Source organism: Tyto alba, unplaced genomic scaffold (genome assembly GCF_018691265.1).
Source record: "Tyto alba isolate M040663 unplaced genomic scaffold, T.alba_DEE_v4.0 Super-Scaffold_1, whole genome shotgun sequence".
Lineage (NCBI taxonomy): Eukaryota > Metazoa > Chordata > Aves > Strigiformes > Tytonidae > Tyto > Tyto alba.
The window spans coordinates 10,986,273-11,130,451 of NW_024881261.1; the positions used below are offsets into that span (position 1 = coordinate 10,986,273).

Sequence of the window (144,179 nt, forward strand, 5' to 3'; positions counted from 1 at the left end):
CAGGACTATTAATGTGTAAAGTATCGGTGGCAGTTTCCAGCTGCTACGAAGTGCTTAATTTTCCATCACCACAAGATGTTTAACTGATCATCAGCCAGCTGGTATTCAGCAAGCAATACATGTTTATCTACACATTTACAGCCTAGTGGGCTTTCTAGGGACAGGTCTGTGGTTAAATTCTGTACATAAGCATTTTCTATGTGGTGACCAATTCATGTAATATAGTACCAATGAGTAGTTGTTTGTTCTGTGACAAATTGGAAGGGAAATGACTGTGTGTGCTTCTTCACTTCCCCCTCACTGTTGCAATCATTGTTTCAATCTGGAGCTCTTCAAATGTTGGTCAATTGTGTTATAGGTTAAACAGATTTGCTAAATAGAAAACTTGTCTTTGTTGTCTAACAGTTTAAGGTCAGCAGTAATGCAGTAGGTCTAACAACTTTTTTTTTTTATTATGTACTTGTTGGTCAATAGGAGAAAATCAACAAATAAACTAATGAATTAAAATTCTCACAACACAGCAGTGACCTGACCTCAATTTATAATCTTTTCCAGGGGATAGATTGGATTAAATGTTAGATTTACTAATTGCATGCCAGAGCAGGGGGCATCATTTCTGGTTTTCAGGACATCTTCCTGGAAGATGCACTGAGAACAGCAGTGTTCTCCAAGCCTATGAGCTTGTGTTCCTGGTCATCCTTGGCTCTCCTGAGGAATCTGTGAAGTATTTATCTTTTTGGAAGAGGGCTAGGAAGGACTTGAAGGGACAGCCCTTTCACAGCAACCTTTCTTCAGAGGAGGAGGTTTGCCAAGCTCCCTGCTTACAGCACTTGCCTAATATGATATTGTAATTAAGCCTCCTCCTTCTCCTAATTTGTGATTTCCCAAGATTTGCATATCTGAATAAGTTTCTCTTCAGCTAAAGTGCATCTGAGGCACTTGTGTGTGGTTTTCAGTTGACAGGGACTAGGAAATCCAAAACTCCATGTAAGAGTGACATAGGACATTTCTAGGCATGTTTTTGTTCTTTCCTACTTGAAGAATGATACTAGCTAGTTCTAGATGTGGATTGTCAATTAATTATTATGGTCTGGAATCACAGCTGCATTTGGGACAAAGATGGAATATATTTATTGAAAATTAAATGTACTTTTAACTGAAAATGATTTGGCAAATACCAACCCAGGCAGCATCTCAAGACTGCTGCATTTTTGTTGCACTTCTGTTTAGGTTCGTTGGTTAAGGTATGTTCTTACTTGGCCTACCTGCATGGTGCAGTCCTGCTGTATGCCATGCCTGTAAAGGAAATGTTAAATCATGGGGCTATGTCTGTAAAATAAAATAAGAAAGTTAAATGATGGGAAGGATATGAGAGTTCAAAGAGCACTTACTGCGAATCTGAAACTGCAGTAAAATCTGTTGATGTGTTAAGTATTCAATGAGGTGATTTTCTTGGTTGTATATAATTGGAGTTAACTGACAGGCCGCTTCCCATCATAGGTTCTAGCTGGAGAGCTGGTTGCAGGACTTTTGAGCATATACCAACTATAGCTGTATTTTGATGTGGTAACTAAATGTACTGGTTTAAATGTAACTAAATGAGGTTGACATCAGTACCTCCAAATCAGATCCACGCAGTTCTGACGAAATGACCTGGTTACCTTAAGCACTTTTCAGAATAACCTTTTGAATTGCCTTTTAACTCCAAGTCATTATGCGATTGCTGCGTTATGGAGAGGTACTGCTTGAGGGTAGGCAGGCAGTGGAATCTCAGTAAGGTGCAATGATTTTGTAATCTGACCAGCTGCAGCAACATCACTGGTTACTGGCTTGGTGCCAGTCCTGTGTGGTTCAGACAGTTCATCAGCCAACATGCAATCTATCCCCTACCTGGCATTCTAGGAAAACAATTTTTGAATGTCTTTTGTCCTTCCCTCCACTAATAAGCAGAGGAAATTTGGCAAGGATCTGTCTGTCCTGTGTCTTTTCCACTGAATTACAAACCTTGCTGGAAGACTCGCAGCAGGTCTACAGTAGTTGCTGAAGAATGCCCTGATTTAGTAAAAAACTGGCAATATGAGTGTAGATGTCATACCTTGACCAAGATCATTAGCCCAGTTGCTCTGGAGAAAGAAAACACATTTAGAAAGAGGGCTGAGCAGAGGGGAATGATGTGGCATGAGAACAGGAGCTGTACATCCTAGGCAGGCTGCTTTTGGTGCTCGCCTCCCTTGGAATATACTTTCTGTTTCTTCTGAACATGCACAAGCACAATGTACCTTTGAAAAGTGATGTAGTTACTTCACCATCTGTCCCAAGTTCCACTAAAATCCCCTTTGGTTCATAAGGACCAGCAAAGAAGCCAATATAAAGGTCAGGAAAGCAAGTTGTGTCCTGAAAGCTGCTTTAATATCTTCTCTGGGCTTTGCTGGGAGCTGTAAAATGTTCAGGGAGCACAAATGCCTCAGCCATATCACCCCCAGTAGATATCATGAGGTCTTTCTCACAAGAGGGTGGCAGTTGATGGAGAAAGAAGTATGGCCACTTCTTCACCAGCTTGGAAAGTACCATGTTTGAGATACTGTCATAAAAGTAGTTCTGTTGTCTGTGCAATAGATTGTGGAAGGTCCTTGGCATAAGTGGAGCCTCAACTCATTCAGCAGCAGCAGTTCTTCCTCAGTTCCTTGGATCCTGCTGGTTTTGATGTGAGCAGGACTGTTACCATCATATATTTATCAAAATAGACTTGCAATAAAATATCAATCATTTAAGTGTCTGTAATTAGCAGGTTACTCATTGTACCTGAACAATCTGGGGAGGGTAAAATGTGCAGTTTGGAATCCTCCTCCTCTGCAGATTTTGATTAATTTCTAGAAAGAAAATGGGAGAAACTAATGGGGGGAGCGTCCAGCTCAACATGTAGCAAAGACAGAGAGAAGCTGAGATTGACCGTGCTCCTCTCATCCACAAATTTAATGTGTTAAATGCCTTGTCTTCCTAGGGATGGCTGGCTTGTTGTACATTGATGGATTGGGAGAGAGGAGTATGTTTTAGAAAAACTTACTTTATAGGTGACTGGAAAATTTCCCCTATCAGTATTCTTCACTCAAATAAAGATGATTTTCCATGAAGAAACTGTATTTTAACAGATTTTGACTTCTTTTTTCTTCCCTTCCAAAATATCTTTTATTTGTAACTTGTCTCCCACATTCTGAAATTTTTGTGGGGAAGAAAAAAATTCCATTTTTAACATCCTGTGGTGTTGAGCTTTAGATAACTTAGCAGTTTGGCAGGGGGTAGGGGTGGCAGTGGTGGTGGTGTGCCCCCAATTTGTAAAATACAGTAAAAAGGAAAGAAAAAAAGACAGTAGAAATGTATTCTTAAATAGCTGTCTGCATCTGCCTGCAGTCCAACAAAATAAATTGCTTCTATCCGCTGGTTTAGATGGCTTCCCTCCTAAAGACAGGCCACTTCATGGGCTTCATAATGAATATTGCCAAATTTCAGTTACAGGTGAGTATGTTTGAGTTACAAGAACTATACTGTCAGGTACTTTGAGGATTGTGGAAAGCATTGCTCTTTTCAAAGATGACAATGACTTTTTATAAATGTTAACTAACAGAAGTCTGTAGTGTGCACAGTCACATTAAAAAAAAAGGCAGGGGGGGAAGGATGTGTGGGTGTGAGCTGGGAACTAAGGTTTAGAAGGATTAAGCCTTAAGTTTAAGTTATTGTCTTTCCGAAATGGTCACCAAAATAAAGTTGAACCCAGCTCGATTAATTAGGAGTCCTGAAAATCAGGGCATGTGGATTTGTGAGCAAGTTTGAAATTAGTCAAAAGATGACACCGATTCTTGTCAAAGTTGTCCTCTGGTTCACCTCCACAATCATCACCAGACAATCCTTCAGGCTGATTTTCAGAGGTTTTAAGACCTTCCACTGAAAGCCTCTCTGGGAAAGCCAGGGCAAGGACAGCAGCACCCGCAGAGCCCAGGTACCACCACACCTCACAGAGAGCACTGGTTAAACCAGTTTCATGGTTGCTCTCTGCTGCCAGAATGGTGCAGAGGTGCTGAAGTGCTGCCAAAGATGACATGACAGCGAAGCAAGATGACAGTGTGCTGCTGCACTGGTCATATTATGCTGCAGTAACGCCTCGCTCCACTTCCCTGTACCTAGAAATAGTTAATAAAAGAAAATCTTAATCCTGATGTTTTTATAAACTGCAAGATGTTAAGAAATGCCAACAATGGGGCAGCCTCTTGGTAAATTATGCCCAACCTTCAGGTGACAATTACAAAGGAATGAGGATCTTAGTTCACTCTCAGGATGGAAACCTAGGCATAGATATATGTTCAGTGTCAGAGTTACAGTGCCCTGGGGCATAGTGTTTCTTTTAATATCTGACCATAAATAGCTGCAATCGCAGAACTATAGCAAGAGAATTGTCATCCTGTCATTGAACAGACATAATGTCTAACCTGGTTGTTCTCCTGTGGTTACCTGAACCAGTTTGCTCTTGTTTTGTGGTCAGTTCTGGTTGTTGGGGTGTAGAGTTCATGTTTTATAGAGCATCTCCTCACAACTGTTTCATTTTTCCTTCTCTTGTATTTTTTTTTTTTGGTCTATCTTAGGCTAAAGGACTTGAAATTTAGTTATTCCTAAGGTGAACTTATATAGCAGTCTGTTGGCACTGCTATATCCTTCCTAGCATTTGAGTTTCCTACTTGTTCTTTCTTTTCTTTTTGTATAGTCAAATCAGGTCTTGGGCTGTTCTTAGGTGCCACTTGGCTGGATTTAGGCATCAGCACCAAGATCAGCTTGTGGCCTGAGTCACTGAACCATGATACTCTCCATGTAGGCTGGTGGGAAACAGGATCCCCTCCAGGAGGGAAGGTTTGCTGGATGGAGAAGAGAGCTAGCAAGGATTTCTGAAGCCAGTGTTGACAGATTGTTATATCGCTTATTTTTAACTATCTTCTCATACAATCCTTTTTGGAAGTGTGTATTTATATCCTGAGGGAGCTATATTTACTGTATTTACATTGAAACATAGAACGCCTGAGAGGAGTATAGACAGAATAATGTATGTATTTGCTTACTAAAGATGTCACCTTTCATCTTTGAAGGCATGTATGGATTTTGACCTTTTGATAAATATTCTACAAGATTATAGAATTTTCCGAAATTTACTAGTAATTCTTTTATTGGATTTCTAATGCTAGATGAAGATCCTATCACTGATTGTAAACTTTATTACCAAAAAAACTAACCACATGCACCCCTTCAAGCCCCACTACTTCCACCATGCACAAAATTTCAAGCAGCTCTGCAAACTCCTTAGCAGTTTTATAACTGTTTCAGCAACTATGGCCAATCTTTCTCTCCAGTGTATCTAAAGCACTCACATGATATCTTCTTGTCCACTGCGTATTTGAAAGACAATTTATCTTTATTTGATATTCTTATTTGTGTGAGTTCTGGCACTAATTCCTACTGGTTCCTTGGTGTCATGCAGTCCCCAGCCTGGAAGCTTTCCCAAATGGGGAGCTGAAAACCTTTATAGGTAGGACACATCCCTGTTCTTGTTATACACGTTTTCAATTAAATATGGGTAATACTAAAATAAGAATAACTATATGGGGACCTGGGATCATGATGAATCGTGCTTGCTGTATTCAGAGATTATCAACAGAAGCAAGGACTCATCCCTACAGCCATCCCAGTGTGCATGGAGAGGTTCAATGCAAGGATCATCACCATGTTAAGAGTTTGTTAGGATGAAAATACGGAGCAGAGACTAATTTTCTTCTCTGTGAAAAAGTGGTGAAGAGGAGCAAGCCGTGAAAGGTGAGTTGTGCTTACTGTGAAAGGCTTATTATCACAGATAGGTTGTACCTTTCACCTGACAGGTATCAAAAGTGTTTTCTAGACCGTGTGAAATGTGCAGGAGTTGTTTTTTCACCACTCAAATATGGCTGTTGTAGAGAAAGGAAATAGTAGCTGCTGAACAGCCCACAATGACATTGTTCAATGGTTTAGAGCAGGAAATGAAAATAATATCCAGTTGAAAACAGTTGTCATGTTAATTAGGCAAATAGTAGTCCCCTTTTTTTTTTTTTTTTTTTTAAATATAGGCTGGAGTTACTTCAGGCATCACAGGTAATGGAGTACCTACTCTTTAGATTCCTGTATCTGTGGCCTATACTCTCCCTACTCATTTCAAATATTTGTGTAGTCTCTTCTTGAAGCAAAATAGGTAATGTTAATTTTTCTACATATGAAAAGCCTCAAACTAAAAAGATAAAATATATAAAAATTCCTCATCCCTTGCAGTTGTGCTTACTAAAAAGTAGATACCCCTGATCTCCCCTCCCTGCAACTCTTTGCTTGGGTAATTGCGTTTCATTCCTTTCAATATCTCAGTATTTTATTATATAATAATCTGATAGAATTTGGCCAGGATGCAAGCCTACAGCTTTCTGTCTTGCAAGATACCTGTAGATTACAATAGTTGTTATAGGTGACCCTGAGTTTCACTGTGTCTGTTCTGTTGCTTTTGCACTTTCTGTAAGCAGCTGCTGGTGTTTACTATCGAGGGAGGCTTTGGAATTAGATGAACCTTTATTCTGCTCCAGTGAGGCCAATGTTAAATTATGCCAGATGGGAAAATTACTCTTTTTCAAAATTATGTCTTCCCTCAGGAAGCTACTCCTTTAAACTAGGGTGAGAAATGACTATGTAATCAGCAGTGTATGTAGATTCTGCTGATACACATGGTAGGAGGACCCAAGTACGATCAATCCATGGCATCTCATGAAAAGGCCTGGAATATGTAACAGACAAGTCGTCCCCTTGCCATGAAATCCAGCCACCAGGAGGAAACTACTGGAATGTGAAAGTCTACACTATATGCTGTGTTGCTTGGTACCGGATGATAAACAAATGTGACCTCAGTGTATATGCTCCAACATGGTGAGCAAACTGGAAAAATATGTTGATTGTTTGGAGGGACTGGTGCAGCTGGTGGTGGAGAAAAGGAAGATAGATGAACTCTTGTCATCAGTGTTGCCTGGTTTTTTTGACTGACACTCTGTACATATGTGTTGCTAACCTAAGTGTTGCTCTAACATGCTCAAAATTAAGAAACAAAAGCCAAGTGAGGATGCAAAGGAATATCAGAAGCAGGGGAAGAAATAGGAAGGCAGCATTGGTCAGCATGATGGGCAGTGATCTCCATGCATTGCTTTCCTTGATTCCTACTGAAGTTTTGGAAAATGCTTTCAGTAACTTCTGCCTATTTCCAAAACAAATCAGGACAAATGAAGGAAATGGAAAACAAGAAACAGTGGTCACGAAAGAAATTATGCCTTTTCCTCTTCCTTTTCCAGCTTCACTGGAGAGAGTGGATCGTTGCTTGGTGGAGCTGCAAATTCTGCTCTCTCAGCATCCTCCTTCAAGTGGTCAGTCACCTGGGTGACCTGAGTGGTCTCTTCTATAACATCTTTAAAACACATGGTGTTTGGCACTTTCTGGCTATTGAGCAAATAGTCATGGAATAGCAAAGCTTTCATCGTGACTCTTCTGCTGGCCCTGGAGAGGGACCTCTGGTAGAACAACTCAGTAGGCAGGTTAGTTGCAAATGCATTTGCATAATCTGTTAATGGGTGTGAGAAGGTAACGTGTTTCTCTATTTGCCAAAGAAAGTTGTGAAGTGGTTGAAGATCTCTCCTAGGAAAAAATTAATAAAATGTCAGTTTAGTCCAGTGAAGAACCATTGATACAGTCAGTAACTTCAAAACATTTTTTGATTTCCCCTCCTCCCCCCACTTTTGTTTACATTTTGGAAAATAGTCACTGCAGGGTTGACAGTTCAGATTGATTTACACCCTGTACCCCACATCTAGGATATGTAATAAAAATAGTTGTGCTCTTTTTGTTGCTAAAGGTAGTAACCACTGGTGATGCTTCTGTGATGGCTAGCAGCTTACCTGTCTGCAGTGGGATCAACTATGATGAAGGAATAGATATTATGTCTGTGAAATTCCCGAGTGCTGTGATTACTTTCAAGATAGGTCATATACCCAGAGAGAAGCTGGAATTGCATTATTGGCCTTCACACAGGTAAACAGCCTGAGTTTGGATGGTTGTGAGCTGGGAGAGGAGGTTTGGGTACATCAGAGGGTAAGGATTGCCACCCACGGAGACATAGTGGCACACCTATCGCAAGTGTGAGGTAAAACCTGTCAGTGCAAACTTCCTTCCAGGTGATTGACCTTTGAGTTTTATCTTATGTTTGCTAGGGGCGCTCGTGATTCATTACTGTGGGTCACCAGGTACATCATAAATTGTGTGTCAGAACCCTTACATTTGTTGTCTTGATTTTCTGTAGATGTGGAATTTCTCTTTCCAATACAGATAAAATAAATGCAGAATTTAAAGTTTTCTCAATTCATCGTTCATCCTCAGAAGTATCAGATCAGGCTACATATTTGCCTTGTTGACTCTTTCTGTTGTTTTGGTAACATTCCCCTCTACTGGAATGAGTACCAATCTGATGTGCCCCCCTGCTGTGACCTGCTCATGTCATTCTTTCTGCCTCAGTTTTATTCAGTTTGTAAAGGGAAGTTAAATCTTCCAGATTAGTCAGTGACTGTTTTTAGAGTACTTTGAAGTGTTCACTAAAAGGTGCTAGCATAGAAGTGTTGGGCATGAAGACAATGAGAAGTGCTTAGAATACCCTTACCAGGGCTTATTAATCACTCTGTAAATTTATAGTTCTGTGCAAACATTTCAGTCGTAAGACCTCTGCTTTAGAGTTAGACCTCTGCTTTAGTGCTCACCAAGCAGTAGGATGTACATGCCCCACTTCCCTTCATGCAGTACTGCATCGTTTGGACTCTGCTGAGTGTGGTTATGGAAAAGCAGAATACCATTTAAACCTGCAAGATCTTCTCAAAACATATTTCAGGGCCATGTTACTGACAAGTCTATGCTATCTGTTGTGGCCTAATTGTCTTTTAAAATTAAGGTCGATATGATACACATGGTGCATGTCTGTGTTTTACGTGTGTTGACATATGTTGCTGTGTTTACTCCCAGAAGAAAAACGCTGATGTTATTTTTCAATTAGAGCAGGTGTATAAGCAGAAAAGCAGACTGTCTTGCAACAGGGTGGGATCCCTTCCAGTGGTGCTTTGTGTCACAGTGTGTAAATGCCCAGAGATAGCCAGTCTGTTGGAGGAGGGTGTTGATGTGGATGAAACCACATGCAGAGACAATTTAGCAGGAGAGGAGCCACAGGCTGCTCAATGTGGGCAGCAGTCTGGGAAGGCTGGAGACTGGTTGCACCACAGTGTCTGTTTGCATTGCAGGTGGGTTTTGTATAGGGGAATTTAACAACATTTCTCTTAGCATTCAGAACTGGAACCTGTCTAATGTAATTGCTTTTAAAGAGCAGGCTAAGACATTAGGTGGGTACTAGGTTTTCCTTGTAACAACAAACTAAAGAAAAATGTATTGGAGAGCAGGCTGATCCCTATGCTTCAGGGTGCAGTGCAGCTTCTGATGGAGCTCAGGACGCTAGTCTCCCTTTTGAGTACCTGACTGCCTGGCTGCAAGAATTATTATTTATTTCTCTGAAGTCACTGGACCTGACCTTTGCAGGGTCACAATGATATACTACATGAAAGAGATGTGGGGTCCAATCAATCAATAGCTATTTTTTCCTCTGCACCTATGGGTGACAGCTACCCTTTGGATGGAGAAAACTTGAAAAGATTTGATCTTCAGAGCAGAGTGAGGAGGTTCACTTCTAATACAGCCTATGCACTACTACATGTGTTTTGTATGTATCGAGTCATGGCTCTTATGATACTATTCTGAGATAAGTAGGGTTTTTACTTGTCCTTGTCTAGGACATTTAAACAAAATGTTATGGATTTACAGAATAAAGAGATGAAGTTGGTGTTTAAATTATGATTAAGATGAGCAGTTTCTATACATGCTATCTGGATCTGAGATGTTGTCTGTGTTTATATTGTGTAATATATTGCCAATTCTGGCAGTGTATGCAATATTTAACTCTGTGTGCTACTGAGTTGAGATCCCCCTTGAGAAAGGCTTGCAGCCCTGATGTGGCTTCGCTCCTTTCAGGGCTGAGCTAGCAGGGGATGCACTAGGTGGGCATATCAGGACAGACCTAGTCTGGCATCTCTGTAGCAGAATCAGTTGCACGTCGTCTGATAAGCAGCTATTTGAGGATTCGTTCTCAAGTCTGGATTTGAAATTGTGGGATCCCAGTACAGGGTATAAGACATAATGCTTGACTATAATTCTGACTTGACAGTCTCAGAGCCTGCTCCTTCTTTTTCACTATCAGGCCTGGGCTGGCAGGAGTGGAAGGAATCACAGTGCCATGGCACTGCTTGTTTGGGGACACTAAATATAGAGCGTCAAGGGTGGAAAGTACCAGCTTGCGTAGATGCATTGATGGTTTGTACTTCTGAGGATTTGGTGTTAGATCTGACTCACTTTTTCACTGGCAATTTCTGTTGGACCTTCTTAATCATTATTTGCATCTGCAGTGACCATCAGACAAAGACCAGGTTAATGGTATTTACCATTTGCAAGTGAGAAGTGACCTATATTTAATGAACAAAATACTGTGTAAATGTGTGTCACTGTTCTAGTGATATTGTGCTGCAACCTATGTTGTTATCATCTTGACACCTGTGTGTGTTCATTTCTCTCTTCTTGCCATGACCTCACTGGCCTTGTACTTCAGCATTGCAGGGCCAAACTGTGAGAAGGAAAGCATGCAAAAACTCATGCCTCATTAAAATTCATCCAAACAGGACAAAGAATTGGGACAAAACCAAATTATAATCTTTGGGAAAACAAATGTTGGGTTCTAAACAGATTATCCATGGCCCCTGCAACTAACCTTCCTTTCCTTAGGTTTCCATGACCAGCCTTGAGTTGGACTTTCCAATGCAGAGATCAAGGCAAGCATCTTCACGCCCCACCAGCTGAAAAAGATCCATCATTATAGTGTATCTGAAGTGATGAAGTCTATCAAGCTTCAGCTTGTGCTAAAATATTTTGCAGTCACGACATTTTCTGATACTGGCAACATATATAGTGTTTAGTAGAATAAATAGTGATGAGCCAAATGCAGGTTAAGAAAAATAAAGGTGAATTAAAGTCCACGTTTTTTATGCAAGCTTTTTAGCATGGACAACTTCTGCTTTCTTAAGGAGCAGTGCTTTTGGACCTGAAACCTGTTGCTGTCTTCTCTGGCAGATAGACCTTTTCACAGTCACCTCTGGGAGCTGTTTTTCAGTTGTGTTTTGTTTGTTTGTTTTTAACCATAAACCATTTCTGGACTGTAGGGAGACACTGATCCAGACTTGGATTGGTAGTAGGGCTTTGCCCATCCCGCAACCACAGCTCTCTGGCTGCATGAGCCCCACTCAGCACAGTAACACATACTGGAGGTATGTATGCCCAGAGGCTCCGTCCCACAGCGGGCAGCGAGGCAGTCTGGAAATTTGCAGGCACACTTCATAGTTGCTGCAATTCTGTAAGGTTTGTTCCAAATCAACACTTATTGCATAATCAGGAAGAAAATTAATCAACCTACCAAGGAAACTCAGTTCAAGGCCTTCTGCGCAAAATAGCCATGATAGGAGAGCAATGACTTTTGCAAAGGCAAGGCAAAAGAAACAGGCTTTGGAGAAGAAACTAGTGTGTTAATCTCATTTGGCAAGGACAAGAATTTGAAGGGGTAAAGCCTCTTGGCAGGTGTTGAAACTTGGGGTGTTAGTGGGAGGAGGAAAGGGGAAGGGAAGGCAAAGGAGCAAACGGGGGAGAAAAACCTGCGGGGTCATATCTGATCAAAATGTCCTGTGGAGCGCAAAACATTCAGTAGCTCTGCTCCTCTTTAGAAACGTGTATCATTAATACATACTTCGAAGTGACAGATCTAAGTCTGGTTTGTCTAAATCAGACAATTTTGTCAAGAGAGTGCCCTCTGTTGTACGTAATGGCTAAATGCATGCCATCACAAGGGGCCACTTCTCCACAGGCTGGCAGGGTGGATGCTGTCTGCTGTAATTTTACCTTCTAAACAGAAGGTGAGGTTATTCTCGGTTACTTATAAATCCGTATGGACTGACATTACACCTGGAGGAGCAAATATTGTCCATGGTAAGGGGACATTCTGTATGTATTGGAAAACTGAGGCTGTAATGTATGCACGTTCTAGCTATTCATTATCTTCATAACAATGGTGTTTCAAAAAGAATAGGAAACGTTAAATCCTTAATTTAATGTAATTATTCATGAGGTTTCCTCTCTACAAACAGTAGCAAAAATTCTATAATATGCTTATGCTGCAGTATATACAGACACAGGTACACCCACTGTGTTCACTAATAGGAAGTGTAACAGCTGTAGTTATTTTCTTCTTTATTTCATATCTAGAATCCTGGAAGATTTATGGAAAAGGCCTAGAAAGGTTTCTTACACTTTCAAGAGTTTTGTTCAATATTGTTTTAGTAATTACTGGAAGTAAGGAACCTACTATCACCCTTGCTAGGAAATTGTTTCATGTCCTGATATTTCCTGCTCTTTAAAAATCATGGTTTGTCTTTCTAGTGCTTTCTTCTTTTTTAAGAGCTGTTGTTACTCAGGTACAGAGATAACACCTGGACCCTGTTGTATCTGACACTAGCTATGTCTTCAAGGAAGTGTAAAGCTCATTAGCTTGTTTTCCAACCTCAGATGTTCTTAATTTGCATCCACACCATGCAGCTATCCAGCACTGAGCCTGTCCAGTCAGCAAGACATCCTACACTTAACAGTATTGTACCTATTGCAACATATGTCATACTCAATCCAACCAATCAATACTGGCAACGCTGAGAAGCAGGAAAGAAATGTCAGGTAATTAATTCTGTGGACCTTCTAACTATTGCTAAATGAAAAGCATCCTTTTCTCCCATCCTTGACATGTTAGGTTAGTTTTCACCTTGTTCAAAGACTTCACAGATCAAGCTAGGACCTTGCAAGGCCAGGCCTGGAAGGGAGTTTGGTACCACACTGAGACTGACATGGGAGGGGGACCCTGAAAGTAAATCTGGTGTTGAAAATGCTGAGTTTGCATATCTCTGTGTTCCTTATAAAAGCAAGTACTGTTGGCATCACAATTCTTTAAAGGGAGGCATCAGTAGAATACATAACCCTTGGGTTTTCACTAGTTTAAAATGCTTTCAGGGACTGGGGAGAGGCAAATATGCTTTGGGATTCTCCAGTATTTGAGGCACAAAGCTCATGGAATGTTTTATTTATCTGGTAAAATGATGCACAAGGATTTTTTGTGACTTTCATTCTTCCTCTGTAAAACAAACATCTTTAGTAAAGAAGTCCAAGTCCAAACAGGATTGGGAAAATTTAAGAAACACAGCTGGGCTGTATTTTATAATAAAACAGCACAAAATCCAATTGCAAAGAGTAGGTGGAAGATGATATCTGCAAGAAAAACACAGACTAAATGAGACTACTTCCCTGTCAGCTGCTTTTCATGTTTTCTTCCCACCCCCATCAACACAATTGCATGCCCTTAATGTGGCTCTGTCACCATATCAAGTTTTAACAAATAGGCTTTGAAAGGCCTTTTTCAAACCTTTTCCAAATAGAAATACTTTCAGACATCTCTGTTAACCCACTGAAACATTCTTGTTCCTTTTTGTGAAGAGAATGTGAAAATAAGAGAAAGTAATGTTCAGTATTGGAAGTTATTGGTATGATTTTATTGTCCGGAGTCAGGGATGTGCTGAAAGGAAGAAAACAGTATATAACAGTGTATAACACTGAGAAATAAAATTTGGGTTTGGAATAGTTATCTTTCTGTCAAATTTACTAGATTTTTCATCTTTCTCTTTGAGCTACAGGTTTTATGTTGACAGAGTCACTCAAAATCCATATTTGGGATTGATATTTTAATTGTCACACTTTGATATTTACCTGAGAGTGTGTAAAATCTGGATAAACCTTTGCCTGTATAAAATAAGAGAATAAGATGACATTGGGATGGCACGTTTAAAATGAGGTGAAGTGCATCTGCATGTTTCGTAAAAGCAGAACAGATTGCATTTGCCACAGTTTGAAATTCTGGATATTTCTTCCTTCCAGATGATTTAATATCTGAAGTTATAAAAGGATCCTCAGTTCTTTCATCTTCTGAGGGTGATGGGGTTTTACTGGTGCAGCATACTGAATTGTAATAATGCTGCTCTACGTGCATTTGTTATTTTAAATTGGCTTTGAGGTTGGTGTGGATGTAGTTGATAAACTAGTGTAAAGGGCTCCAGTGAAAACATGATTTAGGCATACCTTGTTCCAAGGACCTGTTTCAAAAGACGTGCTAGATCTGCAGAATTAAACCAGCTCAGAGAGAAATCCCTGGAGCCTCCAGGAGGCAGCAGGTAGAGGAAACAGGCATTGTTTTGTAATGGGGAAACCTAATGGCAGTTCAATTTGTCTATCAGGAGGGATAGACACGAAGGGTTAACCTACCAGAGTTATGGGTATGCTGAAGTACCAACCCACAGTGTAAAGAAAAGGTTTCCTGCTGCTCCCTAAGCCTGACTTCCCTCCCACTCATGTGCAATCTATCAGAGCTTGTCTGGGCTGTTGCTGAGGTCAGATGCAGGTGAGCAGGGTTTACATTGATAACTTGGTGTGTAAGTGGTTTGGCTATTTGTGATTAATGCCAAGTGGGAGCCTTTACTCACTCTGTAAACGAGGAGAGTTTCACTGAGCTCTTCTGCCAGAGCCTGGAAGGGACCAACTCCTGTTCAAGACTCCTGCTGCCATGGGGGAAAGGGCTCTGGCTCCCTCTGCTTGCTCCTACACTGTGAGCCGTGTGTGGCTCCCACCTTCATTGCTTCCCAGAGGGAGAAACACCCCAGAAACCCAGCCACTTACTGCGTACAGAGATCTCCGCCACTAAAACACCTCCTGTTTGTTCCATGCGCTGTTTTCGTCTGTCACATATCTCAAGAGATTAGAGAGAAAGCCATGTATACCAAAAAAAATAAAAATTATTAAAAAATCCAAACCCAATTCTCATGTTTCCAACCAAGGAAATGAAATCTGTGTTAATATTGCAACATATTTTCTAGGGATATTTTTCCCCTGTAATTATTTGGGGGGTTTTTGGTGCAGGAGATATTTGAAGAGAGTCTTTACAGTACATTTTCTGAGGATTTTGGTATGCCACAGCCCTTACAGTGACTGTCAGTATGAGTGCTCTTCTCAGTTGTGAGATGGCAGGAGCCCAGATGGGTGTCCACTTGCTAATCACAGATCCTCCTGGCTGCCCTATCCATCCTGTCTTAACAAAACTCCTGTCAAGAAGGAAGGGGGGGCTGATCTCCATGTATTTAACCCGGGACCTCTGTGAAGGCTTCTGATGTTTATTGCTAATTATAATGGTTGCCCATTGGGTAGAAACAGGAAGCACCAAATCCCTTCTGTATAGATCCTCTCATGTCCAGCACTAATGATGCCTGTCACAGCTGACAAGGTCTATATCGGAGGCAGTGCTCCACAGATTAAAGGTCCTTGTCTGTCCCCTGACCTTTGCAGGTCCCCAGCTGTGGGCATTTTTTTTTTTTTTACAAACTCAGCATGTGATAATTCTGGTTATGAGTTGTTGGTAAGCATAGGCCCCCGGGTTGGTTTAGCCTTAATTGCAGCAGACCACCAGCTGCATTTTGGGGTTGGAAGAGGACTCAAGGGATGTTAGCCTGATCAAGCAATTATCCTATGCTGTAGGGTGAGGAGAGAATTCCACCCTGTGCCTAAAAGGATGATGTAGATGTTTGGCCGTACTGACAGATATGGACTACTGGGTTTGTGTTTTCTTTTAACCCTGGTCTGTAGCTGGATAAAGAGTTGAAGAAATCTTTAAAAACAAACAATAAAATCTAAGTCTGTATTTTTTTCTTATGTCTTTGAAACTTAGAATTTCTAACAATACATTTCTTTCAAACCTGCAAGTTTTGCACAGGTCACTTCCCCCTGCTTAACGCTGAGGCTGGATAATAAACTGCTATCTTAATTTGGCTCCTGGACTGAGAAAAGTTTTAAAAAGAAAAGTTGGTTTCACCAGGAGTGGTGCTTTATCTTCTCCAGCAAGTAATATTTCTTGCTGAAATGACAGTATGTCAGCCAAGGAGTATTTTAGGCTTTCATTTCAGGTTAACTAAAATTTGACTTAATTTTATAGCAATGACATATTCATTGCATGACAGAAAGAATAGTGAAGCTCTGACTTAGTGAAGGAAGGAGAGAGAAGTCTTTAAAGCCAAGACACTTTAGTAACCCTCACCCTTGCATCAGCTGATGCAGGCAGCGTGCACCTCCCCCTGCTAAATAACATGCCTGTATAGCACCCCTACCCCATTCCCTCCTGAGGTCACAGTTTTAGTGACAATTTATGTATTTGATGCAGAATAGGACGGCTGCAAGAGCAGTAACTTACTGCAGCTCTACAGTATAGCTGAGGGGACTTTCCCTGGGAACGGGGACTGGGAGGTTTCATTTGACTAGCATTGAGTTTTGAGCCAGGTTCTCCCACTGCCCCCAGGGTGTCCTCAGCACCACAGTAGGAGGTAACATGGAAAAAGCTCTACCTTCTCCCTTTTTTCAGGTTTGTGTTTAACTGTGGCCGTTTGTCAGACAGGACTGTAGTCTGGGTTATTGACGAGAACTGAGTTTTTCAATGGCTACCTGATTTCTCAATACATTTAAACAAGTTTCCCAATGTTGCATACAGTGCCCATGGCATGACAGGGGTCGGGGTGCACAGCTGACCACTGGGGTTCGTGCACTGCGGTGGCTTCATCTACTGAAAGCCTGGCACTGGCTCTGCACCTGACATGCCCTCTGGAAGGTCTTGACAGCCTCTAAATTTAGCACTGTGTGTTTTTCTGGGAGGGAGGCCTTACCACCGGGCAGGAGAACTTCTCACTGTCACAGACATGCGTCTCACAGTGCAGCCAGACCTTGGACAGCTTGGGTATGTTACGGAAGCGGAAAGCGTTGAACTGGAACGTCGCCCGGTTTGTTTTCCCGTTCTCATGCACAATGATGGAGCTGTCAGTGGCACACCTGCATTGTATACGAAGAAGCAGTGTCAGAGCCTCCATGGCTTCAGTGAAACATCTCCCGAGGTTGCAGTCTGATGAATGCATTTGCCCAGCTGTGGGCCAGCTTCTCTTTTGCCCCCTTATCCCCCAGACCTCAGCTTTCAGTCAGTCTTGGGGCTGGTCTGGGCAGAGATGTTCTCCCAGGTCCCACCAGCACCTACCCCTTGGTGATCAGTGGCCAGTGGACCTGGTAGAAATACTCCGAGGAGGGAGTTGCCCAGCAGTTATTGAGAACAACTTTGAACCTGGGGAGACACAAACCACAGGTTAGCAAGGAATATCCCGATTGCAAATTAATTATTACTCTTTCTCTTGCCTACCTGTCACTTAAGCCCTTAGCTTCCACTCCAGCAAATATGTCAGAACCAATTTCCGATGTTTCAACAATGAAAGGGGCTTCTTTTATACTTGAAAACTTGGCATTCTTTGAAAGACAAAGAGAAAGGCATCACATGTTACTAGTAATGTGCAAAACAAAGGCATGTGACAACTTCAGACAGCTCTGGGGAGATCGACTCCAGAAGTCTGGGTTCTTATTACCTGCAAGCTCCAAACTCTACACCTAGTAGTAGGACTGTTGCAAGACCAAGATGGTGTTTAAAAATCTTTTTGTTAATGTTTGGCTTATAACAATAATAAGTGATAGAATTTGATGCTATTTGGGCTATGGTATATGTTACATCACAGCATGGGTGGGAAGCGAGCTTGTTGCTGCTTCTCATACACCAGAGGTGTGGGGGACAAGCTGGTGGGAGTGAGAGACTGGAGATGACTGTATGGAATGGAAATGGGGTTGGGAGATAGCCACATGTTGAGGAAAAGGCATGAAGACAAGCAGAAATCACATGCCCGTATGCAAAGGTTCATCACTTCATGATTTATACTTGTGGTAGCCAGCATAGTGAGAGCTGAGGGGGCACAACAATGCAGAAAGAGCTCTGACAGCTATAGTCATCCATCCATTAAAAATCCAGCCTGCTCAAAGTAGTGCAGTGTATGGTGTTCATGTGAAAAAGTTTGGTTAGAAATATGTTGAATTACCTACCTTAAATCCCACTGCTTTTTACTGTATTAGATGATAACAAAGCTAGCACCAGAATTATATAAAGAGTAACATGTTTAGTCATAGCATTGGTTTACTTAGTTATATCTGTGCAGCAGGATTCAGGTATGTGGAGTTCTGGAGCTGCTGAACTCCCTCCCTGCTGTGCTTGCTCAGTTCACTGGTACTGATTTTCTTATGTACCTTTCCTTGCCTACACAGCGAGGTGGCTGTGAGGCACTGCAGTATTCCTACTGCAACATCAGATAGATTGGATACACTGAAGTTAAGGCTCAAGGCTGTGTTTAGATTAGTGATCTGTGGCTGTGAAGTGCCCTGAGAAATCTTATTCAACCAAAGATTTCCCTCAAATGAGAGAACTTGCAGAAGTACTGTCTTATCAGCCTTTGTGTTGAGTTGAACCTGGTATAGTGCTGCTTTTTCCAAACTCTGTTGTTCTACACTGTTTTAGAGTACTGCTTGCTTTTCTTCACAACAGGTTTCAGTGTTAAAGGTCTGATTTCCATTCAGGCTTTGACGCCTCATGATGCATCACAGACCTTTGCTGTTAATGGTGTGTCACGGAGTAAATGGCAGGTGAGACTGAAATGTTTCCACTGGGTTACAGTGCAGCTTGGCCGCTGCTTCTGGATGAGGAAAGGGGCACATGAAGCACCTGGAAGTATAGCCCACCAGAGCCAGAGGTCTGCGTCAGGCAGCAGCAGAGATGAATAGCAAGGCAAAATAAATCTTTTATTTCCATTTTGCCAGGAAAAAAAAAATGAATATTTAATTGAGGTGAACCTTTTCTCCCCAGTAAATATGTGAACAAAATAACAAAGGAATGGTGTATTAGCTTTCTGAGATTGTTCTGTTCTTGTGCTCAGTGGGAAAATATATTAGTACAGTTCAGCCACTCCTCAACTCCTGGGATCCCCGTGGCCATTAGAACAAAACAGTCATTTGGCAAAACATTACAGTACCAGAGATCCATTGCTCACCATCTGTCATTTGCTTTTGCAGCCATTCTGTCAGGACTTGACAGAAGCAGTGTGGTACCTCCTGGGACCTTGACAGTACACTACCAGTGTGCCATATATCAGGAAAAAAAGACCACATGGGCTTTCATGGGGCACTCAAAGCCTGACAAACTGTTTAGTGATCAGTTGGTGCCCAAATTGCAGAGTGTGGGGGGAGAGATTTCCACCAGTCCACCTCCTTCTACTTGGTCTATAAATTTAACACAGTATGTTATTAGTTGTGCTTCTTCTAGCTGTACTGAAGTAGAGAGGCTGTTTTGGTGCTTTTGACTGAACTTTGGTGAAAAAAAGACTCTGGGATCAGGAGCTGGCTGCTCCAGCAGCACAGCAAAGCTGAGGGGAGGAGAGGGATGTTTCCATAGATCAGCCTGATATCCAAGGACAATATTTTGTTGGAAACAAAATTCAAGTGTGATCTAAGGATCTCTGGGGAACGTGAATAATGTCAGGTGGAAGGACCAGGAAGCAAACTGCAAGAGAAATGCATGGAGCTTTGCTGTATCTATAGAGACAATGTGATAGCAGCGATACCTGCAGATGCACGTTGCTCGGAGTGGGACTATGAACAAGTTTTGCCTTTTCTTATAAAACCTGTCAGCATGTTATAAATGTACCTCTCGGCAGAAAAATCTGTCTGGTTTGGAGGGATTAAGAGAACAGTTGGCATGGGTCTGGTCTGTTTGGTATATTCCTGTTAATCAGCAGAAACAAGGACCCCTCAAACCCCACTGTAATTTTCTGTTCTAGGCTAGTAATGTGCTCCATGACACATAAAATTCAGGAGCAACAGCCCTTTTTTTCCCAGATCTTTAGGCTGAAGCCTGTGGAAGGTGGAGGCAAAAACCTGGGTGGCAAAGAACACTTACAGAGTAGAAGTTGAGGGACAACTGACTTTCAAATGAGCCGGAGCTCCCATTCTTCACATGGATGGTGGCTACCCTGGGGACATAACAAAGTTTCTGTATGAGTGAGATCTGGCACTGAAGATGGGGTAAAGCACAATCCCAGAGGAGGACATACCTTTGGTCAAAAGCAGCCTGGTTCACCAGGTAGTTGGCATTGTATGTACAGGTGAATGAATAATTCACAGGCTGGCTCTTCACAATTACTGAGGAGTCATTGGAGACGATGGAGTTGTAGAAGTGATAAACAGGGTTCTTGAACTGTGGATGATGAGACAGAAAAATGTAGGCACTTATGAGTCTTTGAGGCATCAGGAACAGCTTCGTACTTTGAAACATGGAGACTATCTGATAACAAAACACCATCCCCAAGGAAACATGGTTTTGTAGCTCTTTGTATGCCGTGCCACCTATACATATGCCTTACTATATATCTGTTCTGTGTAATACAGATGCAAATGGGTGACTAACATACAGACTGATATCACTAAGCCTGTGAGTGTTTTTGCCTGTAGATGAAAAGCACAACTATTTGATTCTTCCTTCTCCCTGAATCTGGAGTTTGCTTCCTTCTTGCATCAGTACTTAAAGCCTACTCCAACCTGAAGCAAATGGGACTCTCTCAGATGAGTCCAGCTGATTTCTGAGTCCAGCTCAGAAATGTTGACCTTGATAGTCTTACCTCTGACTGTGTCCCACAGTATGATTTGTTTTTAGGTGACAGGTCTGGGATTGTGAATTGGTAATATCCTGAATCATGGATCCCATTGTAGCAAATGCCTCCAAGTGCCAGCTGATTAACCTCCCATCCGTAAGGACACTCTGGAATTCTGGTAATGATGGTTCTAGGATAGCAGTATACCAGAATTACATCTGAAAGGAAAATAATACACCTAGAGTGATATTCAGTGGTGTTTTTCTTTCAAAGAGGTGGATTTGCACACCTGCTTTCCATTGAGATTAAACTTCTACAAGCAGTAGTCTGTGCTGGAAGGTCCCCTAACGTGAGTAGCTTTTCCTACACAAAACTGACCTTGGGGTTGTTAAATTCTGTCCTCTTTGGAAGAGTTTGGCCTTTGCCTTCTAATCAATCCAGAAATTTGTGTAAAATTTTTATCTTTCTGGAATAGCTGATTGTGGAGCAGAGACACTGCTGAGAAACCTGAAGTGAAAAATGGCTGCACTGCAATCTGTAAGATTATTTTACACTGCAGAGCTGGCTTCTGTAATGCCACTGACTCTGTAAAAATACTGGTGAAGCTTATATGTTTGTTAGGCTTCAGTAGATCTTCACCTTTTTTGTAGCAGTGATAGATCTAGACCACAACAGATATTCTGCCCTTTCTCTCCTTGCACTGGCAATGCAGCACCAGTGCAAACTGAATTTTTACAATTCTCAAGTTAAAAGCTGATATCTAAAAATGAACTGAAAAGCCTATCCCTGTTAACAGTGATGGTTAATAGCAGAGCAATATGTTTCCAAACATGGTGATTACTAATACAACCATGAATATTAAACAACATAACTTACAGACTGATTGCTTCATGATAGCAGAATTGGACATTTTTCAAAGAGAATCAGCGTGAATTTGAATGTCTGATGGGAATTTAAAGGACAAATATTGACTAGCAATTAGTGACCTGAAAACTGAGAAAGACTTCCAATTACTACAGTCAGAAAAAAGTCACCCTGCCTGGAATTATTAATTTCTTTTAAAGCCCTTGGCACTCTCATTTTTATGATAAAAGCCTCATTTTGCAGCCTTTCCATGTCTGCTAGGGAATACTAGAGGAAAGTCAACTAGGCACTTTAACAACTTGCTCCTTTCTCGTCAAAAAACCTTCAGCACATGCAAGCTGATTCTGCTTGTGTTGATGGTCAGATTTGTAGCTCTGGCAACTTTACAGCTATGAAAATTCCTGCTGTTCAGAGAAGCTGCCTGTGCGAATGATGGTACTGAAGTAAATGGTAGAGGGCCAGATATTTAAGATATACCATGAAATTACTGACAGTAGTCTGACACCAGTCACACACATACAAAGCAAACACTCTATATTGAGGTATATTCCAACACATTTCTAAAGTCCATTTCCTAGCTATAGCGAATTCTATATTTCAGATCTGTCTGGCACCAGATCATTTGAGTTTCTAGGCAGAAATCAGTGTGCAATTGGAGCCTTACTTTCAATGATTTTTGGGTTTTCTTGTTTAATGTAGTGGTGTGGTTCAGGAGTTCAGCCCAGCACGTTCATTTATCACTAGTCATCTGATTGCAGTCAGTGGGACTAAAACCCAGCTTGGGCAGCAAAGATATGCTGCATCTAGCCTGCGCTATTGCAGATAATTTCTAATTGCTGATTTCTTTGCTATTTTATCACTGAATTCTGCTTGTGCTTGACTTTATTGCACTATGATTACTGCATGGAGTTAAGCATATGCCTAATTCTCTGTGAGGCTAGAACTTCAGTGCTATGTGCTTTACTGTGCTAGCTGAAAGCAGATCAAGAGGAGAAATGTAAGGATTAGCTCTCTAGAATCCACAGTTTATCTTTCTGAAAAAAAACCCTTCCACTTTTTAATAGAAAAAAAAAACACCTTTGGCAGCTTAATTACAAGAGAAGATCACAGGAGACTTAAGTTATTTTACCTGCTTTATTTGGACTGCAAGGCCCCGCAAGAGCTTGAGCCAAGATGGCCAGCAGATAAATAGTAAGAGTCACCATTTCTTGCAATGATCTGAGGACACAGGGAATAAAAGCTGAAATTGTTTTTAAAATTGGAAATAAAATCAATGTATTGACTTCAGACCTGAAACTGTAGCTACTGTTAAACATGTTCTTGCAGAGAGAAACAAATTACATTACTGATACTCTGTCACCCAACCTAATTGCATCTAGAGGATAAATATTTCCAAGACCATTATTATTGTTGGATCAGTATTGTAACAATGTTACCATTTCAGTTTAATGGTGGCTTTTAATTATTCTAGTTTTAATTTGTTCATGTAAAAAGTCTAAACTAAAAGTGTTAGTATAACCAAATGAAAGTGAAACAGTAGGATATGAAAAAAGAGAGAGTAGAAGAATTTTATGCAATAACATATATATTGTGCTTATAAATTCAGTGCTGAAACTATTCTCTGTGGTGATGGCTATCCTGATGTATATAATCTTAACTTCATGTAGCTCAGTTTTGGTAAATTATGCATTTTCTCCTTTACTGCTAAATGTTGAGTTTATCAGAAAACATACATAGCAGTAATTTACATTTCCACTTCAGGCCTCAGACCTGCAAACTGTTTCCCACAGGGAGAAGCATGTACAGCTTGTGGGATTGGTACTGGAGTTCTCATATTTTCCCTTTGTGGACACTCTTCAGTGTCTGCCCTCAGATACACATCACTAAGCAGACTGTCAGAAGTAACAACATTTAGGTAAAAAAATAAACTCATCCTGATTAAGTATTTCCAACAAAAACAATCAGTTTAAACATTTTCACTCAGCCTCTACTTAAAAATATATATTTATAAAAGGCTCATACAGTATACTTAAGTGACAATTTCTTCTAATTATAATCCTATGTATTCTACAAGAAATTAAGTATTATACCTACGAGACAGGAGGGGCTAAGTATTTCAGATTTTCATTCCAGTCTTATTCCAATAGCTGCGCTGTCAGCTCTTCCCAAGATGTCCTCTTTCAAATGAACCCAGCTGGCGTTATCTTCGCTTTATATAAGCAATCTTGTAAAAGGAGCCCATCTCTGGTTAAATCTCAACCCGCCAGTATTGTCCAGTGTGGGAGGAAAAAAAGGGTTATAGAAAAGCAGTTCTCTTCCTCTAGATGGAACTGTATTGCTGCTACTTGATTTTTAAAAAATCTTTCTATGGTGGCTTTTTACAGATCTGGAAAATAATTGAACAGAAACCTACTGAAGGTATATAACTGGCATAAAATTTTTGTTTTACAAGTTAATTAGGAAAACGTAGAATATCTGCAGAGGTGAAGCCATAGCTTTCTTCTAGAATTCAGTGAAAATGTATTCATAAGAATTAGCTGCCTGTCTTGAATGACTTATTGACAGTGTCAACCTTTTGTGCCATGCAAGTGGACAAAAGTAATTTCAACAGATCATATACCACCTTTGAGGTTGTTTTTTTTTACTGCCTTTTTCTAAAAGTTCACAGGCATGTAATCTGAGTTTATGTAGGATTTTCCATAAACCTAAGTATTATACTACACAATTATAGTACCTAATACTATGTGCATACAAGACTATGTAATATGCATTAAGTACTACACTATAGGACATGTAACATCGACCTTTATGCAGAATACTGAAACAAATTTACTCTTCATATGACCATTGGTCACGTGGTTGCTGTATGACAGTTTTGGTCAGCTGGTAAGATTTTCTGGTGTTCTATTACATCCTGTTTGTGTTAACTTTTAGTGATAGGCCCAGAAAAAGGACTTGAGTACACTACTGCTAATTTACATGCCTGCATAAAAAACATAAGTTGTAAGCAGTCTTGCCATGTAAACTGGCATGGCCTCAACTTTGGGCACATGTATATCCACCCAGGTCTGGGTGCTGTTGAGCTACTTATGCTCTGGTATCTGTCTTGGGTTACAAAACACAGAGGATCTCACTGACCTTGCCTGTGGGACCCAGTCCTGTGGGGATCCTCAGAGGTGACTTTGGTGTCTCTCCTTCCATGGAGAGCCTCATTCTGCCCCATCCATGGCAGGAGTTTGGTGTGGATCTGCCTTCTCTCAAGCAACTTTTGGCATATAGGGATTACACAGTAGTAAAGCTATATCAGTTGTCATTAGTCTGGAGTTTCTGAGGGAGGAGGGACTGGGATAGAAGAGCACGGTGGCCCTGACCTTAAACTGGAATGCAAGACAATGAGTTTTCTGCTCTCCTGTGGGTGAGATTTATGGGCACACCTTCAGGAAAGCATTCACTGCAAGGAGTGTCTCAAGTCAGATGGCATTAGCAAAGCATGGCCATGACTACACCATGCATTCTGTGGGATGCTAGCTCTCTCCCAGCAGCCATGGTGTGCAGGTGAATCTACAATGATATGAAGATATTTATAAGTAATTAAGGTTACTTCTGCTTCTTGCAAACTGATCCAAAGCCCTAAAGGAATGTTGAAAAGGCTGTAAATTTCTGTGTTTAGTTTCAAATAATAGGCCTGAACCCAGACATGAAGTTTCGTAAGGATTGCAATACAGAGCACATGATAGGCTGCTCTCACTGTTCTTGTGAGCCATGTCCTGCAAGCTATTACATTCTGATTTAAATGAGATTACTTAAAGATGCACACATGAATAAAATCCTTCAGCCAGGGTTTGTTGTTATTTTAATTGAAATAAAGAATTTAAAGAATAATCCACTGAACAAGAACCAAAGCTCATAAATGATTTGGTGTGACCTAACTAGGGATTATCCTCATCAGAAATCCTAAAATAAGGAAGATTTAACTCCAGGTATCTGTTTTATAGCCTCACGCAAAATCCTGCAGGCATTGGGGCACAAATTTTATTTCCTAAGCCAAAATCTGAATATACACTGTGTAAACACTCACTTATTTTTGTCTTTCTGTGTGTGTGAGTGTGTATTTGGTCTGGAACTGGAAACCAGGGTTTCTGGTGAGATGTTATGACCCATCCTGTTATCAAACATATATAGCCCAGAAATAAGGGGAGGCTTGCAGGAGGAAGCCTGTGGATTTGGGCATGAGAAAGGCCTCATGACCTTCCACAAAGTGATTCTTCAAGCTCAAGGGATCAGATTCAGCCCTGGGGTTGGACTTGGTCTCTCAGGTGTGCCCACACAGGGCTGATTTGGAGCATAAGATATTTGGCTAACCTTGATTAGGCATAGTGTAAATGCCTTGCTAAAAATTATGTAAGTGGTCAGCCTCGCCATTAACAAAGCACTTGAAACACAGATTAGCTTTGTTCTGGTGATTTTTAGCAAAAACTGTAATTAAATTATCATTGGTATAATGCTACAGGTTTCAGTGGAATTACTCCAAAATGGATCTAATCCCATAATTTTTGAAAGAAAATAAATCTCTCACTATCTTTTCACAGAAAGTAATCTCCGTGTACATAATACCCCTTTTAGGTAAGAGGTAGAAAACAGAATTAAATCCATGAAACAAATTTGGCAGAAGTACCAGCTGGTGTATAGTAGTTTGCATTTGCATAAGAAACAAGCACAAAATGTACCTAAGCCAACCAGCATTTGATACCTGCTCTGATCAAAGGTGAAGGCTTGGGGAAGGGTTAGGTTTCTCTCAGTAATTGCACACACAGAAAAGGGAAAGCCATTAAATTGCAAAGCAGACCATTGAGGATTGTTGTACTTCCCTACATTTCTACTTTCCAAGACCATTGAATAATCTCAGCAATCTAAGTGTCTGTAAAGATTTCAACAAAGAGCAAATGAAGGCCTTATTGTGAATTTCACCTACAAGGGCAGCTTGTCTCTCCAGATTTGTTCCTTGCATTGTGATGGAAAGCTGTGTGAGTATCTACTGTCTGGTTCTTACATGAAGAAAATGAGGTTCTGCTGTTTGAATCTGCAAGGGATATTGTGACATCCAGTTTTCACTGTTTTGGATAAAACAGTAAACCTGAAGAGCCCCTTAGCTATATGGAAGGACTTTATGGAGTGGTAATGATCAATGGAGACAGCTAGCTGATTCCAGAAGGAGTGGCATCTGGTGACACTCACCTAGAGGCTGCAATGTATTGATGATGGTGTTTCCAAGATAAGGAGTGTATTTATCCCACAGGTGTGGAGACATCCAAGCTGAGTCTGGAAGCATGGTAACTGCATTTATGTTGGGCCTGATCTAGGTTAGTGGCTCATGTTGGAAATGCAGCACTGTGTTGTTACAGTCAAACTTGTCCTGGATCCTAAGCCTACAGTGAGCTGTGCTGTGTATACTCATTGCCTCGAGTCATAAATAACTTATGGATTTCAGCCTTTTGTAGAATAAATACCTTTTCAATAGTTAGTTACTCGTGGCACATGCTTGGTCACTCACTTCAGCACATGACTGAGTCACCATCACTGGACGTATTTAAAAGATGTGTAGATGTGGCACTTAGGGACATGGTTTAGTGGTGGACTTGGCAGTGTTAGGTTTATGGTTGGACTCAATCTTAAAGGCCTTTTACAACCTGAATGATTCTATGATTCTATTCTATGATGCTTCAGTCCTGTGAGCAGATGACAAAGTAACCTGCTCGGTTGACGTGGGGTGAGCGGTGGACATTGTCTACCTGGATTTCTCCAAGCCTTTCGATATGGTTCCCCACAGCCTCCTCCAAGAGAAACTGGTGCGTTACGGTCTAGACAAGTGCTCTGTGGGGGCGTGGGGAACTGGCTGCCAGGCTGCACCTAAAGGGTGGTAGGAAATAGCTCTTTTTCAAACTGGCAACCTGTCACAAGTGGGGTCCCCTGGGGATTGATATTGGGCCCAACGCTGTTTAATATCTTCATAAATGATCTGGATGATGGGATCAAGTGTACCCTGGTAAAGTTTGCAGATGATACCAACCTGAGTGAGGATGGGGACACTTTGGAAGGGAGAGCTGTTCTGCAGGAAGACCTGGATAGGCTGGAAGAGTCAGCTAACAAGAGCCTTATGAAGTTCAACAAGGACAAGCTCAAGGTCTTGTACCTGAGAAAACATAGTCCAGGAGTACAGCATAGGATGGGATCTACCTGGCTGGGGAGCAGCTCTGGAGAGGGACCTGAAGCTCCCAGTGGACAACAAGCTCACTATGAGTGAGCTGCAGCAGCAGAGAAAACCAACAGGATGCTGGGTTGCATCAACAAGGGCATCACCAGCAGAGAGAGAGAAGTCATTATCCCACTCTGCTCAGTGTTTGTCAGGCCACACCTGGAACACTGTGTTCAGTTTTGGTCCCCGCTATACAAAAAAGATGTGGACAGGCTGGAGAGCGTGCAGAGGAGGGCCACAAGATGATCAGGGGACTAGGGAGCCTGCCATGAGGGAAGGCTGAGAGAATTGGGTTTGTTCGGCCTTGAGAAGAGAAGGCTTAGGGGAGACCTTGTCACTATGTTCCGGTATGTAAAGGGTGGCTATAAAGAAGATGGAGACTCCCTTTTTACAAGGAGTCACGTGAAAAAGATGTAGGGTAATGGGTACAAGTTACTCCTGGGGAGATTCTGAATAGAGACAAGAGGAAAAATTTTCACAATGAGAACAATCAGTCACCGGAATAATCTCCCCAGGTAAGTGGTGGATTCCCCAACATTGGACACTTAAGATTTAGATAGGCAGAGTGCTGGGACATCTTGTCTAGATTGTACTTCTGTCAGAAAGGTTGGATCATGTGATCCTTGAGGTTCCTTCCAACCTGGTATTCTACGATTCTAAGATTTTATGATAGAACCATACAGGTGTGTAACAGAGCACCTGGGACCCACAGATATCCTCCACCCTAAGTCCTCAGATGGATTCTGAGGACTTCACTAACTGCACAAAACAAATCAGAAACAGGTGAATGAGAGGAAATAGCATTTGTGGAAGAGGGAATCACATAAAAATCAGAGATGGAGGTTCGGGCCACCGGAAGAGAGTCTCCTGCTCTAAACTTCCTCATGTATCACCTGTCTGTCTGTGTAACTACGCAATGATGAATCATAATTTTTCAGCAATCACCTGCAGCCATGCACTTGGTGAGACAGTGCTGCTGTTGGTACATGCACTCCCCGGGGTGTGGGTGAGCACGGACTCTCAGCTGAAGAAGCTGACATTTCTGCTGTCCAAGGCATTCACACAGACATTTGCAACAACAAATCTTGCTGAGCACAAAGTTGTGGCTGAAGTAAATAATCATATTTCATGTTCCTTTGAATGCTTGAACCTGTTACTGTTTATCTTTGCCAGCATATTCAGAGTAATATTCTCTGGAAGCTTCTCCAGTGAAGTTCTGCCTGGAGTTCGCTACTGTTGGAACAAAACATCAGTTTCCATCTGAGTTTCCTTGAAGCCTTTGTGTGGGTAAGTGTTTTATTTGGTGTATTTTTTTATGGTTTGTCTTGGAGCTAGTTAGTTATGCAGGGTAAGGATTCAGGGCTTGATTTAATAAAGGCATGAGACACATAAAACAGGTCATGCGAGACTGGAACTGATGACTTACACTGGTCATGTGACAGCACAGCCACCCCTGGGCAGCCACCATTTGGAGATGCCTAAACTTGCCAGGCACTTGATTTAATTTGCATGTGTTACAAGGCATGTATTGCATTAACAGGTGCTGTAAGGTAGCCAAGATATCCACAGCTGTGACACAGGACCTCTAGGAGACTCATGTACTTTTGGAGTGGGATCTGGAAGCCCAGCAGGATACTCAAGGACATCTTAAATGGCACTGGATGTCTGTGTGGGCATCTGAATTGAGACCAGCTAGGCAAACTGCTCTGGTTGGCTTGACATTCATTTTTTGTTTACCTTGGAAGTCTAAGCGCTCCTGCACGCTCTGCAGCACACGTGCCTGAGCCTGCTCCAGTCGGCAGAATGCCCTCAAATTACTCATTGAGTGCCCAAGGATAGCTTCTAGGTAGAAGTTAGAGCACTTCTGAGGAAAGATAGCTTTGAACTCCACAGGTGTGGAGAATTGCGTCTGGGTCTCCCATATTCCTGGCCAAGGGCTCTGACCACCAGGCCTATCTCCTCCAGCTGTCCCTTGAATAAAGCATGGCTGTGGCTGCTGGGCTCAGCGGTAATAAGCGCTGCTGTCCCACTTGGTATGTGCCCTAGCAGAATTTCAGGCATTTTCTGTTGAAATTACATGGATTAAGTGTTTTGTTAAGAATGATGCTGCTGGGGAATAGCATTCTGGAATCACCTGAATGTGGCCTAAATGGCTTCTGAGGTGCTTAAGTGCTTTTTTGGATCTCAACCATGCTGTCCTGTATAACAGCTTGTAAGCCTTTTAGTTCTTGTTATCTCAACAACAGGTCTTGATCTCTTGGCAGTGCGGGGCAGGGGGGTGGGGAGAGGATTTTAAGAGGAAGGTGAGAAAGAAGGTAGAATGGACTCTTTTGTGTCATTCATTCGTTTAATCTTCTCAGATTGGCAACTGGCTCTGACACAGTAACCACTGCTCCAGTAATGCTCTCTTTTCTGGACATTATCCCACTAGTGCTGGGAAGGTTGCAGCAATATGATGTTTCTCATCTTGGGTTGGGGTATGTCACTACAACTTTGAAAGACTCTGTAGAAGCTGTCTGATCTTCTGCCTGATTCCTAGCCATGATGTGTTGGACATAAATAATGCTGCTTGCACAGCCTACATGCTTTGCTACAGAAAAACTGACCAAAAAAAAAAGACTGCAGTGGAGTGAGGCAGTATACTATATTAAAGGCAAATTTCTCATCTGGTGTCCCTCAGTGGCAGTTCCATTGACTGCTGAGGAACTGACCCTGAATGTATGCTGCTTACTTTAAAAATATGGTTAAATGATAAAAACTAAAGCAAAGAAAAATGCAGAGGCAATCTGATAAAGAAATTTCAGAAGCAGGAGGGATGCAGAGTTATAATAAAGGACTTGATTGGCACCTAGCTTCCATTCACATTCCCAAGCCTGGAAACCTTTCCTCATATTTGCAACCTGTGTTTCCCTGGGAGCCTGGAATACTCCTGCTCCCTCCATAACCAAGCTACAGAGCCTGTCTCCAACTTCCTGATTACCCAGCTGAATTAAAAGCCTGCTTTGTGGGATCCAAATATGATTGCACACATGAAGGACTGGCAAAAATTGGGTTCTAGAAATGCTCACCATAATTCCTATCCATTGAAGAGTTAAGATCCATTAGTTTTCCCTGTGAAATAATCTTTCAGTATCTGTAGTGCTGCACTCTCAAATCAAACACAAACCTCTGCACTTCTATCAATTGCAGCTGCTGATTAAAATCACGGTTCTGGTTTCCCAAGCTACATAATCCTGCTAGTTCATTCTTAGACCTACTTTTCTTAGCACACTGTATCTATTATACTAGTGTTGTCCCCATTTTTAAAAGTTTGTGATTTTTCAGCAGTCTGATAGCATCATGCTTGGAGACAGTCTCTCTTGCTGTAAAAGGGACCTGTTTGTTATAAAGAATTACGTGGCTTTGAGAGCTACATGTATCAAACTTAACTGTATTAATTAGCTTGTGCTGTGCTTGTAAAGTGATCATAATAATGCTTATCATGAGCTTAGTACCATTATCTCTGTTTTGCAGATAATGGAACTGAGCCACAGAAAGGCAAAGCCCAGTGCACGGCTCTTGAGCTGGCCATACTGCTCTTATTTCCCCCGTGTCATTGAAACAGTAAGCAGATTGGAGGAGAAGCTACCCAAGCAAACTTTGGCTGGGTCTGTCATGTGAATAAGAAAAGCTTTCTGGGAAGCTGCAGGATGATTGCCTGCACTGTCAGGCCTTGTCTTCTGGAACAGAAGACTCCCATTTATCTCAGAAGCTATTTTACCTAAAGTACTAAAATCCCCTTGCTTGTCAGTTTACTATTCACACTAGGTCTTAAGGCTTATTAACAGTGATTTTATGACTCACAATCCATTACCAGTTGAATATCTCAGTGGATTTTCCTTCTCTGATGCCATAAACAAAGTTTTTCTTCCCACTTTATCAAGACATAGCTTTTAGTGCATTCAACCTCCAAAAAGGTCACTTTCAGCGACTTCCCATAGATAACAGACCAAATTTCAGATCAGTTAAAGGATATAGTTTTCTTCAAATTGCACCAAAACACTAATGATGATGTACATTGAGATGGTTCTTTCCATTCACCATGTCTTATAGTAGTAGAGAGATGTTACATGCTCCATGTAGTAGGATGAAGCAGAGCAATCAAGTCTGGAGGTTTCAGGCACTCAATTAGGCATTCATATAGTTGTTGCTTTATGACTCAACCAACTGCAGATAAAAAACACATCTTCCTCTTTTAATTGGCCATTTGAAGATATGATTTCTTGGAGAATTGCTGAAATATCAAATGTAAGAGATGTCTGTGTTACTGCCCATATACAGCTCTTCAGAGATTTTTCACAGGCTTCCTCTGATAGCCAAGTTTAAGAAAGTTGACACCTTTGCTTTTTCTTCTGTTAGGCTGTAGCTGGTTTTGCACTGATTCACTCGAAATCAATTTGACAATCTTGTATGATGATCATAAGTACTACTTGCTAGCCTTTAAAATGACAGTTTCTGTCTTCTAGTGTGGTTTACAGTAATGTAATTGGATGAAGTATGCACTCTGCAGAAAGCAGTCATTTCAACCTAAGCTATCTGAACAGAGCATTTTGGTAATCTGCAAAATATTTGCAATTATAATATACCAATGGCATTCATATAATATTTCCTGCAAGCTACTCCAGAAAGTATGACACTGCAGTTGTCTTCTGTGAAGATCCCTGGGGAATACAGTAATCTGATTACCTTCCAAGGGATTCACAAAGTCGCTCTCCTCAGAAACCCACTATAGCTCCAAGTATTCAGTTCTCTAGGACAGACTGTGCTGAAGACTCTAGATTGATTATGCTGTTAATGACGCAAGAGGTTCTGCTGCTGTTTGTTTATTCTGAGCTTAGCTAAAATTAGAAGTTGACCCTATGTTCCTGCATTAATTTAAAGGCAAAAATACAAGTTACTGATTCTGATTATTTTTCTGGAAATATTATCCCTAAAGTGAGAGCTCAGGACATATCTTCCTTGAGCTGTGAGTCAGTTCTTAAATGATTTTGAAATTAAAGTTGTCTGGGCCAATCGATATATATGAGCAAGTTCCAAGGTAACTCCTTAACATGCTATGTTTGACATCTACAGATATTTAAGATTTTGAAAGATCAAGAAGATGTCAAAACCTTGTTTTAAATGCTTAAAAACAGCTGGGTAAATTCAGTGTTAACTGGACAGACCTTGATCTATTGACTGCTTGGCTGTACCAAAAGCACAGTTATTCTTTGCACTTCTGAATGGTCTTGATATCTAAAAAATTAGTGAAAAGAACAGGGAATACTGAATCTTTGACAGCAATAGGTGATGAAGATACATTAGTAATGCTTCAGAAAGTGTGTAAGGTTTAAGGTGCTGAACTTGAAACACTGGGAAAGGGTCTGTTTTCAAAGGTTTTTCCTTAATATCAGTTTTATTTTTTTCTCAGTGGGCTCCACAACAAAGTGTACCCAATTCAATAGTGTGTTCTGAAAATGTAAGCTGATTTTATAGTATTCTGATAACACCTTGCTGGAAACCCTTTGCTAAAAAAAAAGTCGTTGAAATGCCTGCACCCTACATCTAATTCTATGGGGGTGGGGTGGTATTATTTTGGCATACGTAAAGTCAATGAATATGAATTTAAGATATGGTAAAGATAATATTTTCCGTGTTTGCAATACCTTTCATTCCAGGCTCTTAGAGACCTTTATAAATATTTTACTCCAGACACCAACTGGCCAGGAGATGGTGTTAGTGGTGTACTATAAACAGACAACACGTGACACAGAAAAGCAAAGTGACTCATTCACTCCTGTGAAAACTGGTGAAAACATCTCATCCTCCTCTGAGCGCTGCCCCATCTCTTGGACCTTTCATTGGCCTGTTATGATTATTTGCATTATCCATAATAATAATTAGTGTTGCTCTTTCAATATGGCAAGCAAGCAACAAAGTGAAGGCAAATATAATTTCCTTGAATTTTGGTGGATACGTTCACAAAGTAATAATGTAGATAATTTATTATAAGGTAATTTAAAATAGAACAGATCAAAGCCTACATCACTCAGGAATAGGAGATGTGAGTGAAATTAAGTTCAGTCATCCAAACACTTTTGACTTCTTTTCCAAGCCTTAATCTTGTAGCTAGTAACAAGTAGTTTGGAAAGATGTTCCTCTCCAGGACAACAAATACCACATGTTCCTTTCCTCCCTCAGCTCCTGTCAGGAGCCAACTCCCCTGAGATCCCCGGTTGCATACTGACCTGAAACCTTTCAGTCTCCTTTTCTATCAGCATTGTTAATCCCCATGCCAGCTCATTTTTCTATTTTCTAGTCTTCATTTTCCTCCTGTAGTTGCAACCCTTATGGTCTGTCCAATATGCCACTAAAACCATATTGTCTGCAGTTGTTACTATGTACTACTACCTTCTGGTATTGTGGGCTGGCTTCTCATCTTCACACCTTTGATGTTTCCTCTCCCACCACCCTTCTGTTCAGTTACCACTTTCATTGAGCTCAGCAAACACTGATGCTTGTATGGTCTCCTTCACATCATGACTTTGCCTATGCTACTTAAATATGCTTATGTGTGAGATTGTGTTTATAAATCTTTCCTTCCAACACTCCCTCACTTTGTGCAGAGTTTCAGTGGCAGTTTCCTGCTTGCTCTTCTGCCTCTGCTCCTCACACTGGGAGTATCCCATCAGCCAGGAAAGGCTCTGTGGGCAGGGAGATAGTAGTTGATGTTGGACAGTCGATGGTGGTCAGCCAAGACAGTTCCTTGGCACCAGGCTCCTGCTGTGATCCCAGGTTATTCATGCATGGTTTTGCACTTTATCAGCTATTTTAATCATTACCATCCAAAGAGAAGGAAATAAAGGCTCTTGTGCTTCCTGTGTTACTGCATAGTCATAGCCAGCCTGGACCCTTTAGTCTCAGTCTAACTATGCTCTCTGGAAGTGAAGTGATGAGGCCAGGTACAGCATGAGTTTTGCTGCCCAGAGGCCCCAGAAGCTCAAAGGAGAAAGAGGGAAACTGTACCTTGATATTTCACTGCTCTGCCTTCTTCAGGGAGGTTTCCACAGCTTGGTGTGCAAGGGGGCCTGCCCCAGCCTTCCACGATGCATGGACTCTCCTTGCCTCTCATTTTGCACAGATCACACAAGACAGGGTAGCTCCTCTTGTCCTCTTATCTCTTGTCTGTCCATGCTAAAGTTGGGGGCATCCTGACTGGTGAGTGGACAGTATAGTTCCTGTGCAGGGACATGCCCTGATATTTGTATCTAAGCGCTGTATATAGCTGTGTTATCTACAATAGTTATTATCTTTTAGATTTAACATACTGGACAAAGTGTCCTAGATGGCCTGGGAAAAAAGCCATCTGGATTAAAGGCCACTGAGATCAATCATGCTGATGATTTATTTATGTGGTTGACTATTGTAATGGTAATAGCCTTTTCTGCTTGGCCAGTATGCTCTAATTTTGAAGTGGGTTTTTTTTGAAATTACATAGCTATTCTATTCAAAACTTCCTGGTTATGGTAAAATATCTTAACTCTAGGGGGATTTGGTACTTATTATCCAGCACTGGAAACTTCTACATCTGTATTTGCCGAATAAATCTATTGCATTTTGAGTTTCATGCAGAACAGCTTTTTTAAAACTAACTCCTATCTTTCACAAAGTACCTTTTCCAATGAAGCTACTCTGCCTGCAGTGAGACTACTTCACAAAGCTGTTGAGATCACCATGTATTCCTCCGACTGGTCTTCATCCTGCAAGTACAGGGAGCCTCCATCATTTCTGAAGACAATTTCGATTCCTTGCCCTGAGAATATAGGCAGAGAGGGCCATTTGGAAAAGCAGTGTTTACTCTGAGGGTGATTTGTTGCCCTTAAGTTATTTAAAAATGAGAACTAGTAAGGAGGTAATGACCCATTTCCTCAGGAGAGTATATCTATAGGACATATAAATATTTATTTAGAGTTCATTATTTCAGCTTTTTATTCAAATCCTGCAGAGAATGCATGTGGAAATATTGCAATTTTCTTCAGGATGGAAACTCTGAAATTTGATTAGTTGTGCTTACAAAGCTGGAAGCACTTCTTGTTTGGAAAAGTTTTCTGTTCCCTGGAATTCTCTGAAGCACAAGTCTCTTCTCCCAAGAAAAATATACTTAATTTTTTACTTAGGAAGAGCGGATGGAAACATCTACTTATTCAGTATGTTTCTTTTTAAACACTGGTCTTTTAGAAATTCAAAAGGCATGAGTGTGTGAGTGAAATTGTATTTGAATATGAAGGACAGTTAATACAGAACTGGAAATTTGTATGTGAGAATGTGAGAAAGAAGAAAATAGGCAAGGTTACATACATGTATGGAATCCTAAGGAAAACAGCAATAGAATTCAGGAAATATTTAATCAGTGGTTTGACCATACCTGCAGCTCAAGCTTGGTAAATAAGTGACTACTCAAGGTAAGGATGCCAAAAAAAGAACATTTCTAACAGGCTATTGACTGTTATTTTAAATGGGCCTTGTAGCCTCATGCCTCTCTTAGATATAATGTTAAGAAATCCCTTGGGTGTCATGGCATCATGTTTTGTTAAAATATTATTTTCACCAGGCTGTCTTTGAGCTGACAAATATGTTGATTACAATTTCATTTAATTGCTACAGGTAGGATACCCTTCAGGAGATTACTTATCCTCACACCTGCTGGGTTTTCTGTTGTTGTAGTGATGATGTTTTTTAAACATTGTTTTGGAAAAAAAAAAAAAATCTAGGGTTATCATTAATATGTAATTATGATAATGAATTATGATGGCTTCAGTTTGCCTTCCTGTAATGCCAATGTAAGATCTGTGTACAAATCCGCAATGAGTCTTTAGGTGGCATTTACAGTAATCATATTAATTAGAGATGTGTTAGGGTAGTATTACTACTTTATAGCCCTTGGACTGACTATTTTGACAGTCCATGTGCAAGGATGATACTTCCTCTTATTTTGGTGAATAAGGACTATCACAGTCACCTGGAAAGAGGATGGCTTTAGCGGGACTATGGGAGCACTCTGGCTGTGCAGCAGTGGAACCCACATCCAGTCATCCAAGACAAGTTGCAGGGCATGGCAGCCTTTATTTTTTTGTGCAGACATGTTGAATATGAAACATATTTCTGAGAAATTGGAAGAGATTCAGGAAATAAACCCCTTTTTCCATAAGATGGCTACATGCATTAAATTGAGTAAGACTATACTTGTGCTTTGCAATCATAACTTTTTCATTTTGCTTTCTATGGTTTCAGTTTGCATACTTATTGAACTTAATATTGCTAAGTGCATCCCTTTAAACACAAAGTGAGGAGTCCTCTTGTTTTTCTATTATATTGGTAAGTTCTTTTTGTCACCATTATCGAACATCTGGGTACATATCTACACACAAAATACATTATAATTTTGGAAAATGGGATTAGTCCATTTTTTGTTAATTTCCCTCTCACTGATGGTGTTAAAAAGACTGCAGGATTGGCATCAACATTACAGTTGGCTGAACGGCCCTGGTAACACTTCAATCTCAGTTAAAACAGATTCTGTTGTACAAAAGGCAAAGGAAAGGAAACTACAGAGCCTGGTTTAGAGGAGGATTTAAGAGTGATATGTGTATACATGAAGAATTAGGGCGTCAAAGCAAGCTGGAGAATTCTGCAGTGGTCTGGTAAATTCTGAGGCAGAACAGAATTCAACAGCTGTGTGCAGATCCAGATAGCTCAAGAAATTCTTTCTAAAATTGTGCAAAAGGAGCATGGTTTCCTTTAGTGATTATGGAAGGCTCTGAGAGGCAGAGGTGAAGGAGAAAGGGGCAGGCTGATCAGTCCAGGCACTAATTAGGGCCAAGGTCTCTTGAGGAAGTTAATGAGTTTCTAAATAGCCAACTAGCAGCTGGTAGGGAGTGGAAGAATAGTCAGCTTGCACATCCTGCTTTTATTTCTGCCCTAAACTGAGAGATAGCTTTAGGAGATCTAGACTGTGGTCAAAAGTCTTGTACTAGGAAATAGCTGCTTCCAATGTGAAAGCTTTTTTCTTATACAGTGTGAGGGAAAATTTAAACATTTTTTTACTCTCTTGGGATGGGTGACGATTTACATGAGTATACCTTGAGTCTTACTGCAGTGCTCAGGATTGGACATTTTGACTGATTTTAACTGTTCTGGTCTCTCTGACTCTGCCTTTGGCTATGCTTCTGAAAGTGTCTGGCATGACTGCTCTTGTTTGCGCTTCTCCCCCATCTTTGTATGCCAGATAGCTTTTTGCCATCTTCCTGACCTTGCTGGGTAAACATTGCACTAACACAGGTTTTGCATAGCATTCATTTTTTTTTTTTTAAAAAACATCAAAAGGCAAAAGAAATGCAAGCAGGTAAGGGAGTGAGAAAAAAGAAATAAGATGGGAGGCCAAATTAGCACAGAGCAGTGGGGGAATATGCTTTTAGCACAGACTAGAAAATTACCATGGAGGGGTGTGGGCTCTTCTTCAGTGTGTGTATGATGCTGTGTAGATATGTTATCCTGGATGAGGACAGAGGTGCATGCCTGGCAGCGTGCGTGTGTTCAGTTGTGGGTGTACATACACCCATTAGCTAAGCACCCACCTGCGGATATGTGAATCAACTGCAGCAACAGTGAGGACTTGCTCACTTGGGTTCTCACCTCTGGAAGAGTCTGGTCTTCCTGAACCGCTTGCACGGTGGACCTGACTTCATCAGTTTTGTTCCTCACAAGACTCTATGCTACTCATGTCTAATAGTTATTTAACAACATGCGTGGGCAAAGTAAAATATTTTATCTGCTATAAGAGTTCCTTTCATTTTTACCGCCTTACCACCTGGTGGATCTGCATCAGGAAAGCCCAGTGCATTTCTTTCCAGTTTTAAATACTTGTCATTCCTGTGGTGGCTCATTTCTGAGTCACATCTTCTATAATCACTATAAAAATAACATTAATATATCAACAAGCAATTAAAAAACCCCAGAATCTATTTGGCCCACACCATCAATTGAGTATGATTCCAGGGTTGTAATTAACTATGCAGTGTTTGGATGTGTGTTGTGACCACCACCTGCCTCCCCTGTGCTGAGTTCCTACTCCCCGTGTTGTTCTTACAAATCCAAACAGGAGTAAAAAGCAAGGCTCAGACCTGAGACATTTCTTGATTGAATGTGAAAGAGGCCAGGAATTCTCCTGTGATGTGGTGGCACATCTTCTGCTGTTCTTTTTGAAACAACCTACAGTGGTAGCTTAAGTTTCATAATCTTGACATTGAAGGCATTCATTGTTTCCAAAACAAATTGCCTGCCACCTTCTTTTTTGAAAAAAGTAGTTCTCTCCCACCTCTGAAATAGGTAGCTGTTAATTTACTTATAGATTATTCTCTGCTTTTATGTGTTAGCTGTTGTTTTGTCACAGATGTAACGGTCTAAAGATACTGCTTTACTTATGTCATGATCATCATTCTCTTCTAACTGCTTTTGGTTAATAATCTTTGTCTCGGGACCCTGGCTAGTAGACAATATACCTCATGGCCAACAACTTTATAAACTGGTTATCTGAACAGGATATAGCTGACCGTATGGGCATAATTTCATTAACTTCAATATTGTTCCCTTTAAACTTGCATATGAAAGGGAATTGCCAATGAGTCATGTGTTATATGCAGATTATTACTATCCAGAACCTGGTGCTAAGGAAACTGATTTATTCTCTGTTATTACTGTGTTAATCATTGCATTGTGCAATAGATCAATTCCAAACATAAATACATTGAGTAGTCCATGGATAGGAATAAATCCTGTTACATTTCAGTACGTACATGCTACATGCTAGTACTGGTACAGGGAATCAGAAGTCATCTGTAGTTTCTTTGGATTTTTCATATTCTGTTACTAGTATTTTGATTTTTTTTTTCCCAATTGGCTGCTTCATTTTTGATGATAACGTCAAAGAAATTACTTAAACAGAACATTTTGGACTTTATTCTGAAACTCACTGTGCTCACTGGGGGTCTCATGTATTTTTGAGATCTGGGTGTCTGACAGTTGGATAAACTTTTGGGAGGACATAACTTCCCTTTGACTCTCCCACGAGGATTTAGCAGTGAAGGTATGTTTATTTTTGTATTGGTTATGTTTTGTTAGATGTAGAAGACAGAATCGCTCTGTGTTATCATGTAGAACATATTCCTGTTTTTTGCAGCTTCTCGTGTTCAGTTTTGAGGCACTCTGGGGACTTTGGTGTAGTACAAAGCCTCTTTCCACACCTGTGTGTCCAGTTCAGTAGGGATTTCTGCAGTGCTTTGGACATCTCCTAAGGCTCGCTCCACGATTTGCGCAGTGGTTTCTGTAAAACAACTTTCTGATCCAATTTGAGACTACTCATAATCACATCCCACTACTGGTTTCATCAGTCCTCGGAGAGTGCTGGTAGGGTCAGTCATTTAGAAGCAGATTCTGTTGTCTGTTTTCCAGAAAAGTAACCAGCAACTCAGGCACTCTTGCATTGATTGAGATCTTTGGCTTCATGCTAACTTAAGGACGGTGTGAAAGACATAATTTCATGCAACCCTTTTTCTACAGTCTCTAGAGGCTTTCCTCATTTCCACTGCCGCTCTCTGGGCTGTATTTAAGCAGTGCTGTGGGGACAGAGAACAGTCCTCGGGCACAGACCAGCTGTGTGATCACTGACAGGGAGTATCACCCTGTGCCTTTGGCTGCCCTTCAGCCTCTGCCTTGTATTTTTAGCTTCCACTCTTCTTAGTGGAAGAATTGTCTCTTCTTACTGTATTTGTAGCATAGTGGGTGGATTAGCAGTTCTGCCCACTCCTCCTCTGGTCTGTAGTAAAAAGTAAATATTAAAAAATTATTCCTTAATTGTGATTAAGGAAGAATTGCATTTCCTAACACATAAATGACGAGGCATCCTTGCTTAAGGGAATTTGAAGTGGCATCCCAGCTTGGATGTCTTTGTCACACAACAGGTGCTGCAAATCACTAATCTCCTACAGTCCAAGCTGGTATTTATTCCTGTTCAATGTCAGATCCCATTGCTTGGAGTAGCAGAGCATACCATGCAACCTGCAAATTGTGCTGGTAAGCATATTTGATCGTACATCAGCAGATTACCTATAATTAGTTCCATCACAGCTGGATCCTTGGAGATCTTCAGTGGGAGGATAATGTCTACTCCAAGGACTGAAGAAACCCTGCAGGGAAGATGGGAACCCAGCTGAAAAGTATTGCTGGAGTAGGTTTTAGTTGGTTAAAGCCTTTCATGATCAATCTGAAGTTGTTTATAGTTTCATATTTCAAAGTCCAGGCTTTGACTTCCTTGAGTTGTTCCAGCGGGTAACTACAAATATCTCAGGGCTCCATGTCAGTCCTGTGCATCTAGATAAACTCTTCATTTATTTGCTTTGTACCGTACTGTCAAGGTTTGTCAGCTGGGATGAGGTTTACCCTGCCTACAAGTCAGCGGTTTGCCTATATTTGGACTAGTCACCTTAAACTAATTTTGTATTCAGTGCAGAGAAGTCGGGTCCTTCAGAGCTTGTTGTGAGCAAAGCATCTGAATGTTTTAGGTATCTACTTTGGGATCAGATGAACTATGCCCTAGAAATTAATATTTCTTTCCAGAGTGAGATACAGATATAGATATCCAAGCTTAGCTGGATGAAACTCACCCAGTACGTTTGCCCTTCAGTCCAGTTCAGCTTTTCCTTAGCCCCTCAGTAATCTCTCAGTATTAGCAGGACTAAGCAGGACTTAGGACAATTTTTCTATGTTGTAGGAGGCACAGAGAAAGCAGACAGAAAAGCAGAGTGGGGCAAATCATTTATATAACTTGTTTGGACCTGTAAATCCACTTCAATTTTGTGTTATTAATGCTTTTTCAAAAAACCTCCAAATTATCGTCCCTTTTGAGTGTACTAGAGCAACACCTGCTATCTTGTAGGCCCAGCACATGGCCAAGGAGACAGAATCACCACTCCCCTTGAGCTGGGGTTACAATACTATGGTCATGATATATGTAATATTGTCCCAGATGGTTAACTCCTCTAGATTAGGAACCCACAATGGTTTTCTGTGTTGCTCTTCCAGACTTTCCCATCTGATTGGCACCAAATCTGTTTTCACTCATGTGAATATCTACTAGTCATATTATATGTTATCATATCAACAACTGGATTTTCCTAGGTATTGGTACCTAGTAATCTAATTTCTTGTAGGGATATATTTAAGAAGACTGAAAACTAAATCTTCTGATTTGGAGTGAGCTGTGTCTATGCCTCCCACCCTCCAACTGACAGAGCTGCATCGGGATCACTTTTGTGACTTGAAAAACAAAATGAAATGTATATGAAAAATAGAAGCAAGGGTACATATCTGAGGATGAGAATAAAGGTTGAGAATATAGGAATAAAATCAGGAAGACTAAACTAATACATATTTGGGAGGGTATAAAAAAGGCAAGAAGAGAAGATTCCATAATGACAATGTAAAGGAAAGACAAAGGCAAGTTAGAAGTTTACTACTTAACATGAAACAAATAGCAGATGATAAGAAAGTGAAATTATTCAAGGCTTTCAATCTGAAAGTTAGTTGTGTCCAGAAGTCTAGCAAAAATAATTCTACCTATGTTGTAGGAGTTTAAGTCAGAAAACAGAAAGAATAGGTTAAAGAATATTTTAAAGCATGCATATAAAAAGAACAAGAATATGAAAAAACTGCTCTAGGATACTTGATGAATTCGCAAAAGGAGTCACTGAGTTCTTAGTTTTCTGTGGTAGTTGTGGAAACTGAAAAGACACAACGCATTTCAGCTTTCTCAGCATCATTCCTCAGTAGATTTCCATCTCCACTGAATAGTGAATAGTGAGCCTACTTTTTCCTTCCTCTTATTCATGCATGGATGTCTTTATTACTGCCTTTTACGGTCATTCCATGTTGAATCGTATTCTTTCCAACATGCATATCCAGGGGTTGAAATGGAAATTTTGAAGTCCTGTTACAGACACTTAGACATGCTGATGTAAAAATGTGAGAAGTCTTATAGCCTTCATTCTGCCCTATTTCCTCTCCATGGAAAGTGCTAGTTTGAAATATGGCACAGCAGGAGTTAGCAGCTCATCCCAATTGCTGTGGAGAGGTGTCTATTGTCTATTGCTGTTACACTTAGGGTGATAGATTTGTGATACTCCCACTGCTGTATAGTTAAAAGTTACTTATCTATGTATGCCTGTCATTAAGAGAACTTAAACCACACATGCATAATGAGTTGGAAGTGAATTTCCAGTCTTGCACCATGCCTACTGTGAGTAATACATATGTCACAGGCTTCTTTTGTCATTCCTTTCCTGAGCTGAACAAATGTTTGAGGATCAGGACTTGAATTTGTATCTATATTATCTATTAATGCTTTTCTGTCACAAACTGCCCTGCATGGCTGAACTTACTGGAAATATTGTTATGTGTACGTGCAGTGCTGTCTCTGTTGCCACTGCCCCCATTGTTGCCATCAATTCCAGTCCAAGCCCTCTGATTTTTACCAAGCTCAAATTGTCAACACGTAAAGCTGAAGTTTATTAAATACATGATGAGAACATCCTTCCTTACATTGCTGCAATGCTACTGCTGCAGAAAGTGTCTTTGGCACCTGGAATTTCATGATATTTTCTTCTCATATGCTTTTCCTTTGGTACCTTTATTGGCTGCAGGCTTTCTGTCATGAGGATTTTGTCTAGGTATTTTCCACATATCCTTGTGACTTTAAAGCCAAGAATAAAAAATAGAAGTTGGTTTAGAAAGTAAAATGATTAAAAAAAAAAATTCATAGCAGAAATCTGAAGCAAAATACTGATGACTAAGTTTATTGAGCATCAATAAAATCATAGAATAATTGGGACTGGAAGGGACCTTTAAAGGTCATTTAGTCCAACTCTGAGATGATGGGAGATACAGTAATGCACCGTGTTAGAAGGATGGTACTAGATGGAAAATACTTAGATTAAACTGGAATACTAGGTGTTTTAAGGAAAAATATGTCAACATACTGAACACATTCCTTTTCATTGCCAAGTGTTATCCAAACCCATTATTAATTTTGAGCAATCCAGCCTTGCTTATTTGTTTTGGCTACCAAGGGCTGTGAAGCTGTAAAGGCTGCATGGGTGATGACATTGATGTGCATTAACCAAATGTCAGTGGATCATATATTTCTCTCTTTTGCAGGACTTAGCATTCGTCAGTCTTAAGAGCTTCTCCAAATAATAGTTAATTATCTTTCCCAACATCCTACCAGGTTGGTAAGTATTTTGCCATTTTACAGATAAAAATAATTATAAGCATGTTGATACTTTCTGACTATATGGTATCACATGGGAATCATAAAGGACTGTATAAAGAGCATTATTCCTCCACTTGTGGCAAAGCAGGCATATAGAGTTTATGGACTAAGGGGCATACAATGTGTTACTCAGCCAGCCAGCAATAGGTACCTCTACAGGAGAAGCTACTGGGTGACATCCAACCATGGCCTGAACTTGCATCACTCATTGTAGATGTAAGTAACCATGCCTGTGTCCCATGCAGAAACCTCACTGCTGGCTTCAGTAAATTCACAAGTAAATTAACTTCCGCTCTCATGACAGCGGAGGTGATTCTCCCTCTTTATTCCACTCTCATGAGACCCCCCCTGCAGTGCTGTGTTGAGCTCTGGGGCCCCCAGCATAAGAAGGACATGGACCTGCTTGAGTGGGTCCAGAGGAAACCGCAATGATGATCAGGGGGCTGGAGCACCTCCCCTGTGAGGACAGGCAGAGAGAGTTGGGGTTGTTCAGCCTGGAGAAGAGAAGGCTCCGGGGAGACCTTATAGCAGCTTCCTAGTGCTTAAAGGGGGCCACAGGAAAGATGGGGAGGGACTTTTTATCAGGGAGTATAGTGATAGGACAAGGGTGGTTTTAAACTGAAAGATGATAGATTTAGATTAGATGCAAGGAACAAATTCTCTACTGTGCGGGGGGTGAGGCGCTGGCCCAGGGTGCCCAGAGCAGCTGTGGCTGCCCCCTCCCTGGAAGGGTTCAAGGCCAGGTTGGACGGGGCTGGGAGCACCCTGGGCTGGGGGAAGGGGGCCCTGCTCATGGCAAGAGGGTTGGGACTAGATGATCTTTAAGGCCCCTTCCAACCCAAACCATTCTATGATTCTATTCATGTATTTATATTTATATGATACATCTAAACAGGTATATTTTACTTCCAAACCAATTTCAGGTCTAACACTGCTTTAAAGCATTTTGTGATAGTCTAACTTTGAAAATCCGAAGGCATGAGCTGGTTAGTGACATCTCCATCTAACAGAAATTAATTCAATTTTATGACTGCACGAGCAGTCAGAGAAACATAGTCTTACTAAGCATAGTGTTATTAAAATGATTGACTAAAATAGAAATTTAGAAGTCTTGTTATGAAATATATTTATTTGACAGCCATAGCTGAAGAGCACTTGATGAGCACCAAAAGAAGCTGCTATAAGTCAAACACCGGTTCATTTCAATCATTGGTTCACGTTCAATGAAACCTCTAAAATGAGGCTTCTTGACTATTTTAGCATAAATGTTTGAAAACACTTGGATACATTGGGAATGGTCTTAGGTGTTATTTTATATAGAGATAGTCAGTAAACACCTACTGATCAAGAGCTTGTGAAGCTTGTGCAATGATCTGTTCTGCTTCAGACTTCCGACCTGGGATAACCCATGTAATCTGTCCACCCTATTTGAATGTTTTAAGAATAGCCATATGTTCCTATATATTCTGACATCATAGTAATGGGAGCCGTGTAAATGCCTTAGCAAGACAGATAAAATAACAGGGGACAGAGATCATCCCTGGCACGTCTCCTGGGTACCTCCCCTCTAAATATGAATCATGTTTCATCCAGCCAGATTTTATTTATGTCCTTCGTAATCACACATTTGCTAGCATTGGCTGGATGCAGTAAGACACTGGTTATTTGTCATTAGATTTTTGCATAAAAGGAAAAGAAAATACAGTTAGATGTGTCCATATAGTGCTCAGGATACTTGCAGGCAGAGGAAATGGTAGGAAATAAACAGTTCTCAGGTGTCTTACAATGAGCAAAGTGAACTGAATTATTTGGGGCACAGCAGCTTAATTTCTTTCAGAATCACTACATGCTTTACAATTATCTTTTTATGTGTTCCTTTATTGTTTTTTTTAATTGAGGAAAGGAAATCCATGATTAAAAATAAGTCTATGGAATGCTGATTTGTTTTTATCTATTAGTTAAAGCAATACAATTAGAATGTTGTAGATGACAGACAATTCTGGAATAACCAGTACAAAGAAGCATTAAAAAAATGAAGAGATAAAGGTAGAAGTAATTCAGAAGATAGTAAATAAACTCTTCATCACATTTCCCAGATTATTCTGTACTCACAGATCCTTAGCTGTATGCAGAAGTTTTAACCATGCATATAGAGATAAAATGGCAGTTTGCCAATGGTAGGCAAGGAAGAAAAGTAGCCTATATGACAGTATACTGGTTTCCAAACTGTAGGTGGTAGAAACCACTTTGCAAACTTATTTCATTAAGAAAAAAATTATGTTCCTGGCCAACATAATTACAGTGTTTTCGAGCATGGCTGAATTGGATGTAACTTGTAGCAAAACATCACATTGAGGAAAACACCTTCTTCAAGAAAAACATGCTTTGGTGATTAATCCTGCTGACACCACTGTGCTCTAAAGGGCTTTGACAAATGGAATTTAGTTTCAATTAGCAAAATAGTACAAATATATTTTGGTTAATTGAATTGTTGGCATACAAGCAAAACTGATTATTTTTTTTTAACTGGGAAATTAAATGAGGGAAAATAAATGTTCCGACTGTTCCGACTATTTTAGTAATTTTAATTTTTTTCACCCCTAGAAAACTAAACTAAGCCTAACCTGGATAATCATGTGAAGGATGTACTTTATAAAGACACGATTTGACCTCATTCTCCATGAAGTCTGTTTTCTTCCTGGGGCTCTCCCTCCCCCATGTTTATGTTCTCATTCAATAACAGGAAACCATGCTATTCCTCACAAGCAGTAGGATATGACTCTGAGCACAGCTCCACATACATGTCTTCTAATGGCCCTGCCACTTTGCTCAGCTCCTGCTCCTCCCTTGGTTATTCCTCCCACCCTTCCGCTGCCTCTATGGTTGGACCAGCATGATGGTTTTGATGGTGACTTATTTTTAGGTGGATCATTTCCCCCATCTAGGTCACTGCACACCTCCCATCTGAGATATATATTTTGTCACTAGTGAATTTTAACCAAAAAACCCCCAAGGTGTGGTATATTTTCTTTCTGTTGAGAGAGGAGGGAAAAATAATGGAAAAGGTGAATCGGGAGGAGTCAGGTGATTCTTAAACCTGGTCTTTGGGCTTTGTTGGGTAGGCTTTCCAGTGACTGAATGAATGTATTTAAATATTTCCAAGTGATTGTGTTTGGAGAGGTGGAAGCCTGAAAACAGGAGACTCAACAGGAAGAAATAAAATGACTCCTTAGACTAGTGGGTTAGAAGTAAAGTTGGATGAGTGGATTCTTATCAGGCTGTGAAAAATGTAAAAAATAAAATTCCCCTTCTTTCAGCATTCCTGTCCCCCTGAATGCAGCCCAATTCTGTGTGCCCTAGTCATCCAGTACTATTATTTTACTGATGTATGATGAATATATTTGATTCAAACGTGTTACCTCTTAAACAGTTGTGAACACCTCAGTCAAGGAATTAGGCAGTACCGCAGATTTAAAAAAAATCCCTGTAAGTGTTTCCTTCCAGGCCTGGTGGTATTTAAAATACTCATGTGTTTTCTAGAGATGTGATGTAGTTAAACTGTGATAAACTACACATCTTTCAAAAAGTATTTCTGACCACGCAGTTGTGTCTTGCCGTGCATGTGAATCTTTTATAATGGCTGAGGAAAAAAATTGTTCTGTTATACCAGCAGAAATTTGGAGTCTTCCCAATTTCTAGTGATGTAAAAGTCACCAGAATTTGTCCCATAAAATAGTCTGTATAGCACTTCGGTGTCAATGTAGAGTACTGAAATGGGGTCTCAGAATGCTCCTTTTGTACAAAATTAAATCTATTTGTCAAGAAATTGCATCAACTTTAAAAAATATTCAAAAGGTGGTACAAAGATAATTGGATATAATTTCTTGAATTTAGAATCTATGTATCTATGGGCATGACTGCCTGAATTTAGACATACCCTCTACCTAAGTTGACACCCGAGATAAAAGTATTGCCTGAATTAACAGTTATCATTAAGAGACACTAATAAACTGTTCACAGAAAAATGGAATATGTTCTTGACCCATACTAAATTTGAGAAAGCTGCAAGGCTCTGGCGTCAGGAAGACATACTCGGACATCAAACTCTAAGCATGTGAACAGTGAGTGAGAAATGGGATGACAGGAGGAGAGAGGCCCAAGTAACCACAGTACACAAAAGTATCTGTTTGCTAGTGAGCTGTTTGTTTTAGACCAAAAGTTTAGTATTGCAGTCCGTAAAGATATGAGTTGAACTGCACACACATTTTGTGGCAGTGTTGGTCAAAGTTTCTATTAACAGTTTTTGAAGGATAAAAAGTTTACTTTAAAGAGCCACTTTGTGGCAGAATCTGTATCAAGGCTATCAGCAACTGAAATGCAAAGCATGCCCTGAAATGCATTTAACATGAGCAAACGTTTTCTGCAGGTAGAATTTGCTTTGTGACACTGCTTTGATGATTACTCAAGATCCTGTCTGTGCCATGGATTTTCATCTGTCAGTGGTGTTTGCATTAAGTTGTGTAACTGCTTCTTAATGCCTGTTACGTAAGGATGCATAGTTTGCAGCTCCATGAGGTATCCTGCACAAATCACAACTGATAATGTAAGCATGGTTTCAAAGGTTACTCTCGGTTGAATTAATTTTGCATTAATTAAAATCCTCCCTGCATAAGTCAAATGCTTGATTAATGCAGAAGTGTACAGTATAATTTCAAATAGGGCTCAGAAAGTAGGTAGCTGTGGTTGTCCCGTAATATAGTATATAAGTTTTGTGGTATTCATACCATATACCAGCATGATGCAGCTTTCCTGGTCTGGGTGGGAGTTTTGCCATTGGCTTTTGCCATGCCATGATTTTACCCTAAGGATCTCAGTCAGTATCAGCTATGACACAATAACATGTAGATAGAGAAGACATCGGAAGACATCGACAACATTCACAAGGTTGCTTTTAAAATTTATTTTATACTCCATTTACTGTGTTAGCCCTTTTTCTTGTATTTAATCTAATTTTAATTAGGCTAAGTCAGGATCTGTACTGAGGAAAGAGATTCTAAAAACTTCTTGGTTGTTGCACTAAATACAGAGTTTAGCCTGGAATGGAAGAAGTTGAAGAGAATGGAGATGGGGAAAGGAATCTTAGGTTAGCAAAAATAAAACAAGTATTTAAATCTAAGTCAGAAGGATTATAGGCAAGTGTTGCAATTTGAAATGTTACCTACAGTAACACTTACCTCCTTTCCTTCTGTAACATTTAACACCTTTCTAAATGATTCATTTGAATTCACATAGCAAACCCCACAAGTGACATTTTTTCACTGAAGTGCCCCATCAGCATATATTTTCTGGTGTAGTCCTTTAAAAATGCACACCTTGCTTTGTATGGGGCCTTTTTCAATTCTGAGTATCAACTGACCAAGTGAATATGAGAAGTGGCACATCTGTGGTCAGGAAATATTTTACATGGGTTTATTGGAGGAATGGATAGAACAGAGAAGCAGATAGAGTAGGTCATGCTACTGACCACAAAGTTGCAAAATGTCATTTGGACTCTTTGATCATGCATTGTTCTGCTTCCAAATTTTGCAAGTACGGAGACATGGGTGACTTTTTATCCAGATCTCTCTGACCCAGGTTTTATGTGATTTAACAAGGCCTAGGTTAGAAAATAAATCGTTTCAAAATATATTTGCTCTCACTTTGAGGGCTGATCAGGAACAGATAACATATTCATGCTAGTGGTTGAAATATTAGTTAAAATATAGTAACTAAGACATTTTTAGCAACAAGTGTTCCTAATGTAAACAAACTATGAAATTTTGCTCCATGTTTCATCATACTGGGGTATCTCCTGGCCTATATGTACTAATGATCTACTAGAGGGGCTGAAACTGAATGAGGAATGGCCAAAAATGTTGGGATGATCCCATGATGTAGGTTGAACATGAGGCTGATATTTGCCCCATAATCCTCTGTGAAGGCTGCTCCAGAAATTCCTTCTTAACTGCATAGGAGACTTCTCCAGTTTCCAGTCTGGTCAATCATTTCCAAGTGGGCTTCTTTATTAGTTAACTTAATTAGCACATTCTAAACTTGTGTCATATAACAAATACTAAATACTAACTATCCACAAAAATGTATCTGAGAAATGTCACAGGTGAAAATGCACAGAAAGTTCTTTTATGAAGAAATCTGGTGGAAACACCACTCACCTTGAGTGGTAGAGCTCAGTTTGATCTTGGAGACACTGTAGTAGCAGAGATAGAAAATGAGAAGAAAACTTTTTACAAGGAAAACCCCAAGGCAGATGCATGCCCAGTATATTCTGATCACTAAAACAGATTTCTGAATGCACATTCAAAGTACACTAGCTTGCTCATTACTTTTTACATTTCATAAAATCAGACTGGTGTAGTCAATCCATAACACTGAAAATTAAAAACTTCAGTCAAAATGCAGAAGTGCTATCTATAGCTTTTTTTTCCAGCTCCTCAGAAGAAATAAGGCATTGTTGCTTGAAGAGGCTCCTCATCTTGCCTTTCAACCTGAATTCTATCACCCGTTACACCAACATTATTTTACCTGAACTACTGTGACACTTTCAGTAAACCATGTTGATGGATAGGTGCTCAAATTTGCCCAATTTTTTATGCTGGATGAAATGGGCTTTTTTGAAACTTTGTGTCTCTGAAAGGAAAGCATGTTAAAGGCAAAAGCAGATACAACCTTCTCTTGTACCTCAGCTTAAGTTGATGAAGCCCTAATGAAAGGCATCAATCGTTTCTCTTCCCCAAAAGAGCTGGCTCAAAACACCTCTGTCCTACAGTCCAGGGTACTTTGCTGCAGGGAACGTGTAGTCTAATCCATCACTGCAGGTAAAGGTAAAACAAACAAGAGCCCTTCAGAAACCACTGTTTCTTTACCCTTCCTATGGACAGACAGGGGAAAGTGCAGGAAGAATAAACAAGGCATATATGATCCTGCATTATCCTAAACCTGAAAGAGCTGTGGAGTGACTCAGTCCTAAGCCCATGAACATCTTTATGAAACCAGCCTGTCATGCTATGCCCCATCTAATTTTTCTGAAGCAATGGTCTGTCATGTGTGAAATACCAAACTAGTAATATGCACTGTTCTTTTCTAAAGGGGAAAGGCCATAGCTGCAAAAACATCATCTCTTAGGAAGAGATGATATCCTTTTCAGGACCTCTGCCATCCCAGGTGAATATCCTGGAAAAATTAAGCAATTCATCATTTAGGGTATACACATAAAAATATTTCTGCTCTCACAAAGGTATAAGGTGCTTGGGAAAGTATTAGGCTATGCTTCAAACAGTTGGAAAAAAAAAAAAAAAACCTAGATAGGATTTTATGTTATGAGTTGAGTATCTGCTGTTTAATAACTGAAAGGTATGCTTTTGGCAGGTCAATTGTATTATTTTGCTCAAACGATCACTATTAGTTTGTGAAATCTAGCACTGCAATGCAATTGTTGGCTGGGTCTTAGGACTTAAACAAGGATGTTTTTCTGCAGTTCCCAGATCCAGGAAACACATAAGTGGGAGTGGGAAAAAATGCTGTTGTTTGGGAAACACACTGTGGGAAAGTTGCTCAACATGATTTGAGTGTCAGAATTGGAATGTAACAAGTGGTGTAGGCAGATTAGTGCAAAGAGAAGGACAAAGCCAAAAAATAGCTTTTTTCAGGGTTCTCAGTTATTTTTGTCATGCTGAAACAAAATTTATAGTTTACTTTTTGTTGATTGTGTTCATGGATAAAATTTCAGTTACATAAAATATATATATATAGTGTATATGTATATAAAGTATATTTATATAACAATGATAAATGAAAGCCTGGATACCTTGTATTTTTTAGTGAGACTGACTTACAGAAGAAAAAAAAACCAACAACAAATGTATCTAGTCATCTATGAGAAGTTTTATTTCCTGTTTGCTTTTTGCAAAACCTAAATCAGCAAATCCATTTTGTTTGCCTGGGTAAAATGGGGCGGGGTGTGTTACCCTTTGGATATGGTGCTGTGTTCATCTTCAGAAGAAATAATCAGATAGGAAAGTGGAAAATATTGGAGTTGTAAAGCTTTCATTGGAATATATGGCAGTCTGCATCAGGATCATTGCAACAGGTCAGGTGTCCCAACACTCTCCTAACCCTCCCAGGGTGTTTGCAAAAGAGGCTCCCAAAATTCTGAGAAAATTTCCCAACAGGTCTTATGTCTTCCATGCCATGTCAAGACAGAAGGTGTTAAGACTCTTCCAGTGGAAATTCCTTGATTAAGGTCCTGAATACACATAATAGAGGGGAAGGTTGGGACATCATGTGGCTCAACACCTGGGTCACATCATCCGTTGCAAAGACTCTTGTGCACTGGTGGTTCAAAGAGCTGCCTGTGATCCCAACTTCCAATACCTATAGTGCTTTCGATTATAAGACATGACAAGTCGTTATAAAACCAACAACTGCACAGTACAGCAAACCTGAGCAGTGAAAACTGCCTCCTTTTGAGGTATTGATGAAAGGCTTGCCTAACTTCTCATAATAATTAGGGGCTGTGTTATTCTAGAACAATTTGCAATCCCTCAAGAATGAGTCACAGCAAATTTGAGAAGATCACAATTTTGTGTTTTTTTTTTTTTTTGGTGATATGCCATTTTTTCAAAATGGTCCATACTGCACACAGCTCTCAGGTTTCTTTATTTCCATTCCTTTGTTGTTTCTTTGGAGGGACATAAAGCAGCTCTGAATTCCTGGAGAGAGAACCAGATGAGAAGAAACTCATCTTCTGTCTGTCTTCTGGGGGGGAGTTGGCAACAAGTAGAAGTCCATTGAGCCTGATGTAAAATAAAGCCATTAGTGAAATTTGAAATACCTGCAAACACAAAACTGGATTTATCCTTTATGTAACCAGAGTCCCCCAAGCATACCGGTTTTTAATGATTTACAGATGGATAATATTTTGAGGTATCCAACAGTATTTAGGGTCCATATACAGTAAATTAGTTTTTTCATCTGTCTTATTTTTCAGATAAAATAAACTCCTAGATAAAATGTCAGCTTTGCAAATACCCCCAACAAACAAAAGCAGAGAACTGATATAACCCTTAGAAAATGTACCGCTTATTCACAGCAGGCATGGGGAAGCGTGCATTGTTATGGCAGATAATTGCCCAAGGTCTGAGTATGGGAAAATCTTATTCCAAATTCTGTCAGTTGGTGTTCCTAAATTAAAAATGCTTGCAAATTCATTGGGTAGTTAAGATTTTCTGATTTGTATGTAATACAAGTATGCATATAATTACTCGATAGATAAATGGTGCTAAGTTTGCAAGTGTAAAACTTAGTTATACTGGTTTTAACCCAGCACTGCTTTCTGTTAGAACAAAAGCCTTTTTTGTACTAATGTGAGTAACAAGTTCAAGGGAAAAGCTAGGAGCGGCTTGGGCTGAAATGCCCTTAACTTTTAAAAATTACAGTAATAAAGATGATATTTGAATGAGAAGAAATTATAGAAACACAATATGCTATATTACATAGGAGAGAGTCACTGTACTCTTAATTAATTTTGCATTTGTTCTCAAGATAAGGGAGATGAAATAGAACTACTCATTTGTCTTGAAAGGAGATATAAAGTATACCCAAACCATTTCTACATACAATCTTATCAGTCCGTTTCATGGCCGTTTGCCACTCTTAGATGCTCTTAATACTTTGTATACCAAAGACAATACTGCTGACATGGAGTTCTGCAACTGCCAAATTGAATATTCATTATTGTTCATAATCATGTGAGGTTGAGTTGGGTCACTGCAAACAAAGAACCTTTGTCTGGATCTTTACTCGCTCCTCACACAGTTTTTGGTTTCCTAACTTTTGTAGCACTCCCCGGGTTGAAAGTTTCTTTTTCAATAGGATGCTGTGTACTCTTTTGTAAACACTTCTCTGTTACTAAAAGTGACATCATGGGAATCGCTGGAAGCGAGCTGGAAGTGCAGACCTGGGCTAGGGGCAATGTAAAAAGAAGTCCCCCTCATCCTTTCTCCCGCCTCCTCCCCACAGCATTGTCTAGCAAACAGGTACTTTGTTGCACTCTGTTGGAAGCATCATGAGGAATTTAAACATAGGAAAGACGAATCATTATTTAAAAAAAAAAAAAAAAAAAAAAGAAATCCTGCCAGCTCTTTCTCATTTGCAGGCTGCTATGCACGATGTGGTCAGCAGCTTGTTCACACAAAGCCAGAGTTCTGCTGATTTGCCATCATATGCAAATTACCTCCCTGGACTCATTCGCATGGTAAACACCCTGGTTTAAGAAGTTTAAGAAGATGGATTGCAAAACTCAGGCATGCTCCTGCTCCTACTGAGATTGGTGGCAAGCCTCCCACTGACTTCAATGGAAGCAGGATGGAGTCTCCCTTTTCTGGAAGTGAGACCCAGCAGTATTTGAGCTTTTTGGAGCACATGCAGCTCTGAAAGTCTGTTCCTTCAGGGCATTCCAAAAGTTTTCCTATTTGCTTGATTCCATGGCAACACAACATCACCACCAAGCTCTCAGTACTGAAATGAGAGTTTACTACTAAGCCTGAGGATTTATACAAGTGTATCCTGTAAAAAGAACTTGCTGAGCTGCAATTGCTATTGGTCTAATTCTTCATCCTTTTCAGATGAGTGACAAAATTATCAGAGGATTTATTTTATAATAAGCCAAGAATTTTCTAAGGCTAGAAAACCAAGAAAACTGCTCCACAATCATACCAGAAACAACTTTTTTTTATTACTATTTATGACACAGAATCACTATGTTTGAGTAAAACACTGTGTCCATTTACTATTCTTTTCAAAACAGTTCAGAGAATAACCTAAGTAGTTTTCTCACAAATTATATTAAAATCAGACTCTAGAGACGGTATAAAATGATGATAAAGCCACTGAGGCTTTTATTCTGATTTCTATGTTACTTCTATCACAGAAATAACTATTTTACAACTTGAAAAATATAACAGTGTAAAAGCATGCCAGGAAAAAATGTGCCAAAGGATCCGTATTAGATTCTGAATGTACTATAGTTCAACTTTTATAGAGGGAAGCAAAGCAGCTTTACACTCAGTGGCTGAGAGTTTGCTCTGAGTTACATTATAGCACGCTGAAACTGAGTGCACTGTTTGAGCCCCTACTTTTATGCATGGAAGGAGGAAAAAAAATCAAAGTGATTCCATACCTAGAGAAGGTAAAGTTGTTTGTGAGTGATATCAGTGGTCCTTTATAATGTAAAGTACCTACTAAGAGGTTCCCAAGTAACAATACAAATACAGCAGAGCAATTAAATTATTAGACAACACTAATAAGAATTTTAACCGCCTTATATTTTATGCATTTTCTTAGACTCTAGATGTAACCATTCATTGCCATCTCTGTTATATTCAGTTTTCATGTAATCCAGTTGTTGAATCATCTCCTCCAGTGTGTTTTCTGAGATAATTCTGCCACTTTAGTCACAGTTCTGGCTTTACCTTTTGCACACAGTCTTAGACAGACCCACCCTGGAAGCAGTGATCAGGATGTGGGCTGCAGCATTATATTGGGACTTTGGCTACTTCTGTGATCTGCTCTTTAAGCAAAGAGAATTACATAAATACATGATGTAACACTGGCTTTTACTCTTCTGAATGGAGTTCAGAGTTTCCCCTTCCAATGCTTCCGATGTACCCAGGACAAACGCCGCACAGTCCTGAGTGTGGGATGTGGCCCTGCTGACAGACACGCGCCTCCTCCTCTGCCCTCCACAACTCCACCAAGCCAATGTGATGCTCGTTATGCAGGTGAAGCCGTGAGGAGGATTAATAACTGCGGTCACACAAATCTGACAGTAACACTGTGACTTTCTGTCGGTGAAACCCTTATGTATTTTCTTTCCACGTAGATGGCCTCCTGGGCTAGGCTCCGATTAGCGAAGCAGTTACAAATCCACTTAGCTGCAGTAGACCCAGATGACAGAAAGAGTCTGCCCCTTCTTTCCCAGCTGACCTTCAGCAAATTAATTCCAGAAAAAGTTGATAGAAAGTCAAAAGCTTTGTTATAAAGCTGGATACTCGTGGGCATGTATTTCAGAAGTGGCCAGAGATTCTGGCTATGTTGCTTTTCAAGACCAAAACTTGAAAGTGGGTGTTTGGCATTATTTCAACCAACTCTCCCTCACTAGAACTGACACAGAGAACCGCTCATCAAATTTGAAATTCTTGGCCCAACCGGTGAGAAAACTTGGAGAAAACTTTAATATGTGAATGTGCTGTAAGAAGTACAACTGGAGATTGTCCTTTCTCTGTACAAAATGTGATGCCCTAGAAAATGGTGTTTTGCTATACACAAATGCTGCACTGTATATTATGCAGAAATACAAACTTTTCATGAGTTGTACATTTCACTAGATCACATCTTAATTTTTTGATTTGAAAAATAGATGTCTTACATTGAAAAGTCCATCTTGCAACAAAATAGAGTATCTTTTCTTGCTTAAGGAGGAAATTCAGATTCAAAATCTCTTCTGACCCATAAACTGCAGAATGTTCTTTGTAAAGTATTGGCTCTAATACCCCAGTGTTATTGCCCGGGGGGCACTCGGTTGTGGGAAGCAGGGCAACTCAGTTATGCATGTAGCAATTTGTCTATCATCACATTTTAGGCATTTTATGTGTGAAAAACATTTGTAATTTTTACTTAATAATTCTAATTTGTAATAAATTCAAAATGACATCTAGCTGTGAGACCCCTAGAAGGAGAATACCTCCTTGGGTTACTTAAATTTGTAAACAAAATATTTGCTTTAGCATAAAATAATGCCTTGTATTTTGTCACTTTATTCCTGTGGTGCACAGTTTTGAATAACCGTGAAGACTCGGACATTCAGAGGACTGTAGGCACTAGCTTTTCCATAGGTCTGTAACTCAACTTAAACCACAGAAAAACTATCTTTAAATAGCCCAAGACTGCCAAAGCCAAAAAATACTCTCAGCCCATGTTTGTTTATATGCAGCAATCTCAATCAACATTTACTTTTGCACTCAGTAAAAGGCAAACTGGCACTGCTGCAAGGCCAGGTAGGCAGATCGATACCTGTCCCGAATTTTCTGCAACTGTTCTCTTTTCAACAGCAATTCAGAGTCGCTGTAAACCCATAGAAACACGGTTTTATGCATGTCCTGGGTTGGAGTGAGCGGTGGGGGGCGTTTTTTGGGGTAGTAGGGGCGGGGGCTACAGCAGCGCTCCGTTGCCCTCTGAGCTGAAACCACAGCTGAAAACGGTTTTTTCCAGTTTTTTTTTTTTTTTTTTCTTAGCATCTCTGATTCGAGAGTAAAATCGCCGTTAGTCACGTCTCTCGCCAGAAGGAGAGGGCGGGGGGAGGCGGTTTTTGGGGTGGAAGCGGCTGTTTTAACGATGCCCCTGCACCCGCGGTGGCTGCGGACGGCGTCACCGGGGCGGGGAGGGGGGAGAGGCCGCCCCGGGCCTGCGGGAGGCGGCGGGGCCCCGGGCCTGCGGGAGGCGGCGGGCCCGCGCCATGGCGGCGGGCGCTCAGGAAGTCGCGTCAGGCCCGGCCCCGCCGCCGCCGTTGCCGCCGGGCGGGCGGGGGGGGGGGGGGGGGGGGGGGGCACCGGCCGAGCCCCCGGTGCGGCAGCGGGGCCCCGGGCCGGCGGTGCTGCCCCCGGCGGCGGGGCGGGGCGGGGCGGGGCGGGGCGAGGGGCCGGGCGCGGAGCCGGGAGGCGCGGGCTGCGCGGCGCCGCGGGGGCAGCGGGCGGGCCGGGAGCGGAGCTGCGGTGCCCTCAGAGGCGGGAAGCGGCGTGGCGTCTTGCCGGTCCCCGCGGCCGCCGTGGGACAGAGCGGGGGGCAGGTGGGCGCGGGGGGGGTGTGGGGGGACCCGCGGGTGCGTGGGGCCGGCCCCGCGGCGGTGCTGCCCGCGGAAGCTCCGCCGCCGCGGTGTTGCGAGCGGGCCGGCCGCGCCGCAGCCCCCGCCATGGCGGCCCGGCGCAGGGAGGGCGGGGAGCGGGCCCTCGGCCGGCAGGGCTGGGTAGAGGGGTGAGTGAAGCTGCCGTCGCTCAAACTGGCTCTTATTTACGTATTTTTTAAAGTTCATCATTTATGTATGCCGGTGCAGACAAGGTCACCTTGAGTACCAGGAGGATGCATTTCGCTTTCGCCGCTTAGATGTTCGTGAGCCTTTTATTTATTTATTTATTTACCGGGTGGTTTAAATACTAGTTTTCACGAGCTCTAATTAAAAAAAAAAAAAAAAAAAAAGAAGACACATTTCTTTGGTGGCTCTTGCGCTCAGGAAGGATAACTTATGTACTTAGGCATCAGGATGTGCATGGTTATACTGGCACAAACTCCAGTTTGTATGGGGCGCTCTGTACGCGGAGGGGTTGCAGAGGGGTTTGTGCCTGGTTTGGGGGGGGGGACAGTAAGAAAGACAAAACCTTGGACTAAAGTTTTAGGCCTTGGTCTTGCAGATGTTAGCACACGGGGTGGGAATAGGCTGGCTCCTGATGGCCTGTAGCTTGGCTGTAATGTAAGTTTGCAGTGGCGGATGGAAGAGGCGGTATTGCCACTTTACAGTTTCTGTGGATGAAAATGCCAGGATTCCTATTTCAGTGGATCTCCATAACAAAGCAATTTAATTTGTAGTCTTTTGCAGATATTCCATATGATGCTGAGTTGTTGTGCTGTGTTTGGCCCACTTTATTTTTTCTTTGGGCAAGTGAAACTTATTTATCGTGCTTATTATATGAACTATAAAACTTTCATTTTAAAATGATAGTGCAAGGTTAGACCTCTTTACTCCCACAAGCCTATAACGCCGCTTATGTCAGCAGCACGTTCAGACTTAGGGGTGTGCTTTTGTGTGGAGCACTCCTTTCTCCAGGGAGTTTGCAAACTGGTTTGACTGCAGCTAGATCAGATACATAAAATATACTGTGAGATAGGTTTGGGAGAGAACATTAATGACATTTTTTGTAGATAATAGGTGTCCTTGAGAAGCAAATGATGAAAGAGTGAGGTCATGGAGTGCAAGAGAATAGTAAACTTTTGAAAGTGGCTGAAATGTGCATCCTTGTGGCTGAGTGGTTTAAAACATGCAGTGAAGAGCAGTCGAAAAGCATGAAGGGGCTATACTGACCTGTAATGGCAAGAGCAGAGAGAGAAAAACATGCATGTAGCTGATTGGTGTGCTGTGTTAAGGAAATCGCATATGCTGGGTTTTTATCATATTGAAATCATGCTGGTTTCTGGCTTCAGTGAAAATTCTTCAGAACCTAACTTTAACTGAAGGGTGCAGAAATGTCAGTTTGCTGGTTTTTTGCTAGATTCCCATCACTGAAATTACGCATGTGTAAGAGTGTGTGTGTACATATATGTATGTACGTTATTATTTTGCAGCTTCTGATCTTCAGTTCATCTCCTTTGTCATGGATGAAACTGCTTTGTCCCTTGGAACAATAGATGTTTCCTATTTGTCCACCTCAGCAGAGTGCAGCATCAGTAGATGTAAGCATTCCAGTGAAGAATGGGTAAGTAACAATTGTGAGTGTTACTGGCCATATTTATCTTATTTTTTCTTCAAGTCAAAAGTGGACTTTTTTTTATTATTATGAAGAATGAAGAGAACGTATCGCCTCTCTCATGCATGATACGGTTTGGTTTTAATCTAACATGAAATATAAGGAGGAAGCAACAATTCAGTGCTGTGTCAAAGACTAATGTTGCTAGAGAAGAAAAACCATATCAAATCGTATTGATACTTACAGTCTTCTGGTGTGATGTTACTAAACATTTTATATAGCAGTAAAGCTATCACGTTGAAGGATGTAGTCTGAACTGCACAAGTAGAAAGGAGCGTGAAGCTAAAGTTGCATGGTCATGTAGCCATTGTAGCTGCAGCTTTTCATGTAATACAAGAGGCGGAGAAGATTTGGTGGATATAAATAAGGGGCCTGTTAAAAGTCTGTGTCCTGTGTTGAGTGAGTCTTGGGATTTGGAGGAGATGAAGGGGGCAGTGAGCGGAGAGGGCTGGGTGGAGCAAGAAGAGCCACATGGGGACTGGGCTGGTACTGGTTGGTCTAGAAGCATAGATCAGGAAGAATTAGACAGAGCTCTGGAGAGGAGGAGTTTGAACTTGATACAGAAGAGGAGTTGGAGATGTGCTCAGGGTTGAGGGAAAGGACAGATGTCCTGGCAGCTGGGTTTTCTGTCTAGCTAGATGTAAGTTACGTTGGACAGCAAGCTGCGGTAACCAAGAGATCCGTGAGGGAGGGAGGGATAGATAAAGGCAGGCGAGACAAAAGAGATGGGGAGGAGGTTTTGTAAGAAAGTGGTGCTGAGTTCAGTCAGGGCTTGGAGGCAAGCAGGAGAAAGGCAGTATTGTTACCAAGTTGGTTAATTTTGGAGTTAGCATTACGGAAGGTGATAGAGAAGGGATAGGGCTAGGCTTAGTATCTTGATGCTTGTTTATTTCAGATGGAAGCCTTAGCGTTGGAATAATTGCCAATTCATACAGCTTGACAAACGTGATAGATGCACATTTTAGTTTTTAGGCATCTTCAGTGTTGCTTTTGACTTTCTGGTTGTTTCTCACTGGGCTGGCGTTCTAGCTGAGCGCGTGATGATCTGTATTTGTGTTTTCCAACCCTTATGTTGGCTTAAGGTATTGGTTCTACCCTGCATCTCCTCCACTTAAATGTGCTATTTTAAACAACATTTTGGTTTTGTTTTGGTTTGTTTCTGGAACTTCCCCTCTATTAAAACTTAAAATTCATGGTTCAGAAAACTGCAATCAAGTGCTCATCCTCAGGGAAGCAATAATTCAGTAGACTTTAACGGGAACAATCAATGTCTTTGTAAAAATTGTAGTTAAGTATATCTTCATTATGTTCTGACATAGAGAATGTGTTCTGCGAATGCAGTTACTTTGGATTTTTTGATGCTGTAATCTTCAGAAAGACAGCGCAATGTTGGAGAAGGCACAGTGGTTCCTTTTTCGTATCAGTTTGCATGAAATGGCTGAAAAAGAGCCTACAAAGTCAACGGAGTTAATATTTTGCACACATATAGTCCTCTTGCACTTTTACAAGGTGATATGCAGTTAAAGCTTAAAATACATTTGCTCATATTACAAGCACTCTTACATTATTGAGAGTGTAATTTATTGTTAATTTCTTCCACTTTTCTCAGCTATCAGTTTCCTTGGTGTTTCTTATTAGAGTTGTTATTTATTTTAATATTTTGTTTGTCAGCAAATGCTACAGTGCTTAAGATACAGAAGTTCAACACTGTAAGTTTATTTTTAAAAATCACATCATCTGGAGGTAATATAATTTATTTTAGAATAATCTCGGTAAAATTTGTGTTAGTTTGATGTAATTTTGGGAGGTGAATTTTTTTTTTTGGTGTGTCTGGCAACTCCTCTTACTCAAACTTTTCACATACCCAGTAAAATGTATATTTGTGGATACTTACACAGTGTTTTTTTTGTTTTGCAGGGACAGTGTAACTCTAGGCCCACTCTCTTCCGATCCGCCACTTTAAAATGGAAAGAGACTCTGTTGAGCAGAAAAAGGCCGTTTGTGGGACGATGTTGCTACGTATGCACTCCCCAGAGCCGGGTAAGAAGATTACAGACTGGATTATGTTTGACAATAACGCATAGTTGCAGCGTAATGAAGTTTCAGTAATTTTCTTACTTTCAGAATTAAGGTCACAGTGTTCTTACTTCATAAAGGAATATAGTTTTTCACTTTTGTTTGTGATTGTATTTTCTTTGTCATGGAATTAATGGATGACACAGACCTGTTGTGATGCTTTGTCTCCTACCTTTCAGTGTGGACTTATTCCTTGCACAAAACTGTCCAACTCTTCAGAATTAGCACTAGGAAACAGTATGGAAAAAATGATCTGATCTGCTAGACGCATCATGGGAGTTTGATGCATATGAAACCATTAAGGCCTACTTTTAGGACGCTTAATTCTCTATCCACAGAATAAGTACAGTTTTGAAAGTAAGCAATACGCTTCCTTTCAGACCTGAAGAGATCAATCCTGTGCTTGAGAAGACAAGTTGATTTTCTACACCTGGATGATTCCTGGTTTCTCTGCCCAGGCTGGAAACAAGGAGTGCCAGTCAGGACAGTGGGGGTATTTGTCTACTGGGAACAGTGTCATGATGGTGGCTCCAGAGAGGTTGCGCAAGCTGATTTAAAATGTGAAATTCATTGAACTGTAGTGGGCAGGCTTTCTGTAAGCTGAAGATGCAAAATACTGATAAATGGCACGATATAGTTTGCAACCATTTCATCATGTAATTTGACTATGTGGACACCCTGGGCTTTAAACTGCACTCAGTTACACCTGCCCTGAGCTCCATGATTGGCTGAACTAAAGTTAATATCTGCTTGTTTCTTTGACCAAGGAAGAGTTGTTGTTTCACTCTACTCCTATGCCAGAACAGAAAATTTGAGCAGTGACATACAGATGTGGGGTAGAAATCCAAATGTGCTGTGAAGGTTACATATGATATGGGCAACAAGGCAGCAGTTAGGTAAGCTGAGACTACTTCTAGTAGTCACTTTAGTGTTTTGACTTGTAAAAAGGTGTGTAGGAATCCTCAACGTAGAGCTTGATACATTTATGATTAGTCAGTTAGTAATTAGGCTATTCCTCTCAAATTGGGAATTACGCTCTAAAAATAAAAGTCTTGTTCTGTATTTTGTCCATTTAATAAGAAACTAATTACCTATCCTGAGACCCCAGTTGGGAAAGGGGCATGACCTGATTAAACCCTTTATTGCCTTCTGCCACAAAGAGAAAATATCATCCTTGCAGGAGACAGTACCAAACCAGATCCTCTCGTTAGACTCCAGAGATTTTACTTTTTTTTTGAGCTGCCTGTTAACTCTCTTAAGGAAAAGGGATGGATGAGTGAGGCAGATTTCCGTAAGTGCGCTGGCCAAACTGACAGCTTATCGATGCTGTGAGTGGGAAGTCTTGCTTCTTCCTCTTGTTTTCATTTCTGCTCTGGGGGCTGATCAAGTTCACTAACCAAGCAGAAAACTACCTGCTTTATTTATTCATTTAGTCTGACTGTCTTAGTTTTCTCCCTTGCCTAAATGAAGTTGGCTCGTTAAAGGGTGTGATGAATGCTAGAGGTGGTATAAGTGACGATATAGAGGTGGTATATAGAGATATATAGTGCTATATAGAGGTAGTATAAGAGGTGAGGGATAGTGTTCAGTGGGAAAGGGTAGGATGTAGTGGTGGGAGCTGGGCTTCTTTCTCACAGCAGCACGTAGATGCTGTATCGGCTCACTTGGTCTCACAGAACCACATCCTCTGTCTGACACAGGATCGGGGAAGGGTTAAATAAGGAAAAGCTAAAGTGTGACATTACAGCTAGAGGATGAATTTCAGAGTGAGGTTATAACCTCATGGTTAAAGCACTGGAGCAGACTTGAGCGTTCAGTGGTACTTAACTTTGTTGCTGATTTTTTGGGAGTCCAAGAACAAGTAATTTCACTTCTATTTGCCAGAATATGTCATCAGCTTTAGGAGCAGAAAATTATCAGTGAATATTCAAAGAAATTAGTATTACCTTGAAATTTCCTCTGAAGAGCCTAAAGCAACAATTTGTTGATTGTATGTACTGTGCAGTTATGCTTTAACATGGGGCAGAAGACTGTGTGCTCCCTCTGTAGCGTGTAATTTCTACCTGATTTGCAAATGACATAAGACACTCATATATTTTAATTTGTGCCAAATGGTGTGTCCTAAACAAAACAGAAACAAACAAGACTCTTAACCTGACTCCCATTGCAGAATTGGCAGTGAGGCTGTTCTGCAGCTACATGATTGCTGGTAACAATCTTTCTCCTTCGCTGTCCTGTTTTTGTCTTCATTGACATGCACAATCCCGGTGGTTTTAGCTGTAATTCACTGTTGGCATGGTACCAGTTTTATAATTAAATATTATTTGGGCAGAAAGGAACTAGCCTCTTGGTCAAAGTACTTACTTGGAATGTAGAAGATTAAAGTCTTCCTGCCAAGGAATATTTATCCATAGTGGAACTGCTCCTAAACTCGTCCCGGGACAGTTAATAGCCTGGCATGTTGAGTCTGTACCAGGGATACAGAGGCTGGATTGAATTTGTTGTTGAAGCAGAGCAGGAATATAGAGACTTGTCATCTAACCACAGGTGGATATCCTGACTGCTACGTCAGGCTGCTATTACGCGATGCCTGATCTGCTGGCAAGCTGGATGTCATAGGCTGAGCATCAAAAGGCTCATGATTATACTAATGCTGAATGTGGCTTAGTAAAGTTCTGTGTCAAAGATGAGTTCTGTATTATAAGTCCTGATTTATATTACATCAGAATATGATAAAATATTCTGACTTGAAGAATACAACTGAGGCAAACTTTTCTGTATGCAGTAAAGCCTACAGAATACTTTTAAATTATTGGAGTTGGGAATAGTGACTTTCTGAATTTCATTTTCAGAACAGTTTGTGTGTACTTTATAAGCAAGTTCAGCACTTTGCTGTTTAAGCTTTTGTTTATAATAGAGGTGGAAAACATTGCATTATCTTAAGTATTATGAAGAATATAAAGGCACAGCTATTCTTATGTAATGCAGTAGTTCACCAATCTTTTTTTTCTTTTTTTTTACAGGATAACTTCTTCAATGCTAGCATTCCTTCTTTGGGTCTACGTAATGTTATATATATCAATGAAACACATACAAGGTAATGTAGGAAGTCTTTCTTTTGCTTTTAAAATTCACTGTGTTCTGATCTTAGGACAGAGAAATCTCTAGGATAGTCTGGACTGAGTGAATATATATTGCTGTCCTAAAACGCAGGAATTGGTGCTGACTTCAGGAAAGTAATGGACTTGTTAAATCTGGTTGTGTGTATGTGGGAGCTGGGCAAAGTCCTTTGGGGTTATAGACAAGGAGTGTAAGGGTCAAACCTGTTTCACAAGAAACAGAGCATGTTTAAATCCTTTCTACTTTAGTGTAAATGACAGCATTTGTAGCATAATGCTGAGAGGAGCTGTTTTATTCCCATGCTTAAGAATGACTTCAGGCTGCATTTTAATTTACTGAGCTGATCTGGCTCACAATTTAGGCATTGACAATTATCACTAAGGACAATTAAATCTGAACATGTCTTGCGAGACTTTATCTCCTCTGCCTCAGTGGCAGAGTGCAGCTCCTGAAGGATGGTGTATATGACCTAAAAATGGTGATGTATCTTTGTGCTATAGGAGATACATCTTGTGTTCTGGGATGAAGATACTGGAAGTACACAAAAATCTTTATTCTGTTCTATGGAAAGTTAATAATGCTTGCAAAGGTTTTTTTACAGTGTTCATTAGCATAAGCAGGTCCTGCAGTGTTTGTTGTAGAGTCAGAGCAAACAAAGAGAGGCCAGCAGCCTGAAAGAAATGAGCCAAAGTGTCTGAGTGGAAGAAAGGCAGCATTGTACTGTGCTTCAGAGGGAGGAAGCTAATGTTAGAGGCTGTTCTTTCTTCAATTTGAATTAATTATGTTTTTGTAAGAGTTGAGCTTGTAGTTCAGAATACAGAAAAATAACAGAAATAGTGTTTAATTTTAACTTTTTTTTTTTTTTTAATTAGTTTCAAAAGTCTAGTGCTTGAATGGTTTTGAATGGTCAGAGTTACTTAAATTAGAAATATAAGGGCAACAAAATGTGGGTTAATGAATTATTCTGAAATAAAATGCCTTTAGCTCAGAATGTCATTATGGTCTGAAAGCTGACAATTTTAATGAAGTTCTGAGGTCCCATGGGGCTACAGAGTCATAGTTTCTTAGCCTTAGAAAGCAAGAGGGATTCTCTTTCACTGCTAGTGTACTGTACTGTATTGAGACACTACCACAACCTTTTTCTGAGGTGTGAATATGTCAATTTTATAATATCTTGACTAAGTCTATTTTCTGTGGTTTTTGTCTTCTATCATTGCTACACAAATAGAAAACAGATTTTTCTAATTATACTATGTCGTATCTAAGCTGTAAAATGAATGTAGAAGCTTTTATACTTTGACAGATCCCTGCAATCAGCTGTATGCTGTTGTGATGATAATGTTCACAGTTACCAGAATTGTTGTCAGAAAGAAGCATATACTTTGCTTTTTAGAAAAATCAATAACGCTCTCAAACTCAGATGAGAAGAGGGGAAAATGGAAAAGCAATTAAAACAGTCAGCAGTCTGCTTCTCTGACAGCATGAATAGCAAAATTCTTTGTCCTTTGAGACAGTCTCAATATTTGTATAACCATTATGTGTCAAGACTGTGCTGATGGCTTGTGTGTGTGCACTCATCTTAATTATCATGCAAGTGGCCTGTGCACTCTGGCAGTTTGGCCTTTTGCAGTGTAAAAGTTCCTTCTCATCTTTTCTAGTGGGTTTTAACACATGTGTAAATTTACTGAAATGTGCTAGGGACGTGTAACAGCCAAGATCAGTAACTCAGGTGACGACAAGGACTGAGATCTTGGCAGCACTCCAGCATGGAAGCCAACATGAGCATTGCCACCCGTGGTTCGATTTGGGACACTCGCTGGAGCATCAGTGATGCATTGTGCCAGCAGCCCTCAGGACAGGGCTCTTGCTTAATAATGAGTGCTCTGGGCTTAGGAATGGCCAGAATTTAATTTCTTCTTCCAACTGTGAGTTCTGTGCCCCGTCACATCAGCTCTGCTGTTTCAGGGGTTTCAGCTCTGTTTAGCTTGTGGAGTGACCTGCGTGTGTGGTGGCTTGTCCAGTCCTGACCTGGTGAGTGAGGGTGGTGAGGAGAAAAAATAATAATGAATATTCACTGCTGGGGTCTGGATTTTAGCCCATCTCATGTCACATGCGTTTTCTGTGATGCTAGAGAAACTGTTCAAAGTAACATTTTTCTCAGGTAATTGCTACTTATATGATCCAGAGAGTAGAGGACAGGGTTAATTTAAAAGGAAGAGACCTGCCGCTTCAGTTAAGTTGCCTTTCTTAAATGCTTGAATGCTTGGAGAGTAATTTACCGATTATTTAGTGGTTCTACTCCTGTTAAAACTTTGCAAGGAGAAGGTGTGTAGGAGGCACATAGGGCTGGGTGTTTAAAAACACTGGAAAGCACGAACAGATTGCCAAAAAGTGTGTTTTAGTGTTGGTGGCTAATGCAAAAATATTTTCAAAAGTGTCTGTGAGAGTTTACCCTGTGTGTACAATGTGAAGAACTTTCCCAAGAGGACTCAGTGTTTCATGAAAAAGTTGACAAACATCTTAGCTGGGCGTTTACGTTTCTCAGTGGAAAATCACTGAATTGGAAATCAGCTCTACCTCTTCTTTTGTCCTTGCTGAGGAGTCGGTTCCAGCAAGCAGACAAAATGTATATGCTGGTTTGTAGCTGCTTTCCTGAGATAATATGAATGTTTTAAGGACAGTGTCGCCCTGAGTTGAAGTAATGCAGACCCCAGTTGTCTCAGATATTTTGTGCTATGCATCAGTTATTTTATCTGTAACATTAATAAATTGGGAATTTACTAGAAGATATAGAAGGCAGTCAGTCATAAAACTTACTTTTGCTTGATTGTGTTTTTTAGTATTCTTTTTTTTGCCAGTGAAATATTTTGAGGGTCACATTCAAATACCCTTCGTATTTTTGTAGGTACAGAGGGTGGCTTGCAAGACGCTTTTGTTACGTCCTTTTTGTGCAAGAGAGGGATGTTCATAAGGGTATGTTTGCCAAGAATCTGACAGAAAATGTGCTGAATAACAGCAGGTAAGATGATGCAAAATAAATGATTTTTTTATTGACTGATACATTATAATACGATTTAAGATTTCAGAAACAGTAGGTTTTGGAAATGTAAAATATTAGAAGATAGAGCATCTTCAGTTCAGCCTTTCAGGACTGTAGCGTGCATTTTCTGTTTGAATGGTAAAAGGAGATCCAGAATTGTAAGTCTTCAAATGAATGATGCGTAGCAGGTGGACAGCAGACAGTACAAAGAAAAATAAATTGCTACATGGGAGCTCTTCAAACATTTTGTTTATCTAATTCATGTAAATCATTACCACTAAAATCATACTGCAGTCATCAGAAATTGTCAATGCTTCAGAAATAATCGGAGAGCAGTATTTCAGAGTACCGTGAGTATGCACCGAGAGTGTGAGGCAAAACTGGAAAAAGTATATAGATTGAAATACCCACCCTTTACTTTGTGGAGCTTGTTTTCTGTTTCATATACTACATTTTAAATGGCATGTTGAGCCCCTGATTAGCTATTAAGCTATCAGTTTTCCCTGGACACAAAGAAATTCAACCGCATGCCCACTCCTTGAGACTACTTTTGTCAGAGGGCACACACTGCCTACATTAACATTCCTAACTCTCCTGAATTTTTAATGATTGAGTCCCATCTGAAAATGATAGGGTTGCTTTTGAAAAGTAAAGCAGACCACGTTGTGCCACAGTTAGTGTGTTAAGCCTCTTAATCTCTCTTAGATAGGTTTCAAATGGGGAAAATAGCCCTTATAGAATTTAGTTACACGTTGTAAAACTGAGAATTCAAGGGGGAAGATACTGTAGGAGTGCAAAATAGCAACTGCATAAATCTGTCTAATGAGGTATGTGGAATTGCTATGGCAGAAAAAAGAAAATATTAACAAAGAGGGGATTTCAGCTGTTCTTTCTGAATTTTTAACCTTATTAACCATTTCTGAAAACTGGCAATCACTTAATACCAGTACTTGTGAACTGCATACATAATGCTTTATATGGTCAACTTTGAACACATTTATCCATTTATCCATTTATCCATTTACCCACCTATTCAATCAGAGTTTAGAAAACTACTGAATTAAATTTGATGCATTCAGAGTACACAATACTTCAGTGTGCATGTTCTTTTATGCCTTCAAGTTACTCCTGTAGTAATATGTAGCTCATTCCCAGAAGCTGTTGTCTGTCTTGAACTCTTCTGTTGCGGGACTGTCTCCTAAGTTTTACTTTTCAATGTTAAGAGTCCAGAAGGCCATTGTAGATGAAGCTTCTGAACCAAGTGCCCCAGGTAGTTTTGCTCAAACGGATCCTAAAACTATCAACAAAGTGAAGAAAAAAGCTAGGAAAATTCTCCAGGAAATGGTAGCAAATGTGTCGCCTGCTTTAATCAGGTAAGAAAAATGGCTCATCAGTATTGTGAATGGGTAGAAGTGCAGCCAAGCTTTCTCTGTATTATACTAGCAGAGCTTGGAGCAGGTTATTAATAAATAATAAATAATTATTCTAAAAAAAATACAATTCATAAATATCCCTTTGTAATGTTAACTAATGAAATGGTAGTTATTCTTAATTTTCAAATGCAGCAGAAACTCTGCCTTTTCAAGGGATAAATCTTATGAAAAGATTAAATACAGATTTTTTTTTTTTTTTTTATTATTTCCTCCTGAAACTAGGTTTGGTGCTAATGCTTAGACCAATATTAGCATCCTTTGTTGTTTCAGGCTGATATGGGCGACAGCAGCTAGCTGCAACATCTTAGACTGTGAAAGATCTTTTTTTCAGAAGCCTATTGAATACCATAACCTGTAGTTACAAGTATCTTAGAGTCTTAAATAAAGTCTTCTGTTGTGGCATTTCTCTTTACTACTATGGATGATTTTCTCTGTCATGTTCCTAATCCCTTTTATCAAATTTTGTGAAGCAAACCCTATATTTTTTGTAACTATATTGAGTTTTCCCCCAAGACCAGATACATGCTGTCACCTAACACGTCACCTAACTAGCTTAGTTAGTGATTGATCATAGGACCTCCATTAACTTGCCCCATATGTAAAGTGGTCTCTGCCCTTTGAACAGCCTTCACTGAGGTTGGCACTAACAAGTTTTGTGTGATAACTGCAAGGTGGCTGAAATGTAGTTACTAACCATGACTTAGCTGATAGGCAAAAAATTGTTAAGAAAAGGGATTTTATAGTCATTTTATTTGTATATAAAGTAACTAGATTTTATGCCTTCGGGTTGAGTCATATAGCAATATAAAATGGAGGCAGAAATGAATGGAGCTTTTTGAATTGTGTTTGTTCTTCCCACAGGTTGACTGGCTGGGTGTTACTGAAGTTGTTTAACAGCTTTTTCTGGAATATTCAGATTCATAGAGGTCAAATAGAAATGGTCAAAGCAGCAACAGAGGTAATGAAGGGTGAGAAAGAATATAATAAGATAGATTTCTGGTATAGTTTCTATTAATGTTTACACCACTTTCACCTTTTAGGAGAGTTTGGCTGTCTGCATGATACCAGATTGTAGATAGAACTGTCTCATATCTGTGAAATACTGTTTTTAATTAACTACAGTGCTCTTTGAGTTATGTAACCTTAAATACTGTGTGAACTCTGGTTTTACCTTTGTTTCAGGATCAGATTTTAACTATGAGGCTGAATGATTATTTCACATAACCTGTTTCCAGCATTATTTCTTTTTTTGTACTGAGGCAGCCAGTAATAACTTAGGTCTATTCAGGATTTTTCACTCTTACCTTAATTTGGAATAAAAATCTTGAAGAAATAAGCTTTTCCTATTTCTTACTAGCAATCTGTTCCCAGTCCTTCGTTGTTTATTGGCATTGATCAAAATAACTCCTTCAGTCTACCGTCTTCTTTACACTCAAAGGAATTGATCGTTTTTGCAGGGTTTACCTTAGAAAAATGTATCAGGTAAATGAAACAAACAAATGAAAAAGGTTCCTAATATTTTCTGATATTTTTTGATTACATTGTTTGGGAGCCCCACTATTCATATATTCTTGATGATATCTAATAGAAAGAAATAGCAGTACTTCGGTGACACTGATGATTAGGTACATCCCTTTAATTGTTTGATTGTTGTCTCAGTACTGTGAGTCTGAAAAAACTGGGAATGTTAATCATTGTTAATGTAATACATACAACTAAAAAGTACAGTCCATGAAAATGAAGAAGGACAGTTGACTAAAATGTTCTTGTCACAGCTGAATGAAAACCAGAAGTAATCAAACTGAATGATGGTAACCAGAAAATACCATCAGTTCTGATAATATGATGCTAGTAATCTCAGTGATGGATTTTAGAAAAGGAGTAATATTCCACATTTTTTACCAACTGTATATTCTCTTTTTTCCTTCTCTCCCCACCATAGATGAATTTGCCTCTTATCTTCTTGCCTGTTCACAAATCCCACATTGACTACCTGCTCCTTACATTCATTCTCTTTTGCCATAACATCAAAGCACCCTACATTGCTGCAGGAAACAATCTCAACATCCCCATCTTCAGGTAATAACCTTCTCTTCTTTGAGAAAGACTAAAGGAGGGGATCTTAAGATGACCTATTGCACAATATATCTTATGTCCATGTGTAAGATAATCTGAGTATTACTAGGTCATCGTGTAGAACTTCTGTGGTTCCTATTACATGCTTAGAGAGAGAGCATAACAAACTGCTGAGAAACTCATGTCATAACCTACATAGGGTAAGGAAGGGCATTCCTTTCTTCTAGGAGTCTCAGAGTCGGTAGGTAACAAAGAAAAGGTGAATATGTGAAAGTGTTATGAATGGACAACTCATCTTCATGAAATTTAATGGGCTGGGTAATGGTCAGCAACAGTTTTGAGTGGGAAAGTATTCCGATTTGGTCTCTGTTTAAATTGTTTTTCTGGTGGCTGAAGAACCTAAAATCTTCTAGGTAGTATTTTGCCAGTGAGACAGAATTTAGGGATAGCTGATTTCTGAAAAGCTGCTGGATATTGCAAAAAATGATGAGGAAAGAAGGGGGATACCTTGATTTCGGGGGTGTTTTGAACCAGAAAGTGCTGGTCTGTGATGATCCCAGTAAGAAAGGCATTCAGACTCCATAAAGTATCAGTTAAAACGTTTGTTATTAGGGCTAGCAGTATGAAGGAGGAGAGACTAGCATAGGTAATCTAACATCCCTTTAGACACTGGCAACCTGGAGTTGTGCAGCATCCATCAGGCCTTGGATTCACGTACAGCATGCCATGTAGGCTCTGTCTGCAGAACAAGTTACCCCATTTCGGTCATTTGAGCTGGTACTTAACAGCGACCCACTGTTAACACCAACATCTCAATATACCATAGTTTTCTGGTTGAGATCACTGCAAAGGGCAGTTGGTCTGTTGAGGGATTGAAATGGAGCAAGGCAGTGTAGAGAAGTCTGTTTCTTGTTAAATAGAGTAATATTTGCGTGGTCCCATCGTGCAAATAGTGTAATACATTTTAGTCTTCAAGAATTTCAGTAATTACAGTTCCTGTTGCGTGCTAGGAATTTTGTACTGGATGTATAGTAGTTTTCTGCAATCTAAAATCAATGAATATAATTCTGTATTATGTAGCACACTGATCCGCAAGCTAGGAGGATTTTTCATTCGTCGAAAGTTAGATCAGAGTCCTGATGGTCGTAAGGACTTCCTCTACAGATCTTTGCTCTACGTGGTATGTATTTCTTGTCTTTGTTTCTGTAGGTAGCGTTTCAGTCAGGTGGCGAGTGGGACAGTGAATTCCATCAGTCTGGGGATGTTTTTTACTGCTTTGAATTTGTCTTAGGTTTCATGCTGAAGAAAAATACATTTTTGTATGAAGCCTCGAGTATGTAGAATGAAAGAGAATTGAATGCCAGCACCTTTGAGGAGGAGCGGATTTTCACCTTGCATAATCCTTAGTAATGAACGTGAATTAATATTTTCTGAACTAATGTTAAACTTAAGCCTTGTTTCTCTGATTTCTTTTGTACTTGGGCCTATCTACACTGATTCTGTTAACTTAATGGAAGTCTCTATTTATGATGGGTTGGCGTAATCCTTTGTGCCATTCAGTATAGTAGCTGTATTTTCATCTTGGAAGATGGGATGTACTGAGGAACCAGGAGGAGAGATGTATGTGAATCGGCTAGATCAGCTGTTGCTAGAGATGCTCTTCTTGAACAAAGGGTGTTATACTGCTTGTGTATTCATGCAAGTTCAGTTGCAGTTTGGTCTGGGTTTGTGTCAAGCATTAATTACTGCTTTTATTTTTTTCATAAGTATTCATGCCAACTCATGATCTTCTGGTGTTTTTTAAAGGAAATGTTTGCTCACAATATGTTTCAAATGTGAATTTGTGAATATAATTAGCTATTTATTTTTTCCTCTTTTCCAATCTTTTTGTATTTAGCACATAGAAGAATTGTTGAGACAGCAGCAGTTTTTAGAAATATTCTTGGAAGGTACACGGTCTCGAAGTGGAAAGACATCTGGAGCTAGAGCAGGTCTTTTATCAGTGGTGGTGGATGCTCTCTTCTCAAATGCTACTCCTGATGTCCTAATTATACCTGTGGGAATCTCCTATGATCGTATAATTGAAGGTCACTATAACAGTGAACAGCTGGTAAGAGCAATTGAACAACTTGTTTGCCTAGGGGATTTTCTTTTTATGTGCATGAAAATGTGATACATAGTTAAATGATATGCTAGTAGTCCTCTGTTATATGTATTTGGTGTTAGTGTTGAAGAGCCTAGAGCCATGAATTGCAAAACCTCTCCGATAGGAAGTGCTGAGATATGGGTGATGTACTTCTAAGTGGAAATGTGTGACATAACAAATAATACGTTCAAGTGGATATCTGTGGAAAACTAGATCTCTAGATTTACTTTAAGTTATAAAGTGTGTCGAAAGATTTGGCCTTGTTTTGTTTGCTGTTGCATGCATTTTAATTTTAAACATAACCTTTTAATTTCAAATTGGAAAAAACCCAAAACAACCGCCAATGTTTTCCAGGGCAAGCCCAAGAAGAATGAAAGTCTTTGGAGTATAGCTAGAGGAGTCTTCAGAATGCTGCGGAAGAATTACGGATGTGTCAGAGTAGATTTTGCACAACCATTTTCCTTAAAAGTAAGTTTGATATTTTGAAGATCCTCTTGAAGGTTTGACATTTTTCATATTTTGATGTTTCAATAGTGGGACAGATATATTTTTTGATTTTTCTATTTGTGGGTTATCATCACTAGCTTTATCTGCTGAAGTCCATTATGGTGCAGGGAAAGTATTCCTGTTTTGCTGAATGTGTGAGTCTTTAAACACATTTGTGTTAAGCTGAAATATTCTCAGAGTTGATACAAAGAGTTATGTTAGTTTTGAAACAGTGTAAGTATTCTCACTGGGGTTCTTTGTTTTGTTTTAACAATCTCTAAAATGATTGTATCATGTAATAATTCTTTATGTTGTAGAGACGTTTGGAGTTGAAGGAAACTGAATGCTATTCTCCAGTTTAAGTAATTTAATGGCTTACACTATTGTCGAGGAAGGCCATTTATCTCACTGGATTTTTAAAATTGCTAAGCAAATTAGTAGCTATAAAAGTATAATGCATAATATATTATAAAAATCTGCATAATTTCTGAAAGGCAAAGTTTGTTATTAGTTTACAACTCTTACCTACACTAGTTCACCAAATACTGTTGTGTAGTTTCTCAGGGGATGGGGTGGAGCAGTAATTTCTGCATTCACTTTTTAAATTTTTTCTGATCTGTGCAGAATCTGCTTGTGGTATACTTATCTGTGTTTCATTAATCTGTGTTCTGCTACAGTATACCTTATTTTTAGTGTGACTTTAACAAGATTAACTACTGTAACAACAACCTACTAGAACATTATTCAAATTAATTAGGTGTTCTTCTTTCTGCCCTACTTCTCTCAGAAAATCAGTAGGTTGTAGAGCTTTGAAGGGTTCAATTACCACAGCATGAAATTATTGTGACGGCCTGCACTGCATTATAATTAGTGTAGTAGGGAAAGATATTAATTCACTTCCAAAGAAGAAAGCTTGGGCTGTTCTTGGTAGGGAGTTAACAGTTGTTCTTGGATCGGTATAAGGAAAAGAAGGTTATCTACCCTTTTAATCTAGTGAAATGCTAATCACTCTACACCTTCCTAACAACCTCTGCCAGGTCTCATTTGTATGTGTATGCCCTTTTATACTACAGAAAGTTAATAAGTGACATGAATTCTTTAAGTATGCTTTAACTAAGATTTGCAGAATTGTAGTTCGGTCACTGTAGGTCTTTCTAAAGGAGATGAGCTTTTGGGGTTAATTTTGGGCATCTGCAGTTCTGTGAGCATAGGCTTAGAAGCTGAAGAGAGTGAGCTGGCTGTGAAAGTCTTTTAAGTGGTTTTCCTGGGAGGGAACTGTTGTCCTAACCAGCGGGTTAAGTGGCTCTTTAGTTTCCCGCATCAGTCTTTATAGAAACCGAAAGAACACAGTGTCCTGAAAACCAAATAATGTAAATGCTAACCTGTAAGGAGAGGTGTTTGGTTTTTGAGAAGTTTGGGATTCAAGAATTCCAAGCATATGGTACCCTGCCTGCTTCTTGGGTTGCTTTAGTTTGTGGCACTGGGAGGGGTCTTGCAACTGGAGTTTCTACACTAGTGTTTACCTATGGAGAAGTTCCCTATCCTGACATTTGAGGAAAGCAGCAGCAAGCAATAATTACAGTCTTCATGTTGAATCTGAATGGGTATTAGACTTTGCTCTCACTCATGTTAATGAAGGCAGTTCTCATTAATTTAATCATGGAGAAACTAGTCTCAAAGGATTTGTTCCCAGCAGGGTGCTGACAGGGGTTATGTACTGTTTTTGTTGGAGTGTTTTTCATGAAGTACAGATTCCTTGCTGTGGAAATTCTGCCTTTTCATAAAATCAAAAGTGAATAAACTGTTGAAAACTTAATTTCTGTGACCTTATGACTGCTCTTTTACTGTGATTAAAAATAGCTCACACTAGCATTTTTGAATAATTGCCTTTTTCATATAATAATATTATCAGTTGAATGCAAGAATAAGGTGGAAAAAGTCCGAAAAATAACAAGTCTTCTCTTAACAGGAATATGTAAACAGCCAAAGCCAAAAACCTGTGCCTGCTCCTCTTTCTTTGGAACAAGCTTTGTTACCAGCTATACTTCCATCAAGGTAGAGATTTTTTGGGTGTTGGGGAGAAGGAGGACAGGTTGAGGTGTTTTGTTTGTTTGTTTGTCTTTTTAGTGTTCTGCACTACATTCCAAGCAGAGCTTGAGCTCCCCAAGGGTAATCTAATTGTGTATACGAAAACTAAAAACTTAGACAATTGTAACTGCAATTTATTATGAGAGTTGCATTTGTTCTCAGGAGCTCTGTTTAAATAAGCTCAAGGAGGCTTTTTTTTTTTCTTTTTATAATTTTAGTGACCTCTGGTTTAATTTTAAATTGTATGGAATAATTTAGGGAAAAAATGACACAATGAAAAATGAAGGATTTGTTTTTAAACCTCATGAACACTTTAGATGGGTTTTGGTATGTTTTCAAAGCAAATAGGACTTGGGTGGTGACTGTCACTCAGAACTACAAAACTGTGCTCAAGGGCATTTGTTACACATACACATTTTAGTTGAAGTCTTCGCTGGACTTGTACAAACCTGTGTGATCCTAGTAGAGACAAAGGCATTTCTCTTTAGAAAGTTGTAGGTCCATACAAAATACCATTTTTAGTTTGTAGAGAGGCTGGGCTGGTAACTGCCTTTTAGGCACACTTGCTTAATCTACTGTTGTCCATATTGACTGAAGGGAAAAGAGCTGTGCAGTGCAAATGATGTAATGACAAAGTAATGAATAGCCATAGGACAAGGTTGCAATTTTTATTTTGTTTGGCTTATTTTGGATTGTTTTTAACTGTACAGAAATAATATGGAAGTTGGTAGGTATTAAAATTTTTGTGGTGCTTGGTATGCATAAAATTTTTATACCCTTACCATACTGCATAGTAGATTTTTGTGCTGTAGTTCAGTTAGTATATTAAAAAAAAAAATCAGTCTAGGTTATCTTACCTTTTGATCAAAATCTAAATGTCCTAATGCGTTGGTTTTTTTGTTTGGGTTGTTTTTTTTTTTTAATTTTATTTGTTCAGACCTAATGATACTGTGGATGAAGGTACAGAGGCCTCACTGCCCAACTCCAGGGATATCACCAGTGAACCCTTCAGAAGAGAGCTGATATCCAACTTGGCTGAGCATATTTTGTTCAGTAAGTGTTACAGTACCACTAACAGCTACCTTTTTTGTTTTGCTGATTGCATGAACTAACTTGCTGTTTGGAAATGTCATACTTCCCAATTTCCTTCATTTAAGTGATCATTTTATGACTTCAGATGCATTCTTGACAGATCTTCATGCTTTGCCATCCTCCCTTCTCTAAAGTTTAATAACTTTGTTTATGAAGTTTAATAATGCTTCTGATTAAGCACAAGCTTTCTATTCTGTTTTGTATTCATGGGACTCGTATACTGAACTTACTGTACTCTGAAGTGCTTGATTGTCATATTGATACACTGATTACTTATCACTTAATGTAAGAAGTTATTGCAGTGTCTTAATGGCATTAAGATCATACTCATATGAGCTCATCTAGCTGCATGGACTGGTGTTGCCAGATTTTATAGGTTATGTGGTGTATACTTTAGTCAGTAGGTCTGTGATTTGTGGTATAAGAGATGCATACAGAACGGTACCTAGCCTAGTAAACATTTAAGCTTTACTCAGCCTTCTTAGTTCAAGTTACTTTCATTTGACTAATATTGTTTCTATACAGATGTAATACACTTCGTATTTCATTCAGAAGGTACAGTTCTGTGCCAATGTCACTATTTTATTTTCTTTAAAATAATGGGTAGTTTTTCACTTCTAACAGTGTTTTGAACTTCTTGGGTGCTTAATGAGTTTATCTTGTTTGCCTCTAGCTGCTAACAAGTCCTGTGCTGTGATGTCTACCCACATCGTTGCCTGTTTGCTGCTGTACAGACACAGGCAGGTAAGGCTTCCATGCTGCTTAAATAGCTAAGCATTACTTTGGCCTTGTTAATGAAAAAAACAGTATGCATTTTACTATTGCATGATACTAATAAAAGAAGAAAGATGCGTTTAAATTAAAGTGGACTACAGGTAGTTTGAGTGCTAATATTTTAGTTAGTAATGGGTGCTTGAAGACAAACCATTATTGATGGGATGGTAATAAATACTCATGTAGAAATAGATTTTTGTAACTCAGAACATAGTTATGCTTTTTTAAAAGAATACATAGGTTTGGTTCATTGTATTAATGTTGTTTTTTAGATCTCAAATACATTCACCATTGAGTATGCTAGAAACTCTTCTGTTAATTTTCAAATTAGTTTTGCTGTTCCTCAGTACTTCAGTATTACATCACGATGGCAGAACGATACTGATGTTTAACTGAAGTCTTGTGCATGGGGCTTGGAAACAGTTTTTTTTTTTTCTCCTGCAAGTGTGTTTTGCGTTTTTTCTTAAATTGCTTCTCCTTCTAATATAAAGCTTTTATTGCACATAAGTTGAGAACAGATTGAAAGATATTGGTCAGATACATAATCTTGCTTGTTGAGGACAGTATCACCATTCCTGTCAGTCCAGTCTTTGCAATTTCCTAAAATAGTGGGATCAAAGAAACATTTTACACTGTGATCTGAAGCCATCTTGACAAAAAACAAGGAAAGGAAGTACTTGAGGAAAAGCTTTTCCTCACGTCCCCAACCAACTGCACAGTTCTGTTAATTACAGTATTCCCAGATAATTGATCATTCATTGTATAGCATAGGTAATGGACATACGATATCTCTAACGTGTTCCTGAAGAACAACTCGGGTCTCTGCAGGTTGTGAACAAACCAAGAAGCAAACAAAAAATTTGCACTTTCAAATAGCTGCATGGCTTTAAAATATAATTGCATGTATTTCAAAATTGTGGACTATTTCAGCAAAATCTCTGTGAAAATAATTTTTTTCCTAATATGACTGTTGTGCTTTGGACTATTGACAGTTAGTGTATTGTTTATGTGTTTGCTATATAGGTGGTTATGTGGTTTACAAATACCTGTGCAGAAAAATTGTATCACTGTGTGATACTGTTTTTGTTTCTAGGGAACTGATCTTTCCAGGTTGGTAGAAGATTTCTTCTCCATGAAGGAGGAGGTCTTAGCCCGTGACTTTGACTTGGGATTTTCAGGGAACTCAGATGATGTTGTCATGCATGCCATCCACTTGCTGGGGAACTGTGTAAATATCACAAACACTAGCCGAAACAATGAGTTCTTCATCACTCCCAGCACGACGATACCTGCTGTCTTTGAACTCAATTTCTACAGCAATGGAGTACTGCATGTATTCATTAAAGAGGCCATTATTGGTATGTTTTGGTGTTTACCAAGGAAAGATTTTCTTGTAACCCATGAAGTCAAAGTATCTGCACAAAAAACCCATCAGTTTTTCATGTAATTTACTTTTTTCTGTTTCTTCCCTCCCTGCTTCAGCTTCTGTTTACCCAAACAAAACCAAATTTAAAGTAAACTTGTGTTTTGTTTGTGGAATGTTTCCACTATTTTTTCCCATTGTTATTTATCTTTCTTGAATGAATTTCTGTATTGGTCACTGCTGTAGGCAAGACACTATCAGAGTTTTGAGCTAATATGGCAAAACCTGTGCTTAGATCAGCAATACTTTAATGAGATTTTGTTTCAATCTGACATTAATTGGACACAAAATAGTGGCAAATTCTGTCTTTATTCTTCAGTTACATGTGTAATGTTTGACTGCCTTTCAGGCCTAGAAATAGACAAAACAAAAGTTTTAAGTTTCCTTTGCTGTAAAGCTCTTTGGAAAAATAAACTTTGCTTATGTTTGTTTCTGCTTTAGCCTGCAGTCTTCATGCGGTTCAGAGTAGGAGGTACAGAAATGGTACCAACGGTGCTTCTCCCAGTTTGATTAGTCAAGAACACCTGGTCCGAAAAGCTGCCAGCTTGTGCTACTTGCTTTCTAATGAATTTACTGTATCTTTGGTAAGTAATTGCATTCATTGTCCACATTTAAAATTTTTTGTTCTGCTTGTAACTGTATGTTACTTTAAAATTAATTAACGCTTTCTTCAAGTGTCACAGATCTGATATACTCACTCTTAAGTACAGTCTGATGGTAATGGGTATCAAGAGGTTGATTATAATTTGAAAAAAGAAGATAGCACTGTTCCTATTTGCTTCAAGGAAATGTCTGAACATTTGAGTAAACGTACTTCCATCACAATAGTTCATCCAAAAGACGCCTGGCCTAAGATAACATGTAAATTAGCTTGCCCAACTCCAGTCACTACCTCACTTGCTTGGCAAGGTGTGACAAAGTCAGTTGATCTGGTTTCAGGGGTCCACCCTTAGTGCACGCCTGCTGCTCATGCAAATGTTAAAGTGGGTGATGCTGGTGTCAGCCTGCAGCATTTCTGCTGTTCTGGCTTTAGGCCCCTCCTGAGAAAGAAAAGCTGCTCACTGCGTCTCTGTCAGCTTCCCACAACTTGAGAGGTTCAGCTTCTTCATGTCTTCTAACAGATTTTATGTCGCATGTGTCATTAAACCATCACAACTATATCTTTATTCTGCCCAAGCTATTTAAATATTTTTTTCACTTAAATATAATTCTTTGACAGTACCCAACTCATAAGAGTTTGCATAGATGATTGAAATTACACTGGGAACTAAGGCTCTAGATTCTAAAGATACTCTTAATTTGCATAGGAGTGCAATAGTCAGTGTGCCACACCTAGTACTCAGTGTCAATTTTAAACAGGGCCTGACTTCAGTGTTTTGTAACAAAACGAAAACTAAAGAAAGCTGATGTTATCTCAGTTTTCAGACACTCGGTATACTTGCAATTCTAAGTTCTAGACTTTTTTCTTATCTGTAGAAGTTACTGAGAATTCTAGAGATACTTGAATTAGTTCTTAAATTTATACACATATTTCTGATTCGTGCCTTTTTAAATGACACATAAGCCAAATTTAATATTTTTGACTCTGCAATAATGTAGCTCATATGGTAAGGTTCTTTGGTAATCTTATCCTTCTGCTTTCAGAGTAATTATTTTTTTATTTTTTATTTTTTTTTTTATTTTTTAGAAACTATTTCTTACATGATTTTGAACAATGTAAAATAGGTTGCTTTTTTTAAAGTTTCAAAACACAGAAGGGAATTTCTTATAAGTGTACTTGCCTTTAAATTCCAAATGAATCACTGGTATGAGTCTTGATTTTAGTTTTTATGATGATTTTATTCCAGAACAGTTAACAAACTAAAGTGTGGTTGGAGGTGATTAAAAAGGGGGGATATTTAATGTGGTTTTCTACCAGCGTGGTAATGCATCTTTTCAGAAAACTTTCCCTGTAACTTTTTAATGGCTGCCTGTCTGCCAGGATAAACATAAGAGTGGTGCACTGGGATTATGCTGGTAAAAGTTTAATAACTTGTTTAAAAGGGATAGTACTGCTGTATCTAAAACATTCATACCGAACAAGCAACTGGCATTGCTGTAATGGGTATAATGGATGTGATTTTTTTCAATGCATTTCTTTGATGTCATGCAGCCTTGCCAGGTGATATATCAAGTTTGCCATGAATCTGTGGAAAGGCTGATACAGTATGGCATTCTTCTTGTGGCCGAGGTAAGGTGATAGAGATTCTGTATGAGCTTTGTTTCTTGTACTTGACTTTAGCGATAGGTAGTTTGTGCTTCTTAGTTGAGTCTTGTTCTAAATATGTGGTCTTACTGAGGCCTTGTCATGACTTAAGTCCAGAACTAATACTACTTCATTCTTACATTTATAAGCATCAGACATTTGGATGTAGTCATCTTATGATGCTATGAATTACTGTAATTTCATTGTACAAAAGACACATATTTTATACTATCTTGTAAAGTGGGGATTTATTTTATTATTGGAGCCCTTTCTAATTGTAGCATAGCTACATGGATGTTTACTTTCTACTCTACAGGAGTCAGTAGTTCAGATCTCTTGTCATTCTTTGATTCCTTTGCATCGATATTGATCCGGAAATTACTGTAAGCATCCTCTGCTGGCGCAATTTGTGGTTTCAGGGATGTACTGGAGTCTCTGTGTGGTGCAGTCTGCCAGAGACATACAGCATAAAGAAAACTTGAGGACCAGGGGGCAGCTGTCTTGGCATACCTTTGCTTCCCCAACTTTTTTTTGTGCATGGTAAACAAACCATGGCACCCAGGAGGAAGCAACAAAATTTAAAGAGCACATGGAGAAGGAGTTGCATATTTGGCTGCTTTCTTCTTGCAGCTCTGCAGTTTCAAAGGAGGCTTAGAGCTGCTTCTGGTGGATTTAACGGCCACTGCTTCTTCACTCTAATCTTATTGCATACCTTTTGATATATCCATCCATTTTTAATATATGTAACTATAGGTACTATTTACTTGATACACCTGGATAATAAACATTCTTCTTTGGAGTTAAAACTGCTTGATTTTTATCTGAACTACTGACAGGTTTTCATGCATTAGATTTTAATTATTTTTAGATAAATCCAAAAATGACTGCTGAGCAGAGGATTAGGAAGAAACCTGTATGTTCCATGCCTGGGGACAGATGAGGAACATAGGTGTGAACAGCAGTAGATATGCACCTTTGTCTGCTCAAGCATGAAACCTATTTTGGTGGTTCTTTCATAAGTTTTGATTGCTGAGTCTGGTACTGTGCTGTTTATAGCTGGGATATAGATAGCATTAGGCAGTATATGAATATTTGTCTGTGTTGTTTGATATATACCACCAGTGCAACATTTGAATGCTTAAAATGGAGATACATTACATCAGTAGATTTCTTAAACTTAGAAAACCTCTGTACTCGCTTACTACTTTTAAAATGTTAAGAACTTGCATAATCAGTGCAAATACTGTAAGTAATGGTGTGTCATGACTTCAGACAGGTTGGAAATGTTTGTGGGGTTTTTACAACCTGTTCTCTAAGAAACGTAGCAAGATTCTGCCCCTTCTAATTATTTCAGTTTACTGCTGACATTGATAAATTTTCCTTTAAATTGAGCTTCAACTGACCTATGCTTTTTTTAAAAATTCTTTTCCTGTGATTCTAGTGTCAACTTCAAAAACTAAGAAATACTCCTAACATGTAGTGATATCTTTGGTTTTTTTAAACTAATTTTGTGACCTTTGCTTCATTCAAAATACAACATTTGATCAGAGTGTAAGAATGGAAGGATGTCATTCTTCATTTGCCGCAGAGGCCTTTTTCTTTGCCCTGAATATTATGACAGTATCTCGTCTATGAGGTGTCTGTTATCCATTTGGTTTTAATCTTGCCCGATTTCCATTTCTAAGTGGAATAACTGTGGGGTGGTCTTTCCTTAGTGGCTTAACACTGGTGACCTTTGAAAAATCTTTCTGTTATACTACTTTGAGCAAAGCAGTGGTGAATAACTGACACTAAGATTCCCTTATTCTTTCAAGTGTGTGTTTTACTATCTCTAAAACTAATTTCTGAAGATACCTTGTTGAAATTAAGTGTTGTATCAAACACGGATCGATCAGGTGGAGTTTTCTGTTGCACCTCAGTTGCTGTACACCCGAACTTCTGACATACCTGCATCAATATAATCAAGCTTTAAACAATCTGGGGCCTTTGTGATTAAAACTGGCTCATTCTGTTCCAACCAATACCTCATATGGGGACAAATGCAACAACAGCATCATTAGAGGCAGCAAGTTGCCACTTCCAAATGGTAACTTCTGGCATTCTGCATGAATTGAGATTTTAGCTATTGTAATATAATAACACAGTTTACTACTCTATCTTTAAGGCAGCAGTGGTACAGAGGTTAGCAACATCCACATGCAGATAGCATCTCAACTTTCTATCCTAACACAACTGAAAACACTTTCTTGGCAACTGCTACTGTGTGGCCTCTGGTAGGAAGATTCAGCAACCCATGCAAAGACTTTCACTTTTACATGGCAGGCAAACTAAAGAAAAACGGTCTTTTTCACCAAATGTCTCTTCTCTCTGCCTGTCTCAACCCTATCTATAATTGATTCTCACCTGCTTTCAATAAATATTGGCTAATGAATGAACTGATTAAGTCAATTGAGATTACAGAAGAAACGTATTCTTTGCCTGGATTTGGGTTTCTTACCTATTTACCACCTTGTTTTTCAAATTTAAGCAGGATGATCAGGAGGATGTTAGCCCCAGTCTTACAGAACAGCAATGGGATAAAAAACTCCCTGAGCCATTATCTTGGAGAAGTGATGAGGAAGATGAAGACAGTGATTTTGGAGAAGAGCAGAGAGATTGCTACCTGAAGGTAATATTATCCTAAGATGTGTTAATAATTATTTTTTTTTTGCTAGTTTACGATGTTAGTTTGTTGTATTTTGCTACAGTCAGTAAAACACCTTTCTCTCATTTCCATGAGGAAAACAACTGAAGAAACATCAAATAATCTTACAGGGAGGTGGAAGGGCAGTGGTTAGTGTCATGAAAACTGATAAAGGTTCAAGTATCTTAATGTCTAAATGTTTATCCTTTACTGACAGCTTGCCCTCTAGAAGGGGCACATCTGGCTGGTATTTATTTTCAGTCTAAATTTCACTTCAAAGATTGATCATGTTGATTTTAGACATATTACCAGTTTTCTCACAGAGCTGACACAAATAGTCTTTAGAATATCTTGTTAACACTTGGAAACCTATATCCATCTCTGTGTGTATGGCAACTCTTCTGTTGGCTGCAGAACACTGCGATGTCTTTTAATTTTAACTTAGGAAAACAGTTATTAATATCCTGGAGGAGAAGAAAGTGGCATTGATCTGTGATACGCAATGCCCGTTTTATCCCTCATGGTAACCTGCTTTTTTGCTATGTTTTCATAACATGCTGTGTTGTGCCCTTGCATTCCTTTTTGTACAAAGAATTATTTCAGCTGTTGTTTTGCTGTGTACTGTGTTACAGGTCATTTCTTGTTTCCACGGGTCTCTCTCACTTCAGCTCTTGTTGCCCTTTCTTAGGTGAGCCAGTCTCAAGAGCACCAGCAGTACATCACTTTCCTGCAAAGGTTATTGGGACCTTTACTGGAGGCATACAGCTCTGCTGTCATCTTCGTGCACAATTTTAGTGGTCCTGTTTCAGAGTCTGAATACCTTCAAAAGTTACACAGGCACTTAATAAGTAGGACGGAGAAGAATGTTGCTGTGTATGGTATGTTAAACTGGTTTTGGAACTGGATTTGATTCATTCCGTTCCTCCTACCACAAGGTAGCCCAAACTCAGTTGCAGTTTGTTTATCTCTGGGTTTTCTTTCTTGCAGCTGAGAGTGCTACCTACAGTCATGTGAAAAATGCAGTGAAAGTCTTTAAGGAAATTGGGGTAAGTATTTAGTGATCAAAGCTGTAGACTGCTAAGTTTCATTTTAATGATAAGCACAATTTTGACAATTCATGGAACCTGTTCAGTGTCAGTTTAAAATCTGTGAATATATCTGTGCAAGTGTATTGTGGATTTGAACATTTTGCTTTCCTTAATGCTCAGAGCTGCAGAAGAGCATGCATTCCAGATGAGGGCTAGGTGGCTAGACATTTTTATTCACAGCAGATGAAATTCCGTTCGGTGTCCTTATTGGGCCTCAGTGGCAATGTCTGATGGACAGCTTGGGAGCATGCTCTGTGCTTAGTAACAGTTACATTTAATTTTGAAGGAATACTTCTATGTTCAAAAAGTTACTGAATTTTGGTTTAGCAGTGATTGATGCTCTAGGAGAACCATCCTTAGACCTCCAGCGTCCACCATGAGGATACAGATGTTCTTTAAAATGAAGGACCAGTTTTGCACTTTACCACTAGCATTTTGGATTTTAAATCACCTGTCTAGTTTTTGCAAATAAAGAGTTTTTCTTCCATCAGAATGATGTGGCTTCCTGAATGCGAGATGGGATTTAGCATTACAATGTTGAAAGCATCAGCATTTAGGCAAAGTACTGCTAGATAAGAATTCTGAAGTTTTTGTCTTTAAATTCTGATGTAGCAAATAATCCTAACAATAGTTAGCTTATAGTAAAGGTATCTTTCTGTAGACTATAAGAGCTGTGAATAAAGCACATCCATCTTCTAATTCTAGTTTATTCTGCTGTTGGAAAAGTGGGACTAGATAACATCTGCTGAGCATCTATTCAGAGCATAACATCTGAATTCTTGTTTTGAAAGTGTTTACACTTTCAATTCAGATGCCTTTTGAGTGCATATTTTATCCCTCACTGTTAGGAGTTGGCTGTTTATTTCTCGGTTTCTCTTCCTCCATACCATTTGAAGGGCTTCAACATTGAGTGAATTCTAATAATATCTAAAGGTATTGTCATCTAAGCCTCCAAGAAAGTGGGGGGAAAAAAAAAAGTCTTGCAAATGAAGGTAAATTTAGTGTAGACCATAAAATTTTAATCACGAAAGAAAGGAGATTCCTTTAACGTGGTGATACTTACATAAATTCATGTTGCACTTTAGGTTTTTAATCAGACAAAACAAAGAAGAGACACCATTTTGGAACTAAGCACTACGTTCCTACCTCAGCGCAACAGGCAAAAACTACTGGAATTCATCATGAGCTTCATGGTATTATAGACCACATAGAGCACCTTTGTCCAGGGACGTGAAGACAGGTTTTGAGACGGTGTCAAAACCTGGGGACATTTGCTAATCCTTCAAAGTGTAAGGTGCCACTGTCTGGGTAAGGCCTTCTCTGACTTGAACTTCTGGAAGACAAGTGCCTTCTTACGTATACATTTATGGGTTTCTTACAGTCCCAATCCTGTTGTAATACAGCGATACTCAGATGACACTTTGGATACAAGTAATTAAACACGTTGCAAAAAATAACATAAAATATTAGAATTAGTTTTAAAATGAAGAGTGAAGTTTTATCAGTGTTATGTTTTAAATATGCTTTTAAAGACTGTAACAGATGCACACAAACACATGTTGGTGATCTGTAACTAACCCTGAAATCTTGAGTTTAGTGGCAACACAGCTTACAGCATAAAAAAAGTAACTTTCATTCCAGTTCAGTTTTATTGTTTTAAATAAATGGTTTAAAAAGTTTGCTTAGGCAGGAGATACATATTTAATGGATAAAGCCATAGTTTTTCATAAATGTAACGTAAATGCCAAAATTCTAATGAGAATAACAGTTACAGACATCTGAGGATAATGATCATGTAGCAGATGATTGTGAGAAACGTTGTCAGCAGGCACACCTTGCACTATTGGAGCTGTGTAGTGCAGTGGTAAATTGCACTAATCACTGCTGTCATGAAGAATGTGAGTAGCGTTCTTGCTTTTTTGTTATGGCATCTGTCATTCAGCCAGATGAAAGTCAGGAGACAGTTGCCTGAATGTGAATATCTTGTAAAATCTTAGATTATTATTTAATTGAAAAAAGCTATTCTTTCGGTTTGTTTTTTTTTTTTTTTTTGTTTGGTTGGTTTTTTTTTTAATTAATAGGATGTCAGATTTTTTTTTTTTTTTAAGTGGAGTAAAGACTTGATTTGGTGAATAATTTTTAATTTTGGCCCTAAAAATTTCAGCAATAACTTTTGCAATTCTTTGGAAACAAGTGTTCATATTGTATTCTGTTGCTGAGCAGATGTAAATTGGCATGAAGTTGTAACATCTAGAAACAGAAATATTATAAACAATGTACTTTTGACTGATCTAACTGACAAAAAAAATTCATAGACAAAACTGAATGATGAATAAATTCTGTCCTATGGAACAGGACTCTGGTGGTGCAATTTAATCCTTTTGCATGGAGGACTTGCACTGTAGATTTCATCTTCTCTTCATACGAGTGGAGATTAGATTGCAACCTGTAGTCCTGTGTTTTAGTACAGCTGGTCTAGCTGAAGCAATAACTTGGTGGTACGTGAAGCTGGTTCGCTTGTGAAATGTGTTTTTCCTCATTTAGATTGTCTTCTATATGAGGGAAATCAAACATTTCAATTACTGTAGTATTAAGCTCAATTTTCATGTCCTGGTCTTGTGAGCAGAAAATCCCCCCAGTCTTCATCATGCAATCTCTGTTGCTTAACATAAATACAGAAAAGCATACTTGAATCCCAGCACTTGCACTGTTGCACCGTACGCCAGCACAAAACTGATGCACACAATTTGAGTTTGTGGCCAAGGAGCTTGCATTTGTACTGCACATTTGTCAACAAGAATATGTCTGTAAATTTTTTTATTAAATGCTATTAATATTTGAAACCTGCAGTGTATAGTTTATTAGCATTATACTGTTAGCACTGTGAGATGCATGTGTTTTGTCACTAAACCAGGTGCTTTACAACACTTAAAGAATTTCTGAACCAAAGCTACATTAATATGGATAGAAACTGACCCTACAGTCGCTTTTGTTTTTATGTCCTTCTGCTGTCTCAGCAGGATAGTGACTACATCACATAATTTGTTTTGTGAAGTCTGCTAGTTATTTAGAAAACAGTTTCATCTCATACTAGCTAACGTGCACTGTTCATTAACCTGATGAATGCTCCATACAACAGTTGTTGCCGACGGCTTCCATTTAATGTCAAAAAAAAGACAAGGTGCTTCGAAATAACGAGCGCTCATAGTTTACTGCATTTCAGTAAATCTGAAGTGTACTAACAGTGAAAATTACACATAAAAAAAAAAAAATTAAATATGAAGCAAACAAAACTTGAGTCATTTTATTAAGAATGTTCTGCCAATGGATGTATTAGTAACTATAAAACCCAGGAGTACTGTGGTCACTGGAGTGTTCTGGCTAGGTGTTGCAACTAAGATAATTTATGGCTTACATTTAAAAAAAAAAAAAAAAGTAGTAAATTGGTTAATATAAATCAATGAGTGGATAGGGTAATAATGCATGTGGATACACATTAATGAATATGTTTAGTATGCAGAGGGAGGTGGCACCTCTAAAACTGGTTTGTTTTTCTATTAAAAAAACCTGCATGTGAGAAGTCATATGAATCATATGCCACTGGAAGCCTTTGCATTCTGCAGCAAGTCTGTATGTATACGTATATATGCAAGTGTGTATATTATGACACACGACAACTATGCTTTTCCCTGAAAATAAAGCACAGAATATAAAATTATCAGGCTGCAACAGTCAAAAACTAAACCCAACACTTTTGCACTGTATTTACACCTTCAGTGTCTTCTGATTTTATTAACCTCTCATGTCTCCTTTGCTGATAGAATGCCAGGTTGAGTTAATTTCAGTAAAGTTAACCAGTAAAGAAAGGACTGGCCCTGAATTACCACAAATGTATTTTAAGACTCTCCTCTTATAAAGACTTACATGAGTCTTGTCATTGTTACGAACATACTACTCAGGTGTGCTAGTCTTTTTGGGCCAGGATCTTTCATGATATGGAAACTTAATCTTTCCATATGTATCCTGTAGGCCTCATTTTTAGAGTGATGAAAATGTAGAATTCCACTTCCTGTGCTACCACAGCTACCCAGGGATCATAAACTTGTTAAAACATTTACTTTCTACTGACACTGAAGGCATACCTGCCTTCTCTTTGACAGTATAGGGCTTTATTCACCTAACTTTTGATCAGGAAGCATATACATAGATTTGTGTTCAACTGACTGCCTGCTCCACAGTGAAGTATCAGAATCACCAGGTAGAAGAAAGTTGAGTTGGGAGGTGATTTAAGATACTGTTACTCTTGTGTTTCTGTGCTAATGAGCCTGATACTGCTTCCTTGAGAATGTTACCATGTTTTACTTGTTATGTGTAATGCCGTGTCTGTTGTAGAAGCACAGAGATGTACTGAAGTCATTTTAATAAATTAAACTGTTTGCTAATATGACATTTAACAAGCTCTTCTAGTGTTTTTTTTGTTGGTTTTGGTTGGTTGTTTTTTTTTTTTAATAACCTGCTAAGGTAATTCAATAACTTTGTCCCATTCCAGGTAGTTTCTGAAATTAATCCATGAAAAGCTTTCATTGTAGATGTATCTCTTCTACCAGTGTATGTACTGGAGCAGAACCATTTAAAAAGCAGATTGAGGTGACAACCTGACTCCTGAGTCGCTGTCTGTTTTGTTGTGAAGTGGAGGTGCCATTCTGTTTCTCTGTCTTCCCATCCTTACAAGGCTCCTGTATGTGGCTTCCTCTTTTCAAGTTCCTCTTGCCTTACAGGGAGGTGGGGGGTCATCCAGGAGTCTGGAACAGCTCTGATGCTGCTGACTGTCCCCTCTCGTGGCTGACCTGGAGTGCAATAAACACCTGTCAGCAATTCTGACAGCATCTGGCAAATGTGAATCAATTGGAGTAGGGCTTTAATATAATAAAACCTGCATAGATGATCATTACTTAAATTGAGAAGGAGGGATGATGTTTCACTCTTCAGAAAAAAAAAAAAGTTCTAATCAACTGATTCTTTAAGAGGCCTCTAGCAATGTTCACATGCAAGCAAGGCTCGATTAATTGACAACTCTAGGCTGAGGCAGGAAACTAAAATTCAATTATTGTCAATAGCTTGAATAAAACCCAATTCTTACTGGTGATGACCTTACATGTTATTCTTTCTGTAAATGTCTTCCTATTTCTCAGTCTTTTAAAATCCCAAATGTCAGATAAAGCACTTATCTCTGGTTTTTGCTTAATTCAGTTTTCTTGTAATAAAAGCTTGCCAGGCTTATTTAGAAGGATCACTTGATCTGAGCTCTCTGCTTTGTTCTCTCATATGGTACACCAAGTTTCCAGCAGCTCTGTATTTTCAAGGTAAGATCCACATTGATCTGAATTGCTGCTTGAAACATTTTCTTTTCAGTCTTTTATAAATGTTCTTTGCACTTTGCATTTGCTGGGTGAGAAGTATCGTCCTTATCGATTCTTCTGTAAGTTGGCCCATTTGTTAATGTAAGTGTCCAAAAAGTATCATAGTTGATGCTGTCATTAGAATAAGGAACTTCCTGGCTTTTGGGAAGAAACCTATATGAAATGTTCATTGCTGCCTGTTATGCCAGAGTTCAGACCTGAGAGACCATAAACCCTAAAGAGATGTAAATTTATTCTGTTGTAAAGCACTGAGAGTTACAGAAACAAATGCAATTTAATTAATTACTGTATAACTGTTAGTTATACAAACACATGTGTATATAATTATGCAATGCAAAGTTTGTGAAAGATGCATGGCATAATTGCTACAAGTAATTTGCATAAAAAGGCTGTTCTCCAGCATAGTAATAATATTGGTTCTTAAATTGGTAGTATTTGCAGTCTCTTGATCTCAAATGTTTTAGAGTGACAATCTCTGACAGATGAGGAAACCTGGACGTGGAGTTCCGATAACATACGTAAGCCACGCATGGGCTCAGTGACACCTATGAGCCTCTTATTTTACTCCTAAGTTAGATGTCACTTCTGATGCTATCTTGTATTTTCATTAGCAAGTAATGGTAGTTTGAGGAAAGCTACATGTGTACAGATACTAAGTGGATGTTTTTTCTCTCCTTAAAGCACAATTCACAGTCAGAAAGGAAGAATTACGGAGTAGAAGAATTACTAGTAGTGGATGACATGATTCCACTACCATCTGTTCTGAGTCTCATCTATTTGGTATCTTCGTGAGTGATCCGGGGACTGTAAGAGAGAGTTTGCTCTTTACACTTGTAGGTAACAGGATCTGGGAGAGCCAGGTGGTACTCTGGAGGTTGTCAAGATCCCAATGGTAGTGATACATTTTGGAAAGCTCTGGAGGCAAGAAGGGTGCAATTCAACCAGGGAAGTACAAGGTATTGCAACCAAGAGAAGAAAAACTAAATGTGTAGGCACAGGAGAGGAAATAAACTGGCTGTGCAGCAATTATTTGGAGAAAACTAATTTACTGGCAGATCACAAGCAGAACATGACTCAAAAGTGACGTGTTGTTATGGAAAGGACAGACATCATGCAAAGTTACCTTATACCTGCACGTGAGTGATACACACAGGGCTAAACTTTCCAGTCTATTCAGAGTGACAAGGTTGCAGCTGGGATACCATGTTCAGTTTGAGGAGCACTATTTGAAGGATGATATGGGCAAGATGGAAGGAAAAGAAAGGGCTTTTTTTTTTTATTCCCCTTGTGGAGAAGAGAAGAATCTGGATTATTTCCTGGATGTGGGAATACCCAGGCTGGGCAAAAGCAGTGAATTTAGTCTTCAGTAGCAGTGAAAAGAATCAGGTTAGATACTGTAAAATCTTTTTACAGTAGGCAAAGAGAAGCACTGAGAGATGGCCTGGGGGTGTGGCAGTGAGGGGTGGGGGGGGGCTGACATTTCCCTTGTTCTGGGTACGGGGCCCCTGTCCCTGTCAGTTGTGCCGTGCTGCAAGGTGGTGAGCAGAACTCATGGGAGGTGAAGCTCTGCCTTCCAGGTCTGGGCATCTTTCCCAGGGGAAATAGAAACGGGTTTGTACAGAAACAGCTTGGTGAGGCTGCTTTGGCTGGTGGTCTGGCTGGCTCTTTATCCCCAAGTCCCAAAATCGGGGGCAGCTCTAATACAGACTATACTTCTTATACCTATAACTGTTCAGGAATAAAACATACGAGGGCTTTATTAAGGTTGCTCTGTAAAAGTGTCTCTGCTGGTCAAAAAACACATGGCGTGCCAGCAGTGACCAGGGAAGGAATAGAGAAGAAAGCAGGTAGGATCACTGTGCCTCTGCACTGCGTCTTGGGCATTGTGTGAGCATTTTTCAAGAGGTGTGTAGTAACCTCGTAGGAGGCCAGTAGTAGAATCCCGGCTTACTGGAAAATGGGTGACAAATCCTGCCCCTCTCATTTTCACCTTCCAGACTGTTCCTGGCAGATTACAACAAACGACAAATTAACTCTGGCCCTGCTTTGGAAATGCTGAAAGCTAAGTGGTATTTCTTGAGTTTTGGGTTTACCACTGCCTTGACTATTGCATTATCTGAGGAGTTCAGGCTCCAGTGATTATACCTACCCAAAGAACACAACATTTATAAATGCCACAGAATTGATAGTTACTTTAGCATAATGCATTTTCTTTGGAAGACTTTCCAGGATCCTCCCCCAAAAATACTTAAGCAATGTCTTTAAGTGAGCTCTGTACAGTGTGCTGGCTGCTGTGTAATTGGTACCCAAGATGGCTTGTTAACAGCTAGCTAGAGCATGCCTATAAAACCAATGTCTCACCTTTGATTTGTTGTCCTCCTTCAGCTGAGGCTAAGGAAGGGCTGTTGGATTGGTTTTGTTCGCCAGTTAAGCATTTTACATATCTGTGGAAAGTTTTATCTTATGGCTATGTTGATACATGTGTTCTCTAAATTTAGCTGAAGACTAATTTTAGCAGTGGTGTTAAGCATCTTTTTGAATCAGCCTTCCTCTTGTCTCTGCAGGATGGAGAAGGCCAATTAAACTACTACCTGTCAGAAAGCTGTAAAAGCTCTTTTTTAGTGTTGCTATTTCCCCTTCATTAAATTTAATTATCATAATTCAGCACCTTTGCCTACAAATCTCTCTGTCTTGCTGGCTCGCTGGTCATTTATAGCCTCCAATTTCTTTTTCCTGTGTGCTACAGGTTTAGACACTCGTCATCCTTGTGACCATTCCTGTTCCCAGGTGCTTCTCGTTGACCTTCTTAACAGCAACTCTTTGGTTGGGTGACTCAGCTTACTCATTCAGACAGAGCCCCCAAGATATAAAAATAAGTTCCAGACATGGTAATTAAGATAATAAATATTCTTTATCTTTTTTTACTATCATAAAATCCTGTTTCCTCAGAAATCGATGTGTTAAAAAGCAGCTATATTTCTCTCTGTGCTTCCTTATTTTGGGAAGGTGTTTGCAAAAGAATTAAATCTGAAGACAGACTTTGCATTGAAGTAATGGCTTCATTTAGTCTGGGATTTTGAAAGTGAAGGTAGAACAAGATTTTTCTCAGAAGTTTTCCATAAAATTTTTCAACAAAATGATTGGATTTTAAATGTTTGTGGTGTTTTATTCAGCTTCATTGAAATGTAGTTCATTTCCTCTTCTTTTTGGAGACTAGACTGATGAATCCGGTAATCTTTGTTTTCCTGAATAAATGTTATTTATTATTTTTGAAAATGATCAGCCTGTCTCAATGAGATGAACTTTAACACTATGCTGCAGAATTATATGTTCTATGCAAAGAAATTATGTTTTGAGAAAACGATACCACAGGGCATATTCCTTGAAAAATATCTTTTAAATCTCCAAAAGAAATAATGAAGTGAATGTTCCCTGTCTCTGGGAGATGAGGAAGTTTTGACATGCCTTGTGTTCACATTTTTATACTTAGATATAATGTGAATTAATTCTGGTGCTAGATTTTAGAACTTCTAAATTCTTCCTTTAAAACTGCACAAAAACTTTTACCCCAAAATATTTCTTTTTATCCAAGAGCCTGGGAAAACTGTTTTAGATATTAGGAGAAAATCTATCCCTTTACCAGCCGTAATCATTAACCCAAGTTGTAGATTAAGGAAGTCTGAAGCAAAGAAGCATAGAAATATTAGGAGCTGGTATTTCTGGATATACTCCAGAGAGTTAGGAGAGTGAACCAGGGCAGGAGGTTGTGGGTTTTTGTCTTTTCACTGGTTTATGTGAAGTTATCCCTTTGCTGATGCACAAGGCAGTAAAAATGAAAAATGTTGGAACCAGTGACACATGTAGTTAATTTTCTGAACAAAGTAAATTAAGTACAAATTGGTTATTAATAATTCAAACAAAATGCTAGATAAGAAATTGAAGCAGCTTGTCTATCATTTTCAACCATTAAAAGATTAGTCTGAGCAAGGCAGTCCGCAGCTCCCTTATCTCTTATTTAAAGCCTCACTTCATTTATTAAAGAATCAGATCTAAATGATGCAGCAGGCTTGAGACATTGGTGTTGCAATGCTGTGTTGCAGACTTGGCATAAGCTAGAAGGTGGGTTCGGTGCAGGAAATTCTGGTTATCAGGACCTCCTGGAGACAGTGTGGTCCCCTCCGTGGGGATTGTTATTGTAGGTGACATGAAGAGGTGAGGAGCTGAAAGGGTAGGGAGAGTCAGGAGGGCTGTGCACGGGGGGAGGATTGGAGGGAGATCGCTCTGATACATGGAGATACAGAACTTGGCTCTGAAAGTCTCCAAATGTGACCCTGGGAAGACCACTTCACGCTCTGTGTTTATCAGAAAGTCCTTCAGTGCCCGGGAGGTAACAGCGTGGTGTCCTGTAGTACCCAGGTCCTGGGAGCAGGGCTGGAGGATGGACTGATGCCTCCGTAGTTTATTAACATGCACGGTGCTGTGCCGTACGGTGCCAGCGACCCCGAGGTGCATCTCTGTGCCGGGCACCTCTGCCCCATCCCTGCCCCTGAGTGGGACAAGCGGCATCTGCTCAGCTGCTGCACGGCAGGGATGGAGCGTGGGGGGTGCACAGAGCGCTGCCAGCCTGGGCAGGTCCTGGCCACCCAGCAGCATCACGGCAGGTAGGAACAAATGAGGGGAGGGGGAGGCACAGTGAGACTCCCAGTCCAGCTAGCTCAGGGTGATTTTCTTCTTTAATACAAAAAATCCAGTTCTCCCTGGTATTGCTATGTGACTATAGCAATTTCCACTGTCTGCATGGGCTCTGGTACTGTGATTTCTTTCTCCCAACTCATTCTCATACGGGGGGTTAACCTTGAGTCTGACTGCTCCCTACTGTGTAAACCCCATAAGGTTTTTTAGTTTAAACTGCCTAAGAAAATACTCTTTCCCCACTGTTTGCCTGCTTTTGCATTCAGGCTGCTTTGTGAGGTAAGAATTTCCTCTCAGATCTATCAGGGCTACAAAAAAATGAAATAAAAACATAATTTCCAAAGGAGATAAGTAGATGCCACTTATGTCACTTATGTCCAGAGGTAGCAAAATTCCCAATGGCTGGAAAGCAAGGCATTAAGGACTGGTCCCTGCATTCTTAACTTTTTTTCATTAGAGAGATTTTGTCATTTTACTAATAGACAAACACAGATGAGCTCAGCTCCATCTCCAGTGTGTCCAGCAGATGGTGGTGGAGTTTCATCTACAGCTGCAATTTCTGCTGAGGGACTGAACGCCACCATTCCCATACCTCAGCCCCCAGGCTGTCCATTAGAAACTAAACATAATTTCCTTGGTAGCCAGATGCAATATTTGCTTAACATGGAAAGCACTTCGTTTGGAGCTGATTTTATCTCTTGTTTTGATTGATTTTTATAGTTGCAGGAGTCAGGCTGTGTTTGGCACCTGACACAAACACCACCACCTTGAAAGACAAGACCATCTTTAATGCCTGCAGGCATGGAGTGGTGTTTATGCTGCTTCAAGAGAAAATTTGCATTAGGAGAGAAGCTCTTCCCCTTGTCTCCCACCTGCAACTTCTGGTCTGGACAGGCATTTTAAAGAAACTAAGCCATCACTCCAAGTCCAGACCTAAGCATGCATCAAGTTTGGAAGTGTCCCAGATGCAAGACCAGACTTCTGGGCTGCAGACACATATGAGATCCCCCCACCCTCCCACCCCATGCAAAGTGATGCCCTTCTACAGCTGTTGAAGGCAGAGAACTGGACCTTCTGCAAGGTAGGTGGAAAGGAGAGGCTGTGTCCTCAGGGTGTTTCGGAGAGCCTGGCAGGGCTGCCAGCTCAGCTTATCCTCCTTTAGATGTAAATCTTCATCTGATGCTGGAGGGCAACTCCAAGTCTTTGGCTGAATGTGGGTACAAGGTGTCCTTACAGCATCACTACACCTCCTAAATATTCTGCAAATCATTACAAGCATTAATGTAATTTAAAAATATTCTGCAGGCTTTTACTTGTGAAGATAACCTTCTTGAACTCAAGTGTCCCAGGAATAAGAGTCATTGAAACACCAGTGAACAGCCTAATTCATTAGCACACAGTGGTTTTCACTCAAAATCCTCCTGATGCACCCACCAGTACATAGTCGATTTGAACCTGCCCTAACTAAAAACTAAGGAGTCCCTCGAGTTTAAAAAATCCTTCAGGGTAGGGGAGGGAGACAGAGCAGTTCACTCTACTGCACAGCACATAGGTGTGGGGTCTGGACAGGGCTGGTGCTCTGCTGAGCACCTCTGTCCTGGTGTCCAACTGGCTTTGAGGAGCCCAGGAGATGCGGTTCATGTGCATTTCTTGACAACAGTATTGACGCTGACAAATCCTGCCCTTTCACCTTCCCTGTCCCTGCTCAGTTCCGCCCAGATGCCCATGTCCCCTGTTCCTAGGCAGCTGGTTGGAAGCTTTGCTGGGAGCACAGCTGAATGGAATCCTGCAGCTTCCTCCCCCTCCGTTCCCTTTTCTTCCGGATTATTTTTCAGGTGGATTGAAGTCCCAGTCCAGCTCCTTAGACGCACCACTGGCCACTGGCATCACAGTGGAGGGAGCCAAGCTGGTGACAGGAACAAACAATGTAGAAAGGTTGAGAAGAGGGCAGGAGTACCTTACACCAGTATTTTTAAGGGCCTCCAACCCTTAAGGCTTTAAGCTTCTGTGTCAATTCAAGCAATTTCCAGCTAGCCCAGAAAGCAATGTGTGGGGACTGAAGCAACAACGACAGGATCCTTACGTCCCTTTGCTCCTCCCAGATGGTGTGCAGGGCAGAGCTGACACCTGGACCTGGATCTGAGAAAAGAAGAATTGCCTTAGAGATGATTTAAAAGTTAGAAGGAGCATGGTTCTGGCTGCCAAACCAGAAATCATAAATTCAAAGGCGTGCTCTGAGCTGGAATAGGATGCATTTAATTCCCCGTGCCTGTCGTCTGTAGCCTGGCCTGCTGATGGTTTTAGTAGCGATACTATTTTTATTATTCTGCCACTAAACTGTTCGGGATCAGAATTTGGTTCCTTTAGTCAAAATGACAAGGAATCAATTTCTCTGTCTTAAACTGCTTGTGAGAGAAGTGGTCACTCTGGCACAAGTAAAACTAAAAGGATTTCTTCCACAGCTGAAATATTAGCCAATCAAGCCTGGAAGAGATTTGTGGATACTAACGTAGCCACTGGAGGGCAGCTGTAAAACTCACAACTGCTCTTCTATCAGCTAATCTGTCCACGAAGGATACATTTCAGGCTTATCTTGTTGCAGCAAACGTTTCCCTTTTGCTTCCCTACATTCCTTTTCCTCTCACTCCATTCTTCTCAGATCCAGGAGCTTTTCAAACATCCAGGACATCAGCTCCCTCTGCTCACCTGGTAGCCAGCAGCAGTGCAGCCGATGCTACTGGTAACACCAGCTTGGACAAATGAGTGTTTGTCCCTCATCTCCAAAGCATCTGTCTACTCAGTCTGTGCACCGAGTCTCCCCACTCCTCCTGCCAGAGGTGCTTCCTCTGTAACCCGACAGGGCACTGAGCACGATGGGCAGTTTGGATATTCAGGATGAAAAGCCTTTTACAGCTCCAAAAGCTTCTTCTCAGGGGGCTGAATGTGTGCCAAGCAGTGAAAAGGGGGACACAAACGTCACACGTGCTGTGGTAAAGATCGGCTGTGGCACGTTACAGCCTGGCAGGAGCTGCCAAACAGTGGTAGAGCCACCAGCAGCAGAAATGGCTGGCTGGTGAAACCAGTTACCAACAGCAGGGCAATAGTGGTGATGGGGCAGGCAGGGGTCTCAGCTGATGGACAGCCTGCTTTTGTAGATGGAGAGGGAAAGGAGTGTTCGGGAGAGGCACGCAGAAGACAAGAGGATGGACTTGACGGTGTGTGGAAACAAACCCAGCAAAACAAAACAGCAGAGACTTCTGTGCCAGCTCCCAGTGCTGAAGTAGCCCAGCACTGGACCAAAAACCACACTGGAGCTGGCACCAGGGAAGCAAAGAGAAGGCAAGACAGGCCCACCGGCACCAAGGCTTCGATCAGAGCGTGGTGTCAAGGCACTGGGGTTCAGGAGCTCGGTACCAGCTACCCCCCGACTCAATACAGAGCAGGGATGCGATCATCTGAATGTCTCTGGGAAGCAGCTGTAGGCATTGCACCTTAAGAAATAAAACAACTTCCAACTTACCATCTTAGGAGCACCCATTTCGCCGCCCCTCGTCTCCCCATGAGGGGTGGGAGCAGCGTTTGGTGGCTGTTGGGGGGAGGCAGCCGCATCCCTGAGGAGCCCTGCCTGTGCCGGGGGGACGGCAGCTCCACGCTGCTGGGCTGCGACTGCCTCAGGGTTACTCGCTGAATTACACCATATGCCATTAAATCATTCCACATTAGACAAATCTGTGCTCTGGATGATTTCCCTTTTCCGGCACGGTTGAGTGGAGATACAAACACACACAAACACTCTCTTTCTCTATAATTTTCCTCTGCGTGGTAGATGAGACCTGAAAAAATAAACACTCATGTTTCCCTATGGGCTATGCTGTTCCTCTAACTGGTGCTTTTGTTTGCCAGCTGTAGCACATCCCTTCCAGTCCGGTGCCTTTGCTGTTGTCACTGTGATCCCTATTGTATCTCTTCGGTACTGCCCTGCAGCAGGGTGGGATGGTTTCCACTCTGCTCCAGTTAAGCAGTTTTTTACTTTTTTTTCTGGCACCAATAGCTGTTTGTAAGAGTGAGGCATAGGTATAAACTAGATATCATCGAAAGGCCTCGAGAGCCTCAGTCTAGTCTGGTCCTGCTCTGCTCTGCTTGTCGCTGTGCTTGGCAATTTTAAGAAATTAGGTTCTTCTGACAGCTGGGATGTTTTTCTTCTTTTCCAGACAATTTCAACCAACTCGCACAAGTCAGACTAATTGCAGATGTACTAACAGGCTGTGATACCGTCACTACGCGGTTCAGCCGGTTCGCTGTTCCGGAGGCAGCAGTGGCGTGGTGGGACAGCGTGTGCCAGCCAGCCCCCCCCTCCCCGTGCCTTCAGATCAGTGACTGCCTGTGCCGCCGTGTGCCCCATGGGAGAGGTAAGGGCTGTGGGGAGATGTACAGCGAGGTGCTGGTTAGAGGAGACAGGACACAAATTCACAGGAAATAACATTTCATTGGTTTTGCTGTCTGTGGGATGCCATCCTTTACAAGTACAAATAGGTTAGCCTCTCTTTTTAAATCCCCTGTGTTACTAGCTTCTGGGCATTGACTGTTCCCACACAACCCATAGGGGACAGAATTGCTGTAGGAAAATGAAGGGGAAAAATGAGTCTTTAAATTGACCTGCAACATCAGAGAATTTGAAAAACTGTGGGTGTTTTTGTAGAGCTTTTATATCATCACCCTTTTCAACTGAGCATCCTGCATGCTTTATAAATATTAATTAAGTCTCATGTGGCTCCTCTGAATTACACAAAGACAGAATTGCCTCATCCATCAGAAGAGAGGATCCAGAAGCTGCTTAACAATTTGAGAGAGCATTAAATGACACCATCTCAATTAATAAGAACATAACACCTGATTCAAACTTCTGGACGGGATCAAAATTTAAGCATCTTGACTATGTTTTTCCAGCCTGGCAAAAAAAGTAGCGTTGGATCATGAAAGGCTACGTGCTCTTCTGTGCCTCCTTTTGCTTTGTGCGAAAATCTTGTCTCCCTGGGTAAACTTTACCTGCGGTTAGGATTTTGGAAAAGAAACGATCTAAAGAGAAAATTCTTATAAAATCCTCATCCTTTCTCTCAGTCCTAAGACATTATTGATGGCTCACAGATGCTGACACCAGAAACTGCTGGAAGAGAGGGCTGAAGCAGAAAGATGGAGGTGCCGGTGGAACACAGCAGTTAAGGGAACTCTGTGGAGCTGGGAGCAGGACAGTGATGCCAGGCACAATGTGGAAACCTCATCAGACAGCAGAACAGCGTGATTTAAAGGTTTGTCCATGTACTATCAAGTACACAGAGGATGTTGCTTGTTTGGGGAAGGAATTTCAAGATTATTCCCAGTCAATAGGATCACAGAGGCTCACCCAAAGAAATGAGATAAGAGCAAATTGCCTGCCAATTATTTACCAGGTGTTAGATAAATTACTTACTACACCCAGCTGAAGAATTTAGGTTTGGACTCTAGCTCATTAGAAAGTTTAATTCAAAGTAGAGACTGGCACCTAACAAATACAGATAGGCATCAGTTAGTTACTCAAATTTCTCATCTCCTATTGAAATTATTCTCCCTTTCTCTTTCAAATGCCTGAGAAAGGCACTGTGGAATATTTGTTTCTCCAGCTGGACTTCCCAAGATATATCTTCTAAAGCCACTCTGGATCAATGGTTGATGACTGCAGACCAGGATAAAATTAAAATACAGTGCAAAAAATTATTTATGTTGGAAAATTCAGGGATTTTTTTTTGTGTGTGATATGCCAGATATGTCAAGGCAATCTTGGAATGTTCTAAGATTTCAGTGAGTACAGAAGGCATGCTAAAGATATTATTTATTTCTCAGTGCCTCTAACTGATCTTTCACATAGAAATTAATTATGGAAAAGAACCTGTACGGCCTGGTGGGCTTCAAGCTACTCATGAACCAACAATGCTTGCCCAGGCCATAAAGACCAACTGCACCATAAGCCATGTTAGCTAGAGCCTGGGTGCTTCTTTCTGTCTACTGAACACTTAAGAGGCCACATCTGGAATAATGTGCTAAATTTCCCCTCCCCTCCATCCCCAAAACAAAGGCTTGCTCTATTCTGCTCTCAAGAGACAACAGACACAAGCTGCAAACAAGAGAAATTTCTATAGGATACCAGGAAAAAATTCTACAGTGAGGGCAGTGAAACCCTGAACAGGCTTGGAGTTGGCTGTGAGAGCTCTGTCCGCGGAGGTGTTGAACACCAGACTGGAAAAGGTGCTGAGCAACCTGTCCAGACTGGCCCTGCTGCAAGGCAGTGTGGGGTGGTGCTGGACCACTTGACTTCCAGAGGTCCCTTGCAACCTAAATTATTCCATTATTTTGTTCCCATTGGGAACTGGAGCAGCTCTCTAGGCTGTATTTAAACAAATTAACAGACATGAACAGCCTTTGAGACACCAAGTTTTGTGTTTCTGTAAAAATGATGATCATTGTAAGATCCTGACTGTTCTGCTTTTTTTAAAATGTAAAAGTCGAACTGGTTTTCTTATTTGAATTCATTTCTTCACCACATATTAATTCACCCCTGCTGATTTTTAATCTACTGTGAATTTTCTGGCTTTGTTTCTTGCAGAACTTCTTTAGAAGAGCCCTTGTAAAGAATTGCATGGTCTTTGAATGGAAATGAAAGGTAATTCAAAGCATAGATCTGTTAATCCTGAGAGTCTTAGTACTACCTCTTAATATACATCGGTAAAATATGCAAAGTTATAGTAATAAGTTACAGCATGGCTTCAACGAATCTGTTATTAATTCATGCAAGGCACACTACAAGAAGACTGATGAAGGAGGAAGGAGGTGAAAGTGAATTTATTCCTACTTAAACGGTCCCAGTTCAATGAATTCTGTGCATTCTTGGCACGATAACCCAATCAATAATTGGCTCTGTGAAATAAGAGGATTGATACTGTTATAATGCATTTCATTTTACAGCAGTTGTTTTCCTACACACAATATTTGTACAGGAATACTAACAATACTTGACTAAGTAAGTGAAAATGAAGTCAATTATTAGGTAGATTTCTCTGTGTTCAACCTCTGTAGGATCTGTATATCTTGGGAAGGTTTTTTCTTGCTTTTTTTGTGTGTATAGCAATAATACATAATTAACATCAAATAAACACCGATCTCTTGTCTTTCCAGTCAGGAAAAAAAGAGGCATGGCAGTACATTGCAAAGAAACAAATGGCACTCCGGGTAAAACACAGTTCTGGGAGCTTCTTAGGTAGGTTATAAATTTCCCCTTTTTGTTTTTAACATTAGCAGCTCCCCTTACAGTTAACAATGTGCCAGCAGTGTCATTAGAAACCTCTGGTTCTGATTTTTATATATAAACTATAAAAAAATTTGCTTCAGGCTTCAAGTTTGGTTTCTAAGGTCTTGCCCATGAGATCCTGTAAAACAGTTTATGAATTCATAAAAATATGTTAGGCTCTGCTCCAGCTCTTAGATTCAGTCTGTTGAATCTCCACCACAAAAGTTTACTAAATATGTTAATATACTTTTAATAGTGAATTTCTTATGAAGCTTATTATAAACTTGCTATCAGAGTTTCTTTATAGCTTTATTTCTGCTTATCACAAGTTAAAAAGAGATCTTGCTGTTTCTGCTGCTTTAGAAATTGATTCTTGACTCGGATAGTCAACATGCGCCGAAAGGTTACTGAGTGCATGTATACTTGCACAAGTCTCACATTTCCCTTACTTCAACCTCTCCATTCCGCTTATTTTAAATACTTCTGGAAGGAATTTGAATGACATGAGCTAGCTGGCAGGGATCTTTAAACAGTGTTACTGTACCTACAGAATCTCACTGGGGAGGATTTTAATTCTGCAGAGTATCTCTCCAAAGTAGTTGAGGGAATCAGGTTTCCAGAAGAAGGGTGAGAATTCAGGATTTTCATCTGCTCAGAAGAGCTGAAACAAAGCGAATTACCCATGGTATTGTAGAGTTAATAAACACCACTCCTAACGTGACTGGTTTCTGTGAAGTACAGAAATACAGGATTTGTCCTGCTGGAAGAAAAACGACAGCTGCCAGGGGCATGTGCTAAGACACAAATCTAAGAAACCCCATAGTTAAATAACTCACCCAAATGGGAAGTTTGTTCCCAGACCTCCAAGCTCATGGCTGAGAACACAGGCTGAAATTCAGGATAACTTTTGTTGTTTGATTTTGTGTATCCCTCAATGCTGTGGCATCAAGAGATGCAATGAGTTTCAAAGGCTCATTAACGTTTGTGTGAATTGCTCCTGCCTGGGCAAACTGACGTACATTTCCTCTGACCAGCTTGCAATGGGCTCCATATTCACAGTAACTAGATTATCTCCTTCCTTTCGTAAGGATATATGCAGGAGGCCTCTATTTCCCATTCCGCTTGCCACTTGATATTTTACCTGTTTTACTACTGTATCTCCCCCTCTTCCCTTTTAACTGCTATTCCTGCTCTGCAGCTGATCCTTTGGATTAGATGCCGGGGTGCCCATCAGTGTACGTGAAAAAGATGTTTGGTGGTCTATACAGAAGTGAAGTTTATTATTTATTGTTTCCAATAGTGAAATTTATTGTGAAGTTTATTGTGAAGTTTATAGTCAAATCTTCTCACAGGCTGCTTTTGAGTTGTGAGGCATAGGATTACACGCTGTCCCAGACTGCTGCAGGAAAATTTTTAAGCAAATGCCAGTACTATCCTTTACTTCTGCAATAGAGAAGGATTTAAGTAATGATAGGAAGTGAGACTCAGTCAGTCAAAGGAAGCCTAATAGGAATCAGCTCATGCTCAGTGATGAGATTTGGGCAGCGTGGATGTGCCTTGCATGTGATGGCTTTGTGTGTGCAGGAACAAACAGCCCCTCCTAATCCCCCTTCATCAGGCTGTACTGTGAGCCCGTAAACTCGGGTGATGTTACAATTTCATTTTCATAAAGCAGCATTATTACCTGCTGCCAGATATAGGAAGGAATTAGGACTTCTTTCAAAAATCGGTTTGAATTCAGAAATATGTTGTTCTCTCATGATTTTATTCCCCTCTAGCTTCTCCTCAGAAACACCCTATGAGTGTTTCATCGGTCTAACAGGCTGCAGAAGTCCCTGTGCTCCTTCCCAACAGCAGACTGCAAGTGAGAGCCACCGGGTCAGACCTCTGCCCGGTGTCACCCGCACACCATGAGTGCATACCTCCTACTGACCGTTACACTGGCCGAAACACCTGAAAGGTTTTTCTCTCCCCACTTGTTCAGGCTTTAGGCCCCTGGGTTACATTCCTGACTTGGCCACTGAAGTGGCATGTTCAGTAACTGTAATTGTCCATGCAGAGAACTCTGCAAACCATCCAGGACATTGGAGGCACCTAAAACCCTTCTTCCTGTGAAAGAGATTATGAGGCAGAAAGACAGATTTTTCTTGTTACTATTAGCTCTGTAATAAATCCCTATTTACATGTTTTATGAAGAAAGTGGGTTTATATCATTTCTTTCAATATTGCTCATGTAGGGAACTGTCTGAAAGCACTAAGTCAAATGATTCTGAGAGGAAAAATGTGGGAGCAGATTTCTTGTCAGTGGGGTAAGGAAGAGGGCAGGAGGTGAGGTTCTGCCACCAGGACTTTACAATACCTGTCTGCTAAGGTTAACAAATTCTTTAAACCACATCTCAAGTTCACCCTTCTGTAGAATATTAAAAACCACCTAATTGAATCATGTAAAATTGTGTCCTCTAGCGAGACTCTTGTGATTGCTGGCACAATAAGGTGCTCTATCCCTGAGTGCAGAGGTAAAATTACACCAGTGCAGGACCACAGGGTTGGAGGGGGAGGCTCTGCTGAGCAGAGATGGGCTTCAGGCTTATTTGTGCACAGCCGTAAGGCAGGAGCCTCCCCAGTGAGTCTCTTTACTGTGCCAGACTTTACAGCACTTCAGAAAGACCTGTGTTATGTTGAATTCATCTCTCTGCATCTGCAATGGGACTGCGAAATACCACGTTCCTAGTAAATGCCTGTGAAAAATCTCTTGTGACTGACCTGGCAGCTCAACAGCAAATGATGCCGACCGGGCTAGTCCCCATCTTTAGAATAATCTGAAATAAAATCTGAGTTTTGAATGCATATTCTCCTTGAATCATCAAGATAAACACCTGAAGTTTGTGGTAGCACCTTGGGTCCACCAGTAATAAAATATGTATGTGAGCTTGTGCTGTCATTTCCTTTATTTCTAGTAAGACTTTACCTGGTGAAAGCAAGCAGAGAAAAAGAATGGCCAAAGTGATAAATTGATGTGTTGGAAAGTCAGTAAACCTTAGCCACAGAGTCCTTCTTGTCATAGGCAAGTGATTTAACACTTTTATCCCTTAGCTTCTGCTAGCACATTTTGAACAGATCATACTTCTTCACCCAACCTTACAGCGGTCACCTGCAACGAAGAGCCCAGCAGTGGTACAAAAATCACCTCTACAAACAGGACACAGGCCTAGCAAGAAACTACAAAGAAAGCTCATGTACTCATTGCTTGTAATAATCATTTATCTCCAGCAATAGATGCAAATCAGTGTTTTCCCCCATGGCAGTTCTTACCAAAGGCTTTCCTTGAAAGGAAATCTTAGGCATGGAAATGAGGGTAAAATGCTTGATAGTCCCTAAGGTTTTGGAGCATTCAGTTCCTTTTAAAATTAATGGAATTTGGTCTGTAAATCCCTTATGTGGCTTTGAATGTCCTGCTTGACTACTATTTAAACTGCTGAGGTATACTGCAAACCCCCCCCAGGAGTGGGAACTGGCAGGACCTCCTGGGAGTTGAGAATACCAGGAGTCATCAAGAAGGAGGATGTGCTCCTTCCCATGTATATGAAATGCTTCACTTTCATAGCTGCAAAGCCACAACAGTTACAAATCTTCAATGGCACTCGCAAGTCTTTCATTTCATACTTTTATATGAAGTCTTTGATTAATTAATTAGGCAATTATCTTTCAATGGCACTTTTCCCACCCATCAGCTGCTCAGGGTTACACATGTCCCTTTGGTTTTCTGCTATGTGACTTTGTTCGAGGACCAAACCTTCTATTTTTAATTTTGACAGTGCTTAGAGACCTTCTTTACCCCAAGACTACCATGTCTGCACTGCAGGGTCAACATGTAGCAAAAAATGGTGTTCATGGTAGTAACTGTGGTCTGAAAGATCTAGACCCAGCTGGGGGAATTAGTGGGCATTAATGCCATAATAATCAGTGCGGTAATTATTAAGGCCACATTTCATGTAAACTTTGCAATGTGATCTCAGACCGGGAATATTTGGGTACCAACTGGCAATTTTCTTGTAGCTTTTGTGAAATCTACTTAGATGTCCACAATACTGGTTAAAATTAAATATTCCAGATTGTTCTATGTGAAGGGGAAGTACTGCATATTCATTGTGGTGCCTGCTTTGAAGGTGTGACTGAACAGATTGTGTCTTGTCTGGTTTCCACCACTGAAGACTGCTGCAGTAATAAACGTGATGTTCAGAACCACTTGTAACAGGATAAAACAACAGAATAAATGTTAGGAAACCTTGGTATTTGTAACTTCTGGAAAATCCAGGAGCAGAAAAATGCAACAGCCCTAGGATGGATCATGCTACCAATGACAGGCTCTAAATAGGACTTTTTAAAACAGCGAATTGTTTGATCCATGCAAATCTGTCTCCTCATACCAGAGGGAATATTCCTTGGTGCAGCTCTCTTTTGGGAAATCTTACAGTGTTATTCCCACAGTGCTAGCCATGATTTTTCTCCATCAAAACACTGATGAACAATGTGAAAGAAGCCAGCACACTGTGATGAATTGTATAAAATCAAACCAGCAGCTGATAACTTTACATTCTGCAGAAGAATAGGAGAATTAGAATTGAATAATATTTGCAATTTTGTATCTTTTATGCTAGGTTTACAAAATGTTCTATAAGTTTGTTCACGTCCTTGCAATATGTTAAATATTTTTATTCTAAAGTGTGTTGGGTCTGTGTGTGTGGCGGGGTTTTTGGCTGCAGGGGTGACCCATGTGAGAAGCTTCTAGAAGCTCCCCCAGCTCCAAGCCAGTTCCACGTCTGGCCGAGGCTGAGCCAATTAGCAAGGGTGGCTGCAGATCTGCAATAACATATTTACAAAGGGAAACTTGAGAGGACAAGGAGGTGTGAGGAGGACATCTATGCGAACACCGAGGTCAGTGGAAGAAAGGAGGAGGAGGGAGGAGGTGCACCAGAGCAGAGACCCCTCTGCAGCCCTTGGAGGTCCACAGTGTAGCAGATGCTGACATGCATCCCATGGAGGACCCAATGCAGGAGCAGGGGAAGAGTGTGATGAGTCCTTCCCCTGAGGAGGAAGGAGCAGCAGAGACAACTGGTGATCAACTGAGCGCAACCCTCAACCCCTGCCCTCTGCACTTCTGGAGGAGAGGAGGTGGAGAAATTGAGAGCAAACCTGGGCCCGGGAAGAAGGGAGGAGTGGGAGGAAGATATTTTTAAGATGTGGTTATACTTCTCACCATCCTACTCTGTTTGATTGGTAAATTAAGTGGTGGTGGTGGTCAAATTAAATTGATGCTCCTTTTCTTCCCCAAACAAGCCTGTCCTTTGCCCATGACCATGACTCGTGAGTGAGCCTTCCCTGTCCCTGTCTCAATCCCCGAGCCTTTGGTGTTATCTTCTCCTCCCTCTTCCTGAGGGGGGAAGAAATGAGTGAGCAGCTGTGTGGTGCTCAGTTCCCCTCTGGGCTCAAACCACACCACCATGTGAGGGGCAATGGTAAATGGAGTCAATTAACTCAGAGACACAAGAGAGGCCTGAGGATGCCTGGAAAGTCAGAGGCAGAGAATGGAAACCAGCTACTGTAGCTTCTAACCCGACCCAGTCTGCCAGCTCTAAGGAACACTTTGTATATGCTTGATACTATCCATAAACCATGTGTGTGTTACCCTGTTCACAAAGTCTACATTTGGAAGATGTAGATTCAATGTTTTGCATGTTAATTCACTAAAGACTTTGCACTCTCAAGCATAGGTTCTCTTACACAAATCAAAGGGAACTGCTCCCAGCTTCGTAAATCTTAAATAAGTTTTTGGTTAAAAACCTAATGTAGAACAGGGGAAAAGAAAATTGGCATAGTTTGGGTTGACCTTCCAGTTCTGAGAGAAAACTTTAGAGGTGTCAGTGATCTAATTATGCTTTAATTACCTGTACAATGGGACATGGATACTTTGGAATATGTGTTTCACTCAAGCTAGGATCAGAAGTAGTCATATAAATGATGCAAAGAATACAAAATACGATAGAATAAAGCATTTCTGTGAGGCAAATACTCTGATGTCTGATAACTTAAGATCAATAAATTAATATACATTGATTAAAACAGCTCAGAATATCCTGTAAGACCTAATCAATCGAAAAGTACTTACAAGTAATAATTCAGTCAGCTGGTGAACTGAGCGCTAATGATGAGCAAGGAAGACTCCCTACATTTGTGAGTTATTAGCTGAAACATATACTCTGGTACTGAAAATAATTGTCTACTAATATATATGAAAAAACAAAGTGTGAAAAAAAAATTAATCCCAGCAAGTTTTCATGTAGTTGAGGGGGATCTTACAGAAAGCTGGTCTGTGAAGCCACGGGACAGGGGTGACTCCATGCAGACCTTGGGTAATCAAGACTAGGCAGAGGATGAATAATATTCCTGAAATTAGTCCCTTCCCAAGGCAAGGAAGCATGGGAAGGGAAGCACAAGCTGCTGTTGGAGCACAGAGGTTTGTTTTCATTGTGCTGGAGTACCTAAGATGCCTACTGCAAACTCTGGCATTTACAGCTGAGGACATTTCAGTGGTCAAATTTAAAGGTGATGAGTGTGGTGCTTATCTACATCCAACAGGAAAACGGCATTTGTTTGCCCATGTAGGGCAAAGTGATCATAATCATCAATGTGTGACATATGGTTGCCTATTCTCTATGGTAAGTCTTTCCTAGAAGCAGACCCAGCCTGAAAGATTTGAGTCGTCAGCTATATTTCAAGTTCTGCAAGGCTCAGGTATGCTGAGGTTTGTTATTTATGGTTTGAGCCATTCCACTTACAGCAACAATGTACACAGGATTTAAATTTATCTGTTGAATGTTAAATTATCTACATCAACTCAGGCAGTGTGTAGCCACCCTGATTCATTTGTATTATGTCATCAAAACAATGCACCATATTTTAATTCTGTAGCAGTAATATCAGATTAAAAAAGCCAAATTCCTTGAGTAATACATATTGTGTCATGACTTTCCTTATAACTGATGGCACTGATGTTAGTTTTGCTACAATATTAACTAGTTTATATTAATTTTCAATTCTATTTTGTAGTTCTTAAGTGAACTGTACATTTGCCTGATAATATTCAGAACACAAATTGCTATTTAGTAGAAAACAGCAATAAAATTACTGTATAGCTTCCTCTGTGTGTGTTTTAATTAATCAAAGGAAATACTCTGTGTGGAACATAAAAAAATTAATTCTGGCTAAGAGACAAAGTTGAAACAGTTAACTACTCTGTTATTAGACAAGACAACAATAGATATAACAATATAGATATGATAATGACAACAAAAAGACACATGAAGCTGAGAGAAAGAGATCGGGGAAACCTTCTCTGTAAGCACAGGGAAAATTTAAAGGGGAAGTTAAATGAAAAAAAGAGTTGGGTGGGTTGTGCCCAGAGGCAAAAATGTTGGTAACAATATCTTGCAGGGCTTTAGGATTCTATTGCTATGGCAAGATCTGTGCTTAATACATGGAGAACAGTCCTACTCAAAACCAAGTTCAGTCATATATGAAAATGCCTGTTACTCTTTACTACATATACAAACTTGTAAGTAAAAATATCTTGGTGAATACTAAGACCACCTGTGGTCACTCTCACAGGTGTAGAACTTGAGCCTGAATCTGAGATCCCACTGGCAGCAGATGGAGCAAGAGTTCACAGTGGTTGCCGGGTCCTAGAATAACTGAATAATTTTCAAAGGGGTTTGGGTTCCCAGGAGAAGTAAGCTCAGAAATCTCAGGGTTTTTTCGGGACTAAAGTCCAGGGAAGTCTGTGAAAATACTTGTGTTGTCTGTAGTGGACTCAGAAGGACACCCAAAATATTTCTTCTACAAAACACATTCATGGCACCTAAAAAGAAAGCATGTAGTTAACTATGAATAGCTAACTCTTGGAAGTAAACATGGAGAATAAGGATTTACAGAGGTGAATCACAGTCCACTCCTTGTCTCCTCTCTCTCATCCTGGGCATTAAGGACAAAAGTATCATCAGATCATCTGACCTCTGTCATCCAGCTATCCTTATTGAGCCCGTAAATTCCAGCTGATCAGCCAGTATTGTCACATTGCTCTGGTTTAGCTGCTAACTTCTTCCAAATAACATCTTTCCTGCAGGGAAGGAAAATGAAAAGCTTTCTTGTGTCAGTTTTTGAGAGACCAGCTGGTCTGGGAGCTTCTTTCCCTTTAGTCCAATCCTGTCCTTCAGTTAATCCTATACAAGTTGGGAAGGGTATATCTATATCTAACGCATACATCTTAAGTGATACAAGTATTAACATTGACTGACCCAGTCTTTTTCTCCTAAGGTCAGTTCCCAGTGTGCTTTGTCCTTAGATCTGTAAAAAGACTCATATTTTATCAGTTACATTATGTATTTCCCATTGTTCATGTGGCTTGCTGTCTAAGATTACCTTATTGCTCTCACCTGTAAAATTGAACCTCCCCTCACCTGCTCCAGGTGAAGCTGTTTCTGGATTAATAAACCAGGACATTGAAGAAGATAAAATCAGAAGGTAAAAAACCGCTAAAGTTTGGGCTGTGAAAGGATGATTGCATTTTCCTATGAGGTTCTGAGGGAAGAAGGTGCTGTTTGGACAATGTCTGGTTGAAGGTAAATGTTTTATAGGATCTTGCTGTAGGGGGTGGAGTTTGACTAAAATGATGACTGAAGTTCAGGTATTTAAGCACATTACAGGTCTTAATGTTCTTAGTAGTTACTGATTTCTGGAGACATGTGTAATCTGTTAAGTGTTGCTAAATGGTATAGATGTAAATAACGTTCCTTGTTTAGGTGATGGTGGAAAACTAGAGCTAATTCATGATTATTCCTGAGGAGAATTAGATGCTAGATCTTTATATGGAATCCCTTTAAAGGTTTAGTTTGGGGGCTGTTTATCTAGTGTCAAAAGAATAATTGACAAAACTACACGTTCAGGTATGCTTCCTACCCTGCTTGAATACAGGAGATCTAGGTCTTCTTTTACCTCATTAAAACAGTCATTTCTACAGAAGCTGTTCTAACCAGTAGGCTGTAATATCTGTTTTAAAGCCTTAATTGCTTTAGATAGCATGTAGGCTACTCATCTCTCACAGGAGGTGTTGATGCCTGCAAGTTTTAGGCAAGCCTAAAAAGGTAGATGCAGCAAAGATTTCAAACATTGTGGTTTTTTTTGTTTCATAATATAGAAGAGATTCTGTAACTAAAATCTATTTGTCTATAGGTGCTCTTCATAGTCTACTTAATACAAGCATTTTCTTGTTAGATTGCTGCCTGTCTCTCTACATAGTTCCAAAATAGTGACTAAAACCTGCAGTGACTCAAGGAATACCTAGGCTTTCCTCTGGAAAAAAAATAAATTGTTCTAGTAAGAGTATTTATACAAAGATTCATTGGGATAGTGCTGAGCCTCAGCAAAGTACAACTTTGTAGGAGATAGTTTTAGGTAAAACTCACAATGTGGGTTACCACCTAATATTAGGTTTTTCAGACCCACCTGTTAAGATGATGTATCAGTGCTTCTGGAAGGAAACATTCCCTTAAGATTTCTAACAAAGGTAATGAATCAAATCATTTATCTGCAAAACACGTGCCAGGAATGTCATAGGAAATTATTGTTTGTCCCACATCCTTTTGTTCTCTCAGAATGGGACTTAAACTGCTAAAAGGTTTGTGCCAAAGATCTGTTTTACTTGGGGTTTGTGACTGGAGCTGCAGAAGTAGTGCTATCCAGGGATGTAAGCCTTACATCGTAAGTATAACTTGTTTTAACTGTTAGATTTGCACTTCAGTTGTGATTTGAAACCTTTCTTGGAAGGTATAAAATGTTGGAAGATACAGGATGAACTCCTACCTGGAGACTGACAAGTGAACTGAGTTGTTATATGCTGTCCACTGAGCTTGGCAGACTGAGACTTACTTGACGGTGATTGAGAGACAAGACTCCGGATGGGTGTAAGTAAGAGGTCAAGAGTTCAGAGTTGAAATCAAAGCCGAAGTTGAAGTCGTTTATTGTCAACAATTCTTCTACAATTATACAGTCTCTAACAATGCTTGTCACCATTTCAACAGCCCTCTAAAGGCTGACTCCTGATATTTTATTCCTCTCTTGGAGAGTATATGCAGTAGGAGCCTCGCTATCGCACTCTCTTCTGCTGATAAACTCTGCCCCGGCTCCTCACCTCGCTGGGTGCTATTCCCGCTGCAGCACATATTCTTTATCTCCAGGCTGTCATCCGACCCCCTGTATCAGCCCTGGGGAGCAGCTTCCAGCTGGTCTCTTCCTCTGCCTGACCTTCACTGATCACATCAGGGTCACCATTCGAGGAGAATAACGGACTCCGGCAACTCTTATAGAGTCATAAATTGAACACCTTTATTGCCGATACAAGCGCGTTTATCCTCCTAGCAACTGATCACACATAAACAAAAGGCTTGATTGGTTACATGCATTCTTCACACGCTGTCCACATGCCTAAGACTAACATTTGATTGGTCATTGCCCTCTGTCCATAATACACCAGATAACTCATTGGCTACAAGTTAGTTACTGCTATCCTAAGCCTGTTGGTTAATTAAATCTTACAAGCACAAACACAGTGTTCTATACAGTTTTAGCTCAAGGTAGAAAACTTTCCATCATTTAAGAAATGGCCAGATGTTTTCCTTTAACTGTCGCCTTGCATGTTTTCTTCAGACAAAGCTCAGCATCCTTATCTTGTTTTTCTACATTCCTGTTTGCTACTCCCAAGGCATCTGGCCGACCAGGGTCAAGATGTCCTCATCATTCACTAGTTGTGCAGCACTCCCAGTTCTTCTTCCCAGCCGTCTTGCTACACTTATTCTAGTTTCAGAGTGGTGGCTGTAAACTTAAACTGGGTCAAGATTTATAGGACACGAAGAGCTATGAATGCATTGAACCACTTTTCAAAAAGGGAGGGTAGAAGTCAATCTGTGCAAATCGCTTAATTAGGAATTTTATATTTTGTGCTGCTAGTTGTTTTTCCCTCTTATATTCTGAATGACACTTTACTTTCTTGTCAATGTATTTGTGAATCATTAATTCATAACCAAATAAGTAAGTTGTTTTATCAGCATGTTAGTTATAGTGGCAGCCAGAGGATTTTGTTTAACTATGTAATATGAGGAGCCAAACCTTGTATCCAAGTTTTTAGTTTAGTGAAATGTAATAGATGTTTTTCAAATTGGTTTAGTTTGACTATTCAGATGATTAATATATGAAAGGTGATATGTTAAACATTGAGTATAATTAATTATATACTCACACTCCCCTGTAACCTGCTGAGCAGACAGTGGGGTGCAGCAATATACAGCCAAGTCCTGTAAGAGTTCTCTGAATGCTGTGATAAATGAAGGATGTTAGTCAGCAGGGAGTGGGCCTTCCTCAGAGAAGGGCAATGCAATGAGAGCAAGGGGGAATAAGGTTATTCTTTGTGTGTATGTGGTAGGGCTGCTTTTAATCTAGTACATATCAAGTGGTTTCAAAAATAAATAAAACAGTAAATCATAAAAATAAAATGTCAGCCTTATGCCCAATTTCAGGAAAATGCAGTGCTAGACTAAATAGGAAAAAAGAAGTGTTGGAGGGGTGAGGCTGACTGAATGGAAGAACTTGGTAGGAATAATATGTTGGTTTGGTTTCTAACAAATAGTGCTGTGTGAGTAATGGTCTTTGACTGGATGAAGACCTTATTCACCAAGCAAATTTTGAGAAGTTGAGCAAATAGGTAAATACTTGGCAATGCTTATAAACAAATGTTGCATGAAGGAGTGCATGCATGTGGATATGGCTGTTGGATTTGAACAGGAAGCTCTGCAGATATTTATGTATGAACAAGGAGCTTGTGGAGCTTCCAGGAGAGAAGTCTTCCCAGATCTCTGTGGAGGAGTATACCTGGAGAACTCCCCCCTTGTCACACAGTGTGGATCAATACGTCTTCTGGTTTATCTAAGCTAGTATTCACCAGAGCTGTTAAATTTGTGAGTGGACGGAAGGAGAGTAAGTTTGGACAGAGCCAGCTCTGTTTCAGAGAGGGCTATGTAGTAATGATAGACTGCTGAGTGCACATCAGTGGACTGAGTGTTGAAGAAAAGGTGTTTATGGGTAGTTAAGCTTAGGCCTAAATAATACAAGTGAAGAAGGGGAATGTATCTTGCAATACCTATTTGTTTAATTGTGTGTATTTGGGAGGGATTGAAATGTCTGTGGTGCTTGCAGACACAGGCTGGAGGACTCGTGCAGGAAATGGTTAACTTTTGAGGGTATTTGGCAGGGATCTATTTGGAAAACGTAGCTGGCTAAAGTTAGTAGAATGTAGCAGGTGGCAGTGGGTTGTTTCACCTCAAAAGGAAAAGCATGATTGTCCTCTTTATTATCTTGGTAGGTACTAACAATCTCATAGTATTGTGGTAAATGTAGGTGCTTGTTCCCTTTTTCTGGAAGGGTTGACTTGAAATTGCTGAAGGTAATTATTTTTCACCCTGTTTATAAACAAAAAATCCTACTGCACGGAGAAAAAAAAAGTCTGGCATCTCAGATGTGACTTCTGAACTTGTGCTTAATTGACTATTCCTTTAAGAAAAGTTTTAGTTTTTTCTCTCCCTCTGACAAGCATTTGCGTAATGTGGTATCTCTCTTCTCAGGTTTACTGAACAATTCTGGGCAGAAACACAGAAGTGACTGTAGCAATGAATGCTCTGTTCAGTTCTTATTCATTAACTAAACTATATCAGGTTAAAAGCCCTTGCTTCAGAAGTGTAGGGTGTATGTTAGTCACAGTCACTCAAATGTTTCTAGAGCAGCAGGAGGCTTGTACTGAATTCCTTGCCTTTTGTAGGTCTCATAATAAACTAAGGATCTGCCTGTTAAGTTAATTGCATCTCCTTTATTCTCTAATGATACATGTCATCTCTGTAGCTTCTTCCATCTGATGTTGTTCAGGCTCTTTCACAAAGAGGAAAGTTTTTTTTATTCTTTCCAGTGGAATACTCTATCTTTTACTCTTAAAGTATAGGCAAAAGCACTCTGAAGGATTTTAATGCTCCTCCTTAAATGAGTGTAAAGCATCAACTTCCATATGAATTAAAATTGAGTGATAACCCATGAGGTCCAGCTGAAATATGGAAAGACATAAGCTACAAGAGTATCTCAACTTCATATGCAGTGCTGGCTCTTCGATTAACTGTGGGTCTTTGTTCCAATGCATTAATTATCTCAAGCCCTGACAAAATGATGCTGCAATGATAGCCACCCTGTATGAGTTTCAACTGCGTGTCCTCAAAGTGTCTGTGGCAGTCTGGGTAAAAGTTCTGCTCAAGCGTGTCCAAATCTCCACTGTTAAGTTCCAGTATTTCAAAACTTGCTGATCAAAACTGTCCTTAGTGCAGAGTCACAAAACATGTCATTAGGGTGGTACATATTTCTGCAGGCATTCATGCCATTCCAAAGAAGTGAAGCCTGCAAGTCTGGCTGGAACAGTACAAGCACCCATGTTGTCTTCATTCCTTTGGTGTTAGGAAATGTCAGCTTTGTTCTTTGTGAATTCCTAGGTGCAGTAGTGCTCTATATGATTATTTCTATCTTCATCTTCAGTCATCTTCACTGTGGCAAACTTCCTGCCCAGGGTGCTGAAACCAAAGGTGACTGTTGCCTGCAGGCTGTTAGAGCCCTTTGGAGATGAACTGTTATGCATTCCTTCCCACTTATATAAAGGTGCTGTATTATGGATGTCAAAGTGACTTGTGAGAGCTCTGCTCTTATCTGCTGAGCTGATGTGATGTTTAGGGTGAAGAAAATTGAGAATAGGCTTTGGAACAGGTTGTGTTCTGTACCATTTTAATTTTCTTTTAAAATAACATATCCCCATTATTCTTCTTTCCCTAGATTTGGGTGCTCCAGAACCCTATTTTTCTCATCTGGTATTATTCTTGTATAACTTTAATCCCTAAATTTGGATTTCGTATTTGTATGTCTCTGGGACCTTTAAGATTTGTGGCAGCCAATTGTATTTTGAGGAGATGCAAAATCTATCTGTACTTGCGTATGCTTTGGGGGATTTGATTACAGCTGGGAAGGCAGTGTGATGTCTGGCAGTGTGATGTCTTACAGTGGTGTTGGCAGTGAATGTTCATGCTCTGCCTACACTGATGGGATGTTTGATGTATAATTCTGTTGTATTCCTCTGTTGGGGGGCTCTATTTTCCCCTTGTTTTCTGCCCTGTAAGTGTGTTTGTCTTGATTTCAGGGGCAGTTTTTGCTTTTTCATCTTTAGACTCTTTCATCGGAGTACCAAGTGATCTGTAATTATTCAGATATTCTGGCAGAGCTATGGGACATATTCTTTCTAGTGTACAACAAAACCTTACTGTGTATTTAAGGGAGTCATGTACTTTAAAGAAATTAAAGAATTTTAGGCTGGAGGAATAGCTAATATGGTGGCTGTGTAGGCAGGAATAAAATAAAGAGTCACTGAAGTACTTGCTGGAACATGATCTGGAATTCTCTCTTCTAATACCTTGGCACCATTGAGTACATGAAGCTTTTGCTGTGATGGTCAGGAATGCCACTTAAAATACTTTCATTATTCCTGGCGGTGCAGCTCTGTGTCTGAGAGATGAAGCCTTCAACTGTGCTGGCCTGGTTGTTTCTGGGTGCAGCACTGAGTTTTGCTGGCTCAGCAGAATGTGGATGCAGTGAGGACTGTTCTCTTTCCAATACTTTCTGTGCTGGCTTGCTTCAAAGCTGAAGGGATTAAGTATGGGGGATGTTAAGGGATTGTGTAAGTACGCTCCCTCCATTTAATAGAAATTGAGAATTGTGGTCTGGGTGCTCAGTACAAGGTTACAATAGGAAATTGAGTTGTGGGCTGGGCTGGTGGAGTTCTGCTGGGTTAGAAGTTTCTAGCATTGGCTAGCTAGGTTTTGATGAAGTTGTTCATTGTCTTTAATGACAGTAGGGTTAACTGGTGTTGGATGCACTTTGATCCCAGTTATATGAGTTTGCTACAGATGTACAGCAATTCAATACCAAGATCCTACTTGCAGTCTTTCTTTTGCTGATCTCTAATCGGTCTCAATCATATCACAAAATGGAGGATTTTTTTCCCCTCTCTCTCAAGTGACTGGAAATAGCTGCTCAAGTCTATTAAGCACTACAAGTAGAATTAAAAAAAGAAAAAAAAAAAAAAAAAACCAACAAAAAAACCCACACACACAAAGAAAAAAAAAAAAAACCAAAAAAACAAAAACCAAAAAACACCACAACAAAAAAAAACGACAACCCAAAACAGGCCTTTGGATTATTTTCTTGTCCCTCAGTATGAGAAATTGGCCAATGGACTATGTTCTGAAAAGCCTATTTGTCTTTCCTTATTCTAACCTACCTCATGGGGAATTTAGGTACTTGCTTGATATGAACTAAACAAAATGACTCAACGTTAAACAATTTAGTAAACTTTGTGTTTCAGCTTAATCTACAGGGAGTTGACAACTGATATGGATTCTTAATTTTTAAAAAAGTAATCATCATGAGAGATAGCCCTTGCTACCTGGCCAGAGGATTGGTCTTCATTGTTTTCATCAAAACACTCAGACTTTTCAAATATCCTGAAGGAAATGGTTCTTGACGAAGGAGTTCTTAATTACTTTCCATTTCACATTTATTCTACAACCTGATCATTATAGCAAGTGAGTGTAATGGCTTATTTCTGTGAAACTGGTATTGTGGCCTGTCCCTTGGGGACTTCTGGGGTAGCACAGAGAATTCGAGCTACTATTAAACTTCTTGCAGCAATCACAAATTGAAAACACAAGAAGCCAGGAAAAGTGTCTTGCAATTATCTTTGAGGCACAGACTTACAGCAAAGCCTAATTCACTCCTAAATTAGAAAGGAGATCTTCTGGTGCTGAGAAACATGTCTGCATATTTTAGCAATATGATGAATAGATTAGTTGTTTACAATCTAGTTCTGCTTACAGTGACTCTATCTGCATACAGTATTTTAATTAGTACAAACAATAATTAGGTGACAATGGTGAAGTCTTTAGCAAGTATGAGTTGGTATTGATGTTTATACACCTTATTAGACTCTTGCATGGGAAGTGGTGCAGGGAATACTTAATAGCCTCTGAAGGAGAAAACAAAGCCTTCAGTTTGTATATATGTGCAAGGAAGGCTAGTGGTGATGCAAAATGTGGATAATAAATATAGGAGATTGGCTTGAACAACTCCTTTCTTGCTCTGCTGGTGGGAATCGTGTTTCTTCTGGAAGCTGGATATCCAACGTTACTATTACACTTGCCCTGTTTGAATGCTGCAGCTTTGCCAGTGAAAGCATTTTGTACTCTAAAAGCAACTATTGTTCTGGAAACCAGCATGATCTTTTTGTAAAAACAGTCAGCTGAGGGCAGAGTGGGAGCTTGAATTTCCTAGCAAGGGTCACCTGGGCTGTTCTCAAATAAAGCTCATTGCTTGGTAGGGGGTGGTGTATCTCAGAGGCTTCTCTCTGAGAACTGCCTTGTGGTAACAGTGACCTTAGCAAAGGGCAGGGAACCGAGGGGAGAGGGGCAGAGCTCTGTCTTTGGGATATCAGATAGTTTATGGGCAACAACTTCTGCGTGTGTGGTCTTTGCAGCACCAGAGCTCCTGTTTGGTGGTGGGCTTGGTCTCGTGGCATAGAAGCTTCAGAGCTCAGAGGCTTTGGTTGTTTGAGCTACAAGATGGTGTTGGGTGACAAGTACACCCCTGCTACTGACTAATGCCTCTGAGGCTCAGTTTACGGAGTTGCTATTCACTGGGGATGCCAGGAAACAAGCTAGACATAATGAAATTTTAGAGTATCTCCAAAATCATAATGCTAGCAGCTCTGGCATTGCATAAAGTAATGTGAATTCCTCATGGAAGGGTTTTCTGTTTGTACCTATCTGGAAAGACCACTATTTCTTCCTGCTGGCCCTGGATTGTCACCATGTAATTTCTGCTAGGTGAAAGTTTCCCACACAAAAAATGGTTTCTATCAAGCATGGATTGCCTGGATGAAATAGTGGATAGAATCCACAGTGCTGAAATTGGAAAGAGTGAAACTCCCTTATTGTGATTCCATGACCTGTCTGAAGATTTTCTGTTGATCTGTGTGCTCTGTCTCTGCATGTAGCTAGGTTGTTTTTTTTTTTTTTGAGTAACCTTCCTCTGAACTTGGTCAATCCTGTAAATTGCTGAGACAAAAAAAAAATATGCTGTAATGTGTATTAAACAGTGTGAATGAATGTTCATGGGATGGTCAGGGACATTTTAAGACAGACCTGCTTTGGAAATGACCTCCAAATTAGGCAAGTTAGTGCATTTGCTGATAACTGCAGTGCAGAATCACTAATGCCTTTAATGAGTTATTCTTCAAGAGTATGGCTTTTACTTCTTAAGGAAAAAAACACTAGGAATAATAGTCATTACCAATTCCCTGGGTGTCTGCTACTTTTAAACCTGAATTTCAATTGTATAAAACAATACCTGAACTGAAATAAATCCTTAGATGTACTCTGGGAGAAATATGTCTATTAGAGTAATTTAAAATAGAAGAAATAGTAATTAATGCTTTTGCCCTTTAAGAAAAACTCTGCATGACCATTAACCAATTACTCTCCTGTCGGCTGATATTAAACTTAATGCTGAAACACTGCATTTATATCCACAACTGCCATTTTTGTCTATAAATAATTTTAATTACACACACAGAAAATTGTAAGGCACTTGCATTGTGTATAGAGTACTGAGATTTAATTATTACTTGATTGCATGTAAAGGGACGTGGGGTAAATAACTCTGAAAACCTAGACCAAAGTATATAATAGTGCTTCTACAAAACAAGTATTTTCATACCACTAGTGATTTAAGTCAGGCTGTGACACTTCATTATTTTATTTACTCTTTCCACTTTAACTACTTTCCAGTCAAATTTGAGCTGTGTTTTCTGCTAGAATTTTCCTCCTGAAAGGAATTAACACAAGTTCTCCTGATCCCAGAGCAACCTGAAGTTGTTTTCTATGTCTTTCTATAATGTCTAATAAGATACAAATTCCCACCTGAAGCTTTTCTCATAACTCACTTGCCTGTTTCCTCTTTCTTCTGTGTAGATTCTAAAGTCCTTCACCTGAGTGCTCCATAATAAATTTTGCATAACACCAAAATACACTTCACCCAACCTCCTACATAGACCTACCTCCCTTGAGGCAATAACCCTCTTCATTTTGCAGGACTTTCAATGGAGAGCTGCTTCACTTGGCTCATCCTTGTGGGTTTCACACAAGGACACTGGTCTAATAATTTTCCTTTGGAGTAACTGTATGTTTCTTGGTGTGCTCCAGCTCTTACTGATGAGGTTATGGGTTGCTTATGATCCCCTTCCAGCCTGTGTTCACTCTGGGCCTTTAATCATGTAGCCTGACAACCTTGGGTCTAAAGAAGTTGTTAGTTATATGGAAGGTAGGGCAGGGTTGATGGTAAAATCCTGCTCCAGGGAGATAACTCATTTTCAGCTGAGTAGTGGGGCTGCTGTAGGTGACCAATGAAAAGGAACGGTGGTAGTTTTTTAGCTTCACTTGTTTCTCCCTTGCTTCATTTAAATCCTCCAAACATGGGGCCACTAAGCTCCTGAGATAAAGTTGGAAAGAAGATTTCTGCGGGATCATCAACTTCTGGAAGCTCATCAGTAGTCTCAACTGGTGAAGTGACATCTGTTCAAGCTAACTTCACTGAGCTGCATCAGATCTGTCATGTCAGGCCATGATTAATAATATCCATGTTAAGGGTCCTTCTAGCACAGTACTATGACTACAGCAAAGGCCTAAGTGTGAATGCTTAGGGAAGGGTAACAATTTGCTTCGACTGCCCTCCTGTCCTTTATTTTTCAGCCCAGATTGCTTCCTGAGCTGGGAATGGTTTCTGTCTATAGTACAGTGAATTTCTCTCTATACAATATCTAGAGGAAACTTGGTAACTTCAAGATCCTTTTGCCCAAGAAGGAATACTTAGCCTCAAACCTGAACATCCCTTAACTAGTTTGGTTGAGTTGATTGTGGGTTTTTTGGTGGTTAGTTTTTATTCTTTTCTTAAACTTCTTTGTTCTTCCCATTCTGTCCCAACAAAAATAACTACAGATTTGGAAGCTAGACAGAGCGTACAAGTCCTGAGGCCATTTATCCTGCTTCCAAGAACTGACTGGCAAATGTAGGTGCCTGTTAATGTGGTTATTGAGCAAGCTGTGGGAGCGGGAGTGCTTCTGTACAGCATGGGAGACCCTGAGAGTCTGTCAAGCAGAGGTCAGAGAGGCTGCTTTCCTTTCCAGATGTTTAGCATTTTCTTAACATGGAACTACTTCTTAACTGGAGTGGTCAGAAGCAGAATGATAAACAAGGTTGTGGCTAGGTCTTGGGGTCAAATTTGGGAAGGCACATCCACATTTCCCAGCAGGAGAAAAATGGGGACTGACATACACTTGCACAGAAAGTATTGCAGAGAAGCAAGCGATACTGATAAGAAGGTGCTTTTCACTTAAGACCTCTCATATTTGAAAAATGTGTGGGGAAAAATTGAGTTGGTTATGGTGCAGCAGAATCCTTAAAAATAAGAACGAGAGAAGTCTGTTTTGGTGGATGAGTTGACAAAATGTTCCTGTGTCAGATCAGTGCTGTACAGTGTTACAACATCCTGGAGGATGTAATAGTCTCATTTTTCATTATATGAGCAGTGCCTCCAGAGTAACGCTTCTAACTTTGAAATTGTACCTTGGATTTATATCTATACCATGCAGTATGTCAGCCCAAATGATGTGAGTCTAGGCCACTAGTGTCTGGCCCCAAGCGTAATGACTTTGAAACATCTTAATTTCCTTGTATTCTTGGAGACATCTGCATCTTGCTCTTTAGGATTTGCCTGTTTCTGTGATGACTAGCACTGATCTCTTGGCATATTGAAGGATCTGCATTTGGCTCTTCTGCTACAGGGATTCTTCTTCCTGTATCCTGTAGCCCAGTGGTTTTTACTTTGCATTCTTCAAATAGCTTACGGTCCTCCAGATATAATTAGCATGTAGTTTCCTTTCCCTCCTCCAAGACCTGCAGCTGCTCCATTGCTTTGATCCTCTTGGCCAACTAGGCTCCCACCTGCCTCCCCCAGGTGTAAGGATGCTACTGCTGAGCTCCTGCCCAAGCCCTGAAAAGGCGAGGAGACTGTCCTGAAGGGAGCCACTGAGCTGTCCTGTCTTCCTTTCCCTCGTCTATGAAAACAGCAACAAGTGGCAAGAAGAGGCCATAAAAAACGTGCCATTTCAAGGGGTAGACTGATTGCCTAAAGTCTTTTAAATCAAAATAGGGAAAATAAATAGGGAACTTTCTTTCTTTTAACTTCTATCTTAGAGACATAATTTTTCAGGCCACTTTTTCCCATGAAATACTACTTGTTTCTGGGCCCAGCACAGGGTTTGAGTTGTTAATCTGTTTTACTGTTGGCTACTCTTAAATGTGCCGATTCTAAGGATCCTGGGAAGGCCTAGGTTCTTCTTGGACTTTCTACCACAGTTGTAAAACAGTCAGTTTTGTTAGGAGACTTTGGACCAGGTTCCTGTGGGATTCCAATAGGAAACTTGTAGGCAAACATAAGAAATGTGGTTGCATGCATTTTTCTGTTTGTGATAAAGTGTCTTAATGTATATTTAGTGCTCTCATAACGTTAAACCAGAAATTGTGTTTACCTTTAGAAATAAATATTGAAGTCTCCTGGCTCCTGTGTTGTCAGCTGGCCTTCTGCACATAGGAAGTGTCTGCTGTAGACTTTTGCTACTATGATACTCTAGAGCATGGTTGCAATGTTGGTGCTTCTGTGTTCAAATCTGCCACAAATGTAAAGTGGTGAAGTGTCTCAAGGTTATCACTACTGGCCAATGTGAGTTTGGAACAATGTCATAGTGACCGAAGGTATATCTATTCAGATACCTGCAGGTAGTAATTAGGGCATGACTTTGTTAGACTTTATTTAATGTGACTTTGGCCTGTTTCCATACTATGATCCAGTCCCTTGCATCAGAAATAAACCTGTGGTCTCAGGGAGCTTCAAACAGCTAGCTGATCTAAGGACTAACTTGTTATTTTGGGGATTAGATTTGTCTAAACTAGTATGCCTAGTTTTGCATCCACAGGCTCCCTATGTTTAGCACAAGGGAGACAAACATTCAGATAAGGACAGAATTGCTTTTCTTGCAGGCACTCTCCCATCAGACCAAATCATTTGTCATAAAAAGTATATTTATGTATAAAAATGCATCAGCATTTTTTGACACTGCTACTTGTTTTGGCCCCTTGATTGTATTGGAAGAACTTTCCCTGGTGTTGCATAATAAACTGTAATGGATGCTTGATCTTTGCTAAAAGCAAGTTTCACCCCTTAAAAGGCTGCAGTGTCTGGGGCTGGAGCCCTGACCCCTAAGTAGTGATGTCAGCTGGAAGGAAGCTGAGTTGAAATTAGAACAGTGGAGCTGAGCCCTGAAAAGTGGCACAAGCTACTCTTACCTGGGATTTGGTCCCACATGTGCCACAAGTCTTGTCATAGCCTTATTAGTCTAGGCAGTAACTTCCCCCTGTCTCTTCCTCTTTTTGAAGAGTCATGGAGGGGGGGCTCATGAAGTCAATCAAAACAATGACTGGAATGCAGCAGAACTTTCTGCAATGGAAAACAAGTGAAAATATTTCCTAGAAAGCACTATGAAAAGTTCTGATAGCTTGTCAGACCACTGTGTGCACTCCCAAGAGACATTCTTTGTCCTGGAGAAATCAAATCTGGTGGATGCTCCTGTTGCCATAATGACAATTCATTTTTAATAATTAAATAATTGCACAACTGCTCAGTTTATTAGTTGCTGTTGCAGAAGATTTAAGTTGCCTCTGTTGCCTTGCACATTGAAAAGCCTCAAGACTAGTGAGCAAGAACTGTCTCCTGTGTCCATGTTTCTTGTAGTGAATCAAGGTAGAAACTGGTTTAGTTTTAAAACTAGGTCCTCCTGCACACTTAGATGGCATGAAAATGAGGTAAGCATTTAGTGGGGAATTTGCGGGGCAAATTTAGTATGACTAAAGCCCTCTGGCAGTTACAGCCAGGTCTGAGGACCATCTCCCTGCAGCATGGGTGGTACTGTGAGGCACCATGCCTCAGAGTATCTCTCCCTTCTGAACAGCTCTTTGTCCTTATTCCTCCTTTCTTCTGCCTGACGAGAGAAAGCAAGTGGTAATGGAGCAGGGAGGGGCTTCCTGTCTCATGATGACCAACAACATTAAAACTGCATCTGAGCCTGTGGCTCAGGGCACCAGAGGGCTGACTGGGCTCCTGACAAACTTGCTATAAAGTGGATTAACCTTTATTTTTGTGCTTATTTCTACCCATCTCTAGAAGAGAAAATCCAGGTTGTACAACATTTGCACATGGTATTATTCCATGTGGAGAAATAGGAGTATCGCTCTAGTCTATAAACAAAAGGCTGGAGGAAAGATATCACTTAGGTCTGCACAGTGCTCTTATGATGGTGTAAGAACTGAATCTGGATCTGTTATGGACTGGACTAGAGCAGAACTCCCTGGCCCACAATCTTACACAGAACTGAATAATCATCCAGGTGCTGACAGCCAGCTTCTGGTATAAGTCCGCTTTTCTTTTTTTATTTTCTTCTCTTTTTTTGAGTTTGAAAGTCGTATGTAGAATCCAAGATCTGAAGACTTCAAACTGTGCCTTCTGTTTTACTAAGATTTACAGTTTTCAGACACTTTTGTACCTTCCACAAGGAAGCATCTAATGTTATATGAGGTGCATGCTTCATCAACAAATGTCATTTCTTCTAAGCAGTAAAGGATATATGACTTGTGAACTGGGTAAAAACACATCATGTGAAAACTCAGAGGGAATCTTTCACCTGGATGGTCTGAGAATGCAGATATTGTTTGTTATAGTTTACTGAATCACATCTTTGGTTGTTTTGCAAACCAAAACCTTTCTAACATTCATGCTTCTTCATTTTATTTTTCATTATCTTGGCAATGTTTCCTGTTGTGTCTTGGAGTACATCTTTCAGTTCCCTCCAGACCCACTAAGACATGAGCCAAGCTAAGAAAATGTGCATACATTTTCACAGAATTTCCATAATAACAATTTGGAGAGGCCCTTATGTTAAGAAAATGCACCCAGGATTTGAACCAAGCTATTGTGGTCCCTTAGCTAATGTTTTGCCATTGGGAAAATGCCCCATCTCTTTTAGTGACAGAATCTGGAGTTACATTTTTTCCTATCAAAACCACTTTTTCCACTTAGCTGATCTGCCTCTCTGTATTTTATGTAGCAACTTCTTTTAGTCAGAAACCTTTTTCACTTCTTCAAACTGGGGAGGGACTAATCACTTGTCAACTGCTGACATGGTTGTTTTCACTCTGCTTCTAATGAATCAGCTGACTCTGGAGTTGGTGGGATTTTACCTCTGTGTAAATATAGAGTACAAAATTTGAATACAGGCCTTAGGCTTTGACTGGCAAGGACTAAATTGGAAAGTGAGATTGCAGCTTCTTCTGGAGTTTTAGGGATTGCCTTGGGGGCCTATGAACTTTGCTACCTGATACCACATCAGAAACACTGCTGTAGGCCTTGCCTTATGATTGGGCAATTTTGTAGTTACTTGTTAGTTACAGTTTAAGTGAGGCACTTGGGATACAGCCCAATGGGATTGGGGAGGAGTTGAAGCACTGTTCATATTGATTTCCTTAGAGATGACTTTGTCAAGCATCTCCTCTCTTTCCTGTCTCCCCCTTTTTTTCCTCTTTCTTGCCCTCTTGAAAATGGGACAACATGCAAAAGAAGTTTTGAGTTTGCCTTGAGTGAAGAAAAAAATCCTTAGCAAAGAAACAAGGAAAAGTAAAGTGAGTCAATAAAAGTTGAAGTGTTGAACTTGTCTTAGGTAGTATTGTCAGGCTGCAGAAATAAGGGAAAGGACAGAAAAAAATAGGGTGGTATCTAAAGGATGGAGCCTCCTTTTATCTCAGCACAAATGTCAAATTATAGCTAATATCTTGTCTTAGGGAACTAGACAAAACATCAGTGCATTAGTTTCTCCCTCTCCCTGAGCTGGGTGGAGAGCTGCTACTCCCCTTGTGGGATACCCACTTCCCTGCACACGAGATGTCCATGAGACTCAGTAGCTGCCACTTTCCCAACTTTCCTGCGGGAAGGAAAACAGTAATGTTATCTATCATGCAAACCCTGGCCTGCCTTCTCTATCCACAATCATGCACACAGGGGTAAAAATCAGACTTACTTTTCTGTGTGGAAAATGTACCTCTCTTGCATTGTCATATCCATCATGAACTAGGATAAAGCAGCATTCTAAAAAAAAAATAAATATTTATTTTGAAAATGGAACAATTAAAGCATCAGATTTGAGACTTTGTCATTGTCTTTGTAGGCAAGTTTATTATTAAGCTTGAAGTGAGCACTTTAAAACCATTTTGTTAGCTAAACATTATCAAAACAAAGCATTTTAACGCTGCTTGATTTCAACATATAGGTTTCAAAGTTTTTGTTGTGTTTTGTTTTGTTTTGTTTTTTTCCTCATGAACCATTCTGCTTTTTGTTGAAAATGCAGTGTGTAATTATGAAGCTTATGGTGGAGTAGGAAAGGGGGAGGTAGGGAGATAGTCAGTCCTTGGGGATTGGATTCTGCACAGAAGATGGATACCTCTTGTCCTCTGACATTATTTATGATTTAAGTAGTAAGCAGAAAGAGCTTTTTCTCCCTCCAGACCACATCCACCCTGCCTCAGTTTCCTTGACCAACTATGAAAGTCAGACCCTGAGAAAACAAGTTGTCCAGGTGATATGTGGTATAATAGACTTACGAACTTATTCAGGTCCATCAGTAACGACTTTCTCAAGGCTTTAGGGTTACCTAATGATAGAAATGGGAAAACATAATGCCAGGCTTTCCCTGATTGAAGTAAGAATTGTACTGTCTGCTCTGTCTGCTAAAGCTAATTTCTTCACTGATGTTAGTGACAGGAGGGAACAGAACAGGCAGATACTAATGCATTTGCCATGTGCTTCAGTCTAGGAGTGTCAGGAGCACTGTGGGATCAAGGATTGGGTTTTACTGGAAGGGAAAAAAAGGATTGATCTTGGTGAATTTGGTGCTGTAAAATGAGCAGAGAAACCTGAGAGAGCATGCAGCTGTTCCATCAGCGTTATGTGTGTTCCATGGATAGCTTATCTAGCCTCGATTTCCTCAAAAGAAATTCTAATATTACGTACAGATGCAGTCCATTGTTTTCATTGTACTTGGTTTTAAAATAGTGATAATAATGTGCTTTAGTATCTTACTGAATAAAGGCCCATGTAAGTGGGCTGACAAATAGCTGCCTGAATCAGACTGCTGAGCACAAGCAGGGAAGAAATTGTACAGTGAGACATAGTGACTAGGTGGTCTGACCTGCACTACTGCCTCTCTTACTTCACTTGCACCACTGGCTTGCTTGAAGGATGTAGTTCTGCCACTTGGATAGAAAAGATGGATGGACAAACTTAGCTCTCTGTGGGATGGAGGGCTTGGCTCTAGTGTGCAGTTCCCCTAAATATTCTTTGTAGGGTTTTGTCATATTACCCATATTGCTGCCTCCTCTAGTCATTCTAAGGCAAAAATTGACATTGCAGATTGGCAGTTGAACCAGGTCTATCTGCACTTCTCTTCTTGGCTTAGCTTTGCCTGAGATTCCATCTGCAGGCCTGAGTTAAGGACTGCGTGCAGATTCTTTCACTGCCTGACTCCTTAAATAGAAAAAGAAGAAGGGTGAAAACAGCTGAGCAGATTCTTGCTTGTAGGTAGCTTTAGAGTGGATCTTATAGTAGCTTCAAGCTCTGCTCTTTCTATGTGGATATATACTAGCAAATATCATCATAGCAGATAGAAGATCTGTAGTAGAAATTGGGGAAAAACTAGATAAAAATGATTCTGCATCCTCCTCCTGCAAACTCTCCCTATCTTGTAAAGTTGCCACTGAGTTTGCCAGCACAACTCACTTCTGTAGCTGTCCTAGATGATGGCAGTGTTCTTCAAATTTCAAACAAAATGTCAGAAAGGAACTTCTTCCTGGGACTTCTGGAGCTCTTGCCTCTGATCAAGTGAGCAGCTTGCTCTGCTGAAGGCGAGTAATTAAGTAGCACTTCTGGATGCCTACCAAGTGCCTCATGGAGTCTTGCAGTAATGACAGAGCAAAAGGAAAACAAATCAAAATAATATTCTAAAATGACTGAGCTGTCTCCATTCTTGGTGTTCAAGATTGTGCTGAAACAATAGCATGAAGCAGATTTTGGGTTAAAACCTCCTGGTTTGTAATCTAGGAGAGCTGAGTTGAATACTGTGATCTGCTAGTGACTTCTCATGTGTCCTTGGTCAAGGCTGTGTCTGAACCCAGAGCTCAGAAGTGGTAATATAGCTGGAAAAGACTTGAACTGGTCTTAAATTTCCCCACTCATATATTTAATATATAATACATCTGCAGCAGTGTGGCAGTCATCCTGTGACGAATGCTGCACTTGCACAGCTACTGTGCGTGGTGACTGCTCACCAGCAGCCCTGCTCTGAACAGACACGTGCTTCAGCCGTAGCGCAGGTATGCTGTCAGTTGCTGAATTTCATCATGACAGCTTCCCCATCTGTAAATAGTGCACAATGAGGCTTTCCTCTCTGTAGTGTCTCTCTCCAGAATGGCTCTTCAGGACAGGGTTATATTCTTTCTTCAGCTGTGTGCAAATGTGTATGTATAGACAATTGCACATTATAAGAAGCAAAGGGTCTCTAAGTTCCTCAGTAATGTGTAATGCCACCAAAATAAAAAATTATAGTTTTGTTTAGAAAAAAAAAAGTTTTCAAAAGGCTTCCTTTGAAAACTGCCAACAGAAAAGAATTTCTGCTGTATCTCTAACAGGCAAATATACTACAGCTGCATGTAAGAGGAGATTTGACACAATTAACCACTGCTGATGGAATATATCTTGTAATTTGTCTGACTTGAGTCTTTGGAAGGAAAAGTACTTGTGAATTAATGTGGTGATGGTGGGGGAAGTCTCTCAAATAGTTAACTAAGTTTCTGATGAAGAGATACCAGCTAGAAACATACTTTCTTTTTCGTATAGGAAGAAATTTGGTATATTTTCTGTTTACTCACACCTTCCCATGCTATCTTCTGTAGGTAGTTACTCATCCTTCTGATGTACTACAAATATTCTGATTGCCAGTCTATATCTAAGAGCTTTTCATGTTTGAGCTCAATCTTTCTTGCTTCAGTTACACAGCTACAGTAACTGTGCTCTACTCCTTAACCTTTCTAACAGTAGCTTAGCGTAGAGGAGAGGTTGCTTGAGTCAAATAATTTAGAAAAATGAGGAATTTAGCTGGGCTTTTCAAAACCTTCAAACTAGAGATAGTCCAGCTCTGAGACATAAGTTGATGCTAGTCTTGCAAACTACAGAAACTGTGTTCCAAACTTGAAAGGTGAGCTGAAAAAGATCTATATGCTTTGTCTGAGTTTCTTTCACTATTTTTGGAAACCTATTACAAAGAATACAAGAAGCAGAAAAAACCTGTATAGAAAAAACAGTATGAACTTGTAATATCAGGGGCTATACTCTGACTCAAAGTTTTATAAAAGACAGTTTTGTAAAGCCTAATTGCTTTCAGCAGAGCAGGAGGCCTAACTAGAAATTGCAAAATTGAACTTTTATACTAAAAACATATCGCCGTTAATTTTCTAGCAGAAGTAATTGCACAACTTCTGGGCATTTCCTATCAAATTGTTACCAATGGGACTGTAAAAGCATAAACCTGGTCAACATAAGTCCTTAAGAAGCATTCTTCCAGATAGTTTCACTCTAGCAATAACAGAAAAAGCAATCATAATTTTCAGCAGTATCCCACTTGAACTTTCTACCAGTTCAGTTTCAACTGACCTTAGGTGCAAGAGCTGTGCTTTCTAGAACTTTTCGCTTTTGAGAGTGATACACTTTTAAATGTTATCATCCGCTATCATGTTCATGCTCTCGCTTGTCACTGCTAGCAGTAACTCACGCAAAGTTTTAGGGATTTTGTTCTCAAACTCAGTACTCCTTTGTATCACAACTGAATTCTTACTACAAGATGCATATGTACAGCCCTTGTGTAAATGAGAACTGAAGTATATTGCTGCTGCGTAGCTAAGCCTGGAGACTACAGTGTGGTAGATTTATGATGCATGTTCTGCTGTGCTCTCCTTGTGTAACAAGCTGGACTCAATCACTGTGCTCATGAGTTGGTTTTGTCAGATGCATGTCACTTTCTATAGTTGTTTGGTCCCCTTAAGTGTTTAGGAAACAAAACTGCAGGGTGAGTTTGGGAATGCAAGAATTCTGACTATTTCTAGAGAAAATAATGACATTCTTGCTTTCTGTATTAGAAAACACTATGTTATTCCAGAGCTACAGAAACTTGTCTTTGCTCAACAGTCACCTCTGCTGTCTCAGGTATGAGACCAATTCATCTGAAAGACGAAGATTTTTAAGAGAGCCTGCAATTTGGAGGGTAAATCCACAAGACCTGCATATCAAAATTCCTGGGAGATATCTGTGCCCTAAGTAAGGATATCTAGGCTCAGACCCTTAAAGCAATTCAGCTGATTTTTACATGAAAACAGGTCAGTGAATGCTTAGATAGGTATGTGGAGAGGTGCAGTGAAGGGGAACCTTGGCTGCTTCTCTGCTTTTATAACTGCCTTATGGCAAAGAGACTGCCTTTCTCAGCCAGGCACAGCACTGGACACCCTCAATCCAAGGACCAGCCTTGCTGTTCCTCACAAAGCTGTGGATATATATCCTGTGGGCATAGCACTTCACCCAAAAGGTCCCAGTAGATGTGAAGTCCCCACGGAGCCTTGATCCCTTGTCTCAACAGCAGGTGATGGATAGCTGATCCGAATGGGTTATCTGGACATGGCTGCCAAGTCCCAGATATGGTGTGTTGGTTGCTTTTCTTCTTTGAAGAATTACAGCCTAGACCTCACTGGATATCATATTTTTAGGAGATCTTTCAACATCTTTACTGGAACTTTTACCCACAGTTCCTACCTAAAGTTGGTAAAATCCCCTTGTGTTCCTAGGAGGTATTTTTCATAGCTTATGGTGACTTGGGATGTTGAAGGAAACGTGGTGTTTCCCTGTGAATCTGAAATAGTCAGGGAGTGGTGGTGGTGTTGATAAGTAGGAGGTGGAAGAGCAAAAAAGAGGACTGGAAGGGTACAAAAGAACAGAGAAATTACTTAGTAGAATACAAAAAATAAGGTAATTGATGGTGATATGCAAGGTGAAGGGAAAGGACAAGATGACTTACAAATGTAACCAAGTAACATCAAGAATTTGCTATTTCCTGGGAACTAAATATGTCTTTTAGATATTAAGGACATAAAAAAAAAGGCAAAAGGAAGGAGTGAGAAAAGGAGTGCATTGAAGTGCTATAAAATACTGCTAGTGATTTAATCTTCACTTATAGATATTCAAATTTCATGTCTATAGGGTCATAAAGACTAACATGAGGTGTTTCCCTGTGAAATTTAGATGTGCCTCAGCTGACTCACTTGAGCAGCTCAAAAGCTATTTAATTCTGTGGGGTTAATGAGTTAGAGCTGGAGTTTGTTGTTCATCAGATTGAAGCTGATGTGCCTCACAGAAGAGATGAGCAAAACAGCTAGTGCTGGCTGTACATTGTTCTGCCATCCTCAGGATAGAGATATTCAATCACATTTGATTGAAAGTTCTTGGGACTCTTCCAGCATGAAAAGGAGTAAGGAGCTACCTTGCATGCAGAGCAGGATGTGCAAGCAGAAAAACTGGGTCACAGAAATGTAACCTGGCCACCAGGTTTATGTCTAGACTGGCATGACCTGTCTGGATAAATACCAAATAAGGAGAAGACACAGGAAGTGGAAGATTAATTACTTGATGCAATGCCTACACTCCAGTTCATGTGAAGTTCCATGATTGCACAGTTTTAACTCATGATATGACAAAGCTGAGTGCTCAAAGCAAAATGTCAGTCACTTGATTTAACTGGGTCATGAAGACAAATCTGTAGTTAATTGCTTGATATGTAGATGAAGAACAGAACAGCTAAGGTTTATTTTAAAATAATTTTAAAGAGCAGCTAATAAATAATGATGTCATGTAGAGGTCTTCAAGTGAAATGGAGTCATCAGTCTGTAGAGAATTTGATTCTTCTACTGGAAGAGAAAATCATCAACTTTTAAAAATACATGTGTTTGACTTTTGATCCCTGTGAGGCAGGTTCTTGATATGCCCTTTTACAGACCTGGAACTGAGCGCCCTACTACCTATAAACCGAAATAGTTGAGTGTATTAGTGAATCATTTCATTATGAGTAGTATCAGAATTGTATTCTGACTTGTATGAATACTAAAATATCTGGTGGAAGTATGCATAATGTTTTACTCCTATTTGAAGACTGTCTGGAATGAGATTCATGCAGTGGTGGATGTAGTCTTATGAATTCTTGTATAGTGTGCTTTAGACTTGGGGCCTGTCCCCAAAAACCTGTATTCATCCCACTTCATTTTCACGGGTGAGAAATGTCTTTAAATGTTAAAGCCTTGAAGAAAGGTATTGGAGGAAAACAGCATGAAATAATATAGGCTTGGGGCTCCAGAGAAGACAGCACCAAGTTTCCAGATCAAAGCACATTTAAAACAGACAAAGGTTTAAGCAAAAATTTGCAGCTGAGACCTGTGTCCGTGTTACTGTAATGTTCTCAAAGACCAGCGTCTTCTGCTGGAAAGAAAATACAACCTTCTTAAATGTTTTGAGTTTTTGTTGGTAGTGATAGTCTGAAACCAGTGAAAGTCTTGATATAGGACTTGATTTGGATGAAAAAGAAAGTTGTGATTAATTGTATATTAATTTCATTATCTACAGAGGGGTTGAAAAGAAGCTGAAAACATCTTTACTGACTACACTTCTAAAACATACGAATGTCTTTTGTATATGAACTTGTATTCTGCAGAACACTTCGGGCAATAATAAATATTTGCATTCCTATAGTTTTCTGTTTGCAAAACTGTTAGTGCCTAGATAACTGTTCTCTTCATAGATACAAAACCCATCAGAAGTCAATTTGTTTAAAAAAAAAAAAACAAAACAAAACCAAAACCAAACCAAAACAAAAACCAAAACAAAACCAAAAAGAGAACAACAGAAAACCAAAAACCAACCAACAAACAAAACCAAAACAAATAACACCTCTCCCCACCCCTCTGCCCCCCCCCCCCCCAAACAAAAAAACCGTAAAAAACTGAAACCCCCAAAACCCTAGCAACAAAACCTTTTTAAAGGATGTTTGTGTGGATAAGATGTTTCCTGACCTGTTGTGACAATTATTCCTTTAGGAAATTATTTATGCCACAATGATTCTGACAAGATGAATGTAAAAGGAGCTAGGCAATAACTTTATGCAGAAATAGACTCTTTGCTGTTCAGCACAGTAAGTCTCTGGGCTGGGAAGAAAGGACTTACCCTGTTGTGTATATGAGTAACAATAAGTGGAGCATAACATTGTTCTTGATAAAAGTAACTTTATGCTGGGGCCTGACATGTCCTTTATCTCCAGTGAACTGGAGTTAGGTTCCCACCAATATTTAAGGAATGTTGAATTTTGGACATTCAGGTCTACCATCCTGGAGCTGTTTATTGTTGGATTTGTAATAAGAGTAACAGGACTAAATCGGGATGTTTTAACTCCTATTGGAGCAGAATCATGCTGGAGCAGGGTCTTCCGATTAGCTTGCAGTTGCTCTGCTTCTCAGTGAAGCACAATTAGCTTATTGAACTGACACCTTGAAACTGCACTACCTCTACAGCTGATTTTTCTGGCAAGAGTGAAATGATGAACAAATGATGCCTTTTACATGGTCTCTGTCACAGCGAGTGTGCTGGGATGGAAAGATATTGTACTCCAATGAACTCAGCTGAGCTAGCAGCTCCTAAATAGCTGTCACAGGTTGGCGTGACTTAGACCTGCCTTGCAGTTGCTCCTACTGCACTGGGAGAAAAAGGTGCTCGTGGGATTGGGAAAGTGGCTGGAAGATGTTAATCTGAGAAGCCTTGCAAGTATTTTATTTGTCTGAACTTGATCTTCATCAAATTTTGATTACTTTAAAAATGCCATGCAAAAATATAAATGTTTTGGATGATATCTGGAAACAAGTTTCTTTTTTCTGCCTGGGGATTTAGTTGTAAAATTTGTCTTCCCTTTTTCCAAAAAAGTTATCTCTTAATTACAAGGATAGGAAAAATGAGAGATCAAACACAAAATATATGCTGCTGGTATTGCAAGGGGTAAGCTGAATTTATTTAAATGTCTGAGCCTCTTTCTGTCACTGAGCCACAAAGTATTTGAGTAAACAGATCACTCAGTTCAACAAACCTGTGCTCGTGCAACACTGAGGTTAACACAAAGAAGGGCTTTGTAAAGGTTATATATATCAATTCGTATCTGTAAGGCTCTTTATACTCTCTCTGCTCTCAGAGATTGCCCTCCCCACCCCAAACACTTGAAATGTTTAAAATCTGTTGTGACCTGGAGCGTTAGCAACGAGAGGTAACTAACCCTTCCCCTCCTTGTGAAACTTGCAGCCTGTAACCAGAACTGCTGTGCTTGGTGTCATCCTTTGGAGAAGTGATCTGCCATCCTCTTATCTGAAGAGGGATATCCTCTGTGAGCATTTTGGTTCTTTATGGCCTGTGCTTTGAGAAATATTGCTTTAGCTGGAGCAGTTCAGCTGTGTTCATACCACTCTTCAATGTTTTATCTGTTGGATACTGCTACGTTTTTTTGTCCTCTTGGAATTAACAAATCTTCATCTCATTTAAATGTTTAATTTGGAAACTTTGTCATGTGGCAATGACACACTTGTGTGGCTTTATGGATGAGAAATGCAGTGAAGAGAACCACAGGGAAAAAGTCAACAACCACCCCAAATAACTATGGAATAATGATTATGTTTTTATTACTGTACTCCTATTCTTCATCTAAGCACTGATTTGTGTTGTATTCCAGAGCTTCAGGAAATGAAGCTCTCATTAGCTTCTTCTGTTTCAGTCTTTCTTTTGAGATAACAAGGCAATTTCTAGTTGGTATTCTTCCCATAGAAAAAATGTAGGTCTATGGGATGCTTTCAGGTAGTAAGACTCCTAATCTACCATTAGCTGCTATTCAGAGATGGTATTCTTCCTGAATTGCCTGAAAGCAAAAAGCCACTCTGAACCTATTCCAGTTTTTGTATCTGGTGAAGTTGAGTCCTTACATGTTCCACTTGTCTCTCCATGGCCACTCTCCCCCAGTGGGGAACAGGACTACCACTTCTCTTGTATCCTCTCTTAAAATTCAATCCAGTCCCCTTTCTGCAGCAGAGTGGTACTCCAAGAAGCTCCATAACGCTTCCTGAAGCAGGTTTTTTTTTGTTTGTTTGTTTGTTTTTTTTTTTTTTGTTTGTTTGTTTTGTTTTGTTTTTTTTTTTTTTTCCTTCAGTTCTGAAGTGACAACCTTTCCTTCTAATGAAATTCCAGTCTCTGATAATGAAACGTTTTTACCTTGGACCATGTTTCTGTTTCCCAGTGTATGATTGCTGGTATGATAGCAAATATTCTCCATTTGTTGTACTTTTTTGTCTGTGATGTTTTTACTTGGGGATGCTAACTATAAACAACTCTTGTCTTTGTTAAAAGATCATGCAAGCTGATTCAATATTCCCTTGACTAGATCAAGTCTGATTTGCCTGGTGTTTCTTTAGTGGGGAAAAGTGTAGAGTCCATGGAGAATTTAAAAAAAAAAAAAATCTGAGAAATTGTTCTGCATATTATCTCATACTTATCTCTTATTTTCTGAGTAGAGAAAGCTTTTCCCTGCCTCTTATGTGTGGAAATAAGAGTATGAAAATAAGTCCAGGTACTTGATGTCAATTATAGTGATACTATTTAAATGCAAATTTTGTTTTGGTCAGGCTGATCCAATAAGCTGAATAGAGGGCATTTATGTAAATAAGCATATTGTAATAAGACAATGAAGTATTTGTAATTTTGGTTGTTAGCATTTTCCTTTCTCCCAGAGGATGAGTTGGCTCAGTTTTTAGGAACACAGGAAGGGATGGGAGTGGCACTTGACATTCAGTGTTGTGGGATAAAATTGTATAGAGCCATAGGCTGCAGACTGAAACAGATCATGTTCATTAGATACCCAACAAAAGAGAGGACTTGCAATTTTTCATTAGCAGCATTCTAATAGGAAACTGTAGGGAAGCAATCTAGTGTCAGCCTTTGGAGACATGATTTTTAGAGTATGATAAACTTCCATTTTTTTAGAGTGTTTTGCCACCCTCTTTGGAGATTTATTGGTAATACACCCACTAGCATAGTCATATGAATGAAATAATTCTTATGTACCTTGTCTGTGTATACCAAGAACCTTATTTTCATACTGGTAGCTAAAATTAGTTAGAAGAAATTGCACCACTAATGCAAATATTAAGGCATTTCAAATGTTTAAGTCTATCTTACTTAGCATAAGCTAAGCTTTTAGGCTCCCTCTATAGTCAATGGAAGCTAAGTGACACCTCCAGGAAAACTTAGAATGGAACAAATTTCTCTCTAGAGATGTTTTTCTATTTCCATAGGTTATCCAAATTCTTTCCATGAGCTGTTTAGCTTAGATACCTATCAAAATAATCTAGGAAGATGACTTGAATCCTAAAGGACTGAGTAGTGTCTTTTGCTGCTCTAAAAGTCAAAATGAACTGATGTTACATATGATGGCAATGATATCATTGTTTAGGATTCAGTTCTACTGTGGTGGCATTCTCTTTGAAACAAATAACCTGGGGATCTGTTCAGCAGAAATAAGGTTATTTTATCTTTTATCTCACTCTAAGACATGCTGAACCTCACTCAAATCAGGGCAGGAGATTAACAGGCTGTTGGTATCTTAACAAAATACTAGATTTAAACCACCATGAAAGGAGCCACCAGCATAATCTTTTACTGTTACCCCAAGGTATACTGCATAATTCAACATGCATTGCTTTTTAAGTTTACATTAGCTTTTTTCAAAAACATCAATTTGTTCTAAAGCCTTAAGAATTTAGTATAGCACATGGAGAAAAAATTTAATTGTAACTGTTACTTCTTTATAATGAGTTGTGACTTGTTTTCAACATATTTTTTGCAAATATTTGATGTATTGAATGTCACTACTTTGAAATGTAATGCTCTTGGAAATTGGTTATTGGACTGAATTTTTATGTCAAGGTGACTTCAGATATTGAAGACTGGACATAGCCTCTAAAATCTGCAAAAGATACTGAAAACAGGACAAATGTTAATAATGTGAGTGGTATAACTGCAATACTGTTGATCCAAAACTTTTAGGAATGTGATTAATACTTAGTCTCTATGCTTTAAATATTGCTTTATTCTGTTTTTAATGACACTTGGGATATGTTTTTAAGATTTTCTCCCCCACAGTCCTGAAAGCAAGATACTTGCTTTCTATTTTATAAGAAATATTGAGATTTCTAGATAACCCCTTTGCATCTCATGTACCAGCCACTCCAGGTAAGAGCATGAAGAGGGTCCCAATAATACAGAGAGTGGTCTGAGTAACGACAATCACACCAATGTGGCTACATGTCGTCCCCCTTTATTGCCCGAATCACTTGGTTATATACTTTGCAAAGCAAGCACCCGCTGTTCGCACGTCCCATACCCCTTGATTATTGGTTATAAGCAACTTATCACACACCCAAAGGGAAACTGTGATAGGCAAGCATCTTGCTGTTTGCTGCATATTTGTGCTTAGCTTAGCCAGATACATAGCTGGGAAAATTCCTCATTTATCTTTGCTCAACAGATACAGTTCCTCACAAAGCAGCCCTTCAAGGTCATTCTCATAACACAGCTGTTGTTAGCAGTCTGATCTCAGGCCTGGATTGTCCAAACCTTGCAATAAAATATCGTGGCCATTCTCCGTCAGAAATTCTACTACAAGAGCATGGCCTCAGTTCCTCTGGAAGCAACTGATGTGCAGCCTGCAGTCTGAACACTTTCAGTGAGCTTTCTGTCTCAGTCTTCCTGCATGGAGAGCTATGGCTATCTAGTACTTGGTTTTACACAAAGCAGTGAGGTTTCAGAGGGTAGAGGTATGAGTCCAGGTCATGATAACTGGCTGTCTATCAGTGCCATAGTGTAGGTGTTACGTTCTTATGTCTAGTTTAGCAGTGCCACTGGATAATTTATCAAGCTGAGGATACCACTGCACTCTAGGTATCTGGCTATATTACTTAGTACACCATGCTGCATTTGTAATGATTGAAGAAAAACTGGTAAAAATCAGACTCATGTTTCTTAACAATAATGTATAATGGCTGTTAGACCATTGAAACGGTAAGGTAGGACTTCACTTTGTTATGTTGACCACCTGTATAAGATGAAATTGTCTCTTGATCTATCTCCCTTATAGGAAGACTTTCCTTTGCTAGGACTGTGATTTAAAGATTCTGGATGATATGTAAGGGTGACTCTAAAACTGCTTTGCTCTATTTGAAGTGGTAATTTGGCTCCAGGAGTGGTGTCTGGAGGTAGAAGGCAATGCACTGGATTAAAAGTGTCCATTCATTTTAGGAACTGGTAGATTTGATGAAAATTTAATTGCTAGATTTGGATGTACCATGTGGTTATACCAGCATGTAAAACCTCTTTATTATCTCCTCTATTTAGTAGGTAAAGACCAGGATTTTAAAAAAGTTGTACTTAGAATGAGAACATAATGTATTTTTCTTTCTAACTCCTTGAAGAAAATTCTAAGAGAATTGAATAAACTTTAAAATTATGAAACTTCTTACTGCTTTTTCTGAAGGAGACTGTCTGGTAGAATTTGCTAGAGAAGTAAAAAGTAAATTTTTCCATAACTTGGTTATAAAAGCATGTGGAAGGTTCAGCAGTGCTACAAAAGGGAAGTCATTTCTTCTATACAGAGATTTAGAATAATTGTTATACAGTCCTATTGTGTTACATCTATCTGATTTTTCTGCAATGGCATGCTGAACAAATAACTTGCACAATATAATCCATCTGGCAGTCCTGGCTCTCTACTTCTGTTCCTGGAACATCTACAGCTGTATCATAACTTTTTCAAACTAATTACCAGAACTGTACCATGAATGCTTATAGGTAATTGAGAGTCTCTATTATAGACAAGGGTATTCTAGTTCTGTCATCTTGATATTTGAAATGTGCCTAGTAAATCTCAGTTGTGCAAAAGCTTGTGAAATAAGAACATGTCAGAGGATATAACCTTGACCCCTCTCAGAACCAATGGCTATAGAGAGGCTACAAGTGCTTTGAGGGAACATTTTCTGATACTCACCAGCTGCTTCTCCCAGGTAACCTAGAGAACAGAATCACCCCACAGAGATCAATAGCAGTGTCCTTTCCAAATGAAATCTGATCTTATGGTTCCAAGTTCCTGGGCCTTCTGAAGGAATGTAGAGGGATTTTGTAAAATTAGATTCAGCAGTGGGACCAAATTTACCCAAGTATTCATTTTGCTACTTATGTACTTATAGAAGTACATCCTTTCTTATATGCAAATGTTTGAGGTAACAATGCTTAAGTACTATTTTTAGTGTTCCTTTTCATTCCTGTCACCCCAAGCCCTTTGCTTGCCAACCCTGTCCATTACTCCCTTATAAGGCTGCTGGTAAGTCTTTCCTTCTTCATAGTTCCCAGTTTAAAGCCCAAAGAACAACTCCCATAGAGGCTTTTGGTTCCTTGAAACAGTTATATTTGAATCCTGGTGTGGGTGAAACTAGATAAAAGTGCAGATGCAGTACTTCCTGGATGTAAATGATATTTATTCATGGCTTATAGACATACCAAGCATCCTTTGATATATATAGGAGGTAGTGAACTCATCTAGAAGAATTTGAGAAAACACAGTTTTGATAATTGAGAAGAAAGTTTTTCAAACCTCTGGAGCTCTCCTTAGATGATGGCTCTCTGAGATTAAGCAAGTCCTCACTACTATTTTCTTTTGTCATTCTTTTTTCCACTATTAATCCTAATGGTGCACACACAATTTTTCTGTTCCCACACATGAGGATGATGTCCCTGAACAGTCAATCCCAAGATGCAACAGAACAAGTTTTTGGAGGACAGGTAGAGCCAGGTTTAATTTCTAATTTTAATGGTGTTTCTAGGTTCCAAGCTTGCTAAAGGTTTTTAGTATTTGTTCCTATACTTCTCTCTACCATCAATTACTTTCTAGAAAGTGTCATCTTGGTGTTTATGGAAAACCATGACTGTAATTTTAGAAGCCTTTGATCTACCAGTGGGGAGGTCCTTGGGCTCATTGTGAAGTCTCATTCTTGTATGACCTAATCTAGAATTTACACATAAAGTAAAAGTGGAGAATAAGTGAAACAGGAACTGAAACCTTAATTTCTTACCATTTCCCCTCCACTAGTGGTGGTAGTTATTCCTTCATATCTTTACAGATTTTGTCACAAAATATCCTGTAATACTTGTATCAGTTTGGCTAACAGAAGTTCAAGGAAAAGAAAGTCTGTCTTCAAGGCTCTATAAAGAAAGATTATTCTGTCAAGTTTTAAAGATTTGCTTTACCTAGGACACAGTAGTATTGAAAGGATAACCAAAAACAAGCAGGACAGACAAAGCAGTGTATTCTATAGGACTTAAGGAACTGGTGGAAGAGTGGAAGAAACCAAGCTGGGAGCTGTGATGGAACTGCTGAGCAGGATTGTTTGCTTATAATGAATGTTACTTTCTTTCCTATCCATGTTCAAGTGGCTCCTACCAACTTTCACTATGTAGAAGGCAAAAGACTTGGATGTATCTATGTACCAATGTGTTACAGCTATCAAAATAATATAGACTACAATAAAAAATTCCAGTCTGTTTGGAAGCTGTGTGAAGCAAAGGCTTAAAACAAAAAGAGGTTAAAAGGAGCCTTACCTTCCCATAGGCTCTTAATGAGGTGGGCATAAATTTAAAGCACTGTGCAAGGGGAGGAACTGCAGAGCTGTCAGCCCTCCTGAAGATCACTCTGATAAAAGGATAGAATAAACCAGCAAAATTATTTTTCTGCAGCTGAGACTTCCTTGATGTTGTATAACTTCTATATTTACTCAGTTACAATTTTGTTCTGGCACAGTTTAGTTGACTTGTCCCATTCTTTCCCAAGAAGTTTTTATGGGTTATGAACTTAGTTTTGATAATTTTCTTTCTGACTCTTCGTACTATGCAGTCTTGAATCATGTATGTCCCATTGTTCTTATTTTATTGATAGTGATAAGCCTACTAAAGAAAGGAATGGGAGGGAATGTTTTTTTTAATATTATTTGGCCTGTAATGTACAGTTTAATTTGAGGTAGCTGAAATTTTGTGATCACAACATTTTTGGAAATGTTCTGTGAGAAAAATTCATGCTTTTGTTATAAGGATTAATTCTAATCAAGCCAGGAGATGTAAAGAGAACCCTTAAGAGCACTGTGTTTCTGTGGAGGCCAAGTTGGTGTGTGTGTCTTGGGAGAGAGACATACAAGTTGACACATTAAAAGTAGAATGACAGCTAACTATTCAAAACTCTGCAACTTCCTTATTCTGTAGCATGTCAGAAAGTATAGTTCTTTAATGATTCAAAACTAAGTTTGTTTGTTTGTTTGTTTTTTAAATAAAATAGTATCCCTACCAGTGGTCTTGGGGCAACTACAATCTCCACAGCTGGTAGGACTCACACTGAGGACTGAATAGAGCAAAATTAGCTAACTTTGCTCAAACCACTGTCAGCAGCAGTATTAGTCAACTACTTGTAATGACAAGGACTAGGAAAACTTTTAATGAGCATCAGTGTGATGTAAATAGAAGGGAGGGATGATCTGCAGGTGGTGTATGGTAATGGTAGCCTATCAAGTTGCTTCTCTGTCACTGGTGTGACGATGCCTATGTTTTCTCTACTGCCTGGCACCAACACTAGCCTGCTGCTTCCCATTCTGGATCCAGGTCAGCTGGAGTTAGCCTAGAGTTCCCTGCATCAATATGCTTTTTACTTGGAAAGCCCTCCCTCTCCCATTTGGGGCTTTCACAACTTTTTCATCATGTTCTAATAATAATAATCTAAGGGCTATGCACAATAGGGTTTGTTTTTTTTTTTTTTTTTTTTGCCCCCCCTTTGGCCACTCATTCTGCTCAGTTAACTATTACAGTAAACTTTTAGAACATATTGTGCAGAAGCTGACATGAATAACAATAGGAAGAAACCCTGTGAACCTACATCCTATGTCACATGAAGGTGCATAAGGAGTCTCTTCAGTCTGATAATCAGTAAAGTTAAATAGGACTGTTCCTCTGGAAGTCACATCTGGGTGTGTGTTATAGGGGTGAGGCATCTCTGTGCCTAGAGAACTGGCACCTGTATCACTGAGTAGAGAACATGCACACAGCTCAGTTCTATTTTTCCAATGCTCTTGTAAGCTGCTGCTCTTTTGCATCTATTCTAATGCAATGTACACTGGAAATCAAGAAAAAGCACTTTTATAGTTTGTCCTATCCTAACTTGTAAAGTATAAGCAGATGTACTTGACTCTGAACAGCTGTCGTGAGCTGAAAATAATGATTACTTGGTATCTAGGTATGCTTAAAGTCCAATCCAACTTGATTTTTTTTTTTTTTTTTTTTTCTGGTTTACCTTTGGTGCTTTTGCACTTTGCTCTGGTATA

At 39.9% G+C, this 144,179-nt stretch overlaps 2 protein-coding genes and 1 long non-coding RNA gene across 14 annotated transcripts; 2 read left to right on the forward strand and 1 right to left on the reverse strand.

Moving 5' to 3' along the window:
• Positions 1-13,331: 13,331 nt before the first annotated feature.
• On the reverse strand, positions 13,332-23,910 carry TECTB (tectorin beta). 3 transcript variants are annotated; one of them, XM_032988535.2, is made up of 11 exons: positions 23,817-23,910; positions 22,852-22,940; positions 20,886-21,076; positions 20,322-20,464; positions 20,168-20,240; positions 17,540-17,643; positions 17,381-17,464; positions 17,019-17,181; positions 14,992-15,050; positions 14,029-14,061; positions 13,332-13,533 (listed from the first exon to the last, which is right to left on the reverse strand). In XM_032988535.2, the coding sequence occupies exons 2-11, from the start codon at positions 22,925-22,927 to the stop codon at positions 13,389-13,391; spliced, it is 1,071 nt and encodes a 356-aa protein (XP_032844426.1). In that variant the 5' UTR covers positions 22,928-22,940; positions 23,817-23,910; the 3' UTR covers positions 13,332-13,388. The 3 variants fall into 3 exon arrangements, with proteins under 3 accessions (XP_032844426.1, XP_009972267.1, XP_032844427.1); XM_009973965.3 differs by having other exon boundaries at positions 14,992-15,061; XM_032988536.2 differs by having other exon boundaries at positions 23,813-23,910.
• A 5,260-nt stretch (positions 23,911-29,170) lies between these two features.
• On the forward strand, positions 29,171-90,227 carry GPAM (glycerol-3-phosphate acyltransferase, mitochondrial). Of its 10 annotated transcripts, none has more exons than XM_032988531.2 (22): positions 29,171-29,262; positions 44,260-44,333; positions 59,822-59,929; positions 61,921-62,043; positions 65,103-65,176; positions 68,105-68,218; positions 69,463-69,612; positions 70,534-70,630; positions 71,615-71,751; positions 72,829-72,928; positions 73,646-73,858; positions 74,249-74,362; positions 76,350-76,435; positions 77,406-77,521; positions 78,234-78,304; positions 79,428-79,692; positions 80,199-80,341; positions 81,910-81,987; positions 84,530-84,670; positions 85,374-85,563; positions 85,673-85,731; positions 86,859-90,227. In XM_032988531.2, the coding sequence occupies exons 3-22, from the start codon at positions 59,885-59,887 to the stop codon at positions 86,973-86,975; spliced, it is 2,433 nt and encodes an 810-aa protein (XP_032844422.1). In that variant the 5' UTR covers positions 29,171-29,262; positions 44,260-44,333; positions 59,822-59,884; the 3' UTR covers positions 86,976-90,227. The 10 variants fall into 10 exon arrangements, with proteins under 10 accessions (XP_032844422.1, XP_032844418.1, XP_042654319.1 ...); XM_032988527.2 differs by having other exon boundaries at positions 29,172-29,262; positions 59,822-59,952; XM_042798385.1 differs by lacking the exons at positions 29,171-29,262; positions 44,260-44,333 and adding exons at positions 58,138-58,274; positions 58,513-58,594 and having other exon boundaries at positions 59,822-59,952.
• A 12,315-nt stretch (positions 90,228-102,542) lies between these two features.
• Positions 102,543-105,043, forward strand: LOC116960635. The gene is made up of 3 exons (XR_004406485.2): positions 102,543-102,579; positions 103,092-103,173; positions 104,982-105,043. It is a non-coding gene; the product is annotated as an uncharacterized LOC116960635 (long non-coding RNA).
• The last annotated feature ends 39,136 nt before the right edge of the window (positions 105,044-144,179 follow it).

Bases quoted from the DNA above. Each gene is read 5' to 3' on its own strand.
- TECTB (XM_032988535.2), bottom strand. From the start codon at position 22,927: ATGGTGACTCTTACTATTTATCTGCTGGCCATCTTGGCTCAAGCTCTT. The intron at 17,644-20,167 runs GTAAGTGTTCTT...TGTCTTTCAAAG, and splicing joins TGTCCCTCAACTTCTACTCT to AATGCCAAGTTTTCAAGTAT. The intron at 13,534-14,028 runs GTAAATATCAAA...TTTTTCTTGCAG, and splicing joins CAGATTTTACACACTCTCAG to ATATCATCTTCCACCTACTC.
- GPAM (XM_032988527.2), top strand. From the start codon at position 59,851: ATGGATGAAACTGCTTTGTCCCTTGGAACAATAGATGTTTCCTATTTG. The intron at 72,929-73,645 runs GTATGTATTTCT...TTTTGTATTTAG, and splicing joins ACAGATCTTTGCTCTACGTG to CACATAGAAGAATTGTTGAG. The intron at 77,522-78,233 runs GTAAGTGTTACA...GTTTGCCTCTAG, and splicing joins GGCTGAGCATATTTTGTTCA to CTGCTAACAAGTCCTGTGCT.